The sequence below is a fragment of the Giraffa tippelskirchi genome, chromosome 11 (genome assembly GCF_054371585.1).
Source record: "Giraffa tippelskirchi isolate mGirTip1 chromosome 11, T2T-mGirTip1v1.2.pri, whole genome shotgun sequence".
Classification (NCBI taxonomy): domain Eukaryota; kingdom Metazoa; phylum Chordata; class Mammalia; order Artiodactyla; family Giraffidae; genus Giraffa; species Giraffa tippelskirchi.
Window position 1 is genome coordinate 57,078,570 of NC_137285.1, and position 132,262 is coordinate 57,210,831.

Genomic DNA, 132,262 nt, shown 5'->3' on the forward strand with positions numbered 1-132,262 from the left:
TTGTTCAGTTGCTAAGTCTTGTTCAGCTCTTTGTGACCGCATGGACTGCAGCTCACCAGGCTTCCCTGTCCTTCACCATCTCCCAGAGTTTACTCAAACTCATGTCCATTGAGTCAGTGACGCCATCCAACCATCTCATTCTCTATCACCCCCTTCTCCTCCTGCCCTCAATCTTCCCCAGCATCAGGGTCTTCTCCAATGAATCAGTTCTTTACATCAGGTGACCAAAGTATTGGAGCTTCAGTATCAGTCCTTCCAATGAATATTCTGGGTTGATTTCCTTTAGGATTGACTGGTTTGATCTCCTTGCAGTCCAAGGGACTCTCAAGAGGCTTCTCCAACACCACAGTTCAAAAGCATCAGTTCTTCAGTGCTCAGCCTTCTTTATAGTCCAACTCTCACATCTGTACATGACTACTGGAAAACCATAGCTTTGACTATCTCTACCTCTATCTCCATCTCTGCATCTCTATCTCTACGTCTACCTCAGTCTGTATATCTATATCTCCTATTGGTTCTATTTCTCTGGAGAACCCTAACCAAAACACTTGAATAAAAACAAACTAGATCTTGTATGCATAACTGACTCACTTTGCTGTACAACAGGAACTAAATAACACATTATAAATCAAGTATACTGCAATAAAAAATTTAAGTAAAAAAAAACAAACTGGATTTCACAGATTTCTCAGATGCTCTTCCCCAGTTATAATCCTCAAATTTGGCTCACATAAAAATTTCCAATTCCTACTCAAAAGAAAAAAAAAAAAACATACTGGAAATTGATATTTGGAAACAGTTGGGTCTGTACTATGCAATATGGTCAATTCTAGTCTTGTGTGGCTATTTCATTTTAAGTGTAAATGACTTTAGATGAAATAAAATTTAGTTCCTCAGCCACGTTAGCCACATGTTTAAGTGCTTAACAGCCATGTGTGTCTAGTGGCTACCATACTGGACAGCATGGAAATACATTTCCATTACCATAGGAAGTTCTATGGAGCAGTGAGATGGTTCAGTTACCAAGCATGAATTTAAAGAATAAACTATCAAGTTTACTCCACTTTAAAACAAATCAAAAAGTGAAATCTTACACTGTCATCTGTAAAATTCTAGCCACCTTTGCTCAGGGGGAAAAAAAACAAGCATGGGTCAGGACAACATGAAACCCGTTAATAAAAGCAGCTTACATTCCTTCTTCCCAGCAAAGAGCAGTACAGCTCAGCCTCAGATGGAACGTGACATTAATGGGCTAAAAGAGAGAGATGGGTAACAGAGAGCAACTGAAGCTAAACAGAACATGCCCCAGACTGCATGCTTCAGTCCAAAGTCATTCTTAACATTATCAGTCTATCTCACGACCTGATGAGGAAACTAATACCAGTGAGAAAATGTCTAGGTAATGGGAAGCTCCATTCTATGTCCGGCTCTCTCTGGAATACTCAACTCGTATACAAGCAACAACAGCCCAAAAAAGAAGAAAAAACGTATTAGTCAGGTTTCTCCAGAAAAACAGAACCCACAGAAGACACATAGGCAGATAGATATACAGATAGATATATATAGAATTATATATAATTTTAATTTTATATTATAATTTATTATTAGAGAGAGAGGATTTCTTTTATGGAGTAGGGGCATGGGATTGTGAGGACTGGCACATATGAATCCACAAGGCAGGCCCTCAGACTGGAACCCCAGGGAAAGCTGATATTGTACTTTTGAGTTTGCAGACAGTCTGAAGGCCAAATTCCTTCTTCTTTATCAGGCCTCAGACTTCTCATGTAAGATCTTCAACTTATTGGATGAGGCCTGCCCACATAGAGGAAACATCTATCTGACTCAAAGGCTACTGATTTAAATGTCACATCTAAAAAATACCTTCGCAGAAATATCTAGACTGGTGTTTGATCCAACAGCTGGGCATCGCAGCCTAGCTAAGTTAACAAAGAAAAGTGACCATCACAGGAGCACAGAGGTGACAAAATCTTTGGCTCCACACGCCTAGTATTTGAAGGCTACCTACCCAGAGCCCCTGGTGGCTCAGCTGGTGGAGAATCTGCCTGCAGTATGGGAGACCTGGGTTGGGAAGATCCCCTGGAGAAGGGAAAGGCTATCCACTCCAGTATTCTGGCCTGGAGAATTCCATGGAGTGTGTATAGTCCGTGGGGTTGCAAAGAGTGGGATATGACTGAGTGATTTTCACTTCACTTTCTACCCAGATCCTTTCCTTGCTTCTTTCCTCCAACTCAGCAGGTCCATCAGTGGAAACTATAATGATATTGATGCTGTAATAAAGGCAGACTGAGCTGTGGGGCCCACCTGTCACCAGTCCCACTTAAGTTTGCTGACAAAGTCACCATGAGCTTTCAGAATGGGACACCTGATATCAACCCTGAAATTGTTCCAAGATAAGGGAAGAGTGGAAAGCGTTGGTGTTTCTCTTTTCCCCAAACTCTCCCTTGCCAAGGCCCACCTAAGATACTGAAAATTGAAATTGTATGTCACTTATTATATGATCACTTGGGAAATATGGAAAATAAATGACATGTTTGTCAACTATGCTGAGTATTTCAAAAAACAAGCATGGTTCAAAGGGAAAAGGGGCTTTCATTAAAAGAGCCTTTCTAACCTGCTAAACACAACTTGAATTTTTCCCTGGATTTGGTAGGTGGAGAAGGTAATTTGCTCATCTTCTAGGAAAAGAAAAAAAAAAAAATTCTTTCAGACCATGGACTTCATGGACTATGAAAGATTATCAGTTTATACTCCCACTAGAAAGTTCCTTCTGTCTTTCATTATTCCTAATTTTATATTCAAAACTGATGAATATATAGCCTGCAGTAGTGTTATCTGAGTGAGGAGAAATTAAGTTATAAATCTATAGAAACCCTTCTTCCTCACAATGATATTAAATATTGAGGGAGCAGGTTTATGGACTGATTTCTTTTAGCACTTATTTCAAAGTCTAACCATAAATTTTGTTAATCAAAGGTACTAATATCCAACTATCCAACTTGGATTCCAACTGCAGCTCTCTGCCATTGCCTTGGCATAATCTTTGGGGTATTTTTTTCCTAAGCATTTTGGTCAGAGACAGAGCCCCCCTTGGAATATCACAAGCCACATTATCTGCAGCTGCTTATTCCACAAGACACCACGAAAATCCATGATTACCAGTTTTTCTCAGTTCTTGGTAAGAAAAGATTAGCAAAAACACAATTATTTAAATCCATAAAAGTATCGACTTATTTCCACTCCATGCAGACTTTGAAAGATTCCATGGACCAAATGCCACCATAATTGGGTTTCATAGGAAGTATAAGGATTCTAGATGATTAAAGGGGCTTGGTTTCCACAGTCAATGTAAACTCAAGGCACTAGTAAATTCATTCACATGGGATGAAAAATTAGAGAATATGTCCCTTCTACAACTTGGCCTTCTACCCACTTTTCCACACTCTAGACTTACCTCTTGCTACCCTTACCTACCCTGTCTTAAATCCCACCTTCTCAAATTCATCCTTCCCTTTGAATTAATCCAATCTATTCCCATTTATTAGACTCACCAAAAGTCTCATTTGAAGAACCTAGAAAAACAGTTATAGATGATCTTACTTACAAAGCAGAGATAGAGACAAAGATGTAAAGAACAAATGTATGGATACCAAGGGGAAAAGCAAGGGGAGGAATTGGGAGGTTAGGATTGACACATATACACTATTGATACTATGAATAAAATAGACAGGGGCTTCCCCAATGGCTCAGCGGGTACAGAATCCACCTGCAATGCAGGAAACACAGGAGATGCAAGTTTGATCTCTGGGTTGGGAAGATCACCGAGAGGAGGAAATGGCAACCTGCTCCAGGATTCTTGCCTGAAAAACCTCATGGACAGAGGAGTCTGGCAGGTTAGAGTTCAAAGAGTTGCAAAGAGCCAGACACAACTGAGGGACTAAACACACACATAAAACAGATAACTAATGAGAACCTAATATATAGCGCAAGGAACTTGGCTGAATGCTCTGTGGTGACCTGAATGAGGAGGAGGTCCAAAAGGGAGGGGATATATGTATGGCTGGTTCATTTTGCTGTACAGTAGAATCTAACACAACATCGTAAAGCAAAGTTAGTTGTTTTTTTTTTTAAATCCCATATGCCAGGTACTTACCATTCAAATTTCACATCTTTCATAAGCCTTTTGGTTCACTTCTCTAAGCACTGAGAATTTAACCTCTCCACGTCCATACTCTCAGAATGCACTGCCTCACCCGAATTAAAGCCTTTAAACATTTCAGATTGGGGTTCCTCATGTATCTTTCTCATTATTTGTGAGCTCTGATCCAAAAATTTACTGTGTATCATTTTTCTAGCATATAACACACCATATGCCCAAATAAATAGTGTGTTTATTTAAACCGAATGGGAGAGAAAGGAATGGAAGCAGTTCTAAGGTATAGCTTTGCAGGACCAGGTTAAGTTGCCAAAACAGCTTTTCTGAAGGTCCAGGAATTCTGTAATGTAATACAATGTCTTTAGGCCATGGGACCCTAAAAACAAGGGACAAAATGTCCTTAGAGCAACTGACATAGAGAAGTAGAAAAGGACAGAATGTCCAGTAAAGGGGATACTTCAGCAAAAACCAAGGTGTACTCTTCCGGAAATGCCTTAAATTCCTTCTTCTTGCAAGAAGAATCTCCCAACTCTGCCACTGAATCTTCCCTCATCAAGGTGAACCATGACTCCCTGCTGCCACCCCAACACCACAGACCACAATAACAGAGTAACTGCATTTAAATCTTCTCCGTACACACTTCCACGTTCCATTCTCTTGTACCTTTCGAGGGTAGTTTTCCTCATTTTATAGATGAAGAAAGAGAATCACAGAGATTCAGTCATTTTCCTGAGGTCCCATAAGCAGTTTTTGGCAGAGCTGGGACTGTAAGCCAGGTCTTTTTTATCCCTGTTTGAGAGCTGGAGTTGCCATCTACCCTCCCACTTTGTAGGAGTAAGATTTCCAAGCCTTGACTACAATTGAACCCTGGGGGTTGCAGAGGGGAGAGTAGCAAGCAGTTCCAGCTGTGGAAGCAGGGGGCTCAGGCAAGGCAAGGTGGGGAGGGGAGAGGGTGAGCCCTGAGGCTGCAGTTTATTGTATCTGGGAAGTTCAGAAGCAGAACCTTCCTCTAGCAGCATAAACTTTGTTCTATTCAGTTAAGATAAACTCTTCAAAGAGAAGCAGTAATTCAAGCCAAGTTGAAGGAAAGGACTCTATCCCTGCCAGCAGGCTGGGATGAGAGAGCGCTTGTGACCCACTCAGGAGTCATTGTTCCAGTTAGGGTGGAAAAGGGACTATCCATTTTTCAATGAGAAAGGAAAAGTCAGGATCCTTTGAGCTCTGAAAATATGCAAACTTGAGACATTCAATCTTCAGAGACAGTGCAAATACCTCCTTGACTAAAGTCCATGACATTCAGCCACAGGCTGAAGTAGCCACTTGTCATGGAGAAGAGTTGCTGACAAGGATGTCGAATTCAATGTTGTGACATTTTATGGCAATTAACCCAACACCCATGGTTATATGTTAATGATAGGCTGGAAAGAAAAGATGGTCCACAATTCAGGGCAAGTTTCTTCAAGAAAACTTTTTGACTCTTTGACATTTGGTATGAAGCCAACATTAACATATTAGGTCAACCTTGAACTAATGCAAAAGATATGTATAGTAATAAGAGAGGAAAAAAAGCAAACCAAGATGATGGAAAGAGATAATTGAAAATGGAGATAGAAAATAAGCAAATTTCTATAAATATGAATATCTGCTCATCATAAAAAGATTTTACTTTTTAACATAGGTTGTATGAGTACTAATTTATAAATTTATTTTAAATATTATTCCATCTTGCTTCAGTAGGTTTAAGATATGCAAAAAGAATTTGAAATTATAAAAGTGTATGTGTATCTACACATACACACATATATATACACACACACATATATATACATACATATATATACATACATATATACTTATATACACATACATATATATGTATACACACACACACATATATATACACACATGCATATGTATATATATACATACACATGCACATGCTATATGGCTTTCCTTGGAGCTCAGCTAGTAAAGAATCTGCCTGCAGTGCAGGAGACCTGGGTTCGATACCTGGGTTGGGAAGATCCCCTGGAGAAGGAAATGGCAACCCACTCCAGTACCCTTGCCTGGAAAATCTCATGGACAGAGGAGCCTGGTGGGCTGCAGTCCATGGGGTCACAAAGAGTCAGGCACGACTGAGCGACTAACACTTACTTACATGCATATATACTTTCCTTTAAGATGTTGGCAAAGACTCATAAATCTTAAGCAGGTTGTGAACTTTGGGTTCACTAGGCTAAACAGAATAATAAGTTAGCTAAAGAAACAAATTTTAAATGTCCATCAACAAAGGAAAGGATCAAGATGATGTGGTACACATATACAACAGAAGATTACTCAGTCATAAAAAGGAACAAAGCTGGGCCATTTGAAGAGATGTGGATGGATCCAGAGCTGTCATACAGAGTGAAGTAAGTCATAAAGAGAGAAACAAATATTGTATATTAACGCATATATGTGGAATCTAGAAAAATGGTATAGATGATCTTACTTGCAAAGCAGAATAGAGACACATATGTAGAGATCAAACATATGGATACCAAAGGAGATAGAAAGGCAGGTGGGTTGGATGAATTGGGGGATTGGGATTGACATATATAGACGACTTATACTATGTATAAAATAGAAACTTACACAGCACTGTAAAGCAACTATACTCCAATAAAAATTAACTGTAAAAAATAAATAAATTTCGAGAAGAATGAATGACTGAACTGATAAGGGAATTTTCTCCTGGCTGCTCCAAAAAGCTATAGGGAAAGACTGAAAGTGGGAGCTGTCCTCACTCCCTCCCACACTCACAGCACCCAGATGTCAGCCACTAGGAAGTGAAGCAGGAAAGAAAAAGACTCAATAGAGGAGTCTCTGGAGAGCTGGAGGCCATGAGTAATCCAAAGAACCAAACCACTTCCTCCTTTCCTGATCCAGAGGAAGAAATTTAAGACTTGGTTACAGCATTGCTATATAGTGTGCGCGCATGTATATTCTAATGCAAACTTAAATCAAGTTCTAAATGACTGTCAGATAAGCAGAACTTAGAAGCATATTTTTGACTCTGAGGAAAAATCCAAAAGAACTATATTTTATCTGAAGAAGTAAATCCATTATTATTTATGTATTATGATTTCTTGCCTAATTAAAAGAGGTAAGGGGGGGGGTTGATATAGCTTTTTGCTAAAGTCAGGCATAAATACTGTTTGAATAGAAATTAAAACCAGAAAAGGCGTAAGAAACAAATATCCTAACCACAAAAGATAATATGGTTACTGTGACTGAACCCCACGCCTGGCCCCAAGCTTCTTGGCAGTCAAGACCAAAAGGAAAACACAGTGAGTTATACTGCCAATGGAGGAAAGCATACAAATGCTTCAAGGGAGAAAACCTTTGTTGCTCGTAATAAATTTTCCAAAAAGCATCCATCACTATATTAAACAATAATTGATAACAGTTGAGGTCTTGCGGAAGGAGCTTGCATTTCTATTTCTGAAAGAGAGCTATTTTTTATTGTGGCATAAATGTATAATTCATTTCTTACTTATGAGAAGTTAATACGTTTGTGACTGATGCTACAATTAATTGTATAACTATACAAAAATGTCTAAGATCATGGACAATATGTTAAAAGTCTCTCTGTTAGTTTTTTTAATAAGTAAACTTTACCGTTTCAATCAAAGCCAAATGCCAGTCCATGGTGGCATCCAGTAGAATTGGTTTTAATCTTCAAATCTACTAAGAGATACAAGGCATCATCTCTAGCTTCACAAGTGAGTGAGCATTCTAGTCCCAATGGGATTTTTAAATAGCTTGGATATTTTACTATAGCCCAAAGTTTTTTTGAGTACAGTGGGTTTGTTCTCATTTTGATATTAGAAGTGGCAGAATGGTTTTCTGCTTCTGCCTTGGAATGATGAAGACAAGTGTCTGCATCAAAGCATAGCACTGACACATGGAAAACGGTTATAGAAAAGATTAAGAAATGAAAAACAAAGTTTTAAAACAAGAGATAAAACAGGAAGTTCAAATATCAAGGGAAAGAGTGTCAGCTATGAAGGACACAAGAAACATTTGCAGGTGGATTTTCAAGGAATAGGTGAATTTTAGAAAAGATTGAAAGTCGCTGAAAATCTGCTTTAAAAGCAGAACTCATGAACTAATAGGAAGAAAAACTTATAAAGACTATAGACATTTTGGAGATCCAAGGGGTAACTTAAGAGTTCAAGGGGCCTTATTCTAGAATATATATCAAGTGTAAGAACAGAAATAATCACATCCACATGGGGATTTAAAGCCTGTGATTATTGCTAGCAGAGTTGAACAAAGTGGAAAGAAGAGGGTAGACAGGATAGGAGATTCAGTACAGAAATAAGAAGAGAGAGAGACAACCTCCAGAGCAGCAGCATAGAAGGGCCGGTAGAAAGAGGCTGGGCTGGGAGCTGGACGCACTTGGACGTGAACTCTCTTTTACCACTCACTGTCCTGTCATACGAGTCAAGTTACAAAACTTCGCCAGGTTTCGCATTCTTCATTCATAAAAATAGGGATAAGAACAGAGTTACCGGGCAAGGTAAGTGGCATCATACAAAAAAGTACCGAGCACAGTGCCCTCCACAAAGACTACTGAGGCATTTACAGGGACTGGGGGTGGGGGACAGAGAAAGAGTGAGAGGTGAAAAAGGAAGGATGGGGGAGAGAGAAGGGAAGGGGGAGAGAGGGGGCAGAGAGGGAAGGGAGGAGGGGAAAGGAGGGATGGAGGGAAGGGAGGGAAGGAGGCAAGAGAGAGAGGGAGGGAGGAAGGACAAGAGGAAGGAAGGGAGAAAGGGAGAGAAAGGCGAGGGAAGAAGGAGGAGGAAGCAAAGGAAGGGAAGAATCTCTACTTAGGGAGCCTGGAAAGTTATACAGCCAGCCAAGTAAAATAGCGAAGAAAGCCCATGCTGTTATACACTATTGGACGGAGTATATTGGAGTAGCCATGCCTCAGAGACCGTGGTCCACGGGGTCAAACAGAGTTGGACACCACTGAAGTGACTGAGCAAGCAAGATGCCTCAGAGATGACTGAGTTCAACTCAAATCTTATAGAGAGTTAAGTCGTGTCCGACTCTTTGTGACCCCATGGACTATACAGTCCATGGAATTCTCCAGCCAGAATACTGGAGTGGGTAACCATTCCCTTCACAAGGGGGTCTTCCTAACCCAGGGATCGAACTTAGGTCTCCCACATGGCAAGCAGATTCTTGACCATCTGAGTCACCGTGGAAGCCCACAGAGAGTTAAACTGATGCCCAAAGTGGTTCTATCTCAAGATCTCACTGTGAGTTTGCAATAGATCTCTTCTCTGGGGGAAAAACAATCTATTATACTCATTTTAGAAAATTAATGTCAGGCAAGGTTGGGTGATCATTTACAATCATAAACAGGGGGTGAGCATAGCCCTGGCTGACCTACATTTTCAAAATTTATTGCCTGAATTTTTTTACTTATTTTTGGCCTAGTCACTTGAAGACATTCTCCTAAATTTAATGAATAGTATTTCAGATTCTATTTAAGTATAAATCTAAAGAACCTATTGAACGTTTTATTCGTTATACGACTGCCAAGACTGAGCATGTTGCTCTTTGGAGTAAATAATTATTACCTCTTTGTTACTGTAACCACTGTCTCTGAAGACAATTTAGCCCAGACATGTCAATTAATACCAGAATCATTAGTTCTTGGCAGCCAATGCCCCTTGATACCTTCTCCCTTATTCTAGCCAAATTCTAGCAGCTATAGTAACAGAGATCCTTTTCAGTGCCATGTACCTTTGGTTGTTATTTTTAAATTGTAGCTAGAAAGTGTATTTCTGAAAGAAAAAAAAAAAGCCTTTTGTTTTGAAAAAAATTATATATTCCAGCCAATGAAGCCTATTGTTGAATACTTGTAGGGAATATAGGAACATGTTTCAGTTCTTTCTTTCATTGTTTCAAAGTCCAAACTAAAACGTCACTAAAAAATACTAATTGGAATGGGATTTTGTTTTATGTTTATTTTTGACATCAGCACATGCCCCAAGATCTACTCAGGTTGAGTTCATCTTAGGAAAATGGCAGAGGGACTTGGTCCTACCTTTTAATCAGATTTTACTTTGTGATCACTATCAATCTCCTTTCAATGATCAGACGTTAGCTACGTTTTTAGACTCTTACATCTTTACAGAAAAGTATCAGACAGACCCCCTCATTTCCTGAAGAAGTTCAGCATCTAAAAGAGGGGATAATACTTAAAAAGTTTAAAAGATGATTCCACAAGTTGGTAAACACATTAAAATTTTTACTGAATTCTAAAAACAAAGGTAATTACCAACACAAGAAAAGACATCATTCTGTAGTTACTAAATGTGTGTGTGCATGCTCAGTCACTTCAGTCATGTCTGACTCTTTATGACCCCATGGACTGAAGCCCACAAGGCTTCTCTGTCCATAGGATTTCCCAGGCAAGAATTCTGGAACAAGTTGCCATTTCCTCCTCCAGGGGATCTTCCCAACCTAGGGATACAACCCATGTCTCCTGCAGCTCCTGCACTGGCAGATGGATTATTTACCACTGAGCCACTTGGGAAGCCCAATTACTAAATGAGTAATTATTAAGTGCATAATTTAGTCAATAAATGCTGAGTTGAGAGGGGTAAGATGCTCAAAGAAGACCTACTTTCTCATCATGTCATCATCATCATTATCAAAATCGCCATCATCACCATGTATCTAACATGAAAATTGCTTATTGTGTGCCACTGGCTAGTTTAAGTACTTTATGCACACTACCTCGTTTAATTTTTACAACAACTTATGAGATCGTTGATATTATCTTCATGTACAGATGAGGAAACTGAAGCTCAGAAAGGTTAAGTGACTTGTCCAAGATCATACAATTAGTAAGTATCAGAGCTGAGACTCGAATCCACACATTCTGGCTTCACGGTGTAAACCCAAAGGAAGTAAGGCTTGATCTCGGTCTTGAAGGACTGATAAGATTTCACTAAATGAGGAGGAGACTGAAGGGGGAAAGTGTGTGCAAAATCAAAAAGGTGAGAAAGCTCAGTCCGCCAAAGTGGAGCAATATGATTGGAGAGTTGTTGTTAACAACACCAAAACCTCTGAGACTTTTGAGCAAGAAACAGAAAAATCAAAATGACATTTTAGGAAGATGACTCTGACAACAATGCGCTAGATGGATTCAACCAGCTAAAGGACTAGTTGACAGACCTTCATTATAAGTCAGGTTTGCAGGCATAAAGACTTGGACAAGCAGTAATGAGAAGAAAGAAATGAATGAGAAACATTACAACAAGAAGTGTCAGAGCTTAGTCACTGAATGAGCCCAAGGGGCCAGAGAAAATGTAGACCCAAAGATGGCTCTGAATTCAACCTGGACAAATAGGAATATGGTGTCATACTGACAAATTGGAGAGTTGATTTTACAAAGACAAGGATGAGCTAAATTGATAATAACCCTGAAGTCTCTGGTTTTCCTACACAGCTTATGTCTTCATTGCATTACTTCTGTCTCTGACACGCCATCTTTCTATTCCCCAAGGCTTAGTCTTTGATCCTCTTGTCTTCTTTCTCATCCTTTACCCTACATTCTCACGATCACTCTGATAGAAGTGTGATAGAAGATCACCATTCTCATGATCACTCTGAAGGTTCAGATAGGTTTTCATAGGAACAGTTGTGATAATATGGATTGCCTAAAATATTTTGCTCCCCTTTGCGTGAAGATGGTCTGCAAGTCTGGCATACCCTGTAGCCTGTACACTTCAGGATAGCACCCTTGCTGAGCTCTCTAATTGTATCCAGCTTCAAATTCAGAGCATTTGGGCTGGCTGAATGATGCCTCTAGAATATTGTCATGTTTGCCTTAATGATATTTCCAAACAAGCTGTGATCAGAATGCCTAGAAGTGGACAAAGATTTGAGATTTGTGCACCCTTTTGTGCCTGCTTGCTAGTAAATGGTGCACATTCTGAAACTTGCTTTCACTATAACCTGGTAGTGAGGTGGTGAAGGAATGGCCAAACCTTTCTGGCCTCTCCTGATGGCTGTACCCAAAGAAACAGAATAATCATACATAACCAATTAGTCTGGGCTAGTTCATATTCTGTGAATTTAAGAGAGAACAAGGGAAAATAGAAATTGGAGACAGTAAGTACAGACAATTCTTTCAAGACATTTTGTAAATGAAGCAGATTTAGGACCATGATGTGGTCAGGCTGGTGGTGGGGCGGGGGGCGGCGGGTGGGGGGGTAGTGAAGTCAGGAAGGATTATTGCATTTTTTCTGAGTAGTCAATAAAGTAATCCTCCTTTCTAACTTCTTAAAAAAATTTTTTTTCTCAATACATTAACAGTGTCACAAAGAAAAATAATTGAGAGCTTGTGATGCTCAAAGGTGTTCTAAGTTAATTCACATCTTAATAATTATCGTCTATATTTGAATGTGCACATATGTGATCTATTTATTATCCCAAAGAGTTTGGCAAATTAAGCAGTTTATTTAGACCAATAAAATCAGTTTTTAAGCTTTTAGCATTTTAACCGCTAAGACAGAGGACAGTCTTTGGCTCTCCAGAAGGCGTCTGTTATTCTGTTCCATTTCTGTGGAATGCCATTCCCCTTCAACCACCACAAACAAACTTTCAACAGTATTTGTTCTTTGGAGCATTTTGTTTCCATAACTTCAGGTCACAGGAAGGTTGGACAGAAGAGAGGGACTTCTTGTTAACGAATCCTTCTCTTTTTCCAAAGGCTTAACCCTGATCCATTAGAATGCTTGATTTTCTTCTACAATAAATATACCCCAAGGTTATTTTCCTTGGTGAATTAGCTGGGCACAAATGAATCCTGAATTTTCTTGGCCTGACTTCAGATTTTTTTTCTTTTACAATTCTCTGCCTGGCAGAATTCTCAGATTGAAGACTGACTCACACAGATGGCCAGATTGAGTGTTCTGATTAAAAGAATGAGTCTCTTCAGCTGATGCTAGTTACTGTAAGGAACTAACCGAGGAAAGGTGAGTCCTAAATATCTATTCTAGAGAAAAGACTTAGCCAGCCAAAATAAATTAGGTACATTTAGACAAGGCACATTCTAAATATTTCTAACCCACTATCCAGAGGTTTCTATGAAAACATCTCCAAATTGATTCCTTTTAGGAAGCATAATTTTGAAACACTGATGAAAACAAATGTCCATTTTTCAACAGATCTAATGAACTGTTCAACTTTATTAAGCAGAGAACTTATTATTCTGCATTTTTCTTCCTATACAAAAGATCTCATTTTCATAATTAAAAAATAATAAATACTTGAGTTCAAGTTGTCCTCCTCTTGAAGGAAGCCATGAATTCTATCGATCTTAAAAATCCATCTTTGAAGAGATATCATTGGTAAGGTATGAGGACATTAATAACTGACACATTTATTTAGCTTTGATTTCTTAAAGGAACTGCACATTCATTCTCTCACAACCTATGCAATAGAGATGGGCAGGCATTATCATTACCATTTTGCAAATGGGTAAACTGAGGTTCAGAAATTTAAGGGACTTACTCGAGGTCACAAAGCTTGGAATGCTAAAGGCGAAACACAATTACATGACTTCAAACTCCAACCCCACAGCTCTTCATGACATCACTTATGTCTTGTTTGAGTATCTGAGAAGACGGTGAATCTACCAGTACAGTCTGTGTTTCCAACAGGTTTCATAACAACCATTTCTCAGCTGATTTAGTGACTGAATTCCATACAGGCCTTTCTGAATAGATTACTATAAAGATCATAGCGTAGCATCTACAATTTTAAAAAATTTCAACCACAAAACTTGTAATGCTCAAATAAGTTGATGGGTCAAACATAATAAGGATTCTAAAGATTCAAATAAATATTTCTAGTTAATACTGCATTCATACCATAATGTTAAATAATTTTTTAAAAACTCTGATATTAACTCCTCAACAGTTAGAGAGGGGGGAGGAAAAAGTGTATGTTTGTTTAAAAAGAGACTGAACAAGGTCTAATAAAGTCATAAACAGTTGCTATACAGAGCTCACAAAGCTTTCAGTTCAAGGTGGCAGAAGAAACACATATGTTTACTCTTTATTCCTTCCCAAAACCCATTTGAAAATAAGAAGTTTTTTTTCAAGAATAAACCCCTAACAGCAATGGAAATAAGAAATAATACAATCAGTAGACCAGCAACTTTGAGAAAATAAAAAGCAGATGAGATCAGACTGATGGAAAATCCAAACCAGAGAAAACAGCAACACACAGTAGGTGTGGGAAAGACAGCCATGAAAGAGACACTCATCTCTAAGGACTCGTCACAGAGAGACTGCAAGTTCTGACTCCACAAACGAGAAGGGCAGCGTGGATGAGGAGGAGATCATCAAGATAAGCAACTGAAGAAACACCGATAGAACAGGTGAGCGGGGGTGGCCCTGAATCTCCCTATCTGTGGAAATTTCCTGGCTGGGTAATTGCTTCCAGAGGATCTGCCCGAGAAGGGCTCCTAGCATAGGGCATGTAGTAGAAGCATAGCCAAGGCTGGGTTGCCATTCCCTTCTCCAGGGGGTCTTCCTGATCCAGGGATCGAACCTGGGTCCCTGCATTGCAGGCAGATTCTTTATAGCCCAAGCCACCAGGGAAGCCCAGAAGTAACTCCAGACACCCACAATGGACACACACACACACAGACACACACATACATGAAAGGCAGCAACTCCCACACCCAAACATTTCTTGCACTGGAAATCCTGGGGTCTCAGCCTGAACAGCTGCTCCCAGTATGTAGTCTAAAAGAAAGCATGTCTGCTTACACAGAAATTTTTAAATTCTCAATGAAATGCTATGTTCCTGGAAAACATAAATATACACAGTTCCAAAAGAAAATGTAAATCCAAACTAAATAATAATTTGGTGGCAAATTAAGTATATATCCTGGAATGTGAAGTCAAGTGGGCCTTAGAAAGCATCACTACGAACAAAGCTAATGGAGGTGATGGAATTCCAGTTGAGCTATTTCAAATCCTGAAAGATGATGCTGTGAAAGTGCTGCACTCAATATGCCAGCAAATCTGGAAAACTCAGCAGTGGCCACAGGACTGGAAAAGGTCAGTTTTCATTCCAATCCCAAAGAAAGGCAATCCCAAAGAATGCTCAAACTACCACACAACTGCACTCATCTCACATGCTAGTAAAGTAATGCTCAAAATTCTCCAAGCCAGGCTTTAGCAATACGTGAACCATGAACTTCCAGATGTTCAATCTGGTTTTAGAAAGGGAGAGGAACCAGAGATCAAATTGTCAACATCTGCTGGATCATCAAAAAAGCAAGAGAGTTCCAGAAAAACATCTATTTCTGCTTTATTGACTATGCCAAAGCCTTTGACTGCGTGGGTCACAATAAACTGTGGAAAATTCTGAAAGAGATGGGAATACCAGACCACCTGACCTTCCTCTTGAGAAACCTGTATGCAGGTCAGGAAGCAATAGTTAGAACTGGACATGGAACAACAGACTGGTTCCAAATAGGAAAAGGAGTCCGTCAAGGCTGTATATGGTCACCCTGCTTATTTAACTTATATGCAGAGTACATCATGAGAAACGCTGGGCTGGATGAAGCACAAGCTGGAATCAAGATTGCCAGGAGAAATATCAGTAACCTCAGATATGCAGATGACACCACCTTTATGGCAGAAAGTGAAAAAGAACTAAAAAGCCTCTTGATGAAAGTGAAAGAGGAGAGTGAAAAAGTTGGCTTAAAGCTCAACATTCAGAAAACGAAGATCATGGCATCTGGTCCCATCACTTCATGGGAAATAGATGGGGAAACAGTGGAAACAGTGTCAGACTTTATTTTTTTGGGCTCCAAAATCACTACTGATGTTGACTGCAGCCATGAAATTAAAAGACGCTTACTCCTTGGAAGGAAAGTTATGAACAAGCTAGACAGCATATTAAAAAGCAGAGACATTACTTTGCCAGCAAAGGTCCATCTAGTCAAGACTATGGTTTTTCCAGTAGTCATGTATGGATGTGAGATTTGGACTATAAAGAAAGCTGAGCACCGAAGAATTGATGCTTTTGAACTGTGGTGTTGGAGAAGACTCTTGAGAGTCCCTTGGACTGCAAGGATTTCCAACCAGTCCATCCTAAAGGAGATCAGTCCTGGGTGTTCATTGGAAGGACTGATGTTGAAGCTGAAACTCCAATATTTCGGCCATCTCATGCAAAGAGTTCACTCATTTGAAAAGACCCTGATGCTGGGAAGGATTCAGGGCAGGAGGAGAAGGGGACGACAGAGGATGAGATGGCTGTATGGTATCACCGACTCGATGGACATGGGTTTGGGTAAACTCCGGGAGTTGGTGATGGACAGGGAGGCCTGGCATGCTGCGATTCATGGGGTTGCAAAGAGTCAGACACAACTGAGCGACTGAACTGAACTGAGCTAAGTATATATGTGTGATCTCAAAAGGGTACTGGGTCCAGACAGTTTTATGGGTGAATTTGTCATTAAAAAAAAAAACCCAATAAATTCTATTTTATTCAAATTGCCCCTTGACATTTAAAAAGAGAATAGCCCCCTAACTCATTCTGTGAGCCTGGCACAAATACATACACAAATATACTAAATGCTACCAGCTGGGTTCTCTGGGCCATACCTATCTTGCCAGTGATCATACTTAGCATTTTTTAATGCTGAATATACATGTTATAGGAGAAGGAAATAGCTACCCTCTCCAGTACCCTTGCCTGGAAAATCCCATGGACAGAGGAGCCTGGTAGGTTACAGTCCATGGCATCGCAAAGAGTCGGACATGACTGAGTGAATGAGCATACATATTAAGAGATCCAACATCCATTCTCCTATTACCACACTCTACACTTCTCTTTGTGAGCCTCATCTACTCTACTCAAACTTTTTACACAAATTAGCTCCTCAAGGGATCCGAGTTTATAGTTATTACCATAAACTAATTTCACATGTGAATGTATAACTTTAAATTCTTTCTAAAATATTAGCAAATTAAGACCCTCTTAATTCTTTTACTAAAGTAAAAAGAATAGAGCATTATAACTAAATATAGCTTTACAAGACCTCACTTATCACTGGAAACTTAATTCACAGAACTCACTTTGTTAACATAATAGAGAACCATTTGATGGGTGGACACACACACACACAAACTTGAACACTTTATACCCATTCCTGACTCTTTCATAATTCTTAGTAAGTTAAGAGCAGAAGGAAACTATTTGAAAACCATTAAACTGATAAAAAGAATGAACGTATCTGAAACATGGAGCAAACCACATTCTTAAGGGTCAAAGATACAAAAGAATTAAGAAAAAGACAAATCATCACTATTACTCAGACTGATCTTGAAGTTACTAGACGAGAAAGGAAATGAAGCATAAATATTAGAAAGAAAACAGGCAAGTCTATGAACAGTTATAGTTCAAGATAATCAATTGAAAATTATTGGAAATAATAGAGAGTTTCCTGAGAGATCAAGATGTAAAATACATCAAATAATTACATTACCATAAAGCAACAATACCATTAAATGAAATTTTAAAATCATTTCATAATTTAATTATTCATATATTTAAGAAAAACCAAACCAAAAGGTGTAAGAAAATGTTTAAATATTTATGAGAAACTTTTTCAAAAGTCTGAATAAATACCAAAATGCATAAATAACTACATCATTATTCTTTTATACATAGGACTATCCTATTGGTAAATGTATCAATTTTTGCCAAATCAATAGCTACAAATTCCATGTGACTCTGATAAAAATCCAAAATATTTTTAATGGAACTTGAAGAGTTGGTTTTAAAGTTTATTTGTAAATGTGACCAGAAAAAGAGCTTAACATTGAAAAGAATAATTGAGACATTTTTCCCTAGCAAATAATAAAATGAACTATAAAATCATATTAATTAAAACAGAATTCACTGTATATTATCATATGTGAAACGGAACACCATTCCATGTTCGATGCATGAGACAAGGGCTCAGGGCCGGGGCAATGGGATGACCCGGAGGGTTGGGATGGGGAGGGAGGTGGGTGGGGGGTCCAGGAAGGGGAACACATGTAAACCCATGGCTGATTCATGTCAATGTATGGCAAAAACTATTACAATATTGTAAAGTAATTAGCCCCCAACTAAAATAAATAAATTTATAAAAAAAAAAAAAACTCAACATTCAAAAAACTAAAAAATAAATAAATAAATAAATACTTTAACAAGAGTAAAAAAAAAAAAAACAGAATTCATAATAAAACTATGTGGAGATGACACAGTAGTAAAATAGCCTGCCAATGCAGGGGATGCAGGCGCAATCCGTGGGTCAGGAAGATCCCCTGGAGAAGGGAATGGCAACCCACTCCAGTATTCTTGTCTGGAGAATCCCATGGAAAGAGGAGCCTGGCAGACTACAGTCCACAAGTTCACAGAGCAACTGAGCACACGTGTATACATAGATACACACACACACACACACACATGAATCTCCAGAATATATCCAGTATCCACAATAGCGAAGAAAATGCATGAAACAAGGAAATAAATGAATCTTATTAAGCTCTGCCCTCTCAGTGCAGCAGGATCAGCCAGAGAAACGTCTATGAGACTGTGCAGTTGATAAACACTTTAAATGCAGTATGGAATAGCTATAAAGACAAAATGCCAGTAACCTGTCAGGGATATTATATACAAATGTAACAGTAATAATCTGGTTAAGGGTGGGCATTTTAGTGATTTTTAATCATGGGTCGCAGTCAGCTTTTTCTTCAGAAATACATGAATTATGACCCAGTAGCAAAAGAAAGCACTTGTACTGGAAACATGCGGACCAAGGTTTCTCAGCTGACATCACAGAAATCTGCCGCATCTAGTCCTCGGTTGTGGGCATTTCCCTGTGCGTTTTAGGATGTTTAGCAGCATCCCTGGCTTCTACCCAGGCCAGAAAAACATTTTTTATAAATAAATCATAACACCTTTCTCTTATTCAAAATTCCTCAATGACATCTCATTCAGTTCAGTTCAGTCGCTCAGTCGTGTCTGAGTCTTTGTGACCCCAAGAAGCACAGCACGCCAGGCCTCCCTGTCCATCACCAACTCCCGGAGTCCACCCAAACTCATGTCCATTGAGTAGGTGATGCCATCCAACCATCTCATCCTCTGTCGTCCCCTTCTCCTCCTGCCCTCAATCTTTCCCAGCATCAGGGCCTTTTCAAATGAGTCAGCTCTTCGCATGAGGTGGCCAAAGTATTGGAGTTTCAGCTTCAACATCAGTCCTTCCAATGAACACCCAGGATTGATCTCCTTAGGATGGATTGGTTGGATCTCCTTGGAGTCCAAGGAACTCTCAAGAGTCTTCTCCAACACCACAGTTCAAAAGCATCAATTCTTCGGTGCTCAGCTTTCTTTATAGTCCAAATCTCACATCCATACATGACCACTGGAAAAACCATAGCTTTGACTAGATGGACCTTTGTTGACCAAGTAATGTCTCCGCTTTTTAATATGCTGTCTAGCTTGTTCATAACTTTCCTTCCAAGGAGTAAGCGTCTTTTAATTTCATGGCTGTGGTCACCACCTGCAGTGATTTTGGAGCCCAAAAAAATAAAGTCTGACACTGTTTCCACTGTTTCCCCATCTATTTCCCATGAAGTGATGGGACCAGATGCCATGATCTTCGTTTTCTGAATGTTGAGCTTTAAGCCAACTTTTTCACTCTCCTCTTTCACCTTCATCAACAGGCTCTTTAGTTCTTCTTTGCTTTCTACTATAAAGGTGGTGTCACCTGCATATCTGAGGTTATTGATATTTCTCCCGGCAATCTTGATTCCAGCTTGTGCTTCCTCCAGCCCAGCGTTTCTCATGATGTACTCTGCATATAAGTTAAATAAGCAGGGTGACAATATACAGCCTTGCTGCTGCTGCTGCTGCTAAGTCGCTTCAGTTGTATCCGACTCTGTGCGACTCCATAGATGGCAGCCCACCAGGCTCCGCCGTCCCTGGGGTTCTCCAGGTAAGAATACTGGAGTGGGTTGCCATTTCCTTCTCCAGTGCATGAAAGGGAAAAGTGAAAGTGAAGTCGCTCAGTCGTGTCCAACTCTTAGCGACCCCATGGACTGTAGCCTACCAGGCTCCTCCGTCCATGGGATTTTCCAGGCAAGAGTACCGGAGTGGGGTGCCACTGCCTTCTCCATACAGCCTTGACGTACTCCTTTTCCTATTTGGAACCAGTCTGTTGTTCCATGTCCAGTTCTAACTGTTGCTTCCTGACCTGCATACAGGTTTCTCAAGAGGCAGATCAGATGGTCTGGTATTCCCACCTCTTTCAGAATTTTCCACAGTTTATTGTGATCCACACAGTCAAAGGCTTTGGCATAGTCAATAAAGCAGAAATAGATGTTTTTCTAGAATTCTCTTGCTTTTTTGATGACTCCCCATTACTTTACAGTAAATTCCAAGTTCTCCTATGCTCTATAGCTGCTGCAAGAGTACACACACAGGTCTCCAACCCTAGATGCCCACAGAACCCTTCTCCCCACTCACCCACCTTCACAGCTGTGAAACCAAAAAGGTCTCCAGACACCACCAAATGTCCCCTTGGGGGCAAAATTACCGCCAGTTGAGGACCACTACTGTGAACAACTGAAATCAAGTCTCTGCCTCCTCAGGGTCTGAAGAACACCCCACAGCAGGTTTGGCCTCATTTCATGAGTACTGTTAACACCCATCTCTGCCCATCCCTTTGTATTGCCTGGACTTCGACACTGCACCCTCGTGGGTCACTCTCCCAGAGCCCAGGACCAGAAGCAACAGTTTCACCCCTTGTCTTTCCCTCAAACCCCTGTCAGTTCATTCTCCATCCTCGCGTTCAACTAATGGCTTTACTTCCTATTTCACTGAGAAAATAGAAGCAATTTTAAAATACTTTTCTCATCTTTCTATTACAAATTCTACCAGCTTTCATGTGGCTGTACCTCTATACTCAACCTTTCCTCTCATTAGAGTGGGTGGTCCCTCCTGCTCCTTGCTATGCTCATGTAATGAGAGGTAGCACACACATTAATTTTATAGCCATTAATAATTCAAATTTGCCACCATCCAAAGTATATGCAATACTTACATCAAGATACTACCTTATTCCAGTTGTAGAACTATGCTCCATTTTTCATATCTGGTAACATTATTTCTAGATATCAATAAAGTGTGAGGAAACTTGATATCTGATAGCTATTGACAAAGTGTTTGGAGTCCAGTGTCTTTCAAAGAATGGATGACTCCATCCATCTGGTATCAAGCAACCACATTTATAACTTTGAATAACCTGAGGATGTTGAAGAGAGTAAAGGTGAAAGTCACTGGATGTTATCTTTAAGAACAATTCATTGAAACATGTATATTATCATATGTGAAACAGAACACCATTCCAGGTTCGATACATGAGACAAATGCTCAGGGCTGGGGCAATGGGATGACCCAGAGGGATGGGATGGGGAGGGAGGTGAGAGGGGGGTTCAGGATGGGGAACACATGTAAACCCATGGCTGATTCATGTCAATGTATGGCAAAAACCACTGCAATATTGTAAATTAATTAGCCCCCAACTAAAATAAATAAATTTATTAAAAAAAAACAATTCAGTGAGAAAAAAATATGAAAGCATTTGTCAGGTTCTTTATTGAGAACCTACTATACTGCTTTTAGACCAGCTCTAAGGTAAGTGGAAGCCTTTAGCAAGGTAAGTAACCTCAAAAGTTAACTTTTTCTATTTGGGGGGAACAGGATATCCTTACAATGCAGTTTCCTGAGAAACTCTGGTAAGAAAATAAGATTTCCTTATTCCTGCCCCACTTTTCTTATAGGAATCCTATGAGGCTTCAAAAATGTTGGCTATACATGCAAGCTGAAAAAGTTAAGTGAATTAAATGCAAACTATTACCCCCTTCAAAAAATTTCACTCCCAACCCTGGGAATATTCCATCCTAAGGTAGGCAGAATGATTGCTCTACGTTGCTCTATAAGCTCCTTGTAGCTTATAAAGCTTATAAAATTTGCAGAACCAGGGACTATTATATTCTTTTCCATTATATAGCCTAAATAAGGGGAAAAAAGGAACATAATTAAATAAGCATTTAAGTAATCTAGAAGACAGAGGAAATGGACACATTCTAACTCCTGGAGTGATAAGTATAAGCAAACTCAGCTGGCCACGTCTGGAAAGAGCTCACAGGCGAGGTGAGTCAGAGGCTGTGATGTAAGAATGAGTGGGTTTCTGAAAAGGGCCTGGGAGGGTGCTCTGGTCATGGTGGGTGGCAAGTGCCAAGGCTAGACATCACGACAGGGCGGACTGGAGAGCCTTGCTGGAGAGTTGTCAAATAGATTTGTCCAACTAAATCCGGAGAACATGGAGGCTCTAAAGTTAGTGCCTATGGATTAACATATTAAGTGAAATCAGTCAAAGACAAATATCATGATATCACTTATATGTGAATTTTTAAAATGATACAAATGAACTTATTTACAAAACAAATAGACTCACAGACACAGAAAACAAACTTATCATCACCAAAGAGGAAACAGGGGACAAGTGGGGAAAAACACATTAGGACTTAGGGGTCAACAAATACACACTATTATATACAAAACAGATCACCAGCAAAGACCTATCGTACAGCACGGGAAACTATACTCAGTATTTTGTAATAACCTATAAGGGAAAAGAATCTGAAAAAGAATAGATGTATACATATATAACTAAATCACTTTGTTATACACCTGAAACTAATACACTGTAAATCAGCTATATTTCAATTCTTTTAATGGTTAAAAATAAGGTTAAAAAAAAGGTAGGGCCTGACCTCTAACAAATTATAAATACAGACTAGTAGGGTTTCAGTTTGCAAGGCTGTGGAGAGATAAGACAAGAAATAAGGTGTTTAAGTTTTACATAGTTCAAGGTCAGTTCAGTTCAGTCACTCAGTCGTGTCCGACTCTTTGAGACCCCATGGACTTCAGCACGCCAGGCCTCTCTGTCCATCACCAACTCCCGGAGTCTACCCAAACCCATGTCCATCGAGTCAGTGATGCCATCCAACCATCTCATCCTCTGTCATCCCCTTCTCCTCCTGCCCCTAATCCTACCCAGCATCAGGGTCTTTTCCAATGAGTCAACTCTTCACATGAGGTGGCCAAAGTATTGGAGTTTCAGCTTCAACATCAGTCCTTCCAATGAACACCCAGGATTGATCTCCTTTAGGATGGATTGATTGGATCTCCTTGCAGTCCAAGGGACTCTCAAGAGTCTTCTCCAACACCACAGTTCAAAAGCATCAATTCTTCAGCGCTCAGCTTTCTTCACCGTCCAACTCTCACATCCATACATGACCACTGGAAAAACCATAGCCTTGACTAGACGGACTTTTGTTGGCAAAGTAATGTCTCTGCTTTTAAATATGCTATCTAGGTTAGCCATAACCTGCCTTCCAAGGAGTAAACGTCTTTTAATTTCATGGTTGCAATCACCATCAGCAGTGATTTTGGAGCCCTAAAAAATAAAGTCTGACACTGTTTCCACTGTTTCTCCATCTATTTCCCATGGAGTGATGGGACCAGATGCCATGATCTTAGTTTTCTGAACGTTAACCTTTAAGCCAACTTTTTCACTCTCCTCTTTCACTTTCATCAAGAGGCTCTTTAGTTCTTCTTCACTTTCTGCCATAAAGGTGGTGTCATTTGCATATCTGAGGTTATTGATATTTCTCCCGACAATCTTGATTCCCGCTTGTGTTTCTTCCAGCCCAGCGTTTCTCATAATGTACTCTGCATATAAGTTAAATAAGCAGGGTGACAATATACAGCCTTGACGTACTCCTTTTCCTATTTGGAACCAGTCTGTTGTTCCATGTCCAGTTCTAACTATTGCTTCCTGACCTGCATACAGGTTTCTCAAGAGACAGGTCAGATGGTCTGGTATTCCCATCTCTTTCAGAATTTTCCACAGTTTATTGTGATCTACACAGTCAAAAGCTTTGGCATAGTCAAGGTAGAAAATAGTGAAGTACTGGCAGTGTCCTGGCAAGAAAGAGTGTACATGTGACTAAATGTGGTTCTAAGGATATAAAGTCGGCTCTGAATAAAGACAGGAAGAGGGGATGGGGTGGAGTCATTTATACAACTCTTAAGTTAGTTCCTACCAGGTATCAAAAAAAAATTTTTTTTAATGTTTTGGGGAAATATTACCATGTCCCCAAAATGAAAAAAAGAACATCTCTAATGATAAAGTAGGTAATGGCTCAAGATAAAAGAGTTTAAAATGCTCTTTTCTTTTAATGTCTAAAATGTAATATAATATCCTGGAGGCATGATTATTTTTTTAATCTCATGTGGACAGAAGTCACAAAACTATAGCATGAATAAAGCTTCCCTGTAGTGACTAAGAGCAACATAGCACAGCTAAAACGGTGACTAAGGACATCACCACATCCTCGAGACTCAGCTAATACCAGCATTTCCTAACATGACTTAACCACAGAACACTGTCAATGATAAAATGTTGATGAAACACCAACCTAGAAGATATCTGCACACTTGACTAAAAGCGGACAGCAAAAAATAAGTGCTTCAGGAAGATCTCAAAATTGAATTCATATATTTGAAAAGAGATAAACATTTAATAAAATCACAAATGAATTCAATACAAAAAGATTCTTATGGAACTTCCCTGGTGGTCTTGTGGTTGAGACTGTCCCTTCCATTTCAGAGGGTGTATCCCACATGCCTCCGGGCAAAAAAAAAAAAAAAAACCCAAAACATAAAACAGAAGCAATGTTGTAACAAATTCAATTAAGATTTTAAAAATGGTCCACATCAAAAAATCTTTAAAGAAAAAGTTCTTATAGTTGAGAAATAATCAGATATTTAGACATGAAGATTATAATGTCTGTAATTTACTTTAAAATATTTCCACAGAAGCACATACACTTTTGAAGCACATAAAGCAAAGGGCAGTACATGAAGCAGCAGGTAGGAGCTGAGCCTGGATGCAGCGGTTCCATGCTGCCATTTTAGACCCAGAGTGCAAATATTAGATGCAGTCATGGCACATATCATTTATTAATGCATATATATGGAATCTAGAAAGAGAGTACTGATGATCCCACTTGCCGGGCAGCAAAGGAAACACATCTTGGACACAGTGGGGGAAGGAGAGGGTGGGATGATATGAGAGCATAGCACTGAAACATATACATTACCAGATGTAAAGTAGGCAGCCAGTGGGAGTTTGCTGTATGACACAGGGAACCCAAAGTCAGTGCTCGGTGACAACCTAGAGGGGTGGGATGGGAAGGGAAGGGGGAGGGGGTTCAAGAGGGAGGGGACATATGTATACCTGTGGCTGATTCATGTTGCTGTATGGCAGAGCCATCACAATGCTGTAAAGTAATTATCCTCTAATTTAAAAAATTATATATATATATAAGTTGTAGTCATAGGGGAATTGTGTGCCCTCTAAAATGCCTATGTTAAATCCCTAACCCCAATAACTGCATTTGGAGATGAGGCTTTTAAAGTGGTAATTAAGGCAAACCGAGATCATATGGTGGGCCCTAAACAAACAGAATTAGTGTCCTTGTGGAACAATAAGACTAAAAACAGACACGAACTCACATAAGCAAAGACCATGTGAAGACACAGCAAGAAGGCTGCCATCTACAAGGCAAAGAGAGAGGAAATCTCAGAGCAAACCAAACCTTCTAATACCTTGATCTCAGACTTATAGCTCCCAGAACTGTGAGAAATCAATTTCTGTTGCTGAAATATGCAGTATTTTGTTACAGCACCCCTAGCAAACAAATACAGATATCTGCCCAAAAATATTCAAATCAGAGAGCTGTCAACAAATGTCCTTGAGATGCTGTCTAATCCACCCATCATCCTTTAGGCAAAGCCACCTCTAAGTCTTCCAGTTGAGGGATAAAAAGTGCCTGGGAAGGAGACCTCACTCATGGAAGATGGCTAAGCTGTTGGTAATGGCACATTGAAAAAATTCTGAAATCTATATTTTAAGCTCTTTACAGCACAGAATCCATCATCAGTTTTGGACATCTAAGTTGTAGTCCTAAAGCTTTGGTTGACAAATTAATATGAAAAACATTGGAAAGCTATGTTACAGAACTCTGCATTAAACATTACTTAAAATCATCAATAAATATACATGAAAAGCCAGAAGTCTTGATTTTTTTTGTTGTATTTTTTTGTTTCATTCTTTACATTTAAATTCTTGATTCATCTGGTATTTATTTAACAAATGAAGCGGATGTAAAGCCCATCCCTAATGTTTAGTCGTTCCTCAGACAGTCTTTTTCCCACTGACCAGTGATTTGTAACAGTTTATTGATACCACTGAGACTTCTGGAGTCAGACTGCCTGGCTTAAACACTTACCAGTGATGCCTTTAGGTAACACTGTAAAATCAAGATAGTAATTGCACCTATCGGAGAGTTAAAAAAAAATAATCTGAGAAAGGGTTCCAGTAGTTGATATGTAAGCCCTCAACAGATGTGAGCTACTATGATTATATTAAGAACTTATACATACACAGCAGTTTATTTCTGGATTCTATATTCTGTTCACAGGTAACTCTCCCACATCTATGTGATCCAGCCATTAATACTCCATAACCCAACTCCCTGCCCCACCTAAAAGCTCCTCTTTCCTCCTTTTGAAACCAAGGAGGACATGTGGGGCTGCTGGGCACAAAGGTCTTTCTGTGTCCCTAATTTCTTTTTTAGACACACTGTGCAGCTTACAGGATCTTAGTTCCCCAACCAGGGATTGAACCCAGTCCCTGCAGTGAAGGCATCAAGTCCTAACCACTGGTCCGCCAGAGAATTCCCTCCAATTTCTTGATTATAGGAAATAGGTGTCCTGGCGACCCACTCCAGTACTCTTGCCTGGAAAATCCCATGGACGGGGGAGCCTGGTGGGCTGCAGTCCATGGGGTCGCGAAGAGTTGGACACAACTGAGCGACTTCCTTTTCACTTTTCACTTTCATACATTGGAGAAGGAAATGGCAACCCACTCCAGTGTTCCTGCCTGGAGAATCCCAGGGATGGCAGAGCCTGGTGGGCTGCCATCTATGGGGTCGCACAGAGTCGGACACGACTGAAGCGACTTAGCAGCAGCAGCAGCAGCCTCCATGACCTTCCCTGAGTTCCAGTGAGCAGGTTCAAACAGTCGCTAATCAGGGAAGGGAGGAGATGAGGAAAGGGGCAGGAACAATCAAGAAACAATGGCACAGGACTTCCTTGGTGGCTCAGTGGTAAAGAATCCACCTGCCAATGCAGAGGACATGGGTTCTATCCCTGCTCCGCGAAGATTCCACATTCCTCGGAGCAACTAAGTCCCTGCACTACAACTACTGAGACTGCGCGCTAGAGGCCATGTGCTGCAACAAGAGAACCCACTGCAGTGAAAAACCTGTGCACCGCAACTAGACACAGCCCGACTGTAGCAACAAAGACCCAAGGCAACCACGAAGAAAGAGAGAAACACTACAGCAGGCGTGGGGCAAGGTCCTGGTTACACATAACTCTGCCTTTTGCAGATACTGAAACCCCCACTAGGTGGGGGAAGTTAACTGTGTGTCGCCCACAAGCACAGAGACCCCAGACCAGCTGAACCCAGAGGTTGATGATGCTGACTCCCATTTGCCGACCACCAACCAATCAGAAGAAGGTCCAGGAGCGGGTCTCAATCAGGCCTTCCTTGATCCATTACAATGAGGGGGTAGGCCCCTCACTACCTCTTCCAGGTGGGGACACACAGTCTTGACAGCGTTAACCCGCTGTAGCCCATTTTGTCTGGCAAAGCAAAAAGAGCTATTCTTTTCTACTCACTCAAAACTCTTGTCTCTGAGGTCGCATTCTGTGTCAGGGTACAGAAGTCAGATTCAGCAACCATTTCATCAAAAAATGTCTTATCTCAACTGCCTTTCTAATTATAACTAGAGCCTGAAACTGTGAACCTTGCTGAGGTCTGGGTGGAAATAAGCCCCTGCTTCACAAGACAGCAAGAATCAAAATCCAATCAAGGAACCAAACACAGGTAGGGGAAGGGGCCGGGTTGGGGGCAGGGGCCCGTGAGCAAGTACTCCTACCTCCTTTTCTGGAAGGTCTCAGCCCTCACCATATAACTGAGGTTCTCAAAAATCAGTACCTGTCTTCCTACTCTAGTTTGCAACTAGCGGCGAGTCATTCACCTTGGTACCCCAGTGGGCCCTAAACTTGAGGTCACAAGTTTGAAGATTTGGAGCCACCGGCGTGGGGAAGGATTCCCACCTGGGCCCGGGTCCTGACCTGGCCGTTTCCTCTTGGCTGATGGTGGGCAGGAGACTTCTGGACCTCTGAAATGTGCAGGGTCCAGCACAAGGGCAGGCAAGACAGGACCGCCAACAGACCCCTCAGCGAAGATGGCGGGGAGAGGCGGCAGGGAGGAGAAACGAGGAACCGGGAGGGCAGGAGCCAAGGGAGAGCCGCTTCCTGCTCAACTGCGCAGGCGTGACTCTGGGGCCTGGAAGCCGCTGCAGTCCCTGGGTCGTGTGCACTCTTCAGCGCCAAGCATCCGTGTTGTGTCCCCAGAACCCCCATACTTCACTGATCGCTGCTCCTGCCCTAACCTGCTCACTTCCTGTGCATGCATATTAGGTCGCTTCAGTCGTGTCCAACTCTTTGTAACTTTATGGACTGTAGCCCTCCAGGCTCCCCTGTCCATGAGGTTCCCCAGGCTAAGAATACTGGAGTGGGTAGCCATTTCCTTTTCCAGGAGACCTTCCCGACCCAGGGATGAAACCTGGGTCTTTTACATCTCCTGCATTGGCAGGCGGGTTCTTTACCACCAGCGCCACTTGGGAAGACCACTCGCCTCCTGCCTCTCTCCATTATTGCTTCTTTCCTTTTTTAAAGTTTTTAAATTTTATATTGAGGCGTAATTGATTTATGGGCTTCCCTGGTGGCTCAGTGGTAAAGAATCTACTTGAGATGCAGAAGACACGAATTTGATCCCTGGATCAGGAAGTTCCCCTGGAGGAGAAAATGGCAATCCACTCCAGTATTCTTGCCTGGGAAATCCCATGGACAGAGGAGCCTGACAGGCTACAGTCCACGGGGTTGCAAAAGAATCCTACACTACTTGGCAACTATCCAACAACAATATAATTGATTAACTATGTTGTGTTAGTTTCAGGTGTACAGTAAAGTGATTGTTAAACAAATACATATATCTATTCTTTTTTAAATTCTTTTCCCACTTAGGTTATTATAGAATATTCAGTAGGGTTCCCTGTGCTACAGAAGAGGGCCTTGTGATGATCTATTTTATATATAGTAGTGTGTACTTGTTCATGCCAAACTCCTAATTTATCCCTCCCCACAACCTTTCCCCTTTGGTAACCATGAATTTGTTTTCTTAGTCTGTGTCGTGTAGATAAGTTCATGTGTATCCTTTTTTTTTTAGATTCCACACACATGCTGTCTTTCTCTGCCTGACTTCACTTGGTATGATAACCTCTAGGTCCATCTGTGTTGCTGCAAACGTCACTATTTCATTCATTTTAATGGCTAATATTCCATTTTGTGTGTGTATCATACATATATAATACATATAAATACACACCACATCTTCTTCATCCATTCATCTGTCGATGGACGTTTAGGTTGCTTTAACTCAGCATTCAGATAAAGCCACGGAAAACATCTTCACTTTTTAAAAATGTAAATTAGAAATTAGGAAAAGGCTTTGCTTCAAGCTTTACTTTACATGCAAACTTCCTTGTCACTTGTTCCCCTCCATATAAAAACAGAAATGGAACTGTTTCCCAAGAAAATTATTTTCCAAAAGTTACCACGCAGTCTTGAAAAACAGTCTAATGTAGCACATGCTAATTGTAGATGGTGTTGATTTTTCTTCCACCTATTACAAAAATAAACGTAACAAAAAGAGTTATACTCGATACTTAGCAGTGTTTCTGCATGTCTTTCTGCACTGTTTCTAATTACTAAGCTATTTTGAATGTGTGTAAAGCGGAAAAGTTTCCCTAAGGGCGCAACTTGGCACTCTTGGAACAATAGCCCCCTTATTGCCCATCTCCATGACCTGTCTCCACTCTTCATCCTCTTTGACCTCTCTTGACCACTCATTCATCCCTGAAACTCTGCTCTTTCTTCATGCCACCAACACTGCCCTTCTCTGGTTCCTTCTCGGATGTTCCCTCCGTTTGACAAGCTTCGCCCTGAACGCTTTGTACCAAGCTCATCCTTGTATCTTTGCCCTTTTCTTTTACACATTCTCCAAATGAAATGCATCCAACCCTTTGCTTCACTTACTGATTACTGTAGTTTTTTTTTAATTCATTTATTTTCTATTTTTTAACTTTACAATATTGTATTTGTCTTGCCATACACTGACGTGAATCCACCATGGGTGTACATGTGTTCCCCTTCCAGAACCCCCCTCCCACCTCCCTCCCCATCCCATCCCTCTGGGTCATCCTGGTGCACCAGCCCTGAGCACCCTGTATCATGCACTGAACCTGGACTGGCGATTCATTTCACATATGATAATTTACATGCTTCCATGCCATTCTCCCATATCATCCCACCCTCGCCCTCTCCGCTAGAGTTCATAGTACGGTTCTATTTATCTGTGTCTTTTTTGATGTCTCGCATACAGGGTTATCTTTACCAGTTGACTAAATACCATATATATGTGTTAGTATACCGTATTGGTGTTTTTCTTTCTGGCTTACTTCACTCTGTATAATAGGCTCCAGTTTCATCCACCTCATTAGAACTGATTCAAATGTATTCTTTTTAATGGCTGAGTAATATTCCATTGTGTATATGTACCACAGCTTCCTTATCCATTCATCTGCTGATGGGCATCTAGGCTGCTTCCATGTCCTGGCTATTATAAACAGTGCTGCGATGAACATTGGGGTACACGTGTCTCTTTCAAGACTGGTTTCCTCAGTGTGTATGCCCAGCAATGGGATTGCTGGGTCATATGGCAGTTCTATTTCCAGTTTTCTGAGGAATCTCCGTACTGTTCTCCATAGTGGCTGTACTAGTTTGCATTCCCACCAACAGTGTGAGAGGGCTCCCTTTTCTCCACACCCTCTCCAGCATTTATTGCTTGTAGACTTTTGGATAGCAGCCATTCTGACGGGCGTGAAATGGTACCTCCTTGTGGTTTTGATTTGCATTTCTCTGATAATGAGTGATGTTGAGCATCTTTTCATGTGTTTGTCAGCCATCTGTATGTCTTCTTTGGAGAAGTGTCTGTTTAGTTCTTTGGCCCACTTTTTGATTGGGTCGTTTATTTTTCTGGAATTGAGCTGCAGGAGTTGCTTATATATTTTTGAAATTAATTGTTTGTCCATTGCTTCATTTGCTATTATTTTCTCCCATTCCGAGGGCTGTCTTTTCACCTTGCTTATAGTTTCCTTTGTTGTGCAAAAGCTGTTAAGTTTAATTAGGTCCCATTTGTTTATTCTTGCTTCTATTTCCAATATTCTGGGAGGTGGGTCATAGAGGATCCTGCTGTGGTTTATGTCAGAGAGTGTTTTGCCTACGTTTTCGTCTAGGAGTTTTATAGTTTCGGGTCTTACATTTAGATCTTTAATCCATTTTGAGTTTATTTGTGTGTATGGTGTTAGAAAGTGTTCTAGTTTCATTCTTTTACAAGTGGTTGACCAGTTTTCCCAGCACCTCAGGCTCTACTGTGGTAGTTTTATTTCGAGCCTGACACTCTCGTATGCCCTTAGATTCAAGCTGTTTAAAAACTGAATTTCTCTTCTTCCCACATAAACACCACTTGGCCCCATCAAACCTGGTTTCCCTTTCCAGGCACCCTAATGGATTCACTGTTCATCTTTTTCACCTGGCCACTTCGCTTACACGTACTCTAGGGCTCGTTTCAAGTGATCACAGCAGAGTTCAGTGGTTGTAATAGAGGCTATTGGGTTCATAGAGACAAAACTATTTACTAAACATCACTTTACAGAGAATGTTTCCCAGCTCCTTATCTAAGGATATCTAAGGCCCAGGTAGGTCTATCCTAACACTTACTGGGTTGTTTTTAAGCTGATTGCATAACTTTTCCCCATCAGACTCAAGGCTTCTTTAGGATAGGGTCATGTCTTACTTGCTGTTACTTTTTCAAATCTCTGTTCCTAGCTGAACTTAATACAGTTTTTGCTCAATAAATATTGATGAACAGTTCTGAAGTCCCTCCAGGAAATTTTAGGGTCATTTTTTAGACTCTTCTAACTTCATCCCATAGATCCTATCTGCACTCCCTCATAAAAAAAAAAATTCTGGGTTGCATTAGCTGGTTTGCACAAATGACTAGTATAATTCCCTTTCTCTTTTTTCACATCATTGTCTAGTCTTCTTCAATACTGATTCTGGGCTTGTGTCACTTGCTTTGGCCAATAGGATAGTAACAAATATGAAGTTCTTGAAAAGTACTTGTTCATTGGGGCTTGCCCTTCCTTGCTGCCCTGGGAACCCTGATACCACTAGATGAATGGGCCAGGAAAGCCTGCTAGATGATGAAAGACACATGACCCTGATAACTAACCCCTTACTTCAGCCAAGAGCCAAATATGTGAGCAAGGCCATCTAATCTTGCTGCTGTTGCTGCTAAGTCACTTCAGTTGTGTCCAACTCTTAGCGACCCCATGGACTGCAGCCTACCAGGCTCTTCCGTCCATGGGATGTTCCAGGCAAGAGTACAGGAGTGGGGTGCCATTGCCTTCTCCCATCTAATGCTAGCTGACTGCAGATATGTGAGCATACTCTACTGCATAAAGGAGCCTGGGCAAGACCAACAAAAAGAACACCCAGATGACCTAGCCCACATTTCTGATGTACAAAATCTGGAGCTAGGAAACCATTGTTGCTTTCAGCCAATATGTCTTTGGTGGGGGTAGGGGGAAGGATTTGTTCATACAGCATAAGCAGCGTAAGCTAGCTGCTACACCAGTCTTCATTTTAAATGTCTCCAGGACTTTTGCCTTCAACATTACCTCCAAACCACCAAAGCAGTGTCCATTACCACTTTATTCTCTACCTCCATGCTTCACACTAAGATACACCAACCTAACCTGTCTTCTTGCCCCTAGTTACTATTAAGACATGTAAAACACTTTTGCCAAATTAATCTTCCTAAAACTTTTCTTTCACATATCCTGATAAACAATAAATAAGGACATCTTATTTCCTAAACACAAGGTCCATTTTATCTCCTGAATATCTATTTTTATATTCAAAATATCCATTTTGATCCTAACACCAAGGAGCTATACAATAAGCTCCATGCAAAATGAATTGTAGAATTATAAAGCATAAAAAGCCTCAAGTTAGTATGATTTTACAACTTCTCATTACATGAGGAAACTGTCTATCCTATGACTATCCCACCATTGTTTTTGTAAGCATATAGCTTGTCTGGTTTCACAGGTTCACAGCAGGAGAGAAATTTTGTCTCAGGGTGAATCATACCTTGAGTCTAGTTGTATCTTATTTAGATAATGTTTAAGTGAAACTTTTGGACCTTAGACTTTAGAATTGACGCTGGAATGAGTTAAGATTTGGGAGCTGTTGGACCAGAATGAGTGTACTGGGGAGTTTTTATGAATTTGTTTATTTATTCATTGGCCATACTGTGTGGCTTGTGGGATCTTAATTTCCCAACCAGGGACTGACCCTGGGCCCTTGGCAGTGAGAGCGCAGAGTCCTAACCACTGGACCACCAGGGAAGACCAAAGAGTGTATTTTGCATGTGAGAAGGACATGAATTTTGGTGTGGAGTGACATGAACTGAATGTCTGTATCCTCCCCTCCATTCGTATGTTAAGACTTAGCCTCCAGTGTGACGGTGTTTGGAGATGGGGCTTTGAGAGATAATTCAGGTTAGATGAGGTCATGAGAGTTGGGCCCTGAGGATGGGATTTAGTTCAGTTCAGTTGCTCAGTCGTTTCCAACTCTTTGCAACCCCATGGACTGCAGTATGCCAGGCTTCCCTGTCCATCACCAATTCCTAGAACTTATTCAAACTCATGTCCATCGAGTCAGTGATGCCATCCAACCATCTTGTCCTCTGTCATCCCCTCCTCCTCCTGCCTTCAATCTTTTCCAGCTTCAGGGTCTTTCCAAATGAGTCAGTTCTTCACATCAGCTGGCCAAAGTATTGGAGTTTCAGCTTCAGCATCAATCCTTCCAATGAATATTCAGGACTGATTTCCTTTAGGATGGACTGGTTGGATCTCCTTGCAGTCCAAGGGACTCTCAAGAGTCTTCTCCAACACCACAGTTCAAAAGCATCAATTCTTCGGCATTCAGCTTTCTTTATAGTCCAACTCTCACATCCAAACATGACTACTGGAAAAACCATAGCTTTGACTAGATGGACCTTTGTTGGCAACGTTTTATCTCTGCTTTTTAATATGCTGTCTAGGATGGTCATAGCTTTTCTATGGGATTAGTGCCCTCATAAGAAAATACCAGAGTACTCTATCTATTTATCCATCATCTATCATCTCATTCTTTCTCTCTGTCATGTGAGGACAGAGCAAGAAGGTAGTAATCTGTAAGCCAGGAAGAGAGGACTCTTACCACACCCTGAGCATAATAGTCCCTGATTTTGGAATATCAGGCCTCCAAAACAATGAAATTTCTGTTGTTTTAGCCATCCAGTTTGTGTATTTCATTGTGGCAGCCCCAGCTGACAATATCAGCATCTACAAGGCACTAGTCAGGACACCTACCAATCTTTTCTGTCAATGTCAAAGTCTACCATATTTCCCTGATATACCTAAATAACAATTAAAACCTAAGTGCCTTTCCCTCTCCTGATATGAAGTTACTACATATGAGACCTGCTGTTGCCTTGTATGGCCAGACCATTCAAGATGGTTGTTCTCTTGCTCTCTGCACATTCCCTGCTTGTCCACAACCTACTCACGTAAGTGACCTTCTCACTTAATCAGAAAGCCCAGTCAGCAAATACCTACATATTTGCCCCCTGCCTTAGTTGGTGATTTTTCTAATCTTTAGATCAGAATGGCTCCCCTACAATAATTTATCAAATGGAAGACCTCTGCCCCTTAAAGGTACTTAGATCAAGGGGCTAAGAGGGCTGTAACCCTCTGCTGGTTTCCTTGGTAACTGATGAGTCAATTCCCCCTATAACTGGTACTCTTCCTATTTGCCTCAGGAGTGAAGACTGCTGCTGTGTCCTGCCAGCTGTCTGCCGTCCACAGTGGGCGATCGCTCCAGGACACTTTTGCTGCAGACGTGTAAGAGCTCCCATCTAATAAAGCTCCGATGTGTCTGTCGCTGACTCTAGGCTCTTTCTTCAGTCTGAAGGCTGGGCAATACAGGGCCTGCAGGTCTGTGGGATGCAGCCCAACACACCTCCTTTCACTAAGTCTCCTTCATTCACAATCATACTTTTTGTTTGTCGTCTTTGATTACACGTGCAACTCACAATTCTCAAGCCCATTTCAGCCTAAGGATCATTCAAGAGCCAGAGACACAGTGATGTCATGAGAGGACTCATCTTGGCCTGTCCTCACTAACAAACTCTGGAACACTTAGGCCCCTCCATCTTTTTTATTTTTAATTTCTTTTGGCCACACCACACAGCATGTGGGATCTAAGTCCCCCAACCAGGGATGGAACCCATACTCTCTGCCGTGGAAGCACAGAGGCCTAACCACGGGACCACCAGGGAAGTCCCAGACCACTTGCATCTTGTTAAGGATTCCTGCTGCAGTGTTGACATCAGCCCTGCTGTGGATAACTATTCTCCTCCTGACCTACTCAAGGCAGCAGAGCAGATGCCACTGGTCTCCCTGGCCTTGGTCCCTCTAATGTAACACCTTCCTGAAGTCACCCAGGTCGCCACATGATGCTGCTTATTCTGCTGTACCAGTCACCACACAGACAAACCAGGAAGGAACCCATGAAAGTGAAAAAAGCTATCATTTATTGCCATTATTCCTGTTATGTGCCAAGACTTCAAGTATTAATACTTTCTTGTTTTTTTTCCTTAACTCTTATCTTTTTCATTTCTTCTTTGGTAGTTAAAAGTGAATTCCATCTCCCCTAAGAGAATCTTGAAAAGATAAGACTATTCTTCTCTATGCCCCTCAAATAATATCACTGAATAAATTAATAATTTCTTAATAACAACTAATCCCTTGTTGTTGTTCAGTCGCGAAGTCGTATCTGACTCTTTGCAGATCCCACAGGTTGCAGCATGCCAGGCCTCCCTGTCCTTCACCATCTCCCAGAGTTTGCCCAAGTTCATCTCCACTGAGTCAGTGATGCCATCCACCCATCTCATCCTCGGTCACCCTCTTCTCCTCCTGCCCTCAATCTTGCCCAGCATCGGGGTCTTTTTCCAAGAGTAGGCTCTTCACATCAGATGGCCAAAGTACTGCAGCTTCAGCTCTTCCCTGTTAGCCCAGATAGTAGAGAATCTAATGCCTAGTCCAAATCTAAATTTTCCCAGTTCTCAAAAAAATGTCCTTTATAATTGGTTTATGAAAACCAGGATCCAATTCAGGACAGTGTAACTCCTTTAAGTTTTTAATCTAGAAAAAAAAAAATCCCTTTTCTATTGATTAATTCATTGAAGAGACAGGGTTGGTTGTCCTGTAAAATGTCATACTTTCTGGATTTGTCTCTCTGCTTCTCCATGGTATTTGTTTAACTTGTGTGTTCATCTTCCATCTTTCCTGGAAACAAGAATAGCTAAAGTTTTGATTCAGGTTAAACATTTTGGGCCAGATGGAATATGTCATAAGAAGACACCTAATATCTGCTCAGCCAATCATGAGTGATGCTTGATTTTTCAGCCCTCCAATGAGGCCACCAGCAGTTTACAAAACACCGGGCTACATTCTGCTGCTGCTGCTGCTGCTAAGTCACTTCAGTCGTGTCCAACTCTGTGCAACCCCATAGACGGCAGCCCACCAGGCTCCCCTGTCCCTGGGATTCTCCAGGCAAGAACACTGGAGTTGGTTGCCAATTCCTTCTCCAATGCATGAAAGTGAAAAGTGAAAGTGAAGTCGCTCAGTCGTGTCTGACTCTTCACGACCCCATGGACTGCAGCCTACCAGACTCCCCCATCCCTGGGATTTTCCAGGCAAGAGTACTGGAGTGGGTTGCCATTGCCTTCTCTGGGCTACACTCTACCTTCAGGATATTTTGATGAGATATCCTGCAGTCTTGACCACCAGGTGCAAAACACTGTTGCAGTGAGAAAACACTTTAGAGGGACTTTCCTGGCAATCTAATAGCTAAGAATCCACCCTGAAAGCAGTGGACAATCCCTAGTCGGGAACTAAGATCCCACATACTGCAGAGCAACTAAGCCTGCACACTGCAACTACTGAGCCCCGACGTGCTACAACTAGAGAGCCCAAGAGCTGCAACTAAAACCCAATGCAGCCAAATTAAATAGTCAATCAATTATTTATTTATTTGAAAAGCAACAGTTTAGAATACTTCCTTTTGTGAATTTAGATTAAAAATGGACCTTCAACTCCCAGGGCTTGCTTTTTCGCCTCCAGACCAGCGATACTCACTGCCAACAGCAAGTGTCAGCTCTGATAATGCTTAGGTGCTGCTGTAACAGGTTCAGGATCTGGTGTACGCTTCCCCAACCTCTCCGTCTCATTTCTCACAACCAGCTGTCCAGCCTTTATCTCTGTGGTTCTTCCCTGAACCCTCCATGTTTTATTGCCCCCAGGGAGCCCTAAAGTGAACACAACATTCCTAGCAAACACTGTGAGATTCAGATCCTTTATTGCAGTTCAGATTTGAGGAGCTCAGGAATTAGCAATTGTGAAATGGGTCTGCACATTTGAATCAAGGAACTTAAATTCATAAGAACATTTACCCCAAGGAAACATGAAAAGTTGCTTTTTAAGTGCTATCTTGAGTATGTCTTCATCTTCTGCAATTATTCTTCAGGAGATCAATAATAATATGACGCTGAGAAAAACCATTGTAATTGCCATTACAGTAATTCTCCACTTAATGAGCAGCTTGAACCAGAAGTCAAGTGTGACTGAGAGAGACTCCCTGCAACCTGGAAGATCTGCATAGTGCATCCAATCCACCTTCCAGGGAAAATAAACAACCTTTGGAAGCTGAGTTGAGAAACTTGGTCAAAAATATAAATTATATGTTTGTTAAAAGTACAAAGCAGACAATACAGAAGTGGGGCACGTATTTAAAGTCTTGGCTATGGGGAGAGGGTAGGTAATTTAAATAGCTGGTTTTAAATCCACCGAAGTCATTTTCCCCGAAGTAAAGAAGAGAAGATGAGAAAATAAATCTCCAAAAACTAAGGAAGGTTTGGATTGTTCTCACCTAGAATGAGGCAACTCCAATGTCTTACAAAGGAAGATCTATGCTGGTGATCCACATAAACATATTTGTTTGTATCTGAAGATCTTTCTCAGAGAGACAGAAAGCTCTTTAATGAACTTAGAGAGCAGGTCAAAAGATAATATTATAGGCAGGAAGATTTCATCTTAATGTCAGGAAGAATTTTTTTATTGTGGTAAAATATACATAAAATCAATTTATCATTTTAACCATTTTTAAGTGTATGGTTGTGGCATTAAGTGCAACCATCACCACTATCCACCTCCAGAACATTTTCATCATCCTATACTGAAACCCTGAAGCCCATTAAATAATAAATCCTCCTTCCCAATGTCCCTCTTAACCACCATTCTACTTTCTGCCTCTATGATATCAACTCGCATTCCAGCTACCCATATAACCACCACTTAAATGAGGTGCAATATCTCTCCTTTTGCATTTGGCTTATTTCACTTAGCATAATGTCTTCAAGTTTCAACTATGTTGTAGCATGCATCAGAATTTTATTCCTTTATAAGCCTGAATAATATTTCATTTACATATATATACTACATTTTATTTGTCCATTCATCCATAGACGGACATTTGAATTGTTTCCATCTAATGGCTATTGTAAATTATGCTGCTATGAATATGAGTGTATGAATATCTGTTCAAGTTCCTGCTTTCAATTATTTTGGGTATATACCCCAAAATGGAATTACAGTAATTTTATGTTTAATTTTTTGAGGAACTGCTAAACTGTTTTCCCCAACTGCTGCACTATTTACATTCCCATCAGCAACACACACGGGCTCCAATTTCTCCACATTATTACCAACACTTGTTGTTTTCTACTTTTTGATAATACCTATCCTAATGAGTGTAAAGAAAAAACTTGGAATAATTAGACCTGTACCACAGCAGGATGAGCTGTCCCAAAAGGTAGGGGCTGATGGATGTGCTCTACCAAAGACTGAACAGACTGACATGTTCAGTTGTGCAGGTCATGTACTATCCAAGTGTATCTGGTCACAGGGTAAATAAAGGCTGAAAATCAACCCTTGTTTCACATGCCAAGATTTGAACCCTGGTATAGGACACTTTCTTCCCTGAAAATATTGTCAGCTGGCTAAGCCATGTGCCTGAAGTGGCACCTTTTTTAATGCAAACAAAGGCACTTATAAAAGCTATTAATTATTCTGACTGACTCTTCATCATGAGGAAGCTGTAGATAGAACAGATTAATGCACAGGCTAACACCCAGTCCATTGAACTAAATGACAACATTAAGGTCCTTTCCAATGGTGGTATTCTGTGGATCTCTTCGAAAGTATTACAAAATGAACCTTGAATCCTTTGACACGCCTTGCCGTGATAGTGAAGTCAATAACCCCTTACCTTGAATCTGGGATTCGTGACTGCTTCACTAATAGGAGTAACTGGAATAGGAATAGGAATTCTGCAGGAGTAACAGTGGATCAGTTTCTAAGCCCAGACTTTAAGAAACTGGCAGCTACCATTTCCTGTCTCTTGGGACACGCCTTCTTGGCACCCAGCCACCACTCTGTGAGGAAACATAAACCGCTTGTAGGGAGATACACACGGAGAAAATCCAACACTCATTACCGAGAAAGCAAACTGTCTTGGAGGTGGAGCCTCCAGCCCCAGGAAAGAGGATGATCTGTCCCAGCCAAACCCTGCCCAAATTGCAGATTGATGAGTAAGGTATGTTGTTTTAAACCACTACCATGTTAGGGTGATTTTTCTTTAGCTGCAGCTGATAATCAGAACAGTCTGGAAAATAATGTGACCTGTGCTCCAAACTCACATTTCCACAACATGCCTCACACCAACAGTGCACTGAAGGATTCCCAGGTGAGGTCTTCCCTAAGGAGCCCTTGATTAATTTTTTTCCATAGAATGTTTTATTTTGATTATTTACTTGATATTAAACAATAAGATTATTAAATATTCTCTCATATTATGATTTTTATCAAGGTGTAGTTGATTTTACAATATTACATAAGTTACAAGTATACAACATAGTGATTCACAATTTTTACAGGTTATACTCCATTTAAAGTTATTATATTACCTATATTCCCTGTGCTATATACCTTTGTAGATTATTTTATACATAGCAACTTATACTTCTTAATCCCCAACTCCTGTCTTATCTCTCTTCTCTCTCTCCCCACTGGTAACCACTAAGTCACTCTCTATATCTGTGTGGTTTCTTTTTGTTATATTTATTGTTGTTTAGTCACTCAGTCATGTCTGACTCTTTGTGACACCATGGATTATAGCCCACCAGTCTCCTCTGTCCATGGAATTTTCCAGGCAAGATTATTGGAGTGGATTGTCATTTCCATCTTATATTTATTAGTTTGTTTTATTCTTTAGATCCTACATATAAGTGATTACATACAGTACTTGTCTTTCTCTGCCTTATTTCACTAAACATAATATCCTTTGAATCCATCCATGTTGCAAATGGCAAATTTTTTGGTTTTTTTATGGCTCAGTAGTATTCCATAATATATATATATATATATGTACTTCTTTATTAAAAAGCAGAGACATTACTTTGCCAACAAAGGTCCATCTAGTCAAACGTATGGTTTTTCCAGTAGTCATGTAAGAATGTGATAGTTGGAACATAAAGAAGGCTGAGCACCAAAGAACTGATGCTTTTGAACTGTGGTGTTGGAGAAGACTCTTGAGAGTCCCTTGGTCTGCAAGGAGATCAGACCAGTCCATCCTAAAGGAAATCAATCCTGAATATTGATTAGAAGGACTGATGCTGAAGCTGAAGCTCCAATACTTCAGCCACCTGATGCAAAGAGCTGACTCATTAGAAAAGACCCTGATGCCAGGAAAGATTGAAGTCAGGAGGAGAAGGGGACAACAGAGGACAAGATGTTTGGATGACATCACCGACTCGATGGACATGAGTTGGAGCAAACTCTGGGAGATGGCAAAGAACAGGGGAGCCTGGTGTGCTGCAGTCCATGGGGTCACAAAGAGTCAAACATGACTGAGTGACTGAATAACAACTTCTTTATCCATTCATCTACTGATGCACACTTGAGTTGCTTCCCAATTTTGGTGGTTGTAAATAATGTACTGGGGTGCATGTATCTTTTTGAATTAGTGTTTTCAGTTTTCTTCAGAGATATACCTAGGAGTGGAATTGCTGGATCATATGGTAGTTCTATTTTTAGTTTTTCAAGAAATCTCCCTACTGTGTTCCACAGTGGCTGCACCAATTCACATGCCCATCAAGAGCGTATAAGGGTTTCCTTTTTAAGGAGTTTTGATTTTTTTTCTTCATCTGCCTCATCTCCTCTCTCATATTCCCATTTAAGATAAAAATGTTGAAACCCACCTTTGGCAGCATCTGCACCCTCCCTGATGGGATTTCTTGAGGAGTCATAGGTTTCTCAAAGCCACACCCTGGACGGTCCCACAGTCTCTTCAGGAGCTCCTACTTTACCCTGAGCCAGTAGTATATAGCTTTCAAGGGACAACACAGACACACAACGTCCTTGATACAGTCAGCTGCTGTGCACATTGGCTCTTTGTTGTTGCTGTTCAGTTGCAAAGTTCTGCTGAGCTCTTTGCCACCCCATGGACTGCAGCACACCAGGCTTCCCTGTCCTTCACTATCTCTTGGAGTTTGCTCAAATTCATGTCCACTGAATGGGTGATGCAACCTAACCATCTCATCCTCTGCCGCTCCCTTCTCCTTTTCTGCCTTCAGTCTTTCCCAGCACTTTAACTTGCTATAAACTTAAGAGGGAGCTTAGAAGCCAAGCAAAGGGGCAGGGAACGCAGAGCATAAACTGCTGGTTCCGGATCCTGACTCTCCGCAGTTGCTCCAACCAGAACAAATCTGCCTGCACTCACTGGGGAGCGAAAGGTTTCTCAGCAAGGCCTTCCTCAGTTCTGGGTCTCCTCTGTTAAACTACCCTCCTCCTCGACGACCGCCCCCTCACCACCACCACTTTCATTTCAGGAAGGAAATAGTTAAAAAGACTCCTGCCCTTCAGGGCCTGGGAGGGGGCGGCCGCCTAGTACTTTGTAGTGGCCGCATCCCTGGAGGGCTGGAAGGCTGGGACATTCTCGCCGCCCTAGAGTGGAGTAGAAGCTCTGGGAACTTTGAGAGGAGAAGGGGAGGACAGACGCGAGGCGCGTTCCTTCGGAGTTTTCTTTTTCTCGCGAACCCCCGCGCGCGCACACAGCCAGCCCTTTGGTCTGGCGATTGCGGACCGGAGGTGGAGAAGCTCCATCCCCCCGGTGGCTGAAGCCTGGCGGCTCGGGGAGGACCTCCCCAGAGAAGCTGTGCCCAGGAAGTTTTCCGAAGCGGAGTCAACGGGGCAGCCGGGGCCGCCGCCGCGCCGGATCCCGGGACACTCGCCATTCACCCTCGCCGGCTCGGCTTCAACTCGCCCGGGCGCCGCACGCGGACCGGGCAGCCGTCTGAGCCCGCGGAGCTCCACGGTCTGTGCAACTCGTTCCTCTCGGGGTCCCGAGTCGGGTGGGGGAGACGCTGGTGGGCCCCTGGGTGGGGAGGAGAGGCGACCTCCGAGCGTTGTCGCCCGGCGCCGGCACCTCTTGCACTGGGGCTGGCATCACCTGCCCGCGGGGGCGCGTGGCTGCGCTGGCGCCTTCCTGGGCGGGTGCGCACCCGGGAAGGTTTGGGGTTTGGGAAACTGATCCAAAGCCCCTCAGCCTTCCCGGGCCGGCGGCGGGTTTTTAGTCAAAAGAAAACCTGAGTCTCCGTTTTCCAGGAGTGTGAGAACTTTGTGGACCATCACGCCCGTGTCGCTGGCTCCAAAGCCCGCTTGGGAAGTTTGCCCCGCAGCCCGGTGCTCCCGCACGCCCGGGACGTGCCAAGGGTAGCCAAGGGCACCGGGTGTGAGAGGCAGATGTGTTTGGAAAAGGTGTGTTTGGAGAACCCCCAGGGCAGCTACTTTGGAAACCTGCCCGTTGAGGTCTGGGCGTTTTGTTCTGTGCCCTTCTTTAAAGGACACTTGTTGCCCTTCACGTGCGGAAAACAAGGGCCGGTCCCAGATAATCAGTCTCTGTTTACGCCGTCCTGATGGCGTTCCGGGTACTTGGCGGCAGAGGGGATGTGCTGGGAGGCATGTTAAAGTCAGGCGTTGTCAGTCAGAAGAGTTACTAATTTCTTACTCAGTGAGCAAAACTCACCAAAGTGGCGGGGAGGGGGGCACTTATTTAAAAGTTCCTAGTTTATCTGTGGGTTTTTTTTTTTTCTCTTGTAGATTATGGCTCCCTCGCCCCCACCCTCCATTTTGTGTTAACTAATTGAGAAATACCTTGGCAATCATTTCATGTAAATTACCTGCTCTAAACTCACGCTGTGTGAGTAAGGTTGGAATTTCCAAATCACTGATTTGGTGAACTTTGATCCTGAGAGTCCCCAGATGTGAAAAGGTTTAAGCATCAGGATAGAGTCCTCTTGCCTCATAATAGCTTTTGAACTCCAGCAAATCCTTAGACCCCAAATATGAAGAATGCTGAATCTGTAAACCAGGTCCTTCAGGTCTGAACCTGAGAGGCTTCGCTAGAGCTATGACTGATGATGAGCGATGATCTGAAGCCAGCGTGACTTAGATCCATGGAGATGAGCTAAGACTCATCCTTGGAGGAACATGCAGTTCAGAGGGGTTTTTTCCCTTTGGTTTTGTGTCTTTCATCCAATGATGATATGGCAGTCGCATGCCTTTACCAAATATACCTTAGTGCTGCAGCTCCCTGTGTGTGCAGACAGGGCTGAGCGAGGTGACTTCAGAAATGGTGGTGTCATGGTTGGAGGAGGCAAGTGGTTTTTATGGTAGCCAGCTCACACTTTGATAAGAGCCCACAGCTTTGATAAGACTCCTCAACTCCTGCGGTAATCAGCTCACCAAGTGAGCCAAAATGCTGGTGTTCAAACAGTAGTGCTACTTTTTGAACCACCTAGCAGGTCCGTTCACAAAATATGCTCCTGGCAGACTATGATGGCCAAAGAGCCATTCCATTTCTGAGAAAGGCCTTCTGTCTCTTACTGTGAAAAAAGCTCCTGGTTAAGGTTCATTCCCATTGGGAAACTGGGAGGCATTAGTCATTAAATAGCACAAGATATTGAAGAATTTCCTTTTTTCCATCTCTGATCTGAGGAGGAGGATGACAATATACTTTATTCTTGGAGTAGTGTGGAATGGAGTTCTGATCACCACTGTGTAACTGAAATAGCGGCGTTTCATAGGTCTATCAATATTTTGTCAGATACTCCAAACTGTAAGAAGCAAGAGAAAAAAAAACTGCATACTATTTGACTTGGTCAAAAAGTTCATTTGGGCTTTTCCATAAGCTGGTACAAAAAACCCAAATGAACTTTTTGGCCAATCCAATACTTACAATTGTCTAGGCAGAACTGTATGCCCAGTATGCCCGTAGCTTAGAAAAATTGATATTTTAATCATTTAATCAGACCGAGTCATGTCCTATGATTACTTAGAATGAAGGGTTATACCTGTCCTACCACTTCTTGATCACAAAAACGTAACTTCTTCAAGGCTGTTTCTTCATGATATTCTCCCTGCCTACTTAGAGTTACAAAGCTCAAGTCAGATAACAAATAGGTGTATAATAGATTACCATAGTACGTAAATTTTTTTTTGGTCTCGTGGCATAGTTTCCTGACCAGGGATGGAACCCGTGCTCCCTGCAGTGAAAGCACAGGGTCTTAACCACTGGAACACCGGAAGTCCCAAATATTATTATTAATTCAGGTTCCTGGGGAAAAAATCTCTGGGGAAGGCAGAAGTATACAATATTGCACCTTACATTTACTTTAGGCCTTCTATACCCCTTGAATAAATCTTATTTCTTCATATAGTGACTAAGCCCTAACCTTTATTAATAACCAAGATAACTGTCAAACTCCTAAAAATGGTTAATATCAACCATGGATAGACTCAAAAGGACACAATTCTTAAAACTTAAATTGTGACCTGGGTGTGTTCATCATATGCACACACTACATCATAAATGAAAGATTCACAAAAACTCACAGAAAATATCCAAAATATTAAAATGGGAAGAGCCATTTTTATATGTTTGTTGTGTAAACACCAACCTCCCTCATTTCCCAGCATCTTTTTTTTAAGCATTGCAGTAGAAATCTAGACTTCCTGAACCAGAAGGACCACTTGCCCTCTGCGAGTGACTAAAACAAAACAATGAAATGGTATTTTGAAATCATATCTAAGCACCCTGCAATGTCTGTTGCTTCTTCAGAATGCTGGAAACATTGTTGAACATTTTAAGTGCTAAGTGAGTGTACAGGCTAGCAGTTAGGAGCTCAGACTCAAAGTCAGACTCACCTGCCTTGGTGTCATAGAAGGGTCACATCAGCTATGGCCTTGACTAGCTACTTGACCTTCCTGAGCCTGTTTCCCTGTGTTTATAATGGAAACAGATAAATGGTTCTCACGGTCATTGTATGAATGAGATGACATCACACGTGTGAAGTGCTCAATGTGGTGAATGGCTGGTGAGAAGCAATGTAGCCATAAAGGATGTTTAAAGAATGTATAAAGGATATTTGGAAAATCAAATAGTACACCTGGTCTGGGAAAGTCCATTACTGCTAGTTCTACTCATTGACAAATATCCTTACAGTAATTTCTGACAAATGGAAAAGCAAAAAAAAAACTCCTGTCAGAGGATGTAGATTGGACTTCCCGAAGGTTAAGACCTGCGGTTAAGACTTCCTGTGCTTAAGACTCCACGCTTCCAGGGCGTGTATTCAATGCCTGGTCAGGGAACTAGTATCCCACATGCCGTGCAATGCCCATGCCCCCAAAAAAGATGTAGATTGTACACATTATTCATCCAGGTTTTTAATAAAATAAATATTCTGTCTTTATCAACTATCTTATTTTTAATTGACTAAGATTGTTAAGTGTGTTGATGGTTTGATCACGGTTCTGATTTTCAGTGAACATCTCATAATACTTAATAGCTTCCTGAGCTGCATTTTATTTCTGTGTTCATCATTTACCACATGGAAAACAGCACACATGTTGAAATACTAGATTGTTAATTATAGAATTTGGTGATTTTGTGCCTTACTATTATATGACTTTCACTCAGTATGCAATGTCTTTTCCATTAGTAAATAAAATCTTGTTATCTCAACTCTTGAAGATTTTCTGTAATTCAGGCTATCAGCCTAAGTGTAAGGGAGAAAAGAAAGTAACTTCTTCTGTACTACTTAAAGGAAAAACTGTCAAATCGTCATTCATATTATACTCTAGGTGTAGATGTGTGTGTGCATGTTCAGTTGCTTCAGTCGTGTCCGACTCTGTGTGACCCTATGGACTGTAGCCCTCCAGGCTCCTCTGTCCATGGGACGTCCCAGGCAAGAATACTGGAGTGGGTTGCCATGCCTCCTCCAGGGGATCTTCCCAACCTACGGATTGAACCTGAGGCATCTCCTGCATCTTCTGTATTGCAGGTGGATTCTTTACCACTGAGCCACCCAGGAAGCCCCAGATGTAGGTATAGCAATGAAGAAAGGTGAGAGAGACAGAGGCGGAGATACAGAGGTTTAACTTGCCCTAATAGAGAGCTTTGATCTTGTCTGCTTTTGTTCTGCCATGGGGTAACCTGACACAGATGTTATCTTATCTACTTACCAAATAAATCCTGCTTTTTAATTGAAGCAGTAAATTATCATTGGCTTCAATCTTACTGGCAGCTGGATTTGTAATCAAAATCATTTTTTCTCTTCTCTTTTTCCAGGTGGAGAAAGAAAAAAAAAAAGAGCGTGTCAAATCAACAGATTAAGTGACATTGCCCGAAATTTGCATCGAGATGGAAACCTTTTGGCTCAGGGTGTCCTTCTGGGTGGCTCTAGTTGGAGGTGTCATCAGTGATAACCCTGAAAGCTACAGCACAAACCTAAGCACCCATGTGGACAGTGTCACCACATTCCGTGGGACGGAACTCAGCTTCGTGGTTACCACTCATCAACCCACGAATCTGGCTCTCCCCAGCAATGGCTCGATGCACAACTATTGCCCACAACAGACTAAGATTACTTCAGCTTTCAAATACATTAACACTGTGATATCGTGTACTATTTTCATCGTGGGAATGGTGGGGAATGCAACCCTGCTCAGGATCATTTACCAGAACAAGTGCATGAGGAATGGCCCCAACGCGCTGATAGCCAGCCTTGCCCTTGGAGACCTTATCTATGTGGTCATTGATCTCCCTATCAATGTATTTAAGGTAGGAAATCACCACACGTGTGTTTGCAGGTTGGAATGCATGCTCTGGTTCCACAGTTGAGAGAGGTGCTACAGACCTTTCTGTCCTTTGGAATTTCAGTCTGTGTTTTTACTGAAAGCCATTTCTGCTGTCTTAAAACTGGGTGAAATTTATAATTTTTATTATTTCTTCAACGTGACACTGATTTTCTGACTTATTTGTTAACAAAAGAGTATCTCAGGGATGACTCTTCAAAGTCATGGTCTTCCATGAATGGGGTTCTCATGCCAGTCCTAAGCTTGCTGAGTGGATGGGAAATATGGGAAAAGATCAGTGGATTTTTCTGAGATTCCATTTCTGGGATGAGACCTACTGAGCCCAACAAGTATTTAAAATAAATATATCTTCAGTTTTAGTTACCTTTTCAGTGTGATGCTGTCTGGAAGCCAGATATCCACAGCGTGACTTGAAATGAGAGGGCTTGTTTTATTTTGACTGTCTGGCTGATTGAAGTCAAAGGTCATGCTGGCTTCTACAGTTATCTGGGTGACTTAGAGATAACAGGGTGCACGTGATGGTAAGCCAGTGGTGACCACGTTGAGCAGTGTTACTAAAACCATTTAAAACAGGCATCAGTTTACTGCTGCCTCCTTCCTTGTTTCAGCCTACATTTCTGGAGCACCCACTGTGTGCCTGCGTGCACCCACTGTCCAGAGCTAGGCAATAGGACCCAAAAGTTAGTGCCTGGGTGGGAGAAAATGATAACTCACTCATTGTTGGTATGATCACCTTGCTCTCGGGACTAGTTAGTACCAAAACAACTACAGCCAAAAGGAATTAGTCATTCCATATTTGGTTTAGTGGTTGTGAGGGGAAAACTGCTGCAAGAATTCAAATGAGCTAAAATTCAAATGAAATTTCATGATCTTTGCCAGATGTTTTGGAATGTCTTTATTCCTAGCCCAGGGAAAGCACGTTCCTCAGCCTTCTTTTTTTTTTCTTCTATGTATTATCTGTAGAAACAAAACTATTCTGAGCAAGAACACTCTGAAATATGACTGGAAGTGGAAAGTTTTGTCAGTTACAAACATGATTAGTTTTACGAGAAATAATAGCCTCTCGGTTTTAAGTAGATAGACTCCAACTGTGGAGAAATGACACCACCCTATTAGAAAAAGCAGTGGTCTGACAACAAAGGTGAAAACTTTGAACATTTTTACAAGGAAATACATTATCTCACAATTATTCCATATACTGTTTGTCAAATTGGGGGAGTTAGACAACAAAAAGTTAAAAATCACATACCATCTCTTTCCACAGATGGGCATGAACACATGTGTTTTCTATTTAAACTTGAAGCAGAATTTCAGAACCAAATCAGGAGGCAAAATTGTAAATAGGGGGCAAAAAAGTGTAAATAATTTAAAATATTTAGCATATGCTACAGAACTTTTTTTTTCTTTTCAAAAGTTTTTTATTTTCGGTGTGTGAAATATTGCATGTACTCAACATAGCTTCAAGACATCTCTTTAGTAAGAGATTAAAAAAAAAATGTTGACATGACTTAATCACGGTGTGTAATATTAAGTAAACATTGATTATTCATATTTATACAGCTAGTTAACCAACCCATTATGGCTCAGGAAGACAACAGAACTGTCTCTGAATTAATAATCCCTATCTGACCATGTGCAGAAGCAGCTTTCTGGCACATCAGTATCTGCTGAGTCAGAGACTTATCTCTTTGAGGTGCTACCTGCCAGTCACCAGACTAAACTTCATTTCTATTCCATAATAACATTTCATGTCAGATCACAGGGAATATCTCCAAATTTGGTGAAAATTCAAATAAAGCTTTGTTTTACATTCATACAGCAATGCATGAAAACTAGCTCTTCCTTATTTGACCTTGTAAGGCTTCCATCTTGGGAATCCAATACTTTATACGGCAGTTTTCAACAATGCGGACAGTTTGATGTGTTTTTTTGTTGTGGGGGTACTTTTGTATAATTCCTGTTTTTCTAAAACTCATGGAATGAGTAAATTAACCAACAGTTATTTTAGAAAGTAAACCTTTGAGGTTAAAAACAAATTACTCTTTAGTAATTTCAGTCTTCTTTCAGGGGAAAAGAGAAAAGCACTGGGGTGAGCGTAAAAGTCTCACACTATTCGGGAGTTATTTCTGCTTCCTCCTGGCAGTTCTCTTGTCTAGGTTAGGACTCCATAAGATGTTACTGTTTCTCTGACCTCTGCCTGGGAGAGTCAAGAGAATTCCTTCTAAGCAAGCTGCCTCCTGCTGTGAGAGTCTAAGGCCTTGAAGTCTCACACATCAGACCTATGGATTCCTCTGACCATGTCTAGCTGTCTCTGTATTTCAGGGCAGAATAGTAACCATCCGATCTCACTGTACCATTATGTTTAGGTAGCAATGAAAAGCGCATGGACTTGAAGAACATTCCATAAAAGGGATGCATGAAGCTTCTGTATCTCCCCTACTATTAGAAATAGGTTGAAAGAAGAATGGTTGAAAGGACGTGCCATGTTCTTCAAAGAAAAATAAATTTTCAAATCACACAGGTCATTGTGTTTAACAGTTCTATCAGTTGCTTTTTAGACTCCGGTCTAGGGTGTCTCCAGAGGGCAAACATTGCATTGAGCTGGGTTAGAATCAGAACAAGTGAAAGCAGTGTAAAGGCGGCAAGCTAGACGTGCTGATTAGACTATTACAATAAAAAGGAGAGTGCATGATAAAGTGTTCTTTCTATTCACATTTTCTTACCTCTCTTTCACTTTGGAAGAGGTTGTGCTGAAACTGTTTCATATAATGATGTGCTGGAAAGCACAGCTGAAGAGCAGGGCAGCCAGTATCAGACGACTAGGCTGTTTCTGCTCAGTCATCATCCCATGCAGCTAGTGTTGGGTGGCTTGGGATGGTCTGTGGGCATGGAAGAGGCGTTCACTACACATCTGAATTTACAAGTTTCCCTGCTGATGTCTGTCGTGTCAGGATTTCTTCCTCCAGGCTGTAATGGATGTTCCTTGCAATTATCAAGCGCTGCTCTGCTCGGACACTCCCAAGAGCTCCTGCTTCTTCCTAACATGCATGTGCAGCTCTCATCCGAATGCCATCACTACCCCTAAGTAGCATTGTCTGCCCTGAGGCTGGATATAGTCACCGAACTGCCTCTGCTGAAGCATGTACAAATCCTGAATTTAAAAATGAATTAGGTCTTAAGTTATATACATTGCATAGAGAAGAAATAACCCAAAAAGTGAAGAGAAATTCCTCTGGCCTTGTTTACACTTGTGCGAGTACACACACACACACACACACACACACATTACCTGGTAATAAAAATCAGACAGTCTGAGACAATAAACTATAAAGTAGAAGGAACCAAAGGATGCAAATAAATGCCAATTACCTTGTTGGCTTTCAAATGGCAATGTTGAAGAAACACTATTATTTATCAAAGGATTACTCTAATTTTGAATTGTACAAAAATAAAAATATTAGCTTCATGAGAAGACTGACAAAAATAGGAGAGAGGAGAGAAAAGGAGTTAGTAGACCCTTTCAAATAGTCACACTTATAACCAAACTGATGATGGATTCAATCTGTCAAGAATTACACTATCTGATATCCTGAATTTTCAAGGAAGGCAAAAACTTAGTAAAATAGATCAATCTGTATATAAAATATTTACATTCATTACAGTGACAAAACAAAGCATTGTATCTGTGTTTCGAATCCAAAAATAGCCCCTAATGACTCAATGACAATATAGATTAGAAGTATAGAATTTAATAATTGTATATATTTTTAATGACTCATTTATGTAAACTTTAGGGAGATAGGTTTTAAACTTGAATAGAGTGGAAACCCTAAAAGTGATGCTGGTGCATGGGTGGGTGGGCCAAAGCTTAGTATCATGTGCTTTCAGTTCAGTTCAGTCCATTTCAGTCGCTCAGTCATGTCCAGCTGTTTATGACCCCATGGACTGCAGCACACCAGGCTTCCCTGTCCACCACCAACTCCTGGGGCTTATCAAACTCATATCTGTCGAGTCGGTGATGCCGTGTGCTTTCAGATGTACACACAGATATGCCCATAAGCCATTGCACCTCAGCCTCTTAAGTAGAAACAAGAGTGTGGGGAAATACATGTAGGAAGGAAGTAGAATGGAGAGGATGAGAACGGCAGCCATCGGAACAGGGAAGAAGCAGTTGCGCCCAGTGACTTGGCATGGAAATGTCATCACAGAGGGGAGCTGGAACCAGTGACATCATAGATAATACTGTAGGTGAATAACGTCTCCACCTAGCGTGTAGGGTACAGCAGGTCTCTGAGAACAAGCTAAGCAGCCAGTGATGCATCCAGTAATTAGTTGTTGACTAATTGAGCGCACTCCAAGCAACCACCTCTTCCCGAGGACAACAATGAAAAATAAACAAATACAATTTCTGTATGAAATTATCAAGGATATTTTGCAATGAAAAGCCAAGATTCCCAATATGTTGCTCTGGCAGAGGATCTGAGCAATGTGGAAAGCAGAGACGTTCACACAAAGCCAGTTTATCTCCATATTCACACAGACTTTGACATCTTGTGCAACTGGAATCCATCTTGTTTGGGCAGCCATACAAAAGTTGTTTCCGGACACATCAAATCACCAGGGCAATATCTGTGTTGGAAACAAATTGCCGCAGTATATAAATCATATGCCTCAAACATAGAACCTGTTCAGTAAATGCTTTTTAATATGATTTAACAAAACCATATCAAAATGATGTGATTAAAATTAACTCCTTTTTTTCTCTTGCTGAAGTAGAGTTGATTTACAATGTTGTGTTAATTTCTGCTGTACAGCGAAGTGATGCAGTCATGCAGATATATCCTTTTTCATATTCTTTTCCATTATGGTTTATCACAGGATATTGAGTCTAGTTCCCTGTGCTATACAGTAGGACCTTGTTGTTTATCCATCCTATAGATAATAGTTTGCGTCTCCTAATCCCAAACTCCCGATCCTTCCTCTCCCACCCTACCTCCCCCTTGGCAACTGCAAGTCTGTCCTCTATGTCTGTGGGTCTCTTTCTGTTTCATAGATAAGTAAAAAATATAGGAACACTTCACAAATTTGCATGTCATCCTTGCCCAGGGGCCATGCTAATATCTGTATCGCTCTGGTTTTAGTATATATGCTGCTGAAATGAGCACTAAAACATACTTCTAATCTGATTTTTCTGAGACCTTCAAATTAAAATATTGATGATGATAATGACGATGATGTTGATCTGTCAGAGAGAGTCTTCATTTACAAACAAGGCACAGTATATTCTCTATGGTATGCACATACTACTCCCCCAAGCTGATCAAATTACCCACCACTGCATGTATAACAATCATGTTTGCCTGTTACTCATCATCAAGCAAATAAAAACAGGCCTTTCTCATATATTCCAGTAGTAGTGCTATAATCATAAAATTAAGTATTCCCTAAATTTTCAGAAAGAAAACGTGTCCCTTCACTGAGCTTTCTGTCTCCTTGTTGGTACCCCATACCCCAGCTCATCCGGTCCTGTTAGGTGTCTCTGACTCGGCCTCATCTCTTCATGCTTCTCATCTACTCCTCTTTATCCAGATAAGCAAGAGTAGCAAGACGACCCTTCTGCCTGCCTCCTCTGGTTTATTGCACTGTATTCTTCAGATCTCAGCTGCAGCAGCTCTTTGTCTGGCGAGCATGCCTGACCTAGACTGGGTCATGGCCTTTCTCCTGGGCTCCCATGACACTCTCTGTTAACCCTGTAAGAGCACAAAACACACTCTCTATTGTCTCTGTCAATTCCCTTGCCCGGCTGCCCCTCCTAGACTGCAGGTCCCCCGAGGCCCGCTGCCATCATTCTCATTTATCATGGTTTCTCCACATCCAACACTGTGCCCAGTTTCAAAACTACTTGATGAATGAGCAAAATAAGAAAAATGTACTGTATTTGTCTCTATAAGAATGTTTTTCTTCCGTGCAATTCCAGATCTAAAGACAGGCTTGTGTTTTGAATTTATTGAATCCCTGCTATTCTCCTGCAAACCAGAGATAGCTCAAAGTCCATAAATCTAGGAGAGAAATATATGCAATATCACAGGATTGTTTTCCCTTTGTCTTTAGAGGTCAAGAGTTCTTTTTTCTATGGTTCTGGAATTATATTGTTTAATTTCCTCTCTCTTGAGTAGTGTAACCAATGAAAGAATCTCGTTTCAAGATTTCTGTACAATACACAGTCCTTCAGCATAGTTGTAATTGTGGTTTCGACTGAAATATTCAACCTACAAGTGATTTGGAATATCAAAATGAACATTCATATCACCAAAGATCTTATTTGCTCTTTAGAGAACAGGAAACAGATTGATTTTCTGGCATGGCTGAGACACAGGAAGATTGTAAAAGTTCATTATGCTAACTAGCTGACCTAAGGATATATGTGCATATCAAATGACAGAGTGATAAATTTATTACCCAATTTGCTGCTTATTATAAGGAAGTTGCTGTCTGAAAAGGCTTCAGAACCCGCTCCAACTCGACCTCCCCTTCTGACTTTTCGTTTCCTGTGTCTGGGAATCTCATTGCTTTCTCTCATGGTCCTGTTAAGTAATTATTCTCATGTGAGGTTACTCAGCTAACCCTCAGCATTTGGCTCACAGCACAGTTATTCCTGTTTCAGTGATGGGGGATGGGAACCATGCATAACGGCAGGATTGTTCCCAGGGCTGAGAGATGCTTTCAGTCCCCTTCTCACTGGGAAGGTGTTGGGATGTACAGAACATTGTGATTGATTCTTCTCCATCAAACAGGACAGATCACGGAAGAGGTTGCTGTATTCTAAACTGAAATAGTGATGCATAAATGCTTTACTTTTGAGAAAAGAATTTTCTCATACACACTGTGTGTTTGTGTTGCCATAATTCCATCACTCTGTGCAGTAAAAGCAGATGTCCTGGCTATTGTATTCTGAAATATTTCTATAGTGTCTTTGTCCCATGAATTGCTAGCATGGCAGTGTTATTTATTATCATACACAATTTACGCAGTTCGTTTATAGAGTGTATGAACTAAAATGAAAGAGGATGGGGTATGAAGTTTCTGTCTCTGAAGTTTATTTGAAGGCTAAAATGGTTAAATAAGGAATGTTCTAAGAAACTTTGTCAAAATAAATTTGATACACAGCCAGAAATTCTACAACTGCTTTCTGGATCTACCATAATCTCTTGGGAGCTAGAATTATTGCTTTCTATAGCTACCATTTTATTTTTAACTAGGCCTAGTTTTTCTTGGAAAAACTTTCCTACATTATAAAGGTAACAGTTGATATTAAACTGTAATAGAACTGAACATAAGTCTCATTCAGTGTTAATATTTGATAGCCTTATTTTCAAATTTGAACATCAAAAATTTTACAAAACCACATGCTCTAAAATGTTTATTTAAATTTGGGAGGTTTGAAGTCTTCATGTTCCTGAACTCAAGAAGCAAAAATCCAGTGTGCCCTCAGATTTACTATCATTTTTGTGAATGTGCAACTATAAATTTCTCTAAAAGTTAGAGTTTAGAATTTAAACTTCTCTAAAAGTTTCATCAGCATCATTTGCCATATGACTTACTTGGCAATTAGGATAGACAACAGAAGCTGCTCAAATCATGCTTCTCATAACACTTAAACATGGGAGTCTTATAATTTTAGATCAAGCTTTATACTGGAAAGTAATGGAGGTGGGCAACTGTTGGCCATTTGATTACTCAGTTACATCAGATCTCTCTTCTCTAAATATTCTTTATTCATTCATAAATATTTATTGAGCTCCTCCTATATGTCAGTTATTGGGGAAATAGCAGTGAATAAAAACAATCCTTGTCCTCAAGGAGTTTACATTCTAGTAGAAGAACAAGACAACGATCAAGTTAAGTATGTGAAATAACAGCTAAGGAGAAAAGCAAAACAGAAAAGAGGAATAAAAGAAGGGGGAGGAGTGGGTAAAGAAGAACTCAATAGAAGGCGATGTTGAATACAAACTAAAACTTAAAGGAGCAAACCACGCCACTGTCTAAAGAAAGAGCATCCAGCCAGTGGAAATGGCAAGTGCAAAGGCCCTGGGGCAAGAATGTGCCCAGAGGGTTAATGGAGCAGCAAGGAAGCCATGGTGGTTGATTGGAAGGGAGAGAATAGTAACACATGATGTCACAGAAATACTGGGGTAGGGTAAGCGATGCGGGGAAGCAGACAACAGAGAGCTTAGCAATAGATGACCATTTAATTTATTGTTCAAACCAAGATGCTTTGAAGGTAAAAGGAGACACTATCAATAATTGCATCTGGACAATAGGCATAAACTAAGACTGTCCTGAGAATAGTATGAAGCCTCGTCACCCTACCTATACACCTTTATAAAACCTTTAGCTTCTTTCTGTGAGTGAGATAGGAAACTTTTAGAAGGTTATGAACAGATGAGTGACATGATCTATTTTACATTTTAACAAGAACTTGCTGGGTACTGGGTTGAGAAACATTTCCTAAATCGATAAAGGAAAAATATACACTGAAAATACATTATGTGCACCAGTTTATAGGGCTTCCCTGGTGGTTCAGTCAGCAAAGAAGCTGCCTGCAATGCCAGAGAGGTGGGTTTGACCCCTGGGTTGGGGAAGATCCCCTGGAGAAGAAAATGGCAACCTGTTCCAGTATTCATGTCTGGAAAATCCCATGGACAGAGGAGTCTGGTGCTCGCAGTCCATGGTTCGCAGAGTTGGACACGACTGAGCAACTAAACCAGCATCACCATATCAATTTATAACGTGAAAATACTGCCCCCTAAAGCTTAATTAGTGTTTACTCTGTACCAAGCTAACTCATTGGATCCTCACAGCAAACTTATTGCACTACTATTGCCTGAAAATGAAGAAACTGAGGCACAGTGTTTAAGGAATGTTCTCAAGGTCACACAGTCAGCAAGTTGCAGAGCCAGGATCAGGATCCAGTCTGATCCCAGAGGCCATGCTGTTAGCTAAGCCGCCACACTGCTTCTCTTCCATATGCCTCATAAGGCAAACTTGATAGTCATCCAGATGTCAGCCCTAGTACAGAAATAAATTTTCAAAGACTGTGTTCAAAAATAGTCATCCCTCTTTCTTTCCTGCATTAAATCCAATATTTCTTTAGTTGTTTATTTAGGACAGAAGTCACACACTACAAAGGAAGGATGTATACGAAACAGAGATTGCTCTCCAGAATAGCATGTGTGTTGAAAGTCTTGCAGATTGCATTGGAACATCTGCTAAACAGATTTTTGTATTCTATACTCATTGTCATGTTGGTGAGATCAACTGACAGAAGGGAGCCAGAAAATAAAAATAAATAAACTGTAAAAAAAAAAAAGGTTAAGTCCTTTGATGATCTGATTGCTGAGACATATACATCTGCTCAGAGGAACATTTTTTGCCAAACTGATGTCTCATCCAGTTATTACAGGAAAGGCTAGGAAATTTGTGGGCATGAGACAGAAACGTGAGTGTCTATGGCTATCCCACAGTTCCAGGTAGGATATGAACACCTGATTTTATTGATAAAACTAAATGTTGCATTTCTAGACCTTCCTCCCCAGGAGTTTACCAAATGCATAGGAATTAAACGAGGCATATGAAAGAATAATGAATGACATTTGGGGATATGTCTCAAATTATATTTAAAAAGAAGCTAGAAATAAAATGCCTAGGAATAAACTTAACCAAGGGGGTAAAAGACCTATACTCTGAAAACTGTAAAACACTCATGAAAGAAATTGAAGATGATACAAAGAAATGTTAAGATACTGCATGCTCTTGGATTGGAAGAATTAATATTGTTAAAATGGCCATACTACACAAAACAATCTCCAGATTTAGTGTAATTCTTATCAAAATACCCATAACATTTTTCACAGAACTAAACAAATATTTCTAAAATTTATACAGAACCACGAAAGACCCAAATTGCCAAAGCCATCTTAGAAAAAAGAGCAAAACTGGAAGTATCACCCTTCCTAACTGCAGACTATACTATCAGTTCAGTTCAGCGACTGAACTGAACTGAATATTCCATTGTATGAATATACTTTGTATATTCATCTACTTTGTACATTCATCTACTTCCACATATTGGCTATTGTAAATAATGCTGCTATGAACAATGGGGTTGCATGTATCTTTTCAAATTAGTATTTTCATTTTTTCCTAGATATATACCCAAGAATGCATCATTTGATATTTCTATTTTTAGTTTTTTGAGGAACTTTCACACTGCTCTCCACAGTGGCTACACCAATTCACATTCCCACCAACAATGTACAAGGGTTCCCTTTCTTCCATATCCTTGCCAACATTATTTGTAGACTTTTTGATGATAGCTATTCTGACAGGTATGGGGTAATATCTCATTATTATTTTGATTTGCAGTTCTCTAATAATTAGTCAAGTTATTGTTTTATGTGCCTGTTAGCCATATGTATGTTGTCTTTGGAAAAATGTATATTCAGGTCTTTGCCCATTTTTTGATTGGGTTGTTTAATTTTCTTTGATATTGATTCTACAAACTGTTTATTTTGAATATTAAACCCTGTTAGTCATATCATTTACAATAATTTTGTCCTATTTTGTAGGTTGTCTTTTTGGTTTGTTGATGGTTTCCTTTGCTATGCAAAAGCTTTTAAATTTATTTAGGTCTCATTTATTCATCTTTGCTTTTATTTCTTTTGCCTTATGAGACAGATCCAAAAACATATTTTTGTTCTCTTCTGGTAATTTTATGGTTTCTGGTCTTGCATTTAGGTCTTTAATTCATTTTGAGTGTTTTTTTCTTTTTGTATATGGTATAAGGAAATGTAGCCATCCCGTTCTCAGCACTACTTACTGAAGAGAGTGGCTTTTCTCCACTGTATATTCTTGCCTTCTTTGTTGCAGATTAATTGACCATAGGTGCATGGGTTTATTTCTAGTATCTCTATTCTGTTCCATTGATCAATGATGCGGCTGCTTTTGCACCAGGACGATATGTTTTTTTTACTGTAGGTTTATATATAGTCTGTGTGGTAGTTTGAGCATTCTTTGGCATTGCCTTTCTTCGGGATTGGAAAGAAAACTGACCTTTTCCAGTCCTGTGGCCACTGCTGAGTTTTCCAAATTTGCTGGCATATCGAGTGCAGCACTTTTACAGCATCATCTTTCAGGATTTGAAATAGCTCAACTGGAATTCCATCACCTCCACTAGCTTTGTTCGTAGTGATGCTTCCTAAGGTGACTTGACTTCACATTCCAGGATGTCTGGCTCTAGGTGAGTGATCACACCATCGTGATTATCTGGGTCGTGAAGATCTTTTTTGTACAGTTCTTCTGTGTATTCTTGCCACCTCTTCTTAATTATCTTCTGCTTCTGTTAGGTCCATACCACTTCTGTCCTTTATCGAGCCTATCTTTGCATGAAATGTTCCTTTGGTATCTCTAATTTTCTTGAAGATATCTCTAGTCTTTCCCAATCTGATGTTTTCCTCTATTTCTTTGCATTGATTGCTGAGGAAGGCTTTCTTATCTCTCCTTGCTATTACTCAGCCATAAATAAAGAATGAAATTCTACTATTTGCAGCAACATGATGGACCTAAAGAATATTATGCTTTATGAAGTAAGTCAGACAGAGAAAGGCAAATACTATATGATATAATTTATTTGAGGAACCTAAAAAATAAAGAAAATGGATGTATATAGCAAAACAGAAAAAGGCTCACGGATATAGAAAACAAACTAGTGGTTACCATTGGTTTAGGGGAGGTAAGTGTAGGAGATTAAGAGATACAAACTACTATATATAAAATAAACAACAAGCATATATTGTACAGCACATGGAATTACAGCCACTATTTTGTAGTAACTTTTAGTGGAGTATAATCTATAAAAACACTGAATCACTATGCGGTACACCTGAAACTAATATGATATTGTAAATCAACTATATTTCAATATAAAATAAAAACAAGCTAGAAATTCTCAATTTTTAAAAATTTACATGTGAAATTTAATGAAATGGTTTCATTAAATCTGAAGCCATTTGAATAGGAACTTTATTAATATCCCTAAATTTGTTTTTTTAATTTTTATTGAAATATAGTTGACTTACAATATTGAGTCAATTTCAAGTGTACAACAAAGTGGTTCAGTTCTTTTTTACATTCTCTTTCATTATAGGTTATTACAAGATAGTGAGTATAGTTTTCTGTGCTATGCAGTAGGTCTTTGTTGGTTATCTATTTTATATATAGTGGTGTATATATTTTAATCCCAAACTCCTGATTTACCCCTCCCCCTGCTTCCCTATGGTAACCATAAATTTGTTGTCTATGTCTATGAGTCTATTTCTGTTTTGTAAATAAGTTCACTTGTATCATTTTTTTTTGTATTCCACATGTAAGTGATATCGTATGGTATTTGTCTTTGTCTGGCTTACTTGACTTAGTGTGATCATCTCTAATATCCCTAACTTTAAAAGCAACCAGTAAAGCTAACAATATTGAGCATGTCCAAAATATCCAGAATCATTCATTTCAAAATATAAAAAGTAATGGTGCATATGTCTTTGCCAAATATTTAATAATGTATTATGCCCCAATCCTGCATGAGTTTTATGTCACGTAAAGCAATTCTATAGAATATCTGCCTTAAAAAGAATATGAAGAATATGTGAGCTTTCAACTTAGTTTCAAAAATGAAAATGTCTAGAATACTCCAGAATCTGTCTTTTGTGTCGTGTATATCACAAATGCTGTGTATCTCTGCCTATTTCCTTTGTTTCCACAAATTTGATGTTCTTACAAAAGCTAAACCTATGAAAATTAAGGTAGTGTTATATCATTTAAGAGCCATAATACTTTGTAAACTTTTTGACATTTTATTGAGGTATAACATACATACAGGAAAAAAAAATGCACATAAGTGTCAGCTCTGTGAATTTTCACCAGATGAACTTGATCCTGTGTACCCAGGATCAAGAATTAGAACATTACCTGCACCCGGAAGTCCCTCGGTCACTAACTATCCAAGCTCCCAAGGCAACCACTTTCCTGACTTCTAACAGCATGAATTTGTTTTCCTACTTTTGTGTTTTATATAAATGGAACAATACGGTATATATTCTTTTCTGTCTGACTTCCTTTGATCAACATGATGTTTGTGAGAGTAACCCATGTTGTTGGGTTTCGTTGTAGCTCATTCATTCTCGTTATTATATAGCACTTCACTGTCTGAATATATCACAATTTATTTATTCATTCTATTAAGTAGGCATTTAAATAGCTTCCGATTTTGAGCTCATATGAATAGTGTGTGCATATATATTGCTGAAATATATATAGAGAGAGATATAAAGACAACATTTATATGCAAATGTATATAATACTTAAACATCAACATATATATCTGTACACTAAATATGCTTTAAATATCAATCTCGAGCATAATCCTTTTATATTTTGATCAGAATTTTAGAGAGCCACCAGGGCATGCACAGGGAACTAGGCAGAATTCTTTTCTAAACACTTTAAAGACTTGTGTGGCTTATGTCTGAACTTTCTTCACTATAATTCTTCTTGGCATTTCAGGCAAATCCACTATCTGCCTTCATATTGGATAATCCCCAAATCAATTCACACATTTACTAAGTGTCTATAGAAAACACAAAGAAATCTGGGACAGACATGCCTTTGAGTGGCTGGCATTCCATGTTGAGGATACAAACATATATTCCATCAAGTTAGCCTGACTGCCAGGGGAATTTTATATTCCACTGTTTTGTTAAAATTTGGAGGATCACTGAACACAGTTTTACTGAAAAAAAAAAAAATTACATTTTGAATGTAAAACACCTATTAACATTTTCTTTAAAAACAGAGAAACTGTCATTTCTCCTTCTCCTAAAGTAATATATATAGCTATACCAAAATTAATCAAATTACTCCCCAGAGACACAAAGATAAAATTAGGTTTCAGCCTTTTCCATTAATGCTAAAGTTAATGGTCATTTATTTTAAAACTTTACAACGCCCCATGAAACTCAGATTAAAAAGCACTGATTGCAGACAGTAAATGTTATGAGAGTTTAAGTTGGATTGATGAAATTTTCCAGACAATCTCTCTGAGGTTATTTTTGTTAAATGACATATTTGGGGTATGCCAGTTGCTTGGTAAAACTTGGAGGTTTAGTTGTAATCGAGTTACTACATTATTCTAAGACAAGATTGGTAAGAGAGGGTTGTTACAGAAATTTACCAAATCATAGCATATGAAGACAAATCTGTTAATAAAAGAAAATCTTCCTAATATCAACACCCAAATTTGCATTGCAACATCCCTAAAGAGAAATTTTATTTATCAAAACCACTGACTAGATTTTAAATGGAACACAGCAGTGGTCTTACAAGGCGCTTAATACACCCTCCCAAGAAGGCATTCAGAACTCCGTGGACACTGGGTTTTACAGTCTTATAATCATGCTCTTAACTTTAAAGGCAGATGATTAGTTGAGACTTTTCCTGCTTTTTGTTCTGAGGAAATAGCTACCCTCACAGTAATATTTTTATTGGTTTTATGGAGTAACCTTAAAATTGCCTCCAGCTCCTGGATTACCATAAAGGAGGGAAGTAAATCCACAGGGAGCTTGGAAGCACAAAGGTGATATTCCAGGGCCTAACTTGCAAGCAGTGAGTGCTCACCAGCTTAGTCCTGTCTGATTCTCTGACCCAGAGATGGGCAAACTACAGCCATGAACCAAATCTGGCCCAAAGCCTATTTTTGTAAATGAAATTTTATTGGAACACAGCCATACCCATTGCTTACATAAATGGTTTCGACAGATACCAGAGGCTCTGCAAAGCCTAAAATATTTACTATCTAACCATTTACAGAAAAAGTTTATCAACCCCTGCAGCATCTCACCAATGGCCCTGGCCCTGCCCTTCACCTCTGTCTCTCATCCTCCTCCATTTGGTCCCATAGTTGGTCAGAGCTCAAGATCTGAACCTCCATATATGAGTAAGCCTTCATAAACTTCGCTGTTCTTAAGTGACTGATGCGCACAACCACCAAAATAGTAGATGGCATAATCCTAAGAGATCAAAGTACGTTTCTTTTTTAAAATAGTTTGGTGACTGATCTTAAATAAATCACTGATCTTTCAAATCATTATCTTTTTTCAAGATTTTTGTTCTTGATATGGACCAGTTTTAAAGTCTTTATTGAATTTGTTATAGTATTGCTTCTGTTTTATGTTTTGGTTTTTTGACCACGAGGCACGTGGGATTTTAGCTCCCCAGCCAGGGATTGAACCCACACCCCCTGCATTAGAAGGCGAAATCTTAACCACTGGACAATCAGGGAAGTCCCTTCAAGTCATTATCTTTGTATGAAGAAATAAAGATGAGCCACCTCATGGAATCCCATTAAGCACAATGACACATAGTCAGCCTGTTCCTGAGGTGACTGCTGACATAAATGAGTCAAACAACCCAGGGCTATTACCTTCCCCCTGTCTTCCCCATTTATGTTAGCAAACTTCCAAACTTGGTTTCCTGTAAGGTCTTAGCAACTGGGTATCCATCAAACCTGTTGAACAAAACTGTATGTTTTCTGATCAAAATTGAAGAAGTTTTCAATTCTTTGTCACACACTTAGAGGCATCCATTCCATTGTCTTTCAAGCAATCGGTAGCAGCTCTGAACCAAGGGGCTTAATCTTCAAGCAGCAATTCATGTTGCAGTTAAAAAAGAAAAAGAACAAAACATGAAGTTTCCGTTTATTTCAGCGAAATTTCACACGGAAGAAAAAAAGAGAGGTGCTCTCCAGAGATCTTAAAGATAAAAGCTTTACATACTTGAAGTTATTTGATCTGAAAAATCACTGCATTTTATATTTCTTTGATAGACCAATTAAACTTCATGGTCATAATTAAACATCAGTTAAGTTCAGTCGCTCAGTCGTGTCTGACTCTTTGCAACCCCGTGAACCACAGCACGCCAGGTCTCCCTGTCCATCACCATCTCCCAGAGTCTACCCAAACTCATGTCCATTGAGTCAGTGATGCCATCCAACCATCTCATCCTCTGTCATCTCCTCTCCTCCTGCCCTCAATGTTTCCCAGCATCAGTGTCTTTTCAAATGAGTCAACTCTTCGCATGAGGTGGCCAAAGTATTGGAGTTTCAGCTTCAACATCAGTCCTTCCAATGAATATTCAGGACTGATCTCCTTTAGGATGGACTGGTTGGATCACCTTGCAGTCCAAGGCACTCGCAAGAGTCGTCTCCAATACCACAGTTCAAAAGCATCAATTCTTCCGCACTCAGCTTTCTTTATAGTCCAACTTTCACATCCATACGTTACTACCAGAAAAATCATAGCTTTGACTAGATGGACCTTGTTGGCAAAGTAATGTCTCTGCTTTTTAATATGCTGTCTAGATTGGTCATAGCTTTTCTTCCAAGGGACAAACGTCTTTTAATTTCATGGCTATAGTTACCATCTGCAGTGATTTTGGAGCCCTCCAAAAATAAAGTCAGCCACTGTTTCCACTGTTTCCCCATCTATTTGCCATGAAGTGATGGGACCAGATGCCATGATCCTAGTTTTCTGAATGTTGAGCTTTAAGCCAACTTTTTCACTCTCCTCTTTCACTTTCATCAAGAGGCTCATTAGTTCTTCACTTTCTGCCATAAGGGTGGTGTCATCTGCATATCTGCTGCTGCTGCTGCTAAGTCGCTTCAGTCGTGTCTGACTCTGTGCAACCTCATAGGCAGCAGCCCACCAGGCTCCCCCGTCCCTGGGATTCTCCAGGCAAGAACACTGGAGTGGGTTGCCATTTCCTTCTCCAATGCATGAAAGTGAAAAGTGAAAGTGAAGTCGCTCAGTTGTGTCTGACTCTGAGCAACCCCATGGACTGCAGCCTACCAGGCTCCTCTGTCCGTGGGATTTTCCAGGCCAAGAGTACTGGAGTGGGTTGCCGTTGCCTTCACTGCATCTGCATATCTGAGGTTATTGATATTTCTCCCGGCAATCTTGATTCCAGCTTGTGCTTCTTCCAACCCAGCATTTCTCATGATGTACTCTGCATATAAGTTAAATAAGCAGGGTGACAATATGCAGCTTGACATACTCCTTTTCCTATTTGAACCAGTCTGTTTTTCCATGCCCAGTTCTACCTGTTGCTTCCTGACCTGCGTACAGGTTTCTCAAGAGGCAAGTCAGGTGGTCTGGTATTCCCATCTCTTGAAGAATTTTCCACAGTTTGTTGTAATCCACACAGTCAAAGGCTTTGGCATAGTTAATAAAGCAGAAATAGATGTTTTTCTGGAACTCTCTTGCTTTTTCAATGATCCAGCGGATGTTGGCAGTTTTATCTCTAGTTCCTCTGCTTTTTCTAAAACCAGCTTAAACATCTGGAAGTTCTCGGTTCACGTATTGTTGAAGCCTGACTTGGAGAATTTTGAGCATTACTTTACTAGTATGTGAGATGAGTGCAGCTGTGCGGTAGTTTGAACATTCTTTGGCATTGCCTTTCTTTGGGATTGGAAAGAAAACTGACCTTTTCCAGTCCTGTGGCCACTGCTGAGTTTTCCAAATTTGCTGGCATATTGAGTGCAGCACTTCCACAGCATCATCTTTTAGGATTTGAAATAGCTCAACTGGAATTCTATCACCTCCACTAGCTTTGTTCGTAGTGATGCTTCCTAAGGCCCACTTGACTTCACATTTCAGGATGTCTGGCTCTAGGTGAGTGATCATACCATCATGATTATCTGGGTCGTGAAGATCTTTTTTGTACAGTTCTTCTGTGTATTCTTGCCACGTCTTAATATCTGCTGCTTCTCTTAGGTCCATACAATTTCTGTCTTTTATTGAGCCCATTTTTGCATAAAATGTTCCCTTGGTATCTCTAATTTTCTTGAAGAGATCTCTAGTCTTTCCCATTCTATTGCTTTCCTCTGTTTCTTTGCATTGATCGCTGAGGAAGGCTTCCTTATCTCTCCTTGCTATTCTTTGGAACTCTGCATTCAGATGCTTATATCTTTCCTTTTCTCCTTTGCTTTTCACTTCTCTTCTTTTCACAGCTATTTGTAAGGCCTCCTCAGACAGCCATTTTGCCTTTTTGCATTTCTTTTTCTTGGGGATGGTCTTGATCCCTGTCTCCTGTACAACGTCATGAACCTCCGTCCATAGTTCATCAGGCATTTTGTCTATCAGGTCTAGGCCCTTAAATTTATTTCTCCCTTCCACTGTATAATCATAAGGGATTTGATTTAGGTCATACCTGAATGGTCTAATGGTGTTCTCCACTTTCTTCAATTTAAGTCTGAATTTGGCAATAAGGAGTTCATGATCTGAGCCAGAGTCAGCTCCCAGTCTTGTGTTTGCTGACTGTATAGAGCTTCTCCATGTTTGGGTGCAAAGAGTATAATCAATCTGATTTCGGTGTCGACCATCTCGTGATGTCTATGTGTAGAGTCTTCTCTTGTGTTGTTGGAAGAAGGTGTTTGCTATGACCAGTGCATTCTCTTGGCAAAACTCTCTTTGCCCTGCTTCATTCTGTACTCCAAGGCCAAATTTGCCTGTTACTCCAGGTGTTTCTTGACTTCCTACTTTTGCATTCCAGTCCCCTATAATGAAAAGGACATCTTTTGGGGGTATTAGTTCTAGAAGGTCTTGTAGGTCTTCATAGAGCCATTCAACTTCAGCTTCTTCAGCATTACTGGTCAGAGCACAGACTTGGATTACCGTGATATTGAATGGTTTGCCTTGGAAACTAATAGAGATCATTCTGTCGTTTTTGAGATTACATCCAAGTACTGCATTTCAGACATCTAATTAAACATAGATGAATTTTTATCTCTGGGCTACAAAATTCAAGGAATATTTATTTGGTAATGGGCAGAACTATTCCAGTAGAACTATTCCAAACCCTAAAAGATGAAGCCATCTGGTATTGCATTAATATATCAGCAAATCTGGAAGACCCAGCAGTGGCCACAGGACTGGAAAAGGTCAACATCCCAATTCCCGAGAAGAATAGTACTAATGAATGTGCTAACCATCAGACAATTGCACTCCCATGCTTGTGAGGTCATGCTTAAAGTCTTGCATGCTAGACTTCAGCATTATGAGAACCAAGAACTTCCAGATGTCCAAGCTGAATTTAGAAAGAAAGAGAAACTAGAGATCAAATTGCCAACAGTCGCTGGATCATAGAGAAAGCAAGGGAATTCCAGAGAAACATCTCTACTTCTGTTTCATCAGCTGTGCCAAAGCCTTTGACTGTGGATCATAATAAACTGGGGAAGCTCTTAAAGAGATGGGAATGCCAGACCATCTTACCTGTCTCCTGAGAAACTTGTATGCAGGTCAAGAAGCAGCAGTTAGAACCCTGAGGGAACAACTGATTGGTTCAAGATTGAGAAAGGAGTACAGCAGGGCTGTCTGCTGTCACCCTGTTTCCTTAATCTATACACACTGAGCACACCATGAGAAACGCTGGGTGGATGAGTCACAAGCTGGAATCAAGATAGGCGGGAGAAGCATCAACAACCTCAGATACGCGGATGATACTACTCTATGGCAGAAAGGGAAGAGGAACTAAAGAACCTCTCGATGAGGGGTAAAGGAGGAGTGTGAAAGAGACGGCTTACAACTAAATATTAAAAAAACTAAGATTATGGCCTCTGGCCCCACTACTTCTTGGCAAACAGAAGGGGAAAAGATGGAAGTAGTGACAGATTGCCTCTTCTTGGGGTCTAAAATCACCACGGATGGTGACTGCAGCCATGAAATCAGAAGATGTTTGCTTCTTGGCAGGAAAGCTATGAAAAACCTAGACAGTGTGTTGAAAAGCAGAGACATTACTCCTCCAACAAAAGTTTGTATAGTCAAGGCTATGGTCTTCCCAGTGGTCACATACAGTTGTGAGAGCTGGACCGTAAAGAAGGCAGAGTGCCGAAGAATTGATGCTTTCAAACTGTGGTGCTGGAGAAGACTCCTGAGAGTTTCTTGGACTGCAAGGAGATCAAACCAGTCAATCTTAAGGGAAATCAACCTTGAATACTTATTGGAAGGACTGATACTGAAGCTGAAACTCCAGTATTTTGGTCATCTGTTGTGAATAGCTGACTTATTGGAAAAGTCCCTGATGCTGGGAAAGATTGAGGCCAGAAGAAGAGGGCATCAGAGGATGAGATGGCTGGATGGCATCACTGATGAAATGAACTTGAACTTGGGCAAACTTCAGGAGATGGTGAGGGACAGGGAGGCCTGGCATGATGCAGTCCATGGGGTCTCAAAGAGTTGGATATGACTGGGTGACTGAACAACAATGGACAGAAAGGCCTTGTCATAGACAAAGGGGAAGGTGGGGAAACATATAAGACCTACTCATGTTCCTTCTTTTTTAAAACTATGTATGTATGTATGTGATTTTTGTGGCATGGGTATTATCTGTATACAGCATCCTTTAAAAATTATTGGGGAAGGAAGGGGGAGCTACAGGGGATGGGAGGAAGAACACAGAGTTGGGTGATGGAGATTCATCCTTGAGATCCCACTTTTAGCCACGGTGTAATTCAGCAGTCACACTGAAAACTTTCAGATATGTTTAAGAAAGGGGGGAAGCAAAGGAAGAGAGGGAGGGAGCCTAGACTCTCAGAATGTGAGGAGTCAACGTTTGTAGTTCCAACTATGTGAACCAGAACTTGGAGCTATTTATAATTTTACAGACACTAATCCAAATTGGCCCTGCTTGCAGGCAATAAAATACAGGCAGTCTCTCAGCTGATGGGCCCAATTCTACCTCTGCTGTGGTTTTGAAATTTTTTACTTGTTTGCAGTAACTGTGATGAACTCTGATGAAGTGATAAATATTTAGTTTGTGGAAATGGTCCAGAAGAAAAAGCTGGTACTAGAATTGAACATGTCTAATAAAGTGTTATTTCTTAGCCAGAAACTGGAGAAAAGCAGGTGCTTTAGGACGTAACATCTGTCATTTGGGGCTTCCCGGGTGGCTGAGTGGGTAAAGAACCTGCCTGCAGTGCAGGAGACTCAGGAGAAATGAGAACCAAACGGGGGAGCGGTTGGCAGGGAAGATCCCCTGCAACCCACTCCAGTATTCTCACCTGAAAAATACCCCATGGACAGAGGAACGTGGTGGGCTACAGTCCACAAGGTCACAAAGAGTTGGACACAACTGACTGACTAAGCACGCACAGCAAAGAGTTCTTACACTCGACACCAAAAGCACAGTCTAGAAAAGAGATAAATAAGACCCCACCGAAATTGAAAACGTTTACCTTCTTAAGAGGATGGGAAAAACATCAACAGGATGAAAAAGCAAACTACAGATTGGGAGAAGATATTTTCAATCAGCATGTCTAATCAAAGGAGTAGTTTCTAGAATTTATTAACAACTGTCAAAATTCAACAACAACAACAAAAAAAACCCTTCAAACAGGGACTTCCCTGGTGATACAGTGGTTGAGAATCTACCTTCCAATGCAGGGGACGAGGTTTCAATCCCTGGTCAGGGAACTAAGATCCCACAGGCAGCCGAGAAACTAAACCCATGAGCCACAATTACTGAGCCTATGCACCACAACTAGAGAAATCCCATGCACCACAACTAAGACCCAACATAGCAAAATAAATAAACAATTTTTAAAAGATTAATATTTTTTAAAAACCCAGGCAGAAAATGGGCAAAAAAAAAATATGAACAGAAATTTTACTGAAGAGGATATAAAGATGGTCAATAAAGACATGAAAAGATGTTCAACATTATTAGCCATTAGGGAAATGCAAAACTGAAACCGCGGTGAGATATCACTAGACACCTAACAGAACGCATAAAAGGAAAACCCTTAATAGTAAAGACGAGGAAAAATTGGGTCAGTCATACCTTGTTGGTGAGAATGAAAAATTGTAGAAGCACTCTAGAAAAGAGATTGAAAGTTTGTTATAAGACTGAACGTGCAATTACCATAAGACTCAGCAATTGCTCTCTTGGGCATTTATCCCAAAGAAATGAAAATTATGTTCATGCAGAAACTTGTTCAGGCATGTTCATGGTAGCTTTATTTGTAATAGCCTGAACCCCAAAACAACCCAAATGTTTTTCAATGGGTAAGTGATTAAGCAAACTATGGCACATCCATTCCATAGAGTACGACTCAGGGATTGAAAAAAGAACAAGCTATTGATACACACAGCAACTTGGATAAATCTCAAGGGAATCATGCTGAGTGAGAAAAAAGCCAACCTCAAAATATTACATACTATGATTCCACTTAATTCCATTCATCTTGAACTGACAGAGTTATTGAAATGGAAGGCAGATTAATGGTTACCAGGGATGATGGAGTTCAAGAGAGAGGGCAAAGGAGTGTGATTTTTATAATCACACTTCAGTTCAGTTCAGTCGCTCAGTCGTGTCCGACTCTTTGCGACTTATGAGGTCATTATCAGGGATCCTTGTGGTCATGAATTTGTTCCATATCTTGACTGGAGGTCAGTACACAAAACTATACCTGTGATAAAATTGCATAAACACCAACAAATGAGTAACAGTGGAGACATCTGAATATCACTGGATCACATCAATGTCAAAAAATGGTTGTACAAGTTTACATTCCCACCAGCATTATACAAGGGTTCCAATTTCTCCACATCCTCACCAACAGTTATTAATGTCAGTCTTTCTTATTATAGCCATTCTAATGATGTGTAGTGGTATCCCACTGTGGCTTCAATGTACATTTCCTTTAATGATGAATGATATTGAGCATTTTTTATTTTCATGTACCTAGCTATTTGTATTTCTACTTTGGTGAAATGTCTATTTAGGCCTTTTACTCATTTTAATTATGATATTTTTTAATTGTAGGCGTTCTTTATCTTTTTTAACTGTAGGAGTTTTCATGTTATTGTTATTTTGCTTCCTTTTCAATAGAGTAAAGTTGATTTATCACACACATGTCTGACAATGGACAAAATGTTGTTTATATGAAACATCATAGATTAAAAATACATAGTATTTATATTTTAATAGGCAATATTTATCCTGGACAGAAGTCCTTCATCAGATATATGATTTGCAAATATTTTCCCACTCTGTGGCTTTTCTTTTCATTTTATAAATGTAGCTTTTGAAGAGCAAATTTTTAAAATTTTGATTAAATCCAATTTATCAAATGTTTCCTTTGTGGATCACATGTCTGGTGTCATATCTATGAAATCTTTGCCTCAGCCCAGATCACAAAAAAATCTTTTAATTTTTTTCTAACAATATTACAATTTTAGCCCTTAATTTAGATCTGTAACCACAATTAATGTCTTTGCAGTATATAAGGTAAGCATCTAAGTTCATTTTTTTGCGTAGGCATATCCAGTTGTTCCAATACCATTTGCTAATAAGACTGTCCTTTCCTTACTGAATTACCTTGGCACCTTTGTTAAAGTTCAATTGATAATAAATATAAGAGTTTATTTGTCTTTTCTTTCTTAGTCCAGTGACCTATGTGTCTACTGTTGTGCCATCCTGTCTTGATTACTGTAGTTTATAGTAAGTTCTTAAACAGGTACTATAAGTCCTACTTTGTTCTTTCTTTTTCTCCAAAAAAATTTTTGGCTATTCTAGGTCCTTTACATTTCTATAATGTTAAGATCAACTTGCTAATTTCTTTGAATTTACACAGGGATTGTATTGACTCTGGATAAATTTAGAGAATATTGCCATCTTAACAATGCCGATCCTTCCAATCCATAAGCATTTATTTAGATCTTTGATTTGTCTAGTATTTGGCAGCTTTCAGCATACATGTCTTATACTTCTTTAGTTAAATTTATTCCTTACATTCTAAGTATTTTATTCTTTTTTGATGCAATTTTGAATGGAATTGTCTCAATTTCATTTTTATATTTTTCATTTCTAGAAAAATAAATTGGCTGTATATATAAATGCAACAAATATTTGTCTATTGCTGTTGTAGCCTAGGACCTTGCTGGAGTCTCCACCATTACTCTTGCAGCATCAGCTTTTTTCACTGCTAGTGTGTGGTGGGTAAGAATGCAACTACTGTTAGAACAGTTTGGTGCCACTGCTTGATACATGCTAAGGCACCAACAGTTTTACCCACTGTCACTTTTGCACCAACAGTGCAAAAGTCAACCGGTAGAAAAGGCAGTCATCTCAGTGTTTTCCTGATCTTGCAAATGCTATGGAAGGTTCTCCTGAACCTTGAAAGGGAATCTCCAGGGCTCCAAGGACAGCACTTACAGAACCACTGATCTAAATGATCTCTAAGCACTTGCCCAAGTCTAAAATGCTGTTGTTTTTCAGATCTAAGATAAATATCATTTACCAAACTTGTAATAACATTTGCTTAAGTGGCTGATTTTCATAAGTCAATATCCTTAGACAATTGCTGCATGTAGAAAAATGTGCCAAGTCTTTTGAGAGAGATTGAAAGGAAATAGAACCTTGGCCCTAAATCTCAAGGAAGTAACACAAGCTTCTCTCAGTACTCAAGTGTCTATGAAAGGAAACCCAGCGTCACCGCAGGCTAATTACATTAGACCCCAAATTTGTATGTTTTCTGTTCTAGGTAGCACTAAAAATAAACAAAATGCTTATAGTGGAAATATAGCATGTGTCAAATACAAAGACTGAGAAGTAAAACTAGGTTAAACTCTTATTCTTGACTCATACAGTTTAATATTGTCTCATTTCTAAATGTCTGGAAAAAAGACAAAGTAGGATCAAACTAATTTTCAAGGTTTTTTTTAATCCTTAATTTTACACTATGATTTATAACAAGCCCTTGACTAGAAGCTTAAAATAGCCATTTACCTACTATTTTTTCCTGCATTTTACAGTATGGTGCTTATTATATTCACTGGGCAAATTTTCCATGTATTTTAACTTCTCCCTGGAGAGGAATAAAATACTATTTATATAGTCAAGGTAAATAAATAGTCTCAGGGCTTCATCTATGGGATTCCATAATATCTGACATCCTTCGTCTTTTGGGGTAGAAAAAGGACAAAAAAAAAGAACTAAAGAAAAAGGCGAAAAGGACTAAAAAGAAAAAGGCAGACAGGACTAAAATATTCATGGTTGGGAAGAATAAAAGAGAAATTGGGAAAACAAAATTAACCATATAAAATTAAGGGAGAGACTTTCCCAGTAGTCCAGAAGTTAAGAATCCATGTTTCCACTACAAGGAGCACAGGCTTGACCCCTGGTCAGGGGACTAGATCCCACATGCTGCATGGTGCAGCCATAAATAGATGAATATATACATATAAATAAATAAAGTGAAGGGAGGGATTGAGGTTAGACTAGGTTATGGATAAATGGAGCTAATGATAGTTTCAGAGAAACCAGTTACAGATTGGCGTGGTTTTTTTGTTGTTGTTGTTGTTAATCATGCAATTTAAGAGCTGGCAGAGAATTTAGAGATAAGAAATATTGGGACAGAACAAGATTATACAGCAGAGGAGGAAGCCAAAGATTTCCGACAGAGCTAGAGCTGGAAGCCAGAATTTCTCCTTCCCTGCAGTATGGTCCATCTTTCCCTCTTCTAATACTCTAGTGGGTGAAGATGCATATCATTCTTAAGGGAAACATCATTATATGACTGGTAGCTCAGACATCTTGAGCATGTCTTCCTAATTCACTTTATACCCCAGCTATTGCAAATTGTGAAGTCTTATTTCCCAATGAATTTTTGTTATTAAGTATTCAAAATCACCTCAACCTTTTTTTACTGTAATACATCAGCTTTAGCATCAACCATATTCTTTGTTCTCCAAAAGACATATATGGTATCATTTTCTTCACACCACCTACCATATCTTAGTTGGGTCATCGTTTCCATCAACACAGGGTAATTGTGAACATGTGACATACTTTACAATGAAGAACTAACCCCAGTTCTTAAGATTTTACACATTACATCATTCAGTATGCTGCATGCTCTGAACTATGCCTTTGGGTTTTGCTTTTTCCTACTTATTACTAACTTCCTGATAAGCTTTTTGGGACTACTACCTAAATCTACATGTAGAAATCTCTGCCGGTTATTTCATTTTGTTTTGTTCTGCTTCATTTTCACCTTCATGTTTAAGTAAGGACTAGTATGCACTGCCATAGAGAGTGCTTAAGACAAACAATAACATTTTTTCAATAAGTTTTGAGTCTTACTATGTGTCCAGGTCAGAGCACTTATTTTCTATAATTAACTATCTTTTCTCCATTCAGGAAAAGTCGGCTTCATTCTTTCCAATGTAAAGCTTCTCTCCATTATGAATTAAATCATAAAGTACTGGCAGTAAACTGTATGATCTTGATATTGAGTACTTCTCACTTTTCTTTTTTAGAGAAGTTTAATTCTTCTCCATCCAATGATCGTTTGGTTTTACGTATACTGAAAAAGTGGAAGTCTGAAGTCTATTGATTCTAGATTGGCATCCTTACAGCAGAGTTATCAAAGAGGGTTATTTCTTTTCATCCCCAGCCTCTGAGAATGAAACTCTTGGGTGACTGAGATTCTTGGAGATACTAAGCCCATATCTTGGGTGAACCATCTTTCCTCTAATGAAATAACCTTCCTGGGTTTGGAATTTGGTTTTAAAAGTATTTTTTCCTCTTTTTTATTCTCTCCTTCACCTGGTTATTAACATCTATGTATTTCATATTCTAAAAAGTGAAGACCTCAGCCAAAACCAAAACACTGAATATTGAATAGTTAAATAGATGGATAGCAGGTAGTAGCAACAACTTCAAGTTTTTAATCTAAGTGCAGAGTAGCTGGAGCAGTTCCTCAAAATCTATGTCTTACAGGAACTCCCAGTTACAATCTTCGATGAGTCAGGCCCTGTTCTAAGGGGCTCTGCCTGGATTCATTTCATACCCACGTCAACCATATATGGCATAGGTTCTCTTTCATCTCTGGTTTTCACAGAGAAACCTTCTAGTGCATGAGTCACATAGGTCCAAGGCCTTCATCTGCTGAGATCCTACAGGATGCTGCTTGCAGCTTCCTTAGGGACCATCGCATCTGTTCATCTTCTGGATAGACAACTCCTGGTCAGTGGGGCCCCTTGTGCCCGTGGGGTCTGCCTCCACCCTGCCCCTGGTAACCTGGATGACCCTCCTTCACAATCTCACTGGAAAAAGCAGACACAAAGCAGAGACTGATAAAGATAGGCTGTGCAAATAGCTCCCATTGCCAGATACTTCTGCTAAGCACTTTCTCTGGATGGTCTCTTCTGTCACCCATTGTAAACCTGCAAGGTAGCTGCCGTCACCGTTTCCGTTTCCTAGAGGAGGACGCTGAGAAGCAGTGAGGTTGACCAGCATGCCAAGGTCACGTGATCTGGAACATAGCAGAGCTGGGATTTGGTCCAACCCAGGAAGCTGAGCTTCAGAGCCCACACTTTATAACGCTGAGCCACTTGCTCTCATTCAAAGGAGTGCTTCTCCGTTCCCCCTTACCCCCAACCCCCGGCCCTCATCACAGAGAGCAGCCAGCACCAGAGTCGGGAACATTTATGGAGTTTCTGCTCTGCATCTATCATGCTCTCCAAATTCTAGGGCTGGCCAGGAGGTTTGAGAACCCTGACAAAGGAAAAATTGTAGGAGTAGGGCAGAAGCCATTGGTTTTGCTTTATTGGTTTGATTTGATTTCATTTGACTTCTGTGAAAATTCTGCCTCAATCCTGAAGCAATTAAAGCCTCGAGGAAGAGCAAAATTCATTCTCAGTCACGCAAAGTGACTTATTTTATTACAATCAATTTGAGATTTGCAACAGCCCAAAAACAAGTTCTCATGAAAGGCCTGGGCATCACGGGCTTTATTACCATGCCAGTCTGTAGTGTCAGAAGATGTAGAACATCTTTACTGCAGCTTTGATGATGTACCGACTTCTAGAATACCTCCCAGCCGCACTCCCAGAAAGGAAAATCCTCAGAACCCCACTTTTTAAAGTCTATACCTGGTTCACCATGTCCAGCTTCAACTGACCTGCGTCATCCATGTCGAGGGGAAGAAAACATTTTATTTACTTTGAGGTTTCCAGCTATTACAAACTGTACTCATAAATCCTTCACTCCTCCCTAGGATGGGTGGAGTGGGATGAAGGGAAGGAGGAGAAGCCGTCAGCCTCCCTGGATGGGCTGGAAGGGAAATTAGCACAAAGAAAAAGGCACCCCTGGTTTTACTTATCCCATTAATAAGATGTCATGACAATAACAAAGATAATGTCCAAATAGTGGCGTTAACATCTGAAATGGATTTTAAAAAGGGGGATAAATTCATTTATATTATCCTTTTCTTCATGGTCATGAATAGTTGGTATGTTTCAGTTTATAACTACAAACTACAGCCGTTCAGAATAACTAACATCTGTGCAGTGTACATTCAGTGTGTGAAGTTCTGGCCCTCCGGATGATTCTGATGGCAGCCAAAGCTTGAGAACAAGTACACTAAAGCAGTACAGCAGTGAGTCTCCACCTTGGCTCTACACTGGAACCACCTGGAAGCTTTAAAAACTCCTGGACCCGGAGGAGAGAAGGCGGCGAGTAAGATGGAAGAGGAGGACGACACTAAGGGTTGGGGCTAGGGTTGGGGTGACCTACCAAGGACTCAGAGTCGTGAGTCAGACAGTGCCGCTTGGCCACTTGGGGTAAAGCCAATGCCAGCAATAACAGTTTATCATGTTCATTAATTCATTATTCTGGGATGTCAAAACACAAATGAGAACTCCTGACCACCCACACTCAAGTGCATGTCTACATCACATAAAAGCAAGTTCCATTTGGAAAAAAAAAAAGGAAAACTGCTGGCCTTGTGTCCCAACTCAAGAGACTATGGGGCTTCCCCAGTGGCTCAGCGGTAAAGAATTTACCTGCAATGCAGGAGACGCAAGTTCAATCCCTGGAGAAGGGCTCAGCAACCCACTCCAGTATTCTTGCCTGGAGAATCCCATGGACAGAGGAGCCTGAAGGGTTACAGCCCGTGGGGTCGCAAAGAGTCGGGCATGACTGAAGTGACTGAACACACCAGAGATTCTGATTTCATTGGCCCAGGACAGGATTTTCAACCTAAGCGCTATAGACATTTTGGGCTAGATAATTGTTCACTGGAGTGCCTGGCCTGTGCGTTGGATGTTTAGTGGTATCCTTGGCCTCTGCCCCCCAGATGTTAATAGACTCCCAACCAGTTGTAAAAACCAAAAATGTCACAAGATGTTGCCAGATGTCCCCTGAAGGACAAAATCACCCCAGGATGAAGAGCAGTTGTCTAAGGGCATAGCCTGGACACTGGGATTTTTAAAAGCTCCTTTAGTCATTCTGATGTACAGCCAAGACTAAGAACCATTCATCAGGAGGGATCGTATTAATAAGTAGCTTTGTATGTGCAATGATGAATAATAGAACAATAAAATTGTGTGTAAAGTAGAAGTAAATCAACTTGTTTGGAAGACTCAGGCAGTCTGCCCATAAGTAAAGGACAAGAGCTTTAGGGCATAAATTTCACAGCGTGCATTTGGCGCCTTACATTTTTGCTTACTTTCTGGTTGTCAGGTATGTTCCAGAAAACTGACATAAACAGGTACACTGCATTTGTCTAAAAGGTCACAATCACATAGAAATTGCTTTGTACTAAATATAGTAGTGGCTGGACAGCCTGCTTTGGGACCTACTCATTCTAAAAACAGGGTGCTTATCAGTGGATCATGTGGTACAGGTAGTTAGGTAAATCTGTGTCAATGGGTTAAAATAAAATGCAGCCTGTCAATTGCTTTTTTGATGTATTTCTAATGCAGGCATTGTATTTCAAGTGGGTATACCTTATGGAAGATATTAAGTATTCATAGGGCACTTATAAAGGGAAAAAGTTACTTCTCTGGAAATAGAGGAAAATAGAAAAAAATCTATTGCATTTATTTTTTAAACTTTTTATTTTATATTAGAGTATAGCCAGCTAGCTATGTCATGATAGTTTTAGGTGGACAGCAAAGGGACTCAGCCTTTGGCTCATTTACGTGAATATACGTGTATCCATTCTCCTCCAGACTCCCCTCCCACCCAGGCTGCCACAAAACATTGAGCAGAGTTCCCTGTGCCATACAGTAGGTCCTTGCTGGTTATCCATTTTAAATATAGCAGTGTGTACATGTCGATCCCAAACTCCCTAACTATCCCTTCCCCCATCCTTCCTCTGTGGTCGTTTTCTAGTCTGTGAGTCTCTTTCTGTTTTGTAAATAAATTCGTTTGTATCATTTCTTTCTAGATTTGGCACATAAGGGATGTCATATGATAGTTCTTCTCTATCTCACTTCTTTCACTCGGTACGACAATCTCTAGTTCCATCCATGTTGTGCAGCCTGTCAATTTCATAATGTTGATTTTGACACCATCCAAATCAGCCACACAAATACAGAACTTCTACACTAATTGTGCTGTTTAGTAGTGCTGTAATTTTCAGGTGGAGATCAGGACTTTAACTACTTTTTTGACTGAAGAAAATTCCCTTGTACTTGAACCACAGCAGGGGTCCTCAAACGAAATCCATACTCAGCAGCTTGCCCTCTGCTGCCTCAGTTGCCCTGGACTGTTCCTCTGCAGTCCGCTTGAGTACTCGATTGGACCACAGGACAGGCGTCATCTCCGGTGCTGCCCTGTGCCTCTCATACAGTTGGACAGTCTCAGCACAAAGGGAGGGGTCCCCACGCAGAATTTGGCAGCTCCTCTCCGCTTTGGACTTTTCAACAGAGCTCTAATCTCCCACCTCCTCCAACAACTAGATGAACCGGTGCATTGTTTGTTTCCACATAAAGATGGAAATACTACTTACGGATACTGTTAAACAGCTTTTAAATAGTAAACTATAAGATGATTGTATTTTCTGAAGAAAACTGGTACTATCAGATTTCAAAATGTGAAAGTATTATACTGAATTAGTGAATTGAAATCATTCATTGGTTCAACACTTACAGGGTACTAGGTACCATGTGATGCTCTTGGAAGTTATAAATATGAGAGTTACATAAAAGCACAGACCCTTTTATGGCAAAAATAAGCTATGACTGCTCCAAGGTGCCAGATTAACCCTTGAACCAATCAGACTTGTTAGTTTGTCAGACTGGTTTGGTTGCTCTTTCATTAAATTGTTAATAACTTGTTAATGGTAATGAAATCAACTAGTTCTTTTACCATGGTCTGTTTGTGCTAAGCAGTTCTTTATCTTTTCCTATTCTAGTCTAAATTGTTTTCCTCAACATGCTTTTAAAAATCAAAACCTTTTAATTAGGTAATAGAACCAGTTCTCAGAAATCTGCTCTAGGAAAAAAAGATCATAAAAGACTGCTGAAAGGTATTATTTCCATATGTTCTCACTTTTTTTTAAATGGCATATGCTTTTATGTACAGAGGGAGTTTTCTGGAAGAAAACACACTTTATAATTAACTGTGATTGCCTTTGGGCAGGGAATTTAGAGGTCTTGAATAGAAGGGCAACTTCCTTTTCATTATGTAAGTTTTTATACAGCTTAACTTTTGCAATTTTAAATGCTGTATTTTCCATTTTTATATGCTAGTAAATAACAGAAAGTGTGCATTTCCAGTAGCCTTTCTTAAGCTCCAAAATGACTCCTAAATAAGAGAAAAATAGGTGGGCTACACTCTATGTCTCTTTGCCTTCCTTTTGTGTATGTTTTCTTTCTTGGTCTGAAAGGAGTCTTTGAGTCTAAAATTACTCCAACATTGGTTCCATGAAAGAGGTTAACAGGCGGTTCCTACTTGAGATTGAGTAGGTAAGATCATGGCAACCCACTCCAGGATTCTTGCCTGGAGAATCCCATGGACAGAGGAGCCTGGTGGGCTACAGTCCACTGGGTTGCAAAGAGTCGGACACGACTGAAGCAACTCAGCACAGCACGGTACAGTTAAAAAAGGCCTGCTTAAGAAAGCCGCTTTAACCGGAAAGAGAAGTTGCCTGCAGGCAGGGACCTAAATTCCTGTGGCAGCATTAGAGTAGTCACTGTCCATACATCCCTGGAGAGTAAAGTGAGGATATACATCAGGGATGTCTACACTGTGATTGGACCTAAAATTTTTTTCCAGTGATTTCTTTCATTCACCTCTGTGTATAATTCCCAAGAAGAATCAGTGCTGGCAAAGAAAAAAAAAACAGAACAAAAATAACCAAACACCCATTTGTGTCAAAGAAAAACAGTTCTGTGATCTTGTTTAGTGCCCATCAATGGTGGCTCAGCGGTAAAGATTCCACCTGCAATGTGGGAGATTCGGGTTCAATCCCTGGGAGGGGAAGATCCCCTGGAGAAGGAAATGGCACCCCACTCCAGGATTCTTGCCTGGGAAATCCCATGGACAGAGGAGCCTGGTGGGCTATAGTCCATGGAATCACAGAAGAGTCGAACACAACTTAGCGACTAAACAATAACAGTTGCGCGATATCTTTCTCTTGAGCTCTTCCTTTACTCCTAGCCCTAATTAAGGGTTTAAGTAAGCATTGTTGCTGTCTCTTGTTGTTGTGGAGCTCAGTCGTGTCCGACTCTTCACAGCCGTATGGACTGTAGCCCTCCAGGCTATTCAGCCCATAGAATTCTCCAGGCAAGAGTACTGGAGTGGGTATCCATTCCCTTCTCCTGGGGAATCTTCCCAACCCAGGGATCAAACCCAACTCTCCTATGTCTCCTGCACTGGCGCGCAGATTCTTTACCATCAGCCCCACCTGGGAAGCCCAAAATCTTTTTCAGTGGAGATTGGAAGAGCCTGAGACCATGCCCTATAGGGTTTTCCAGATCATTTTCCTTAACGCTTGTTACTTAGACTTTCACAGGATTTCAGAGTCTCCCTTGTTAAAGCCAGAAACATCCTTTTCTCTTGTTATTGGATGTATGAATTGGAAAATTTGTTCACATGGATTTCAGGATCCTCTGTCTCCAGGAGTGAACCAGCCATCCAACCATAACAGTTCAACTGTTTCAAACCTTATCCTATAACAATCCCTACATGTTTAAATTACATCTCTCTAGTCTTTAGTGGAGAATTACTGTTGGGGAACAAAATACTAAACTCTCATTCTATACAAAGTAATTTTCAGGTCTTCTTTTTAGGGGGTGATTCATCCCAGAAATAATGTTTTGTGTCTTTACTTGCATCAGGCATTAATAACTAGCAGTCAGCAATGGTATAATTATTTTTTAGCTTTGTGAGAACTGAAAGTGTTTAGGGAAGTGTTTCTATGAAGAGTCTACTGGTTGTCCTTGGACAAGAGTTTGTATGGAAATTCTAAGAAGACACCAAGCAAAACCAGTAAGAATGAGAAGGGAAAGATACCTGAGACAGGACTGGATTGAAGGAAACGCCTTTCAGAAAACAATACCAAAAAAAAAGGGAAGTATGTTTAAAAGTCATACAGGGTCTTAGTCATAAAAAATATAATTATAGAGAGCCCTGTGTTATTAAATCTTCAAAATGCATAAGTTCTGATTTTGTGTTTCTGGGGTAAAAGTTTCCCAACCTCTTTCCATGGATTCATGTTAATGACCACACCAGCCATGAAATTAATTCTCAACATTTCAGACATGGTAGAACAACATTGGAAGGTCAACTCAGAGTTAGTATGGCAATGGGTGCTTTGAAAAAAGAGAAAATTTTGTCAAGTTAGCATGGTATTATTTCCTACTGAGTAGAGTAAGTTTAAGTTCTGAGTCACTAAGCAAATATTAGGAAGGAAATCAATGCCATTTTTACTCTTGAAAAGGCATCATATATTCAATTGGGACTTCCTCCCTCCATTTACATAGCTGCACTGTTATTTAAGCCCATGCTCCTAGTATAATACCCAAGTAGATGAATACCAGCCACTCACAGAAGACTTGCGTTCTTGCTACTTATCACAGCTACTGGAGGGTCATCACCCTCTCCTTAGAATTTCAAAAATTTCAAATTGTCAACATGGAAGAATAGACATTCCTGCAAATGCTACAAACAGGTCACAGTAACCACATTTTCCTGTGTGATAAAGAGAAATCTGAGCCTAAACAAAGATAGGTCACTGGTGTCATACCTGCTAAAGCAAGGCAGCCTGTTAAGCACAGAGGAAAGGGTGAGTTTCAAGTCATTTTAGGTGTTAACCAGCTGGCAAAATCCTAAACCACTTCATTTTCCCAGTATTCTCCATAACATCTTATTCAGAGCTTTGGCTGCTTATCAGGAGTTAATATAATCTCCCAATGCCACTGGTTGAAAATGACTCATTTAACTCATAACTTTGTAAGAACTGATGAAAGAAGACTTCCTGCTTCTTGGTTAAACTGTCATCCAAACCCGCAACTTTTGCTCCTCTGAAAAGTAGGCCACGTGACCACTTCCTATAAGATCAAAGATTTATCTCTTGTTATTATCTTTATCATTCTCCACATCTTTCAGGGTTAAAAAAACTTGCTGAAGCATTAAAATATGAAAAGATAATGACGATAATAATCTCCTGTTATCCCTCTAACTGAAAAGCATCATGAAGATAAAATTCAGAAGTTCAGAAGTGTGATTAGAAATGTGTCCAAATATCCCATGCTGGCTCTGCCATTTATCTTACCATGCTCTTTCCTTTTCTCAGCTGCTGGCCGGGCGCTGGCCTTTTGAACAAAATGACTTTGGCGTTTTCCTCTGCAAGTTGTTCCCCTTTCTGCAGAAGTCCTCAGTGGGGATCACCGTCCTTAATCTCTGCGCGCTAAGCGTTGACAGGTAACGTGGCTCTTGCTCCTCACTCTTTTGTTGGGTTTAGAAAAGTGTCTTTCTCAGAAAGAAGAGAACTCAAGCAGTTTTGAGAGCTGATGCCCAGGACAGTGGTCCATTGGTTCCCAGGAATTAAACTATTATCAATCTTGCTGTACTGTTCAGAATTACTTTCCGCAGTTGCTGATTACTAGCCGTCTTTGGTTTAGGCAAACTTGCAGCTACAGCATTTCGCCAACTCTATCCATCTGACATCCTTATGGCAATGAGCTATCAGGGAAGCCCAAGGAATATGTTAGATGGAATGAACTTTGAAAAAGGAAATTCTAGAACATCCAAACTCTATATTTTCAGTGGTAGATTTCTCACTGGAAAAAAAGAAGATATGGCTCAATTATATTTCTAAAGCTTGACTCCGTGAACTGAGTAATGAGAACTCAGAATTATATTCTAATCTATGCTTGAAAGGCTTCCTAAAAAGAGGACAATAGAACTGCCCTTTCATCCAGCTCTGAAAAACCCATCAAGTGTCTCAAAGTCTTTCCAGAATTCTTCTCAAACATGGATGTCAAGACTTCTTTAAAGAGGTCCTTCTAAATTCCATGAATTTCTGGAAGGTATGTTATATATCTTCTAATTTTCATAGAAGGAATTATAAAAAAATGAAATTAGGAACTCTATGGTGCTCTTTCGGAGAAGGCAATGGCACCTCACTCCAGTACTCTTGCCTGGAAAATCCCATGGACGGAGGAGCCTGGTAGGCTACAGTCCATGGGGTCGCTAAGAGTCGGACACGACTGAGCGACTTCACTTTCACTTTTCACTCTCATGCATTGGAGAAGGAAATGGCAACCCACTCCAGTATTCTTGCCTGGAGAATCCTAGGGACGGCGGAGCCTGGTGAGCTGCCGTCTATGGGGTCGCACAGAGTCGGACACGACTGAAGCGACTTAGCATAGCATAGCATAGCATGGTGCTCTTTTATATTGAATATAATCCTTTGAGGGCTTCCCGGGTAGCTCTAGTGGTAAAGAACCCGCCTGCCAGTGCAGGAGACACAAGAGATACAGGTTCAATCCCTGGAGCAGGAAGATCCCCTGGAGGAGGGCATGGCAACCCACTCCAATATTCTTGCCTGGAGAATCCCATGGGCAGAGGAGTCTGGCGAGCTATGGTCCATAGGGTCACAAAGAGTTGGACACGACGGAAGCAACTTAGCATGCATGCATAATCCTTAGCAAATGCTGTTTAATGGCCTGTTTAAGTGGTTTAACTACAATTTAGAAGAGGTCTTCATTTTTCCTTTCACACTCTAACAATCGCTTTATCAGAGCACCTAAGTCCCATCAACATAGGAATAAAAGGCCCACTTTCTTAAAGCACAATATGTTTACAGATATTCTGTTATTTATCATTTACAATTAGTTTTCAGGACCAAAACTTTTATTGTTAAACCATAAAGATACTCATTCCGTTGGTAGTAGAAAATTATAATGATATCCTTGTTATAACTGTATGGTTATAATAATTGTGAAACACTAAACAAAATATTTAGTGGTATTATTAAAAATAAATTTATTGATGAAATCAAAACAAAGAAAATTTCATTAGCATTTAAGTTGCAGTAAGGTATTGACAAAAATGATAAACACAGCAATGGTAAACACAAAGATCATAAATAAAATCATGAATAATTAGGATTCACAGTGATTTTCAGGAAAACCTGAGGTCTACATAGGTTTCTTCTGCATCACATCAGATGTTAAAGGCTGCTGCATACAAATATTTACATACCATTAGTAGCCACTGTATCACTTCCACTTAACGAATAATTATTACTTGTGACCATGTCTGAAAATATGAGCAAATAATCTGGATTTTATTCACTAATGAGTTCTCACTCTGCCATTCCCACTCCTAGCACCCCAATAACTTCATTTTTAGATGATACAATACTTATGATATGTAAAATAATCATGATAGTTTTTTTAAAAATTGTGTTTCCTATATGCAAATTCTCCCTAAATGATATTCTTAAGTGTTATAAAGCTACAATTTTGAAACAATGTGGTGTATACCCATAAATACATTGACAAATCAATGGGAGAAACAGAAGCAGGTTTCAAAGTGTTCAAGAATATAATATAGGCTGAAACCACTTTGTAATGGGGAAAGGAAAGATTCATCAACATATAGTGCTATGAACCATCTGGGGAAAAAACATGCTAAAGGCTTATCTTGTGCTACCTATCAATCATATTAGTTACAATTATTCAGTTCAGTTCATTTCAGTCTCTCACTTGTGTCCAACTCTTTGCTACCCCATGGACTGCAACACGCCAGGCCTCCCTGTCCATCACCAACTCCCAGAGCTTACTCAAACTCATGTCCATTGAGTCAGTGATGCCATCCAACCATCTCATCCTTTGTCATCTCCTTCTCCTCTTGCCTTCCACCTTTCCCAGCATCAGGGTCTTTTCAAATGAGTCAGCTCTTCGCATCAGGTGGCCAAAGTATTGGAGTTTCAGCTTCAACATCAGTCCTTCCAATGAACACCCAGGACTGATCTCCTTTAGGATGGACTGGTTGGATCTCCTTGCAGTCCAAGGGACTCTCAAGAGTCTTCTCCAACACCACAGTTCAAAAGCATCAATTCTTTGGTGCTCAGCTTTCTTCACCGTCCAACTCTCACATCCATACCTGACCACTGGAAAAATCATAGCTTTGACTAGATGGACCTTTGTTGGCAAAGTAATGTCTCTGCTTTTTAATATGCTGTCTAGGTTGGTCATAGCTTTGCTTCCAAGGAGTAAGTGTCCTTTTATTTCATGTCTTCAGTCACCATCTGCAGTGATTTTGGAGCCCCAAAAAATAAAGTCAGCCACTGTTTCCACTGTTTCCCCATCTATTTGCCATGAAGTGATTGGACCGGATGCCATGATCTTAGTTTTCTGAATGTTGAGCTTTAAGCCAACTTTTTCACTCTCCTCTTTCACTTTCATCAAGAGGCTCTTTAGTTCTTATTCACTTTCTGCCATAGGGTGGTGTCATCTGCATATCTGAGGTTATTGATATTTCTCCTAGCAGTCTTGATTCCAGCTTGTGCTTCTTCCAGCCCAGCATTTCTCATGATGTACTCTGCGTGTAAGTTAAATAAGCAGGGTGACTATATATGGCCTTGATGTACTCCTTTTCCTATTTGGAACCAGTCTGTTTTTATAATTATTACCATTTATTAAGTATTAGTATGTACCAGGCCCTGTTAAAAATACGTCCCAGAAATTATTTTATTTAATCCTTATAACACCTGTGATGGTGCTATAGTTATCCCTATTTTACAGATGAGGAAGCTGAAGTTGAAAGAGCTTAATCAAGGTCGCTCAGCTACTAAGTTTTGGAGCCAGTGATCAAATAAAAGTAATGTGTGTTCTTAAACACTATGCTTAAGCATGCAGAAACTCAAACCATCAGGCAGTAGAAGAAAATAAACCAGTATCTTTTTGGTCTCTAGAAAAGGAAGACTTTCAAAACCTAAAAAGGATGGTAGAAAATGTGAGTAAAACTATATAAATGCATTTTCGGACATAAAATTTTAAAAGAAGATCAAACATTCATAACATTAAAAACCAAATAAAGCAATAATCTGGGGAATAAATTTGCAGCAAAACTGCATGTTAATGTTCTTGATATTTAAAGAATCCATACAATTAGTAGTAAAATCTTAATACTTTCGTATGAAAAGGCATGCATATAAAAATCACCAAAGAAAAAATTAAAATGACTAACATTAGTCATTAACATGAATAATGTTCATGTAATCAGAGAAATTCTCATTAAAAAGCATACTTCTCTGGTAATGATAGAAACTTGAACAGCCCCTCCAGAAAGTAAAGTCCTACAAGTGCTTTTGCCTTCTTTTTTCAGTTTATTTCTTTGTTGACTGTTTCAGGTCTTTGTTGCTGTGTGCAGGCTTCTGTTATTGCTGAGGACAGGCTCCAGGGCACTCGAGCTTCAGTGGTTGCAATCCCCAGGCTCTAGAGCACAGGCTCAATGGCAATGGCGCACAGGCTTAGTTGCTCCAGGATCTTTCCAGACCAGGGATGAAACCCATGTCTCCTACAGTGGCAAATGGATTCTCATCCATTGAGCCATTGGGGAAACCCTGCTTTTGCCTTCTGACCCAATAATTACAATGTTTAGAATAAATCCTATGGAAATGATCTAAAATTTGAACAAAGAAATTAGGTACATAAACAAGATAATTTACAGAAAATGTTGAAAGCAACATTTTAGGGAAAAGGATAGGGATGTTAAATGCAATTTAAATGTGTAGGTTTATGAATATAAAATTCCTTGAAAGTAATGTGATCAATATTATTAGTAGTTATGTCAAGGAATAGAATAATGGGTTTTCATCATATTATTAGTAGTTGTTCTATTAATACAAGCAGAAAAAAGTTCTGAAAGTTTATTTAGTTTTATTTTCTGTGACCAGTTTTCCTTACTTACTTCATGCTATTCTATACATTTTATTTTTCTCATTTGCCCAGCTTATTCCTATGACTTTTATTTTATATTAACACTAATTTCCTATGACTCTAGCTCTAAAACACAAATGTGTATAGGTCTTGTGTGGAGAAATACATGTACATACTCAGCTCAGAGTTATTTCCATACCTACACTTGCCTTTACAAAAGCACCATCAAATTTGGGAAAATAGCATTTTATTTAAAAAATTACTTTTTATTTAGAAAATTTCCCAAAATTTAGGTTAAAAGATAGGATGATAAAAAGTTTTAGGAAAGAGCCACTCAGTGTTGTAAGAAAACTGCACCTCTGAGGAAACATCTAACCATATCCAGAAAAGAACATCCTATGGAGAAGGAAATGGCAACCCACTCCAGTGTTCTGGCCTGGAGAATCCTGTGGACAGAGAAACATGGTGGGCTGCTGTCCATAGGGTCGCACAGAGTCGGACACGACTGAAGTGACTTAGCATGCATGCATGCATTGGAGAAGGAAATGGCAACCCACTCCAGTGTTCTTGCCTGGAGAATCCCAGGGACGGGGGAGCCTGGTGGGCTGCCGTCTATGGGGTCACACAGAGTCGGACACGACTGAAGCGACTTGGCAGCAGCAGCAGCAGCAGCAGCAGCAGCAGCATGACACAGAATGAGAAACAGGAAAAAGAAGGCCAGGAAGATGCTTGGCTCCTATAAATAGTAAAACCTTTTTTAAGGCAGCTGGGTATCATCCTCTGAGAAGAGAGGCATTGATGAAAAGAGAGGCCAAGGAGAGGAAAGAATTTGCTTGGTTTGATAAGAAATATAGGCAACTTTTCATCTCTACAGTATAGTTTCGTATTACAAAATTTACAATATGTGCTCTAAATAGTGTTATGTGCTATAGTTTAGTGGTCCCTTTTGCAGTTCATATGAATCATAATATAGAAAATATAAATTTTTTTCTTGGGACTTCCTTGGTAGTTGGGTTCAATTCCTGGTCAGGGAACTAAAATCCCACTTGCCATGAGTCACAGCCAAAAAAAAAAAAAAGAAAGAAAAGTATAAAAAATCAATTTTTTTCTTGATTGAAAAATATTTTAGGGCACTTATTCCTCAGTGATACACTACATCATGAATTATCCCTAGACTGAGCAACGTAAGTCATTGTTTAGTTCAACAGAACAACTGGAGAGAAGAGTATGAGGTACAGACATGAAGGATCAGGCCCAGCTGCTGTTCTTTAGAGATTCAGTGGTTGTGGAGACGTGGACATGGGAATCAGGAAGAGCGAAATGCACAGGGAGATATTCATGCAGACGGATTCTCCAAAGTCCTACGTCATCAAAAACTTCCAATTCCTTCCTTATTTCATCTTATTCTGCCCCCTCTCAGGGGACAATATTGCTTCAGTATCCCCAGTATAAACCCTCCCTGTAAAAAAGAAAAATACCCTACCTGTAGATAGGAGGAAGAGGGAGCTGAGAGTAGATGAGGCGGGGAGGAGATGGAAGGATTGGGTACAGACTCCTATTTCTGGTGTAGGTTCACCTCAGCCACACCCTGTCCTCCCCTAGCTCAGGCAGGGAGAAAAATTAACTCAATGCTTCCATCACAAGTTATCAGTTATGTATCAAATAAAATGTCCTTGGTTTGAAAAAAAGAAAGAAAAAAAGGATGCCAAGCATCTCTTTCATTGAGACTTGCTTTCAGTTGTTTGTTTGCTTTTTATTTTATTTGTTTGGCTTCCTCAGGTTTTATTTGCAACATGAGGGATCTTTAGTTTCAGCATGGGAACACTTGACTGTGGCATGTGGGATACAACTCCCTGACCAGGGGCCAACCAGGACCCCCTACACTGGGGGCGTGGTGTCTTAGCCACGGGACCACCAGGGAAGTCCCTAGTCTCAGTTTTAGATCAAGGAGATGAACCATTTTAAAATTTCACTTTCTCAAAAATCTGCCTTAATCGAGATTTTTCCCTGGTAATCAATTCACCATTCTGTGTTCCCTACGTCCTTTCTTTATAAATTGTTGCCTTTCACTTGGTACTGACTCAACTTTGAGATCTGTATGGAAGGAATCTTTTTTGACATTTCTATTTCAAAAGCTTTCACACTGTAAAATGAATCATTCACACTTAATTCTTGAAGATTAGATACCATTTGCTTTGTGTCTTGATTTGGTTGAATTATATTCTACTAAAAATAAGAAAATTTCTTCCTTTAAAAAAAAAAAGCAAGGAATAAAAAGAGAGAAATTGGATTCTGTTACAAAACAATTTGCAACTTGGGAATCTCTGCTTTCCTTTTATGAGCTGAATCAAATTATGGCCCAGGAAGAGTCTGTGATTTTTTTTATACATGTTGCTTTTGAGGAAACTTCCCTGGTGGCTCACATGGTAAAGTGTCTGCCTACAATGTGGGAGACCTGGGTTCGATCCCTGGGTTGGGAAGATCCCCTGGAGAAGGAAATGGCAACCCACTCCAGTATTCTGGCCTGGAGAATTCCATGGATGGAGGAGCATGGTAGGCTGTAGTCCATGGGGTCACAAAGAGTCGGACACGACTGAGGGACTTCACTTTCACTTTTGAGGGAAAATAATGGGAGTAACTGGGCTCAGTAGTAAAGAATCCACCTGACAGAGGAGGAGATTCGAGTTTGATCCCTGGGTCAGGAAGATCCCCTGGAGAAGGAAACGGCAATCCGCTCCAGTGTACTTGCCAGGATAATCCCACGAACAGAGGAGTCTGGTGAGCTACAGTCCACGGAGTTGAAAGGAGGTGGACACAGTTTATCAACTAAACAGCAATTCATCCAAGCTCTATACAGTTTATTACTTCATTGATTGCTTAATGAATACTAATACTGTAGGATCAAAAAAAAAAGGCCTACTTTTCTCAGTCTAGGTGTTTGGGTTTGGGGTTCTTTTTAAATATTTGTTTATTTATCTGGCTGCCCCAGATCTTAGTTGCTGCATGTGGGATGGATGAGGGATCAAATCCGGTCCCCCTGCATTGGGAGTGCAGAGTCTCAGCGGCTGGACCACCAGGGAAGCCCCCTCCCTAGAAGTTTTTTAAATCTAAATAAGGTAAACAAAACAGAGAAAGCTCATCACTTATACCAGCCATTACCAATAATTTGAAGAAGTATTCCTTCATGCTTTAAGTGGCAAGCATTCTACCTTACTTTGTTTCAGGGAAAAAAGGAGGGGCAGGGATTGGAAAGAGGAATTCAGTGCTATTCTTTGTAAGGTTAACAGTCGTGTTTAAAGTGGGAAATGGTGGGGGTCAGACCAGTAAAGAGATCTGGTTACAGCTCCAAATTGTAGTTAAAAGCTGCCTGGGAAAGGAAGCTATAAAAAGATAAAACTTCTTTAACAACTACTCCAGATGATGTGTAATTAGATACCTGGGAAAGTTGCAAGGACCATTAATAAGGCAACTTTGACTGATTTGCGTCAGTTCCTCATCCCTCATTTCAAGTAGTTACTCAGTGGTTTCTGTGATAGTCTCAAAGATTGACCATAACTCAAGAAGCATGGAAGTGATTTTCTAAAACACTTCATTTTTACTTACACTTGGTCTTGGTTTCTCTTTTTTTCCTCCTCTGTTTTTATTTTTCTTTCACCCTGCATGTGGTGGGTTTCCCTGGTGGCTCCTATGAAGTCATTTTGATTCTTGGGTCAAGAATGTCTCCTGGAGAAGGAAATGGCAACCCACTCTAGTATTCTTGCCTGGGAAATCCCATGGACAGAGGAGCCTGGCCGGCTGCAGTTCATGGGGTTGCAAAGAGTTGAACACAACTTAGGGACTAAATGACTAAACAATAAAAACTGTGTGTAGTGCAACTCAGGATCTCATTTTGGAGTCTGTTCCCCGTTGCAAAGTTTTTCACTCTTTTAATTCTATTGTCAAGATCAGGTGACTAGTTAATCTTGCTGCCTCATTTTTCTTTGGTGAGAAACTATCCCCAAACTGAGTGGTTTAGAGCAACCATCATTTTCTTACAGTCTGACCATGTTGTGGGGCAGAAATTGGGGCAGTTCTTCCACTCCTTGTTACTCTGACTTGGGTCTCATGGTGGATTTCAGGTGGCTCCTGAGCTTGTTTCATGGTTCCAAGACTCACAAGACTGGCCCTTTGATAGGAACAACTAGACACGTGAGCTCAGCGGAGCGCATCTCCCTCTCCATGAGCCCAGGGCTGCTCAACACTGCTCCAGCCGGCTCGGAGCTCCAAGGTAGAACCTGCTGCTCCGTGGAGAGGTCAGGTGTGAAACATAAAGCATGATTCCAGCTGTGCTCAACTGGTCAAAGCAGCCACAGGCCAGCCCAGATGACACACCCAACCAAAGAAGTGTCCAAATATCTGCAGCTAGATTCCACATGTATTCGTTAATATACAATATTTGTTTTTTTTCTTTCTGACTTGCTTCACTCTGTGCAACACAGATGAGCCTATTTGCAAAGCAGAAATAAGAGACACAGAAGTAGAAAACAAATGCATGGACACCAAGGGGAAGGGGATGGAGGGTTGGGATGAAGTGGAAGATTGGGATTGACATACACTACTGATACTGTGTATAAAATAGGTAACTAGTGAGAACATCCTGTGTAGCACAGGGAACTCAATTCAGTGCTCTGTGATGATCTAAATGGGAAGGGAATCCAAAAGAGAGGGGACCTATGTATGCATATAGCTAATTCACTTTGCTGTACAATAGAAACTAACAAAATATTGTAAAGGAATTAAACTCCAATAAAAATTGAATAATATATATATATACATATCTGCAGCTATCTTTTTGTTTTTTAATTTTTTAATTTTATTAATATATTTTTTCTTTTTGTTGTTGAAATATAGTTGATTTATAATATTCTGTTAGTTTCTGGTATATAGCAAGGTAATTCAGTTTTACATATATAAACATGTATTCTTTTTCAGATTTTTTCCATTATAAGTTATTATGTGATATTGAATATAGTTCCCTGTGCTATACAGTAATTCCCTTGTTGTGTATCTATTTTATGTATAGTAGTGTATATCTGCCAATTCCAAACTCCTAAATTATCCCTTCCCCCTCTCCCCCTTAGATAACCATAAATGTGTTTTCTATGTCTGTGAGTCTGTTTCTGTTTTATGAATAAATTCATTTATATCATTATCTTTAGATTCAATATGTAAGTGACATTATATAATTTTTGTTTTCCTCTGACTTCACTGAGTGTGATAATGTCTAGGTCCATCCATGTTGCTTCGAGTGGCATTATTTCATTCTTCCGCAGCTCTTTTAACCCATCCCACCTGGCTTCTCTTTAGCATTCTTCCTGCTGCTGTGTTGCCCCCAAACCTCTGCCTGGCAATTAGTCTGCCTATCACATAGGAGATACAAATCATAAAAAGATGTTACAAATGGTCATATTTGTTGCTAATTAATGATGTACATAAAGATGTACGTGCTTTTTGCCTTATGAAAGTGGCAAAATTGAAGGAAAATAAATTCTAATGAAGGCAAGCATTGGCAGACACTTAGTAGAAACACTTTTTAATGTACTTAAGCTATTTTTTCATCCCTTTGATTCAGTAACCTCAGTTAAGATTATTAACCCAGGAAAATCACTAAAAATCCTGTATGTGCAAACATAGTTATAGGCATGTTTTTTGCAGCCTTGCAACACTAGAAATAACGTAACCATAGGAGGAAGATTTAGGTAAATTTTATCAATATCTTGTTATACTCTGTAGCCATGAAATTAATAAATGCCATGCCTATGTGGAAACATTAAAAAGTGAATACAAAATTGTAGCAAAATTGACAAGATTATAATATATACTCAAATCATACTTATGAGAATACAAATGGGCAAAGGATAAGGAGAAATGAAAATAGATTTTGCTGAAGTGATCTTTTGAATTTAAATTTTCTTTTACATTGTTCATTGAATAGTATTTACTTTTATTTGAATGAGTTTCCCATATCATACCTTAAAGATTCAAAAACATGTATTAAAAGACTCTAGCCTTGAAAACATGTATAACTATTTACAGACATATACAGAAGCACACATATTTTACATAAATAAAACATGTAATTTGTTCTTTTATTCTCCATGTCACATGACAGGGTTCAAGGTGGTGTCATGGGTAAAGATTGCCCTGGGACTTGGCAGACCAGAGCCCTAGGCCAGGCACCCCACACTCAGTAACGACCAGGCAGAGGACTTGCTGACACACCCAGAACGCAAGGAAAGAAAGGTCAGAACAGGCTCTCCACCAGAACACAAAGGGAGAAAGATCGGCCCAGAGTTCCCTCTTGGTTTAAATTATTTCATTTTAGGATTCTGAAAGTATTAGCTCTTTATCTGTTCCCCAATTCAAGTCTGGCTTGAAAAATAAGAAAACGTTGAGACTGTAGATTGGCTTTGCCCAGTAAAGCCAAATGCATGGTAAGGAAACAAATAAAGATGCTTAATTCAACAGATATTTATTCGGCATCTACTGATGTAGGTCTTGTGATCAACACACAAGATATCTGCCCTATGGAGATTATATTCTAAAGGAAGAGGTAGACATAGAGAGTAAGCAAAATAAACAAGTAAAATATTGGGTTGCTGGCAAAAGTGTTCGTTTGGGTTTTTCCGTAACATCTTATGGAAAAACCTGAATCAACTTTTTGGCCAACCCAGAATTTGATTGGTCCCCTAGTAATAAGTGCTATGGAGAAAAATAATCAGGCTGAGTGGGACAGGGTGGGTCTGAAGGGGAAGCGGGCAGTTCAAATAGGGTGTTGAGGGAAAGCCTCTGTGAGAAGACACCATTGTGTAAAGACCAGAAGGAGGTGAAGAGGCAGGTCTAAGGCCACCTGCAGGCATTCCTGCTGCTATGGGAACCCACTAGGGGATTTGAGCAGAAGGGTGACATGATAGGCTTACATTTTAACAGGTTCCTCTGGTTCCTGTATTCAGGGCAGGCCACAGGAAGGCAAAGGGGACACAGGGAGATCAGTTAGGAAGTTATTACAATCATCTAAGTGAATGGTAACTGGCAAAGTGATGAGAAATGGTTACTTCTGAATATATTTTGAAGGACAAGTTTGCAAGGTTTACTAGAGAACCACATGTTGGCGGTGGGATGAATTGGGAGTTTGGGATTGACATTTATACACTATTGATACTATGTGTAAAATAGATAACTAATGAGATAAAATAGATAACTTTTGGCAGAAAGTGAAGAAGAACTAAAGAGCCTCTTGATGAAAGAAGAGAGTGAAAAAGTTGGCTTAAAGCTCAACATTCAGAAAACTAAGATCATAGCATCTGATCCCATCACTTCATGGCAAATAGATGGGGAAACAGTGGAAACAATGGCAGACTTTATTTTTTTGGACTCCAAAATCACTGCAGATGGTGACTGCAGCCATGAAATTAAAAGATGCTTACTCCTTGGAAGCAAAGCTATGACCAACCTAGACAGCATATTAAAAAGCAGAGACATTACTTTGTCAACAAAGGTCCGTCTAGTCAAGACTATGGTTTTTCCAGTGGTCATGTATGGATGTGAGAGTTGGACTATAAAGAAAGCAGAATGCTGAAGAATTGATGCTTTTGAACTGTGGTGCTGGAGAAGACTCTTGAGAGTCCCTTGAACTGCAAGGAGATCCAACCAGTCCATCCTAAAGGAGATCAGTCCTGGGTGTTCACTGTAAGGACTGATATTGAAGCTAAAACTCCAATACTTTGGCCACCTGATGCGAAGAGCTGACTCATTTGAAAAGACCTGATGCTGGGAAAGATTGAAGGTGGGAGAAGAAGGGGATGACAGAGGATGAGGTGGTTGGATAGCATCACTGACTCGATGGACATGAGTGTAAGTAGACTCCAGGAGTTGGTGATGGGCAGGGAAGCCTGGTGTGCTGCATCCCATGGGGTCACAAAGAGTCGGACAGCACTGAGCGACTGAACTGAACTGAACTGAATGAGAACTGACTGTGTAGCACAGGGAACTCTACTCATTGCTCTGTGGTGACTTAAACAAGAAGGAAATCCAAAAAAGAAGGGATATATGTTTACCTATAGCTGATTTACTATGCTGTACAGCAGAAACTAACACAACATTGTAAAGCAACTATCAATTCAGTTCAGTCGCTCAGTCGTGTCCAACCCTTTGCAACCCCATGGACTGCAGCACACCAGGTTTCCCTGTCCATCACCAACTCCTGGAGCTTGCTCAAACTCATGTCCATCAAGTCAGTGGTGCCATCCAACAATCTCATCTTCTGTTGTCCCCTTCTCCTCCTGCCTTCAATCTTTCCCAGCATCAGGGTCTTTTCTGATGAGTCAGTTCTTTGCATCAGGTGGCCAAAGTATTGGAGTTTCAGCTTCAGCATCAGTCCTTCCAATGACTATTCTGGACTAATTTCCTTTAGAATTGATTTGTTTGACCTCCTTGCAGTCCAAGGGACTCTCAAGCATCTTCTCCAACACCACAGCTCAAAAGCATCAATTCTTCGGCACTCAGCTTTCTTTATAGTCCAACTCTCACATCCACACATGACTACTGGAAAAGCCATTGCTTTGACTGGATGGACTTTTGTTGGCAAAGTAATGTCTCTGCTTTTTAATATGCTGTCTAGGTTGGTCATAGCTTTTCTTCCAAGGAGCAGGCATCTTTTAATTTCATGGCTGCAGTCACCATCTGCAGTGATTTTGGAGCCCAAGAAAATAAAGTCTGGTACTATTTCCAGCAAGCAACTATACTCCAATAAAAGTTAATTTTAAAACAAAACTGGATATGCAGTGGAAGGGAAAAGAGGAGTGAAGGTTAAGTTCAAGGTTTGGGGGTCTGAGATGGTAAAAACTGGAGAAAGGACAAGGAAAGGGGCAAGGAAGAAAGCCAGGAGCCTGGTTTGGGTGAGTTTCACTGCTTATTAGATATCCGAGTGGAGATCTCAAGCGGGTAGGTGGATATACAAGTCTAGAGTTAGAGGTGCAGTTCTAAGCTAGAGTTATAAATCTGAGAATTAATTATCAGCATATAGATAGTTTAAATGATACTAAAGCCATGAGAATAGATGAGATTACTAGGAGAGAGAAGGTAGATAGAAAAGAGGTCCAAGGGCTACAGAGAAATCCAGTACTAAGAATTTGAGGCATGGGGATGGTCCAGCCAAGGAGATGAGATGAAGTGACCAATCCCATCAGCAGGAGGAAAACTAGCAGAAGATGGTCTAAACCAAGTGAAGAAAACATTTCAAAGAGGAGGAATTATTTCCAGAACATTATTTGTTTGCAGTTGGCTCCACACTTGCAGATTTTCAATGATAGTGTCATATATCATATATTTACACACCAACTAGATTGAAGGCCCTTTATAATCGCACCTAATAAGAAGAACACATTATGTGTTATGTTTTTCTCCCCAGGTAGAAGCCATTTTTGGAACATCCAGTATTTCTTATTCTCCACATCTTCCTCCACCTCTGTCATCACAACTGATTGTTTCTAATTGCTTTTGTTTTCTCAAGAAACAAGATCAGTGTGATTAAAAATGGAAAACGTTCTAATTCTCAGTCCTGCGGGTTAAGGAAAGAGCAGACTGATTATGAATCATTTCCTCAACTAGATACGAAAAATTACTTCTACTTATTTTTAAATGGTGAATTTACATTGGATTATAGATATGTAATATTCCGAGAACTCATTGGCACGTTACAAAATGAAGCTGCTCTGTGAATATATTCATCATTAGAACATGTAGACCACATTTTCATACTAAACCACCTTCTATCTCCAATCCTGCCTAAGAAATCTGGGTTTCTGACTCTCTTAAGAGATAAAGTGTTTTATTTACATCACCTTTCCTGATAAGAAAAAGGGAGAAGACATAGATAAAATTTATCAGCAGCCTGAGGATATAGACATCCCGTCTCCATTCCTTTTAGCTTTTACTGGACATCAGCCTGCCAGTCTAATAAGGCAGCAAAGTCAACAGAAGTAAAAAGCAAAATATATTGCAGTCTTTATTCCACTGGTAATAACCGTAAATTTTAAAATGCAATGTTGGCTATATCGCAAAAGGATTTTCTTGGTCTGTTTGCATAGCTGTATTTTATTCCATACTGGACTAGTCTGGACTTTTTCAGAGATTCTCATTGTACACCAATCTTATTTACCCTAAAAATCTTTTGCAAAACCTTTCTCCAGCAAAATGAGCTATATATATGCCATGTGGCATCATTGTGTGTACCAAAACTATAGGTTCTAATCTGCAGTGAAGAACAAGGTAGCATAATTCCTAGGAGCTGTGTTTTCACACATGTACTTTTTAGATGTACTGAGACAGAAAGTAACTGCAAGTGATCAAGGGCTCATTTTAGTGGTGATGGGTATTTTGTATCTTGCCTTGGTGTTGCTGACTAATCTTTCCCGTTAAGTTGCCTGGCCTGCAAACCAAGGTGCACCTGTCTCCAATGCCTTGGTCTGTTTTACAGCCTTCTTCTGGCACTATCTAATGAAAGCTATAAAAAGAAAATGTTTCCTTTCCATTACAACAGCAGCAAAAATTTCGAGAATGAAGCCACAAAAATACTGTACCACATCCCAGGTCCTTTCTTAACTGTAAACCTGAAAGCAGTTAGCACCAGACCATCACATCAGGTCAAAGAGCACAGAGTTTCTGAAACCAAACCTTCTTTAGACTTAACATTTAAATGTGATTATTATCATAAAACATTAAGGTAAGAAGTAAGGCAAACATAATTTCTTGATGCCAATTGGTGTTTTGATTGGCAAAATTCTTCAGTTACATTTATATCCTGTGCTTCTGCATGAACCATTATTTTTATATTAAATTATAAACCCTAAAGATTAGGAACCAAGGTATATTTAGTTCAGATTTACATAGTCTGGAGCCAGGCCACATGGGAGAGCCACAGTTATTCTTTTACATTTTTAAGTATTATGATTTTGTTGTTGTTCAGTTGCTCAACCGTGTCCAAGTCTTTGCAACTCCATGGACTGCAACATGCCAGGCTTCCCTGTCCTTCACCATCTCCCAGAGCTCAAACTCCTGTCCACTGAGTAAGCGATGCCATCCAACCATCTTGTCCTCTGTCATCCCCTTCTCCTCCTGCCTTCAGTCTTTCCCAGCATCAAGGTCTTTTCTAATGAGTCAGTTCTTGGCATCAGGTGGCCAAAGTATTGAGCTTCAGTTTCAGCATCAGTCCTTCTAATGAAAATCAGGATTGATTTCCTTTAGGATTGACTGTTTTGATCTCCTTGCAGTCCAAGGGACTCTCAAGAGTCTTCTCCAGCATAACTGTTCAAAAACGTCAATTCTTCGGAGTTCAGTCCGCTTTATGGTTCAACTCTTACATCCATACGTGACTACTGGAAAAACATAGCTTTCACTATATGGACTTTTGTCAGCAAAATAATGTCTCTGATTTTTAATATGCTGTCTGGGTTTGTCATAGCTTTTCTTCCTAGGAGCAAGCATCTTTTAATTCTGGGGCTGTGGTCACCATCTGCAGTAATTTTGGAGCCCAAGAAAATAAAGTCTGTCACTGTTTCCATTGTTTTCCCATCTATTTGCCATGAAGTGATGGGACCAGATGCTATGATCTTAGTTTTTTAGAATGTTGAGTTTTAAGCCAGCTTTTTCACTCTCCTCTTCACCTTTATTAAGAGGCTCTTTAGTTCCCTTTGCTTTCTTCCATAAGGTGGTATCATCTGCATATCTGAGGTTATTGATATTTCTCCCAGCAATCTTGATTCCAGCTTGTGTTTCATCCAGCCCAGCATTTCACATGATGTACTCTGCATAGAAGTTAAATAAGCAAGGTGACAATATAGAGCCTTGATGTACTCCTTTCCCAATTTTGAACCAGTTCCAAAAGTTCCAAAGGATAGCAAGGAGAGATAAGTAAGTCTTCCTAAGTGGGCAATGCAAAGAAATAGAGGAAAACAATAAAATGGGAAAGACTAGAGATCTCTTCAAGAAAATTAAAGATACCAAGGGAACATTTCATGCAAAGGTGGGCACAATAAAAGATAGAAATGGTATGGACCTAACAGAAGCAGAAAATGTTAAGAAGGGGTGACAAGACTACACAGAAGAACTGTACAGAAAAGTTCTTAATGACCTAGATAGCCATGATGGTGTGATCACCCACCTAGAGCCAGACATCTTAGAGTGCAAAGTCAAGTGGGCCTTAGGAAGCATCACTGTGAACAAAGCTAGTGGAGGTGATGGAATTCCAGCTGAGATATTTCAAATCCTAAAAGATGATGCTGTTAAAGTGCTTCACTCAGTATGCCAGCAAATATGGAAAACTCAGCAGTGGCCACAGGACTGGAAAATGTCAGTTTTCGTTCCAGTTCCAAAGAAAGGCAATGCCAAAGAATGTTCAAACTACTGCACAATTGCACTCATTTCACATGCCAGCAAAGTAATGCTCAAAATTCTCCAAGTCAGTCTTCAACAGTACGTGAACTAAGAAATTCCAGGTGTTCAAACTGGATTTAGAAAAGGCAGAGGAACCAGAGATCGAATTGCCAACATCCGTTGTATCATCAAAAATGCAAGAGAATTTCAGAAAAACATCTACTTCTGCTTCATTGACTACACTCAAGCGTAATGATTAGAAATATTTGTTTACTAAAATGGCCACCCAATGTAATCGTAATTTGAGGGTCAAAGAAGGGAGAAAACAATGGAATATCTATGGTCATGATTCACTTAAATATATCTAGATTCACATCATATATAATATTCCAAGTTTTTTTTAATATAGAAACAGAAATAAGATATTACCATAATAAGTACCAGCAGTTTTCACTACCCGGTTTTTCCCACAGCTTAGAAAACATAGCACGCCTATCTTAATGGCCATATCCTAAACTCTCACAGGATTTCACTAAACCCCAAGTGAAGATCTCAGACTCAGGCCTGCCAGCCAGTTGAACCCCAAACGGGTGGAACTTTTAATGGCCCCAATTGTTTTTCACACACAAAAAATTCCTAAAAAGCCATGGTTGGTCAGTGGCCAATGGAAGGATTTTCCAGCATTTATTAATAGAATTTTTATTGAATTGAAATAAACAAAATTTCCTAACAAGTTGGTTCCATCACTCTCCTCTTTTTTTTTTCCAGGTACAGAGCGGTTGCCTCCTGGAGTCGTGTTCAGGGAATTGGGATTCCCTTGGTCACAGCCATTGAGATTGTCTCCATCTGGATCCTTTCTTTTATCTTGGCCATCCCTGAAGCCATCGGCTTTGTCATGGTACCTTTTGAATACAAGGGTGCCCAGCACAGAACCTGTATGCTCAATGCCACGTCAAAATTCATGGAGGTATGAATAGTCTAAAGGAAATTAATTAGAGAGTGGGAGAGGTCTTCATTTACCATCACCAAGACTTGATATCACTACACTGCCGAGTGTGATTTACTGTTGTGTGGCTGTGTGGGCTGAAACGCTCAGTCATAGTTGACTCTTTGTGACCCCATGGACTGTAGCCCGCCAGGCTCCTCTGTCCATGGAATTTTCCAAGCAAGAATACTGGAGTGGGTAGCCATTCCCTTCTCCATGGAATCTTCCCAACCCAGGGATCGAACCCAGGTCTCCTGCATTGCAGGTGGAATTTTTACTGTCTGAGCCACCAGGGAAGCCTGGTTTACTCTGTTAGTTCAGTCAAAAAAAGTAAGTCCCCTACAAATGAGCCTTCAAGTTGTGAACTTTCAGAGATGTGAACACGTACCTGTATGCCAGCTGTTATAGTGTACTACTGTGCTTTTTCAAGATACTATACTGTAAGATTAAAAATATTTTCTTTATGTTTTGTTTTTTATATATTATGTGTTGTTTTTATATATTATTTGTGTGAAAAGTACAATAAGCCTATTACAGTACAGTACTATGTAACTTATTGTGTTAGTTCATTGCCTAGGCTGACTTTGTTGGGCTGATGAACAAATTGGATTTATGAACGCTCTTGCAGAACGTAATTCATTCATATGTAGGAGACTTACTGCATTATTCAATTGCATGAAAAGTCGATGGTAAACCAGGGCTTAGCTTCTTGACTAGAACAACTACTCTCTTTTCTCGTTTGTAAATGTAGGCACAACTGTTGCTCTGTGCCAAGCAACTCAGAATTCTGAAACAGACGAAGAGAGATCGATGTGTATACATGAGTGCTGTTTGTTTTGAGAATAAGGAATACAGTGCAGCAATTTCCCTCTGACAGATACGCTGATACTTATTTGATGCTTCTTTGGGAAATGCATGTTTCTCATATGTTTTTAAAGACAGATGTACTAATTGAAAGTAGGAAGTCATTCTCACCTGTGCTTATCTTAGTACAGATTCTAATATGATATAATATAAATTTTCAGAACTTTTTTAAAAAGCATTTTAGTGTAACAAATTCAGTTCTTGTTTATTATACCTGACAACATTAATTTTTATGAACAGCTTAATTACATAGCCTAGTGTGTAAGGAAGCATTTTAAATGCAAATTTCCTCTGCAAAACCAGCCCCATGTAGACCAAGGAGAAAAACCAAGAGTAACTATTTCTATTTCTCTTAAATCAGTATAATTCAGTGCTTTGATGTAAATTTCACAAAGTCTGGTTCCACCTTTAATCATTTACAGACAACTTACAGTATGTTTTCTACCTTGGAAAATTCACAAAAATTAGTGGTCTTATGGTTGACTAGTTACCCTGCTTGGAAATTGTTGTTTTAAAATTAAAAGTGTTCATGAACAGAGCCAAACTGGCAACCTTAAAAATTAAAGTTTTCTGCTGATCTACTGACCTTTTTTTACTAAGTCAACATCCACAGTGAAAAACGAAGTAGTAGCAAGTGCTCAGAATTTCAGTTCAGTTCAGTTCAGTCGCTCAGTCATGTTCGACTTTTTGCGACCCCACGGACTGCAGCACAGCAGGCTTCCCTGTCCATCACCAACTCCTGGAGCTTGCTCAAACACATGTCCATCGAATCAGTGATGCCATCCAACCATCTCATCCTCTGTCCTCCCCTTCTCCTCCTGCCTTCCCCTCCTCCTGATGCCTTCCAGCATCAGGGTCTTTTCCAATGAGTCAGTTCTTCACATCAAGTGCCCAAAGTATTGGAGTTTCAGTTTCAGCATCATTCCTTCCAATGAATACTCAGGACTGATTTCCTCTAGGATGGACTGGTTGGATTTCCTTGCAGTCTAAGGGACTTTCAAGAATCTTCTCCAACACCACAGTTCAAGAGCATCAATTCTTTGGTGCTCAGCTTTCTTTATAGTCCAACTCTCACATCCATACATGACCACTGGAAAAACCATAGCTTTGACTAGACGGACCTTTGTTGGCAAAGTAATGTCTCTGCTTTTTAATATGCTGTCTAGGTTGATCACAGCTTTTCTTCCAAGGAGCAAACATCTTTTAATTTCATGGCTGCAGTCACCATCTGAAGTGATTTTGGAGCCCCCCAAAATAAAATCTCTCAACTGTCTCCACTGTTTCCCCATCTATTTGCCATGAAGTGATGGGATCAGATGCCATGATCTTAGTTTTCTGAATGTTGAGTTTTAAGCCAACTTTTTCACTTTTCTCTTTCACTTTCAACAAGGGCTCTTTAGTTCTTCACTTTCTGCCCTATAGGGGTGGTGTCATCTGCTATCTGAGGTTATTGATATTTCTCCTGTTAATCTTGATTCCAGTTTGTGCTTCATCCAGCCCAGCATTTCACATGATGTATTGTACATATAAGTCAAATAAGCAGGGTGACAATATACAGCCTTGATGTACTCCTTTCCCAATTTGGAACCAGTCTATTGTTCCATGTCCAGTTCTAACTGTTGCTTCTTGACCTGCATACAGATTTTTCAGGAGGCAGGTCAGGTAGTCTGGTATTCCCATCTCTTTCAGAATTTTCCACAGTTTGTTGTGATCCACACAGTCAAAGGCTTTGGTGTAGTCAATGAAGCAGAAATAGATGTTTTTCTGGAACTCTCTTGCTTTCTCAATGATTCGACAGATGTTGGCAATTTGATCTCTGGTTCCTCTGCCTTTTCTAAATCCAGCTTGAACATCTGGAAGTTCATAGTTCACATACTGTTGAAGCCTGGCTTTTACAATTCTGAGCATTACTTTGCTAGTGTGTGAGATGAGTGCAATTGTGCAGTAGTTTGAACATTCTTTGGCATTGCCTTTCTTTGGATTGGAATGAAAACTGACCTTTTTCAGTTTCGTGGCCACTGTTGAGTTTTCCAAATTTGCTGGCATATTGAGTATAGCACTTTAACAGCATCATCTTTTAGGATTTGAAATAGATCAACTGGAATTCCATCATCTCCACTAGCTTTATGTGTAGTGATGCGTCCTAAGGCCCACTTGACTTCGTATTCCAGGATGTCTGGCTCTAGTCCAGTGATCACACCATCGTAGTTATCTGGGTCATGAAGATCTTTTTTGTGTGGTTCTTCTCTGTATTCTCAGAATTTGGACAATGTGAATGAGCCATCTGGATACTTCTAACTAAAACGTTAGAGAAGCGGCTCAGTGTAATAAGGAACTTACTGATGGATCTTGCTGGATAAAAGGAAATGGGTTTCTTCACAAGAAAGCATTTCCTTGTTAGCAATGAAGCTAAGAATGGCTGCCCTTCAGGCAGGAGCGGGGGTGCCTGGAGGGTTGCATAAAGCGTACTGAGTTTGAACAGATAATTTTTTGGTCACACCCCTCAGCATGCAGGATCTTACATGCATGCATACTAAGTTGCTTCAGTCACTGCCAACTCTTTGTAAGCCCATGGACTTGAAGCCTGCCAGGTTCCTTTGTCCTTGGGATTCTCCAGGCAAGAATACTGGAGCGGGTTGCCATTTCCTCCTCCAAAGGACCTTCCCAACTAAGGGATCAAGCCCACGTCTCTTACAGCTACTGCATCGGCAGGCGGGTTCTTTACCCCCAGCGCCACTTGGCTTCCCTGATGGCTCAGCCTGCAGGATCTTAGTTCCCTGATTACAGATCCAACCAGCACCCCCTGCATTGGAAGCACCAAGTCTTAACCACTGGACTGCCAGGGAAGTCCCATGAACTGATGATTTTGTAGATTTCTTTTCAAGTCTAAGGTTTTAGGCTTCTCTTCCCCCCTGGTCTCTTTTTCTAATTTGATCCCCCCTTCTTCTTCCAGTCCTTCCTCCTCAGCTTTGCTCTAACCTAGACTGGAAGGAGGGGCTTCCTAGGTAGGTGTTAGTGGTAAAGAACCCATCTGCCAGTGCAGGAGACATAAGAGATCCGGTTCGATCCCTGGGTGGGAAAGATGCCCTGGAGTGGGCACGGCAACCCACTCCAGTACTCTTGCCTGGAGAATCCCCGTGAACAGAGGAGCCTGGCAGACTACAGTCCATGGGGTCACAAAGAGTCGTCCACGACTGAAGTGGCTGAGTACTCACACAGACTGGAGGGAGGCCCCTCCGTACCCTTGTTGATGACATCAGTTCAAAAGAAATGTGTGATCCCGTTCTCCACTGGCCTCTGCCACGGAAGGGGCAGGGGACTCCATCCAGTCTCCTCCAGCAAGGGCCAACTCCCAGGCGCCCCACAGCTGCTTCTGGGCAGTCACACCCCACCAGCAGTGCACCCCCTCCTGCTGGTGAAGCTCCTGAAGGAGCTTCTTCAAGGAGTGTGTGCGTTGTACTTAAATGAAGAGTTCTTCTGATTTTTTTGTTTGTTTTTTAAGTTCAGTACTAAGATCTTTCTACAGTGTGATGTGAATAGGAAAATATTTGTATAAACAGATTTGAATAAGCCAACTCCTTTGAGATTCTGCACTTAACCTAAGGCTACAATTCAGTGGTCTGTGAACTTGAATTAAAAGGAAATTACACGTTTATTTTCACTAACTTCTAACTGAAGTTTATCATTTCCTTCTAATTAATGTGGATGTAGGCAACAAATCACAGTAGTGTTTAATAGTACCATGTGTTTTTTTTTCACTAAATGGAAATAACAGACATTTCCATACCATATAACATATAATCTGGAAATGTCATTTACATTCATCAATGCTTCCACATTCTGATAGAACTCATCAGATCTGTCATTTAATTTGTTAATAAACCCATATACTGTGATATTAGAATTTTCTTTTTCATATTTTTATTAGCTATGTTTTGATGTAATTTGTTTCCATTGCACTGGTACATATTTTATTTCATGCATTTAAAAGCATTATTCTCAACAAACTTATAGTTGCCGGGGGGAAGAATATGGCAAAGAGATAGGGAATTTGGGATCAACATGTACATACTGCTGTATTTAAAATGGATAACCAACAAGGACCTACTGTATAGTACGTGGAACTCTGTTCAATGTTGTGTGGCAGCCCAGATGGGAGGGGAGTTTGGGGGAGAATGGATACATGTATAAGTATGTATAAGTATGGCTGAGTCCCTTCATTGTTCACCTGAAACTATCACAAAATTGTTAATCAGCTATACTCCAATATAAAATAAAAAGGTTTTTTTTAAGTATTGTTCTCAGAAAGAATTATAGTCTTCACCAGAAATCCAAAGGGGTCCCTGACATAAAAATATTTATGAACCCCTGCCCAGAACTTTTTTTCCTCAGGATCCATTTATAGCATATTTTAATAGACATGTTATAAATGCAGCCTACTGGGCCTCTTTCTATATTCAGAAACTCTCCAGTTTTTCACAGAGCAGTGTGATTATTTTTTACTGTGGGAACTGAGATATTGCAGAAGGCTGCATTATCCTTAGTAAATAAACTATCTAGAGAAACAGCATTAGGAAAGGAGAAGCGTTCTTTCCAAGTTGGTGATTAATTTAGTGGGAGGAGGAATTTAGCTATAATTTTCTAATTTCCATTTTTATTGGGTATCACATTTTCTCCTTTAAAAAGACATAAAACTGAGTAATCCTGGTATTTACAAATCCTGTCCACAGGGAGATCAGGTTCAACATGCCTTCAGATAAGCTACTCTGCCAATAGTTTCCAGGTGGTAAGTATTAAGAGAGAGAGGAAGGACATGGCTATTGATGGCTCAAACTGGCTGGCTGTGAGGTCACATAGCAGACATACCAGACAAAGGGTTAACTCCCAGTAACCAGAGCTCCACAGATAAGCCATTCATAACCTTCGCTCTTTCCAAACAAGACAGGCACATTAAGTACACTTTCACCACAACAGTCAGAAGTAAACCAGGCACTAGCAAAATGTTGAGAATCACCAATAAAGATACAGATTCTGTATGTCTCAAAAGCATGTTTTATGAGCTTTGAAAGGGAATTCCTTTTATTGGTGAGGGTTCTTCCACTGTGTAATTCAAACCAACTTCAGTTTATTAAAAATATTAATATGTGTTAATAATTATTAAAATTATTTAATAATTTGGATAATTTTAAACTTATTGTAGTTGATTTACAATGTTGTGTTAATTTCTGCTATATAGCAAAGTTATTCTGTTATATATTTTCTTTTTCACATTCTTTTCCATTATGACTTATGAAAGGATATTGAATATAGTTCCCTGTGCTGTACAGTAGGACCTTGTTGTTTATCCACTCTATATATAATAGTTTGCAGCTGTTAATCCAAAACTTCCAATCCATCCCTCTCCCTCCCCGCCTCTGCCTTGGCAACCACAAGTCTGTTCTCTGTGTCTCTGCATCTGTTTCTGTCTCATAGATAAGTTCATTTGTACCATATTTTAGATTCCACATATAAGTGGTATCATATGTTATTTGTCTTTCTCTGTCTAAATTACTTCACTTGGTATGATAATCTCTAGGTCCATCTTGTTGCTGCAAATGACATTATTTCATTCTTTTTATGGCTAAGTAATATTCCATTATATATGCATGTATATATACATATATATATGGTGTGTGTGTATATATATATATACGGTGTGTATATATATATATGTACACCACATTCATCTGTCAATAGACATTTAGGTTGCTGTTATGTCTTGGCTATTGTGAATAGTATTGTCAGAATAATATTACTACAATTTCTTTGTGTGCTGTTGTAAAAGCAACACACAGCACACAACACAGCTTAACCGGAAACTACATATTTGGAGTTTCCAGTTGAGTTGAGTTTTGAGCACGACCTCCCAGCCCATTACCACAAGCAGAGAGCATGAATATACAAACATATCTGTAAGCATGAAGATGCTGAAGTCTCCAGAGGCAAAGGGCAGTGAACTTTCCTTATAATGCTCTTCCTCCTCTCTCCCTCCTCTCCTCTTTCCAGTTCTATCAAGATGTTAAGGACTGGTGGCTATTTGGGTTCTACTTCTGCATGCCCCTGGTGTGCACTGCCATCTTCTACACCCTCATGACCTGTGAGATGCTAAACCGAAGGAACGGCAGCCTGAGAATTGCCCTCAGTGAGCATCTGAAACAGGTAAACCTGAGAAGGTCATGACGATCTGGCCAAGACTGGTTTGTCCTTGACGACAAAAGGACGATGGATACTGTGTTTTGCAGATTTAGCCTGATTTCCTAACAATTAAAATCCTGTCTTACTTGTCTGTATGCCTTGTTTTCTCTAGAGTAGTGAGCATTTCTCCAGTGAAGTCAGGATCCAACCTGTGAAACAGGTGGCCCTGGGGGCAGGGCCCAAATAGAGAGGAACTATTCGTTAATTTTGCCAAGAGTATATATATATATATCAAATGTGTGTTTGTGATTAGTAGTACATTGAACTGGGCTTGGAATTGTGCCAGGACTATAAAAAAAAAAAAAAAAGAAGTGCATGACTTTCTCCCCAGCAGGCTTTGCAGTCTTGTTGTGGAAATAAAACACAAACATGAGATATTGAAAAAACAGAATCACATGGTGTGGTAAAAAGTAGCCTGTGCTATAGAAAGCCAAGGAGGATGAGATAAAGTCATGGAGAAACTGTCCATGCATGAGGAGGATTGAACTGTTCCTAGTGGCTAAATGGGATCAAACCCAGGCCCTCTGTATTGGGAGTGCAGAGTCTTAGCCACTGGGTCATCAGGGAGGTCCCATCTGCACTCTTCTGTACAAATACTAACTCAATTTTGAGTCTTAAAAATTTTTAATGACATGTATATAATAGTACATCAAAGGGATTATGTCATGCATGTATGGTGTCTAATGGAACCCGACTGATACTAAGAAGTCAGACAATGTTGATATATATTAATTCAAAGAGTAAAACTAGGACTGTGGGTAAGTGTTCAGTTTCAACAGACAAGTATATAAAGATGACCAGCCACATCAAAAGTCAATGTGAGTTGTTGATGGAGCCTGGATAACTGCCCTGTGTAATTACCATACATGAGCATCAGTCTTTATCAGCAACTCTTTTTGACCAGAGTACTGATTTTTTTGAGCCTCAATTCATTATCTTAAACTGAACATAATAATATATGAATCAGTATTATTATGAGAATCAAAAGAATTAACATGCATTTACATACTTCATAAAAATCTAACATATTATACAAATGGTGGCTATTATCCTTTATTAAAATTTAACAGAAAAATTATCTTGAGAAACTTTAGTATGACATTTTCCAGGCATAAAAGCTCGAAGTACTCCAGATGTGAAACATATTAAGCTGTTATTACCTTTCATTCCTGCAATGCTGCTGCTGCTGCTGCTAAGTCACTGCAGTCGTGTCCGATTCTGTGCGACCTTATAGACGGCAGCCCACCAGGCTCCCCCGTCCCTGGGATTCTCCAGGCAAGAACACTGGAGTGGGTTGCCATTTCCTTCTCCAGTGCATGAAAGGGAAAAGTGAAAGTGAAGTCGCTTAGTCGTGTCCGACTCTTAGCGACCCCATGGACTGTAGCCTACCAGGCTTCTCCGTCCATGGGATTTTCCAGGCAAGAGTACTGGAGTGGGGTGCCATTGCCTTCTCCGTCATTCCTGCAATAGAGGTAACTAATTAGAATAGATTTGTGAAAAACAGTGTTTTTAAATGTCAATTTTGCATTAGCCCCACAATTGAGCCTATTCAAGCTATGAGTGACACCTGCTTTGAAAATAGTTAAATAGGAATTGGGAGCAATAAGATGCTGCTCCTTCACATTTCCATAGCATTTTTTAAGTTCCCAAAGAGATTTCCATGTCATTTTGGTGTTTGATTCCTCCAAACACTCTGTAAGATAAGCTGGACAGGCATGTACCCTTATTATACAGGTGTTTAAGAGACTAGCACAACCAAATGGGCATTAGAACCCAAAACTTGGTCCCCATGCAGTAGACATTCCCTTGCGTCCCACTCAAGGATCGAGCCGGTTCTGACTGCAGGAGAGCAAGCCTGACTGGGAGGCCTTTGGGGTGGAGGGTGGCAGGGGAGCTAGCTTAGAGTGAAAACCCTACCACCCCCTCCAAGTCCAGCATGGCTCTTGATCCTGCTTCTGGTATGTTTTTCTAGAATTTCTCTTCACTGTACTGACAACACCTTTATCAGTTAGGGGTTGTGTTTGGATGCTGGTAGCAGAAAATCTTCCCAGGTGGCTCAGTGGTAAAGAATCTGCCTGCCAACGCAGGAGACATGGGTTCGATCCCTGGGTCAGGAAGGTCCTCTGGAGGAGGAAATGGCGACTCTTTCCAGTATTCTTGCCTGGAGAATCCCATGGACGGAGGAGCCTGGCGGGCTACAGTTTATGGGATGGCAAAGAGTCAGACACAACTGAGCGACTGAGCACAAGTGTGAACAGAAACCCCAAAGTAACAGGGAATAGGCCAAGTAGGGGCTTGTCTTTCTCCCATAGAAGAAAGCTCAGATGTCATCGGCTCAGTGGGCAAGGGACTCAGAAGCCAGGGTTCTGCTGCTGTGCTCGCCTTTCCTTTATTATTGGAAGACGGCCGCTACAGCTCTGCCCTTAGACCTCCTTTCCAGGCAGCCAGAAGGGGAAGAATACAGATCACATTAGCGTGTGTGCACCAAAGGAGTAGCCCCCAAGTTTAAGTAGCTTTTCCAGAAACCCCACATGTCTACGGCCATACCACCCTGAACACGCCTGATCTTGTCAGAAACCCCACACAAGGGCTTCTACCTAGTGTAATTGGTAAGATCTGTGTGGATGAGGAAGCCAGGCTCCTCTGCTGCCGTGACAAAATCAAGGATCTGACTGATAGTAAGGAAAACTCAGAAGGATGGATATTGATTAACCAAATAGCTGACTGTCATGTGGCAAAGTATTAATATTACCTTTTAAAAAGTTATCCTCGGTCGGTCCGTCCGTTCCGTCCCACGGCTCCGCGCCCGCCAGCCATGAGCTCCACGCAGTTCAACAAGGGGCCCTCGTACGGGCTCTCGGCCGAGGTCAAGAACCGGCTGCAGTCCAAATATGACCCTCAGAAGGAGGCGGAGCTCCGAAGCTGGATTGAGGGACTCAGTGGCCTCTCAGTCGGCCCAGGCTTCCAGAAGGGTCTGCAGGATGGGATGATATTGTGCACACTCATGAATAAACTGCAGCTGGGCTCAATCCCTAAGATCAACCGCTCCATGCAGAACTGGCACCAGCTAGAAAACCTCTCCAACTTCATCAAGGCCATGGTGAGCTACGGCATGAATCCTGTCGACCTGTTCGAGGCCAACGACCTGTTTGAAAGTGGGAACTTGACTCAGGCGCAGGTGTCTCTTCTTGCCCTGGCTGGGAAGGCCAAGACAAAGGGGCTGCAGAGTGATGTGGACATTGGTGTCAAATAATCAGAGAAGCAGGAGCGAAACTTTGATGATGCCACCTTGAAGGCGGGCCAGTGCGTCATTGGGCTCCAGATGGGTACCAACAAATGTGCCAGCCAGCCTGGCATGACAGCTTATGGCACTAGACATCATCTGTATGACCCCAAAAACCATATCCTGCCCCCCATGGACCACTCGACCATCAGCCTCCAGATGGGCACAAACAAGTGTGCCAGCCAGGTGGGCATGACGGCTCCAGGGACCCGGCGGCACATTTACGACACAAAGCTGGGAACAGACAAATGTGATAACTCCTCCATGTCCCTGCAGATGGGCTACACACAGGGTGCCAACCAGAGTGGTCAGGTCTTTGGCCTGGGCTGGCAGATATACGACCCCAAGTACTGCCCTCAAGGCCCAGCGGCCGATGGGGCTCCAGCATCTGCTGGAGATGGCCCAGGCCCAGGGGAGCCCTCAGAGTGCCCTCCCTACTACCAGGAGGAGGAGGGCTGCTGAGACACCTGTGCGGGCCATCTCCCCACATCATTGCCCCATCTGGGTTTTGGGGTCTTTCTGTGTTTTTTGTCTTGTTTTTCTACAATGTCTGAATGCTGCCAGTTGAGACTCTGGGGAAAAGGGGTGAAGGCCATATCCAGATGCATGTGGGGTGGGGTGTCCCCACCAGGGAAGCTCCAGGCATCAGGTTTCCCAGCAGACTTCGGGCCAAGCTGTTAGGGGGAAGAAGAAACCCAGGCAAGGAGGGGAACTGGTCCCAAGTGGTTTCTGGTTACGTGTTCCCTGCTTCTCTTTTCTGTGCCAATCAGTTTGTGGTTTCTGTACCCACAGAAGTTTCAGGCAGTTTTAATGAAACGAAAATACTGTTTGTTCAGGGGAATGGTGGTGGGGGGTGGAGGGGATGCTGAGAGAAAGTCAGGCCACAGTCCCAAAATATTTTTGTCCTCATGGATTTCCCTAGGACTCTCAGACCACCAATTCTGGGCCCTCCCAGGGACCCAGTGGGGACACTGAGGCCCAGGCAGGACAGTGGAGTTCTGAGTGCTTGAGACAAAGCTAGCCCCCACCCCCGACACTTGTCCCCACTCCCCCACCAAGTACTGCACAGGGACCCCCACCCAGAGACCCCCACAGGGACCAGCCCCTGCCCAGGAGCCCTAGGACCAAGAAATAATGTGAAAATACCAACTGTGGACCAAAGTAAATAAAACCTCTTTTTGGAAAAAAAAAAAAAAGTTATCCTCTTGCAGACTTCCCTGGTGGTCGAGTGGTTAAGACTGCACACTTCCATGGCACGGGGCACGGGTTCAATCCCTGCTGAGGGAACTGAGATCCCACATGCCATGTGGGGTAGCCTAAATAAATAAATAAGTTTACCCACTTTGAGGATGTGTTCCAAAGAGATAGCCTCTCCCCTGATACAGTCCTTTTCTAGTGTTCTGGGCACACTGTCTCTGTGGACACAAAATGGCCCTTTAAAATGATCCCCCATTCCTGTAGATTAATAAATAAAGGAATCTTTTCTTCTTCTCAATCATCATTCGGTTTATACATTCTCTGAAGCCGTAGCCAGCTAGCTAGCTAACTCAAGGATTAAAGAGCTCCCAGTTCTTGGGGCTAAAGCCACAATCTGTGACAACTGCCCTGAGATCTTTTTAAATAGCTCTATCAATCGCGTGGATTTATTGCAGGCTTACCCTACTTAATGCTGTATGCTTTGTATTGAATCAGCCTTACCCTTCCAAACCCTGTTTTCAATCAGTTTTATTTTGACATTAAGTGATCCCGGTTACAGACAAGTTGTATTTTATGTTCCCAGTTGGGCTTCCTAATGCCATGCCCTGTAATACTCAAATACAAGGCACACAAATGACTGGCTGCAGATAATTCCTAACCTGTGGCTTTACTGATCCTGTGCAGACCCCAAAGCATGTAAACCTGCCATTGGAGTCAGGCCAGAGTCAACGTGTCCCCGTTTTTCCAATTGTCTGTGCTGATAATCCTTTACCCTCAGGTGGCGCCTAAGTTGTCAAGAACCCGCCTGCAAATGTAGGCGACAAGAGACGCAAGAGACGCAGGTTTGATCCCTGGGTCAAGAAGATCCCCTGGAGAAGGAAATGGCGACCCACTCCAGTATTCTTGCCTGGAGAATCCCGTGGACAGAGGAGCCTGGTGGGCTACGGTCCATAAGGTTGCAGAGTTGGCCAGGACTGAAGTGACTTAGGATGCACGCACTCTATATTTGCAAAATATGTATCTTTGGAAACTACCTGTCATTAATGAGAGAATTTTAAAAGCCAAAAAAATGCCAGCTTTCTCCAAGATCAAGAAATGGAGAAAACATGTTGCTCTTCCTTTTCCTTTTCTGTCTCCTACTCCTATTTTGTTTTCCAAACATCTTTGTAGATTTGTTGATTGTTTTGGGGGGGTGCCATGCCACACAGCTTACAGCATCTTAGTTCCCCAACCAGGGGAACTGGTTTCAGCCTAGATTGAAGCCAGACCCTCAGCAATGAAAGCCAAGAATCCTAACCACTGGACCACCAGGGAATTTCCTAGATTTGTCCCATTTTATTATTATGCTAGGGTCAGTCACCTTGACTACCATGCTATCATGAATGCAGGTGAATTGCCTGATACGGAGACTTTTAACTAACCTTCCCCCCATATGTTCGACAGACATACAAATACGCAGTCATGCAGACCCAGTCACAGTGTTGGCTCAACCCCGGCCAGTTCCCCACTCTGCCCACCATCGAACCTTTGACCTGGCCCTAATAACCAGCCTGAGGCTACCATGCTTCCTGGCAGCTGCCCCAAAAGAATCACTAACAACTCCGTGCTTAAGATAACTGGACTCCAAGCCTTATTTATTTTTTTATTTGGCTGTCCTATGCTACATGTGGGATCTTAGTTCCCCGACCAGGGATCAAACTCATGCTTCCTGGAGCAGAAGCTCAGAGTCCTAACCACTGGACCAAGGGCGTTTCCTGGACTCCAGATCTTGAAGAGGTAGAGGGTAGTGAGGTGGCCTGCTCTGGCTGTTCTTCCTGAGTACTCCGTCCCAATCTACTACTTTTTTTTTTAATTGGAGTATAATTGCTTTACAATGTCATGTTGAAACTAACACGACATTGTACTGCTTCCTTTTGTGTATCTCTTTCCTCTAGTAGAAGAACACTAAACTTATTGTATTTTTTTCTCTCACTTTTCTTTAGCGTCGAGAAGTGGCAAAAACAGTTTTCTGCTTGGTTGTAATTTTTGCTCTGTGCTGGTTCCCTCTTCATTTAAGCCGCATTTTGAAGAAAACCGTGTATGATGAAATGGACACAAACCGATGTGAATTACTTAGGTACGATCCTATGTACTCAGAAGGAAATTGGAGTTTCTCTGATTTCACGTTTCTAAGACTTTTACAAAACCACCTGTTCTACACTCATGTTAGCCCTGAAAATTAAATCTTCTAAGTTGATTGTTTTTCTTTAGCTGTCACAGCCCATAACCAACCTCAAAATTTTGTGCAAAGCCCCATCAATCATTTTGCCGCTCCCCTCCTGGATTAACCAAGTTGTGGGTCTATCTGCACATGTCCTACAGAACTGAAACTGCTATTTAAACAAGGGCTTTAAAAAAAATTTTGACTGCCACCTCTGAGAAATGTCTCCCGGGCAAGAAAAGTGCTTATTCTAGAGATAAATGCTAGTTAGGTTTCAAAACATGATGTTCTAATTTATCTCTTCTATTTCATTTTGCTCAAGTTTCTTGCTGCTCATGGATTACATCGGTATTAACTTGGCAACCATGAATTCATGTATCAACCCAATAGCTCTATATTTTGTGAGCAAGAAATTTAAAAATTGTTTCCAGGTAAGTATTTCTTTTAGCAAGAAGATCTTTTTCATAATAATTATTGGCATTAATGATTGATTATATGTGATGGTTGTTGCTGTTGTTGTGTAGTCACTCAGTCATGTCCAATTCTTTTGTGACCCCATGGACTGTAGCCTGCCAGGCTCCTCTGTCCATGGGATTTTTCCAGGCAAGAATGCTGGAATGGGTTACCATTTCCTACTCCAAGGGATCTTCCCAACCTAGGGATCGAAACTGCATCTCCTAAATTGGTGGGTGGATTCTATTTTTTTTAATTGGAGGATAATTGCTTTACAATACTGTGTTGGTTTCTGCCACACATCTGCCACAGGTATACCTATGTCCCCACCCTCTTGAACCACCTCCCACCTCCCTCCCCATCCCATCTCTCTAGGTTGCCACAGAGCAGTGGGTTGAGCTCCCTGTGTCACACAGCGAATTCCTACCTGGCAGGCAGATTCTTTACTGCTGAGATGCCCATATGGGATAGTATATAATGGCAAATTCAATTGTTTCCATTTAATTAGAATTTTTCTTCCTCTTCTGTCTTTTCTTTATTTTTATTTCTAATAGAGTATAATTGCTTCACAGTGTTATATTAGCTTCTACTGTACAGCAAAGTGAATCAGCTGTATGTATACATATATCCCCTTTATATATATATATATATATATATATATATATCTCCTTCCCATTTAGGCCACCATAGAGCACTGAGTTCCCTGTAGATTCCCATTAGTTATCTATTTTATACATAGTATCGGTGGTGCGTATATGCCAATCCTAATCTCCCAGTTCATCCTACCACCTCCCTGTGCCCCTTGGTATCCATACGTTTGTTCTCTACATCTCTGTATCTATTTCTGTTTTGTAAGCAAGCATTTTTTAAGAACAGCCAACTGTGTATATTAGATATCCAACAGGCATGGCTCATTCCAGTTGTAAATAGCACTTTCATCAGCTGAACTTTTCAGAAGAGAAGTGAAAATCACAATAGTACTTTCATCAGCTGAACTTTTCAGAAGTGAAAATTACATTTTGTTACTCAGAAAGAGCGACAAATTGTCAGCATAACAGAAAAGCAATATCTATTCAAACAACATACTCAAAAGTTAAAATAAAAACTGTTAGTAACATACCAATTTAGTATCATGCTTTGAGAAGAAATATTCCAAGTTGAGCTCCAAGGCCAACAGAACAGATTAAACTTATTCATGCCTTACATGGCCTTAGACTTTTAACCATAGTCTTAACAAAACATAAACTCATTGTTAAGAAAGCTCTTGCTAAATGCTACTTAATAGTATACTTCATAATAGTCTTTTCAAGAAAAGTAAATGTTTATGGCTCTGGAAATCTGAACTCATGTAATTTAATTGAAAATCAGTTTCCTTCCGTTCTTCAGACCTCCTTGTAGCTAAGCCAACACGTGTTCTCCTGAAGTTCCAAGCACTTCTCATTGAGGTATTATTTTTCCAGTTCCTAGAATGATTTTAGCATAGAATTAGTCCTAACTGGAGTGCATTAACTTTGGCCAGGATGCTTAACTTCATTTTATGGCACAAATTAGGGAGAGTAGCATAGAGTTCAAGGGTGCAGGATCTGGAAGTGAACAGTCTCGATTTACATCCCACTCTGCACTGGCTGACTATCTAAACCCAGGTCCGAGTGGGGCCACTCCTGCTTCCTCACTTTGCCCATCAGTAAATCAGATGCTGTATCTGTATCTCTATCAGATACTGTATCTATCTCCCAAGGTGGAATAAGTGGGTTCAGTGCTTGAGACAACAGAAAGTGCTTGGTGTGAGTTTATCAGTATTAGGGATAGAAGAGAGGAAAAACACAAGTGACTACCTTCGTGACTCCTACAGTCTAAAAGGAGACAGACAGATATTAACCAGAGAATCATAGGAATCAATAAAACTTGGTGTGGAAGTTCTTACTGCCACACTTTGGCAGTCTTTGGGGTCATGTTTACAAGTCATGAAATGCCCTAAGAAAGATTCTGCCCTAAGAAAGATTGACTAAAATGCAGGTCATAACAAATACATTTATGTAATCTGGAGTAAAATCAGTTGCTAATTAGTTTACATATTAACCAGAGGGTAAGGGGAAAAAAATCCAGGTGCAAATTTTCAGAAATTAAACACAATTTTGACTGATATTCATAAAAAGGCAGCATACCCAGGGGAAAGGCTCCAACAGAGAGAGTCCTGGGTTCTGAGTTCAGTTCTGCCTCTTCTCTAAGCCTCCCTGTTCTCATTCAGGAGGAAAATAGCACCTACCCCCTAGGGCTGTTTAAGAGCATCAGATGAGGTGCCCAATGAAGAGAGGCATGCTGGTGGTACAGTGAAGACATGCCAGCCGCTTCCCGGTCCTTTCCACCCACGCCCACCCCAAGTCATAGAACAGTCTCCCCCCACAAACACTGCCTTCCTTTCCTCTTTGACTTGGTGAATCAGTTAAAACAAGAAACACAGGATCTGTCACTCTGCACTAGAATAAACCGTCTAACTTCTCCCTAGAGGTTACACACTCCCTACTCCAGATTACTGGCAAAGGCCACACTCTCTCCTCAAATGCCTATGGACATTCACCCCTTGTTGGTGAGCCTCTGTGTTCTGCTGGGACCAGGCTGGTGGCCTCCTCTTAATTTGAGTCTTTTCCTTCTCCCAGTCTTGCCTCTGCTGCTGCTGTTACCAGTCCAAGAGCCTGATGACCTCTGTGCCCATGAATGGCACAAGCATCCAGTGGAAGAACCATGAACAAAACAACCATAACACAGAGCGGAGCAGCCACAAGGACAGTATCAACTAAACTGAAGGAACATTTATCAATGTACTTCAAGCCCTACTGGAGAAAAAAATCAACACAGCAACTGTGTCTCCAGGAATCTGTTCCATCCTTCTCTCATGAATCAGCCCCACCCTCTGGAAAAATGTTTTCCTGAACACTGAAGGGCTGACTGGTTTATACCCACAAATTCAATGAATCTTACTTCTTTGATTTATCTGATTTACATATTCTGCATGTTATATTCAGCCCTAAAAAACGATGGGAGTTGGCAGGGGGAAAGGAGATTGTTCAGTTAAACCAGAAGTATATTTACTACCTTTGCATGAAAATAGATTTTTCGAGTACATGGCAAAGTTTCATGGTGGTTCTACAGAATGTTCAGTAAGAGCAGTCACCGTGAAAAAGTTATGGAGCTTGTAACAAGATTTTCTATTTTTTTTTTAAGTAATTTTGGGTTTTTTGCCAAACACAGTATGGGTTTAAGTCTCCTTTATTCGAAATGTCATTCAGTGCCAGTATTTTTTAACTGCATGGTAGCCTACAGATGATGATTTGAACTCATTTACACATATTTTTGTCCCCCAAAACAAAAAGAACGGAATTCAGGTGAGAAATTAGGTTAGTGTTTCTCATGTCACTGGCTTATTTTTTAAAACATAAATTCTCAAGCTGCAGGAGCTTACAGGACCTTAAAGCACAGACTGATATCCATATATGGCAGTTTAATAGCTGCTATGCAAACTTTTTAAGAACCTATATTTTCTTTTTTTAATGGGGTTTCGTTATAGGAGATCTTGTGCCTATTTTTCTGTTAAATTGAAAAATAATGCTTGAATCAAACAGTTCTATTTTTCACAAGCCTCGTTTTTTAATGGAAGCATTTTATGTAAAATCAAAATACCATTTACTAAAATTTAAACGTATGTATCATTTAACTATGCCCAAGACTTTCAGTGAAATGCATAGAAGTCCAGAACAAAGCAAGAAAAAAAGGATTGTGTCTTTTTAGAAGATTTGGAAATTCTCATTGAGGTTTATTTTTCGTAAAGTAACATGTATATGTGTGTGTGCAAATATACACATATGTATCACATATATATATACATGCATATACATATATACATGTATGTATATATTCCTTTGCTTGCTTTTAAAATGCTAACTGGCAGTGAGACTTTTTTTAGTCATTCCTTTTCCATATAGGAATATGAAAAACATAATTTCAAAGTGGCCAGCTGAGTTTATCGTGTCAATGAAATATAATTACTCCCAGATGCCGCCATGAACTTAAGGTTCTTCATGTCCCTGGGTTTTCAGAATGAACCTAAATGCCTTCCCTACCCACACTCCTCACATGGTCACCATTTCAAAAGGCCCACAGTGACTTCTGCTGGGCGTTTTCCACGATGTTTACAGACTGTGAGTACAGCAGCAAATCTTTTACTGTGTGTATATAAATGTATATGTATAAACAACCGTGAATTTCTTTTAGCCAATTTTTCTATGATCGTCTCTGTGGAATGTATCCGTGTGTGTGGTATATGCATGTGGTCAGATGGTATGTATGGATTTCATGTAATCTAATATTAATGCCTTGCAGTTGTGCCAAAGCACACACTCCAGATGGAATCTAGGTGGCTGTTCCTCAGAACAGCCAACCTGTCAGTTTTAATCTACCCATGTTCATAAATCTCATGACCATGTTACCATTACAAATGGACTGTGGGAGGCATCATGAAAAAGGATGAGCCATGGGTTGACAATGGATTTTGGATTTTTGGTTGGTTGGTTAGTTGAAAAAAGCAGTATTTGGGGTTGTATTTATTCCTGTGCTGGAGCAAAATTCATTAGTCTGAAGTATTATATTGTCCCAGTCCTCAACATGGTCATGAGACTGACAAGTGGGCAAATGCTTCTATCAGATTTCACCAGAAAAATGCCTGATGATAAATTAGCTCAGCTGATTCCTTGGGCTGTATTTTAGAACAATCATCTATAAAATGATATCAGGTGCCAGCCATCCAATTGCAGGGCTCCTTTGCGTGTTAGCAGCCAAATTCCATTAGTCCACTGGTGCGTCACGTGCAGTGATATAGTCCTATAAGCCATAGGTCCACACCATTTTGTTTAGACAGTTGTCTTTTTCTTTAAGATGCTTTGTCTCTTGCATATCAAAAATGCATTTTATGAGTCCAGAAGGTTGTAGATTTCTGAATAACCACACGGGCTTCCATGTGCATTTTGTTTATGGACCAGTAAGTGACTGTGGTTGATAAGTAGGAATATCTCCAGTTTCTACGTTTATCACATCTTTCCAAGTAAATCTGTAGAAATGAGCCAGAAGCCAAGGCCCTGCACTGTCAGTGGCCCATAAGTACAAAATAAAAGTTTACAGAAGCCTTGTGAGTGTCTCTCCATTTGTATTAATACATAGGTCTATCTAGGAAATGTTTGCTACATGGTACATGTTGCAAACCTCGCCCAAGTAATAGCCAGGTGAGTGGTTTTCCAACAGATAATTCCTAACTGTACTGTATTCTCAACCAGCTTTCTTGTATTGAACACTTAACTCTCCCATTCAATCCTTCATTCACCTTTCCTGAAAATTTTACTGAGCATCTGCTATGCATCAGGAGTTCTTCTAGCTACTGAAGGTATAGCAGGGAACAAAACAGGCAAAGTGCCTGCTCTCGTGGAGCTTGCATCCTAGAAGAAGCTAGAAAATAAAAAACTATAGTCAATAAACAATATGTCAGGTGGATACCTGGACTCATCTATATATAACTGCTTATTTGACATTTTCAACTAGGCAGCTAGTCAGTGGGGCTTCCCAGGTGGCACTAGCTGTAAAGAACCAATCTGCCAATGCAAGAGATGCAGGAGATGTAGGTTCAATACCCAGGTCGGGAAGATCCCCTGGAGGAGGGCATGGCAACCCACTCCAGGATTCTTGCCTGGAGAATCCCATGGACGGGGGAACGTGGCAGGCTACAGTCCACAGGGTCGCAAACAGTTGGACACAACTGAAGCAACTTAGCACACAGGCACACACAGCTAGTTAATAGAGATACTACGTCTAAAACTAAGCTCCTGATATCTTTCTAACCTGTGCTGCCATATTATTCTTCTGCTCATGTATTACTCAAAATTCTCCAGAGAAACAGAACCAATAGGATAGATGGATGATAGATAGATAAAGAGAAGATTCTGTGGCCGCTGAGACATGTATGCTATGCTGTGCTGTCTACAAGCTGAAGAAACAGGAAATTCAAAAGGGTAATTCAGTCCAAATCCTAAGGCCTGAAGAACACAGGAGCTGATGGTAGAACTCCTAGTCTGAGGCCAAAAGCCTGACAACCATGGACGGCTTGCATAAGTCCCAGCATCCAGAAGCCAAAGATCCAGGAGCACTAGTGTCATGAGCAGAAGATGGATGTCCCCCCCAAGGAGAGACAGGGGGAATTCATTCTGCATCCTCCTTATTGTTCCTTCCAGGTGCTCTACTGATGCGTGAGGCCTGTCCCCGCTGGTGAGAACAGATCTGCTCTGGTTAGTCTCCTGATTCAAGGGCTGATCTCTTCCGGAAACACTCTCACAGATACACCCAGAGATCACATCTTCCTAGCTATCTAGTTGTCCCTTAGCCCAGCCAAGTAACACCGAAGATGCACCATCACCGCTCAAAGAGCCCCAACCTTTGAGTTGTCAGGACAGAGTCATGTCCCATTTCTTTCTCTCAGCGCTTATACCCAACTCCTCAATAAATCCTGACAGCCCCATCCTCATATTATCTCCAGAATCTGACTCGCTCTCTTTCTCTCCACCTCCCTTTTCTGAGCCACCACTATCTCTTGATCTCTTGCCAGGATAACTGCAATTGGATCCCAAATGCCTACTTTTTTCCAGCCTTGGAGACACCATTCTCTAACGGGAGCCTATCTCTCAACCCCCGTAGTGGTCTAAAGGTGCTGACATTTCCAAAGTAGGCTAACCAGCAACAGGGAGTTTTCTAATAACAGCTAAAGTAAGAAAAAGCCCACTAGCGCAAGCCTGGGAGGTTGTGAGCCGAGGAGGTGCTAGCCACCGCTGGTGTGGGCATTCTGAAGAAGGTTAGTCTAGAGAGTAACAAAGATGAAAAAGAGCATTCTAAGTCCTGGTTCTGGCTTTCCCTGATGCTTTCCCATAGCTTGAGCAAGCAAACTAACATATTTACCTTTGTCCCTTGCTCCTTACATCTGGTTTTCTCTTGCTTACAATACACATATTCTAAGAATGTCTCATCTGATTTAGTTTATCTTTTCTTACTGCTGTTTTTAAATTAAGAGACCATGTGTTTTACAGTAGCTTTAGTTTTACCCCCCCAAAGAAATAATAATGATTGGCAAATCAAGAGAGCTCCCCATGCCCTCATCTCCCAGATTGCTCATACGCAGCTCCCCCTGTTATCTACTCCTGGTGTTAGTGGGGTATCTGCGATGAACCCATACTGAAATATCGTTAACTAAAGTCCATAGTTTACATCAGGGTTCGCTCTTTTGTGTTGTACATTCAATGGGTTTTGATAAATGGAGAGTGACAGTTATCTACCATTGTAGTATCATTCAAAAGAGTTTCACTGCCCTAAAACCCCTCTGTGCTCCACCTTACCTCCCCTCCTCCTCTCCCTCTTGATTTAGCTTTTCACTCAACACAGATATAGTAAACACCCACCATATTACCTTGTGCTAGTTGCTGGGAATGTGAGATCAGACATACAAATAAATGGATGCACTGAAGTGCTTCGTGGAGACTCAGTAGCTGTCAGCATCAAGGACAGTAATGGCACAAAGGCAAAAGCAGTCAAAATTCTTGAAACTTCAGCTGGTGACATCAGTGAACACAGTGTGAGGGCTCTTCTATAATTCTTCTTTTTACAACTTAAAAAAAAAAATTACTATCCACATGGCTTGCAGGATCTTTCTTCCCCAACAAGGGATTAAACCTGGGCCCCAGCAGTGAAAGCACTAGTCCTAACCACTGTACTCTCAGGGAATTCCCTGAAATCCTTATTTTGGTGAGTATAATCATGTCACTGCTACAGAATTACATAACAATAAGCAGTATAGCATTGTCTCCACATTAGAAGCTTTTTAAAGCTCTGTAAAGAGAATTCCCTGGTGGTCCAGTGCTTAGGGCTCCACACTTTCACTGCCAAGGACCCAAGGGCCTAGGTTCCATCCCTGGTCAGAGAACTAAGACCTGGCAAGTGGCATAGCCAAAAAAAAGAAGTAAAAATAAATAAATAAATGTCTGTAAATGAACATTATTCTCCATCCAAAAATAAACCTACCCAGGATAATTTAAGTTATTATAGGAGAAAAACAAATTGGAGATTAAGTCCAGGAAATAGCCAAGACAAATGTGAATCTTTCATTATTACGTCTATTGCTATTTTTAATGGCATTGTCAGTCCATGAGAGTGTGTTAAACACTATGTATGCACAGAGTGAAGAAAATGCACCGTCAGTCTTCCAAAAGCTTCCCAGGCCTGAAATTCTGATTCCTGTGTTTGAAACATAACCTAGCACCATACTGAATTTACTGATTTTTCTCCATACTTCAAACAAGCAGACTTAAATCAAGGCACAAGTCTACCATATGCAGTTGAACGTTTCTGAAATTCCAATGGAGTCTTCACACTGAAAAACCTCAGGGGTTTTTAACAATCCTTCACTAGAGAAGCTACTGTCACTCTCTTCTATAAGTAGTAACAAAAACAAACTAGTACCTATATTTGCTCAGCACTGATATGCCTACTTTTTTGCTTCTAAAACTGAAAGGAGACAAGCCACAGTCCTTAGAATCAGGGAATAATGAAGTACTGAAAGTTGTAACTACAAAGTCAGCTTTCCCTATGAAGCACGCCAGCAAAGGTCACTTGATATGATGAAGTCAGAAGTCCTAATATCTTACAGTTTCCCAAGCCTTTAGCATCGATATTATTCAGTTGACTTTCTATTTCTTCCTGGGAGGTAACAAATTAGGAACAGCAATATCAACCTAGATAGAATCAGAAGAGTTATGGAATCTTCCTAAGGGGACGTAGAGAATTCCATGGATTTTTCCTTTTTGGCCCTCATTCACAGTCCTCTTACCTAATTTATGTACATGGAACTGATCATCATTTACTTGAATTTGATTCCATGACGGTGGAGGCAATTGTGTACTTGGTATCATGTGAGAGATTTGTCCCAGATGGGAGAGAGTAAGAGATGCTGCCCAGACCACACAGGATCACATGATCGGCCAAACCACAGGCCCCGGGCATAGCCTGTCTCCCTCCATCGACACACGTTTTATAGAATAAGACATTTCTTCATGCACTATACCTATTTCTCTCAGAGTGTAACAAGTCTGACTAACTACAGTTAAATTCTTCTATTTTTAAAATATCCTGAAATGAGAAAATCTGCTAAACATGATCAAGTAAGGGGAACATAGGTACCTTTTACCTTTTCAGGGCAAACATTCATGCATAATGAAAATTTGGTCTCCCAGGTCCAGGCTTTTGTCTATTTTATGCAACCCAGTGGGGTTCGGCCTGGATCACTCGCTCTCAGTCAAGACCGTGATGGGATGAATGGAAGTCTGTTAACCAGCTTAGGCCAAGATGGGCCAACTCCTGGAACTGGAGGTGGGGAGCAGAGGGTGCAGGGAGTAAGGAAAACCCACATCACCTTAGAAAGGGAGAGAATAGCTGAGCCACTTCTCTTCTCCATCTTAAGGAGATTTCTCCATCTATAAGGATATATCCCACTCCTCCTATTTTCTGCTGCTTTTTCACATTTTTCCCTCAGTTAATTCCTCGATTTTTATTATTTTCTTTAAAAGTAACTTTTTTCTTCAAATTATAAAAAATAAAGTAGCTATAGGATATATTTAAAGCCATGGATCATTAACGAATGATCCATGTATGCAAAGAGACAAAATTCCTCTACCTGGGGCATTTTATATATATACATAATATATAATATGCATGCAATATAATGTATATAATGTCTTATACTTCAATATCTTGCATTTAATTTATCCAGTTCCTTTGTTATCACAAACAAGCTACATTGACTGTACATCTTTGTACGAGTCTCCATGCAGATATTGGAGAAGGCAACGGCAACCCACTCCAGTACTCGTGCCTGGAAAATCCCATGGATGGAGGAGCCTGGTAGGCTGCAGTCTATGGGGTCACGAAAAGTCGGACACGACTGAGTGACTTCACTTTCACTTTTCATTTTCATGCATTGGAGAAGGAAATGGCAACCCACTCCAGTGTTCTTGCCTGGAGAATCCCAGAGATGGGGTCGGTGGGCTGCTGTCTATGGGGTCGCACAGCGTTGGACACCACTGCAGCGACTTAGCATCAGCAGCAGCAGCCATGGAGATATGTGTGATTTCTGTAGGAAAATTAAAGAGGGGCAGGACTGCAGTCAATTCATACATCCTGCCTAGCTATCTCCAGAATGGCCCCCCAGTCCTGGGGTGATCCATTATTAAAGATTTCAGGGCTCTCAGTGCCTTGCAATTGCTCCTCTTTGCATGGGTGCCATCACCCTGGGGGTCCCTACCTGTAGGTCTCTGTAGCAGACCGTTGGGCACCTGACCAGATCCTCTTGGATCCTTTGTACTAGCTCTGTTCACCCGTCTCCCGTTACAGCATTTTTGCTTCTATCTGCACCTGCGCCTGTCAGCGGCCTGCGCTTGGACACCGGAGCCCTCCAGCATGAAAGGAGAGGAGGAGGAGCCCAGGGATTTCACACGCCCTCCATCGCCGCCAGGATCTATGGCCAATGACGGGCCAGTGTGGGAGTGCAAAAGCCCAGCTCCTGTGTCTCTGGGGAGGTGATAAACAGCAAGCACCCCCAGAGAACAGGCTGAGTCTGCAGCCTCACCTGAAACATCACCTTAATGAAGGTGAGGGAGCGTCTTCCCTTTCCCTCACTGGTTTCTTCTGGGGGACTGTGCCTTAACAGACCACGGACACCCACACACCTGCCTCGAGGTCTTCTAGAAGAATCTGACCAGACAGCACACATTTCTATCTCACTGCTGAACTTAAATGGCAAATGGCAAGACACCGAACATGTCAGACTCTTTAGCATACTAAATGATAACTGGTATTTGAGACCACTTTTGATTTTTCTCTGAGGCAGCAGAGTATGCAGGAGAGCTCTCTGCTGACTGCCAATCCAAACTTGCTCAGCCACAGTCCTATTGGCTATGAAGACCCACGTGACCACTCTAGGACCTCCATTTCAGGCTCCTTGGAGCAGGGCAGTTAAGTTTGTCTGTATATCCAAACATTCCTCATATAAGAATTCAACTGCAGTTTCTCTTAGGAGAACATGTCTCTCCCAAGTGGCTGCCAAATGAAGGGATAGGTCATGTATGAAGCTAGAAATCATTGAGAAGGCTAGCGAGATTAGTCAGGTGTCGGTTGGGAAGTGCTGGCCACAAGCACAGTTCACTCTTTCAAAGGGTTTGCCCACGAGTGTACTAAAAGCCAAGATGACAAGATGAGGAAGGCAAGGTCAAAGGAAAGGTTTTTATCTCTTCAAGAGATAGAAAACCAGGGACTTCCCTGGCGGTCCAGTGGCTAAGACTCCACATTCCCAATGCAGGGGATTGGGGTTCGATCCCTGGTCAGGGAACTAGATCCCACATACTTTAACTAAGAGTTCACATGCTGCAACTAAAGGTCCTGCATGCCTCAGCTAAGACAACTAAGACCAAGTGCAGCCAAAAACAAAAATATTTTTTTAAAAAGAAAAAGAAAAACAACTTCAGCAATTTTAAGACAGTAGAATTAGGCCGGTGCTAGGAACAGGTCATGCATGGATGAAAAAAAGAAGAAGCAAATAATTGATGGATCAAGCTCCCATACGAGACAAAAGGAGATGCAAATGGCAGCCTTGGAAAAGAAGAAGTATTCTTCTTCACTAGTCCGTGAGGAATCAAGGTCAGTAATCAACAACATCTGTTTCTTTCAGTTCAGTTCAGTTCAGTCGCTCAGTCGTGTCTGACTCTTTGACCTCCATGGACTTCAGCATGCCAAGCTTCCCTGTCCATCACCAACTCCTGGAGCCTTCTCAGACTTATGTCCATCGAAATGGTGATGCCATCAAACAATCTCAACCTCTGTTGTCCCCTTCTCCTACCGCCTTCAATCTTTCCCGGCATAAGGGTCTTTTCAAATGAGTCAGTTCTTTGCATGAGGTGGCCAAAGTATTGGAGTTTCAGCTTCAGCATCAGTCCTTCCAGTGAATATTCAGGACTGATTTCCTTTAGAATGGACTGGTTGTATCTCCTTGAGAAGACTCTGAAGAGTCTTCTCCAACACCACAGTTCAAAAGCATCACTTCTTCGGCACTCAGCTTTCTTTATAGTCCAACTCTCACATCTATACATGACTACTGGAAAAACCATAGCTTTGACTATACAGACCTTTGTTGGCAAAGTAATGTCTCTGCTTTTAAATATGCTGTCTAGGTTGGTCATAGCTTTTCTTCCAAGGAGCAAGCAACTTTTAATTTCATGTCTGAGGTCACCATCTGCAGTGATTTTGGAGCCCAAAAAACAAAGTCTCTCACTGTTTCCATTGTTTCTCCATCTATTTGCCATGAAGCGATGGGAGCAGATGCCATGATCTTAGTTTCTTGAATGTTGAATTTTAAGTGAACTTTTTCACTCTCCTCTTTCACTTTCATCAAGAGGCTCTTTAGTTGTTCTTTGATTTCTGACATTAACGGTGGTGTCATCTGCGTATCTGAGGTTACTGATATTTCTCCCAGTTATCTTGATTCCAGCTTGTGCTTCATCTAGACTGGCATTTCACATGATGTACTCTGCATGTAAGTTAAATAAGCAGGGTGACAATATACAGCCTTGAAGTACGCCTTTCTCGATTTGGAGCCAGTCTGTTGTTCCATGTCCAGTTTTAACCGTTGCTTCTTGACCTGCATACAGGTTTTTCAGGAGGCAGGTGAGGTGATCTGGTATTCCCATCTCTTGAAGAATTTTCCACAGTTTGTTGTGATCCACAGAGTCAAAGACTTTGGCATAGTCAATAAAGCAGAAGTAAATGTTTTTCTGGAACTCTCTTGCTTTCTCAATGATCCAATGGATGTTGGCAATTTGATCTCTGTTCCTCTGCCTTTTCTAAATACAGCTTGAACATTTTCAAGTTCACAGTTCACGTACTGTTAAAGCCTGGCTTGGAGAATTTTGAGCATTACTTTGCTAGCACGTGAAATGAGTGCAATTGTACAATAGTTTGAACATTCTTTGGCATTGCCTTTCTTTGGGACTGGGATGAAAACTGACCTTTTCTAGTCCTGTGGCCACTGCTGAGTTTTCCAAATTTGTTGGCACATTGAGTGCAGCATTTTTACAGCATCATCTTTTAGGATTTGAAATAGCTCAACTGGAATTCCATCACCTCCACTAGCTTTGTTCGTAGTGATGCTTCCTAAGGCCCACTTGACTTCGCATTCCAGGATGTCTGGCTCTAGGTGAGTGATCACACCATCGTGGTTATCTGGGTCATGAAGATCTTTTTTGTACAGTTCTTCTGTGTATTCTTGCCACCCCTTCTTAATATCTTCTGCTTCTGCTAGGTGCATACCATTTCTGTCCTTTATTGTGCCCATCTTTGCATGAAATGTTCCCTTGGTATCTCTGATTTTCTTGAAGAAATCTCTAGTCTTTCCCATTCTATTGTTTTCCTCTATTTCTTTGCATTGATCGCTGAGACAGGCTTTCTTATCTCTCCTTGCTATTCTTTGGAACTCTGCATTCAGATGCTTATATTTTTCCTTTTCTCCTTTGCCTTTAGCTTGTCTTCTTTTCTCAGCTATTAGTAAGGCCTCCTCAGATGACCACTTTATCTTTTTGCATTTGTTTTTCTTGGGGATGGTCTTGATCAGTCCCTCTTGTACAGTGTCATGAACCTCTGTTTCTTTAGGCATGTGATTTCCTATTTCTACTCATGAATGTCCTCTGTCTGTATTAAGAATAAGAATAGGCCTGTTTGTACTACAGGTTTAAGAGTACCCTTTCAAAATCATACCTTCAGGAATATCCCAGAAAGATACCCACCCAAGTATAATCTGAATGAACTCTTCAACTCCTCAGTGGAGGGACTCAGGGAAGACAGACCCACAGGCAGAGTCAGAGGTTCCCATCCACACCCAAGGCTGTCCAGAGATGCCAGGGAAACAACTGTATGACTTTCCTATAATGAACATGTATTGATCTGTAAACAGCATACATAGAGAAAGAAAGTTTATCTCTGATTTTTGGTGATGATCGTGTTAAAGTTTCTTCAGTTTACCAATTGTGTTAGTCAAGGTTCTTCAGAGAAGGAGAACCAACAGAATATACATATATAGCTACACATAAGAGATTTGGGCTTCCCAGATGGCTCAGTGGTAAATGATCCACCTGTAAAGCAGGAGAGTCCTGGGTTCTACCCCCTGGGTCAGGAAGGTTCGACCCCCTGGTCAGGAAGATCTCCTGGAGAAGAAAAAGGCAACCCACTCCAGTATTCTTGCCTGGGAAATCCCATGGACAGAGGAGCCTGGTGGGCTACAGTCCACTGGGTCACAAAGAGTCAGACATGACTTAGTAGCTAAACATAAGACATAAGAGATTTATTACAGGAATTAGCTTGCATGGTTGGATGATGCTCTCCTGCATTGTTGAGAGCAACCTTTATTCAGTCTATCAAATGCCAGTCCCCCCCTCCCAGAGACACTCTCACAGACACACCCAAAAATAACATTTTAGGAATGTCCCTGGTGGTTCAGTGGCTAAGACTTCATGTTCCCAATGCAGGGGGACTCGATTCAATCCCTGGTCAGAGAACTAGATCCCACATGCCACAACTGAAGATCTCGCATGCTGCAACAAAGACCAGGCAAAGCCAAATAAACAAAATAAACATTTTTAAAAAAAATAACATCTTACCAACTATCTGAGCATCCCTAGTCCAAATCAAGTAAAAATAAAAATAGCACATAAAGTTAATCATCATAGTTATGTAACAAATACTCAAGATAAATCAAAACCATTTCGTGATATGCTTCCTTGGAGAATCTATCAGGGAAAATAAGTTTTCCTAAAGCTGGATAATAATACTATCCCCATAACTATGCCTCACAGCCTTTATTTTACAAACATCTCCTACTCTCATAGCCATTCCATGCTAAAGAGTCGTTCTCGGTCTTCCAAATCTATCAGTCAGGATGGCTGGTGGAGATAAAGCCCTGAAGTGGTCCAACATGTTTCCCTCCCCTTCCTCTGTGTATCCGTAAAGAAACTATAAAATGCTAGACCCTTTTCTAACTCCTCCCTCTGCACTGAGGGCTCCATTTCCAAAATTCATCAGGCAGAAGGGAGCCTGAGTTGTACTTCCTCCGCCATGGACCCTCCATTTCTCATATTCCACATCATTTTCAGGTATTCGGCAATTGCATTATACTGTAAATTGCACAGTTCTTTGGGCTTGGTTACTTGGTGCAGCCACGCACTTGCCATCAGTCCAACATCCCAGGGTCTCTTTCAGTCAAAAAGCAGGAAGGTCATGGGAACTTTGTATTCTACTGAATCATGAATTAATTCAGGCAAAATAATGGCGTAACTTCTGACCATGCTGGGGATCACTCATCATTCCACCAGGTTGTCCCAATACTCCAGGGAATGCTGTGTTGTCACAGCTGAATATTCTCATCCGAAATTTACACTGTATGACCTATGATCTTACAAGCTCTTGACTCTGTGGATTAGACAGTATGCAACACGTAAAAGGTTGTCATTCTGATTTCAGCTTAAAGGTCACTTCCTCTGAGGGACCTTTCCTGACCACATTATGTAAATGAGTCACCCATTCACTCTATCATTTCACTCTGTTTTAATTCTCTGCATAGCACACATGGTTACATGACATTTTTCATGCTCATTTAAGTTGGTCTACTGTCAGCTCCCTTCCACTAGATAAAGGACCTGGTCTATCTTGTTTACTGTAATATTATTCCCAGTGCCTGGGGAATAATTCTGGGCTTCCCAGGTGGCTCAGTGGTAAAGAATCTCTGCCAATGCAGGAGACAGGAGTTTAATCCCTGGGTTGGGAAGATTTCCCTGGAGGAGAAAGTGACAACCCACTCCAGTATTCTTGCCTGGAGAATCTCGTGGACAGAGGAACCTGGCAGGTTACCGTCCATGGGGCCGTAAAGAGTCAGACACGACTTAGTGACCGAGCACACTAGAATAATTCTGAATGTATGTATATGTGAAATGAATTAAATCAAGTTTACAATAAAAATGGCTAGGAGGCTACCTTGAGGATGCTTTTAACGTAGGATGGTCAGAGAAGGTCTTCCTAGGACGACAACTTTTTAGTTGAAATGTATATAATGACAATTAGATAAGAGTACAGGGTTTTGATTATTACATCAGCCTGCATGTTTTTACTTTGATATGAGACTGTTCTTGTGAACAAAAGCTTTATAACTATTGACGAGTGACCCAAAAAATTATGGACTTGGCCCAAGAATTCAACAGAACAAGTATAAGACTGAACCTACAGGGTGGGTTTAAAGGAGGTAATGAAAGGGACTTCCGTGGTGGTCCAAAGTGTTAAGACTTCATGCTTCCACTGCAAAGGGTACAGGTTCAATCCCTGGTCAGAGAACTAGGATCCCGCATACTGGTGGCACAGCCAAAAATAAATAATTTTTAAATCAAATAAAAGAGGTAATAAGAGAAATCAGTTCATGGGGTTGCAAAGAGTCAGACACGACTTAGTGACTGAAAAAGAAGAGAGTAGCTTCCTCTGTGTGCTGTAGAGTCAAGGAGAGCAGAGACAGGTAGGCATTGCTTCCACACCCACAGTGGCTGTATCATTTATGGGCAGGACACTTGAGGCCGGCAAAACAAAGTTCCCAGTAAAGATCAGCAACGTCACTGGCGTAACCTTGAACTTCCCTGGCAGTGATGCCTCTCCCCAAGCCCTGTGCTCACCTCCACACCCCAGCATACACCACTTCTCCCTTCCTCAGCCTCTTCCAATTACACCTATGTCCTTCTTCTTCTGTTGCCACTACAAAAAATTCCTATTTACTCTTTTCCTAACATAGTAGCTACTAATGACTAATAGGTAGAGCTGTGATCATCCGTTAAACCTGGATGCCATAGCGTCCATTTCTTCTGCTCAGGAGTAGGAAGTGTTTTCTCCAGAAGCATTATTTCCAGATCTCCCATTCCTGGAAGGAAAGAAAGAGCTTCGCTTCGCATGCTTCAGAAGGTCACCCAAACATTCTCCATCCCCAGTAAGACAAATGACTTCTATCAATACCAGAAAGAAAAGACAGACCTGAGAGAGTTTGGTGGGCAAAGAGATTGACTCCAGTAAATAAGAGGGTTAACCCCAAAAGAGAAAACGTGAGATTCAGAAAAACAGAGGCTCCAACACAGGAGAGAGGCAAAGAGACTGCCCAGAATAAGAGTGAG

General features: G+C 40.7%; 1 protein-coding gene, 1 non-coding gene and 1 pseudogene across 5 annotated transcripts; 2 read left to right on the plus strand and 1 right to left on the minus strand.

Annotated features, from left to right (window-relative positions):
• Positions 1 to 42,828: 42,828 nt before the first annotated feature.
• EDNRA (endothelin receptor type A) lies at positions 42,829 to 120,117 on the plus strand. Of its 3 annotated transcripts, none has more exons than XM_081544282.1 (8): positions 42,829 to 43,190; positions 47,501 to 47,992; positions 82,718 to 82,845; positions 100,494 to 100,692; positions 107,620 to 107,772; positions 114,271 to 114,404; positions 114,811 to 114,919; positions 117,599 to 120,117. In XM_081544282.1, the coding sequence occupies exons 2-8, from the start codon at positions 47,573 to 47,575 to the stop codon at positions 117,737 to 117,739; spliced, it is 1,284 nt and encodes a 427-aa protein (XP_081400408.1). In that variant the 5' UTR covers positions 42,829 to 43,190; positions 47,501 to 47,572; the 3' UTR covers positions 117,740 to 120,117. The 3 variants fall into 3 exon arrangements, with proteins under 3 accessions (XP_081400408.1, XP_081400407.1, XP_081400409.1); XM_081544281.1 differs by having other exon boundaries at positions 42,829 to 43,186; XM_081544283.1 differs by lacking the exon at positions 114,811 to 114,919 and having other exon boundaries at positions 42,829 to 43,186.
• On the minus strand, positions 53,089 to 53,192 carry LOC145528035 (U6 spliceosomal RNA). Its single transcript, XR_014070114.1, has one exon. It is a non-coding gene; the product is annotated as a U6 spliceosomal RNA (small nuclear RNA).
• LOC145527024 (calponin-2 pseudogene) lies at positions 110,587 to 112,287 on the plus strand (annotated as a pseudogene). The gene has a single exon (XR_014069407.1). The product of XR_014069407.1 is annotated as a calponin-2 pseudogene (transcript).
• Positions 120,118 to 132,262: the final 12,145 nt, after the last annotated feature.

Bases quoted from the DNA above. Each gene is read 5' to 3' on its own strand.
- EDNRA (XM_081544282.1), top strand. From the start codon at position 47,573: ATGGAAACCTTTTGGCTCAGGGTGTCCTTCTGGGTGGCTCTAGTTGGA. The intron at 107,773-114,270 runs GTAAACCTGAGA...ACTTTTCTTTAG, and splicing joins TCAGTGAGCATCTGAAACAG to CGTCGAGAAGTGGCAAAAAC. The intron at 114,405-114,810 runs GTACGATCCTAT...ATTTTGCTCAAG, and splicing joins AACCGATGTGAATTACTTAG to TTTCTTGCTGCTCATGGATT.